This window comes from Ostrinia nubilalis, chromosome 19 (genome assembly GCF_963855985.1).
Source record: "Ostrinia nubilalis chromosome 19, ilOstNubi1.1, whole genome shotgun sequence".
In the NCBI taxonomy this organism is placed as follows: Eukaryota; Metazoa; Arthropoda; class Insecta; order Lepidoptera; family Crambidae; genus Ostrinia; species Ostrinia nubilalis.
In genome coordinates, this window is record NC_087106.1 from 9,909,299 (window position 1) to 10,045,000 (window position 135,702).

Below are 135,702 nucleotides of genomic sequence, written 5' to 3' on the forward strand. Positions count from 1 at the left end.
TGCTTTATTATGTATTTAGTACATTGACATTTACTCTCTTAACCATTTAACATGGACATTGATCCATGCTCTAAACATCTACACGGTAAAATAAATCTCGGAGGCGAAAGCAGGATAATTAGATGATCAAACGAACTTACCAAGTGAAGTTCGATCTGAATTATCCTGTTTTCGCCGAAGAGATTTAAGGTCCCTCCCAACCCGAAGATTTCTATATCTTCTTCCCTGGAGGTAAACGTCAATGTCATCTCCTCTCTAAATATAATGAGACCGCTCGGACAACGAGCCCACAGCGTGGTAGGGGTGGGGTTGCCCGCTCTTTTGTTTTTTACTACTACTACGCTGAATATTGTGTGCGGATTGGCTTGTCGTACAGGGGTACTACACGGTAAAATAAATCTCTTCGGCGAAAACAGGATAATTCAGATCGAACTTCACTTGGTAAGTTCGTTTGATCATCTAATTATTATCAAATATTTCTTTAGTAATTTCTTTTGAGCTAGTGGCAATTTTTTTCTGAATATTAACAGCTATCAGTTAATACTTCAAGTGGTTTCAGACTTGGAAATATTTCCCACGGGCCTAGGAGTTTAATGAAAAGTTCTTTTCCATCGAAACTATGAGGGATCTACAAAGTACAGCTTTATTCAACGTTCCATTATACCGATGGGTCTTCAACTAAATCTCCTTTTGTTCCAGGAATTTGGCCCCCCGAAAGCCTGGAAGGGCAGGCCAGCGTGCGCGGCAGCTCGGTAGACTACGCCGCGGCGCTCCTGCTGGCGGCGATGGCCGCTGTGCTGCTGGCTGCTGTGGGCTACCAGTGTGCTGCGACATGGCGCTGGATCATGGGCAGGTGAGCTCTAACTCTTCAAGTGCCAGCAAATCGAGACACAATTGAACTGCAGGAACCGAAAGGACTCAATTGTTACCGTAGTCTCATGCGACCGCTTAGGGTTCCACGAGTTAATATTAGACTGGAGAACTGGAGTTACATAGCGGGTGAGGGAGACTAGCCTGGAAGTTAACCAGCGTGATCCTGCTAGTAGTAACAGCTGCTGTGCTGCTGGCTGCTGTGGGATACCAGTGTGCTGCGACATGGCGCTGGATTATGGGCAGGTTAGCACTCAGTAGACTGTAGCCTGGAGGCAGGCCAGCCTGGTGTTACTAGTGGCGATGGCAGCTGTGCTGCTGGCTGCTGTGGGCTACCAGTGTGCTGCGACATGGCGCTGGATCATGGGCAGGTAAGTACTAAGACTGAGACGTCCACCCACAAGGTAGCAGGAAGGTAGCAGGAAAGCGCTGGACGCAGGCCGCTACCAACCGGGCAGCATGGAAAGCATTGGGGGAGGCATATGTTCAGCAGTGGACGTCCTATGGCTGAGATGATGAAGCACTAAGAGTAGCCTGGATTCAAAACAGTGCTTGAGGGAGCCTGGTGTCTACCAGGTGCTACGCAGTGTAGTCTTACACTGCGGTGTTTCTAATGGCGGCGATGGCCGCTGTGCTGCTGGCTGCTGTGGGCTACCAGTGTGCTGCGACATGGCGCTGGATCATGGGCAGGTGAGCACTCAGTAGACTGTAGCCTAGAAGCAGGCAGCGGGCTCATACGTAGCGATGGCCGCTGTGCTGCTGGCTGCTGTGGGCTACCAGTGTGCTTCGACATGGCGCTGGATCATGGGCAGGTAAGCACTATCAGTAGATAGTAGCCTGGAAAGACGTCAGATCAGTAGACGATGGCCGCTGTAGGATCATTGTTTAACATATTTTAAATAATAATGCGTTTATAATGCGAACAGCTAGGGACTGGAATTCGCTGCCTGCTGCTGTATTTCCTGAACACTATAATCCGGGCGTTTTCAAGGCGAGAGTGAATAGGCACTTACAGGGCAGATAAATGTACCATCGTAGACTGCATCTCACTTAACACCAGGTGCGATTGCGGTCAATTACCTGCCTTGTCTAGCATAAAAAAAAATTCTCCATACAATATCAATAAACTAACGACACTTACTTTTTCTCAGGACAAGAAGAGAATCCGAGGAGAGCAACTGCGACTCCCTCTCTCGACAAGCCGCTATCCGCATTAGCCACTCCCTGCCTGATCTGCAGACGGAGCCCTTGAAGCAGGAGTACGTTCAGGAGCACAAGGACCCGGCTAAAAAGGTACGTTACATATTTGCTTGTATAAGAAGAATGTTCTTAACAGCGCCCTAATGGGAACCGATCTTGGAAGCCCTTATTTTCAGCAAGTTTCAGGTCATGAGTAATCTGACTATACTTTTCATGTCTTCCCAAATGTGGACTTCTTGTTACCATGTTAGTCAAAGTCAAAATTTCTTTATTTGTTTAGACTAATAAATAGTTCTTACAAATCGTCATTTTGCTCTTAAGGAGCCTCTACATGTCTCATAATCTTTTTACCCTACCAGCGCTTCGAGACCAACATTTGGCAAGTGCTGAGAAGAAGCGCCGCAACAAACTCAGTCACCACTGTCTGCCGGTTAATATAAATAAATAGAAATAGTAGTAGTAGGTACATTCGATTCAGGAGCAGTTCACTGAATTTACCATGCATTCTTGTATGGTGTATCATAAGAATGGGTATACAAGATTGCGTGGTATATTAAACAAGGTAGTGACGTGCTAATATCTAGACTTAGGTACATATTAAGGTACTAGTAGAAATGACTCGCATACATAAATTTGAATAACTTGGATTGACCAGTCCCCGAAAGCAGCGCCTGTTCACAGACATGACGAGTGAACCAGCCATCGCTTCACTCGACCATAGTAGAGGGAATGTAACGATTATTTTGCATAACTAGATTAAGCATTTTAATTGGGTAGAAAACCATTAAAATAGCTGTTTTCAACTCTTTGGAATTGCGGAGCGATCGTTTGAAATCCTTCTAGTGCTAGATGGTGCTAGACAGACGAGTCTCTTTATTGAGACTGATTCGACTATAATTGACAGATCGAAATGGAAATATCTTGAGACCATTTCATTGCAAGGAGTGTTGTTATAAGGTAAACAACTTTTACTTGGAACGTGAATTATGAGGAGAACAAAATGCGAATAATTTCATGGATTTTTCTAGTAAAACAAATAACAGATTAAGGGAATTGACGGGGTTCCAGAATTAAAGGGAAGGGAAGGAATTAAATTGGATGATTCAGTAAAAAAATCCGTTAACATTTTTCTTAAATTCAATTCTCCTAGCGTTAAATAGCTCGCCGGAATACATGAATAATTATCATCTTTGTTTATATCGTGCCCAAGGCTTGGAGCCCGAAATCAATAGAATTTCTTAGAAAGCTTTAGCGGTACAAGGGATAATTTGGGAGTAAAATCCCGTAAACCTTACTATGGTAAGCCCTGTGAATCCTTTCCCTTCGTTATAACGATACGTTAAAAGCTGGGTATAAGTAGAATACCTGCCCACACAAAGTAGGTGGGTTTAGTTACATTATAGGGTTGTTTTTTGGAATACTAAATGACTTGTTTATCAAACGTTTTTATCTATTAAACTCCAATTTGTAAACATATAAACAAAAATCCCTTAAGTGACTTGGAACTATCAAGGTCGAGGTTTATGTACCTACGAGTATGTGTATTCAACCATAATGTAATGACATTTATATGTAAACCACAACACAAAAGCCCGTATTCACAAAAATTACTATAAGTAAGTGAGTAAAAAATGTTTCTGTGGAATTACAGGATCATGGGAACAGTCCCTACACACAAGTTAGCATAAAATTTCAGGAAATAAGGTTAGAAAAAAAAATTCATAAATAATTTCTTTTTCTTCATAAAAACTCGCCGGTGTTAGGTTAATTGCTTCACCCTACAGCTGAATTTCAATAACGTCGCTCCATTTATAATGCCGACAGAAAGCAGAAAAAGGAAATTAGCGAAAAATTCCAATGCTGCAAATATCAGGGAACGAAAGCAATTTGTTTTCGCGGGGCAATGTCCCTTCTGATTAAGGGCAGCTCGCACTATGTGTCACAGACATATTATGTAGTACAATATGTGTGTACGTGTTTGTACAAATGTTTTTGGAAAGTTTTTTTCGCAATTACGACTTCTCAAACGCGTTTCGCAAATAATTTTGGGTCAGTTTTTGCAAGCAAGTGCTCGTACCGAATCGTATGACTTCGCGGCATAGAATAACTACAAAATACGAACTGTCCTATTTCTTGCCAAAGAACAGAAATACATAGAAAATGCTATAATAAGTCAAGTATCGCGGTATTCCAGCCACCATTTTGTTGTTTAATTCCAATATTGTGTAATTTCTTTTATCCTAAGGGAGATATGTATCACTTGGTTGTTTGAAAGATAATCAATATCGTTGTGCGAACGATGTCTAATATCTTTATTATACAAAATGATAATATAAAGAATTTTCACGTATTGGTTAAGATTAGTTACAAGAATCTGAGAAAGATGCTAATAATATATTATTTAAATATCGAATATAGTGACTTTATTAATTTACTGAGTGAAATGGCGAAATAATTGAGCATTTTGGCTCTGCAAAACAGATTCTCTAATCTGTGCTTAAATATTTACTAAATGGTGTCAACTGGTGAATTATTTTGAACAATTTTTTTTTAATAATACTTATTGAGATATCTGTTACGGTCAAAGTGATAAATGTGAAAATTATGAATAATCGCCGGTTATTATGAATAATTACCGCATGATTTGGTTAATGTGATTAATATGAGGTCATTTATGTGTGTATAAAACTAAATAGGCGGCTTAGGGGTGGCCCAAGGGCCACCCCCGCCGCACCTTAACCTATTTTTCACTTTAAATCAAAACATTATGTTATAGGCATCATGGAAAAGTAATATTATGCAAGAAACATTCCAAGCTCATTATGCCAAATTATATTAATATATGATATCAAAACGTTCAAAAGTTTGGCTGTACACGAGCACGTACACAAGATGTTGTTCTCTTTTAAGAAATTTGTTAGTACTAAGGTTGAATTATTAAATAATCACTGTTAAATGTGATTAATTTATCACTTTTACCGCCACTGTCGGTAATTATTCATAATAACCGGTTATTATTAATAATTTTCAATTTATCACATTAACCGTAACATATCTATTTCATTAAAATCAACTTCTTTAATCATCTCACTCGACCTAAAATAACTTGTAAAAAGTATATTTTGCTTTACGCGTTTTATAGCCCAAAACGCGTCATGATACTTTCTTAATTTTACGGTAACATCACAGAAGCCCGTGGAAGTTACGACTGGGCCGTATTTTTTATATTTCCTTGTCTACCGCGTTATTGCTAAGAAACCATAAAATGTCCAGAGTCTTATAAGAAATTGTTATAAGCTACTCTTTGTAGACAAAACATTGTGCTTTTCAAAGAGTCTTTGAGCTCAATTTGTAGTCAATTTGTTATGGTAATTAGTAATTTATTAATTAAAATACTGTAACGCCTGGCGGGGTTAGCAACAAAATACATAAGTAGAGTTCAGCTATAAGGCGTGGTTGAAGCATACGTGAGTTTTTTTTAAGAATAATAATGTAATAATTAGGGACAAAACATAACATGGTCATTAAGAAACATTAAGACGTAGTTAAGGATCATCATCATCATCAATTTCAGCCATAGGACTTCCGTCCACTGCTGAACATAAGCCTCCCCCAATAATTTCCACAAAGGCCGGTTAGTTACGCTTAATAATATTGTTTAAGTACTCCTGTCAAAATGACGCAGTTTGTCCTAATACTGATTTCATTAGTGAGGGCCACTACAAAAACACTGTTTTACCTCAATAACATAAAAGAGGTGTATGATTTTAATGAAGGGTTCCGCATAATATTCCCTCGGGTATTCGTAATTTTATAAACCAGTAAAACATATTAACTTATCACCACTCTACAAATTATTTTGAATCTTATCGTAACTGTATGTATACAGTTCAAAATATGCTACGGATATATTATTTAAAATCCATAACGTTTACCTGTCGAGCGATCTTCATTCTGACAGCCTTCTGATATCGTCTGAGCTATAACAAGGAGATGAAAATTAAAACTTGCATGTGGGAAATTCATGAATTTTCCGGGAAGAAATTAATTTGATTTTCCAATAAAAATGTTGAGATTACACGTCAGAATTTGCTTTAAAACATTGTTAATCAATGTTAAATCAATTCCCAGTATTTTTCAAGGAAATTTTGTGAGGAGAATTCGCGTAATCCTGACTTACTTAATTATAAATGCGAAAATGATTTTTTGTCTGAACCAATTAACTAATTTAGATGAAATATGGGCCAGAATTAGTGTGAGACCCAGGCAAAAACATAGGATAGTTTTTATTTTAATTTAGCTAAATAATTGTATTAGGTAAGCTTAATACAATTTATTATTATTTAATTCTTCCTCTCCATTGTTGTTGCGCCCTACAGGGTTCATGGTGACCTAATTATATTCTGTAAGACCTATTATCTACACTGTGCAATGCAATAAAGTATCGAGTACCTATCCCCATTTTTTGAAAGAATAAAGTCTTTCTGAGACAAACCAAAATTTCCGCAGGCGAAGCCACGAGCAGACAGTAGTTTATGAATATACTTCAGAGTTTCCATACCTCATAATATCTACTAACGAAGTAACGCTTCTTGAATTTTATGCACCACATTTATCTCCAACTGAAAGACACAAATATGATCCTCATTTACCAGGGATTGTTTCTGGAATTTTCCAGACATTTCCTATGGAAATTCCAGCGGAGACAAGTTTATTCCATTATATTTCAGTGTCTCAAGTTCCTTTTATGCGCTGGTTTCCAGAAAGTATGAGGAATGAAAATTATTTGAACTCTAGAGGTTTGTTATATGTTTTTAGAAGATTTTTATGAGAAAATATTGTGTGTTTTGGTTACATTAAGTTTTTCCTGAAAGCTCTTCGTTAAAAAGGAATCAGGGAAAGTGAAATCTATGAAAAAATTAAAATTGGAATAAAAATTTAAAAAAATCTTGTGAATATAAGTAGTTAATGGCTGATGGTCTCACACATGAGCCTCTAAATCAGTGTTTCTAGTTTTATTTGTTTTATCGATGCAAGGCACATTTTTACAGTCAGTCAGTTTCAGTTAAGATGCAGCCAAAGTGTAGTTAAACTGGGAGTTTTTTTTAAAGAAGTGCATAATTGCAAAATAGACGGTAATTTTACCAGAATATACTCAGTTTGCTAGTCCACAACGAAGCTGCACGAGCATCGAGTTACAAAGGCCCCACCTTTGGTGTTAAATGTATCGGAACGTTGAGCACTTAGTCGCTTACATATTTTTAGATATGGTTTTTCACATTCTCCTTTTTTAAATTTCGTGGATATTGAAAAATGATTATAATATGTAGAGATGGGCCGACTAGTCGGGAAAGCCGACTATTCGGCATCATTTGTAGTCGGCCGACTAGTGACGACTATTCGGCAAAATATGCCGATTATAATATTATTAATATGCCTTTTGCGTTGGTTTTTTTCAACTTTATTTTCTTTCATCAAAAAGCAACTAACTAAATGGCTTTACTAATAACATAAACTTACAAATATTACTAATACCTCTTTTGATTAATTACTTACTTTTGAGCGTATAGTTAAATTTTGCGTTAAAAAAAGTAAGATAGTTATAGATACTGAAGAACTAATGAAGAATGATGTATGAAACACAGCGTGAGACGTCCACCCACAAGGTGGATCGATCACCTTATAAAGGTAGCAGGAAGGTACTGGTTGCAGGCTGCTACCAACCGGGCGACGTGGAAATTTGGCGGAGGCGTATGTTCAGCAGTGGACGTCCTGTGGCTGAAATGATGATGATGATGAAATCGCTCTATAATGTGTAATTAGGAACTAACGCAGTCGCATTCCTGTTCCTTTTAACTAAAGGGTGACTAAACGATTGTTTGCACCCTGATGGGGTTTTATTTAAATTATTTGCGAAGGTCAAAGAGAAATCTTTCAATGTCGAGTTAGTCAAAGGATTTCAATTAACTATATTAAAATTCTTATTTTCGTTACTTCACTTGGAATTCGACGGTTATTTCTGATCAAAATATCTTTAAATACATGATTACTTTTGCTATAAAACATTAAATATGGCAAATTGTTTTCTTTAATTGATACTACAACTATCACTCCTAATACAAAAGTTCTGTTTCTCGTAATAACTGTTTTAATATAATTGAATACTAAATACACAAATTCTACAAAAGAAGATATAAACATAATACAAGAGCATTGAATATTAGGATTAAAAGATAAAACAAAAGATGAAAGATCTGTTCGTAAAAGATAAACTAAGGAACATAAAGGAACTACGTGACTCGCCTGACCGCGTGGGGTCAATAACTCCTGAGCTTATGTATGTACTTTATTAAATCTTTTGCAAGCTTTCATAAGCGGACTGCCAATCCAAGTTGAACTCGCAATGGTAAAATATTTTTTTTTAATTTCGTCCTTCTTCACAGAGGAGATAATTGGACACACCTTTAGGTAAATCATCAGTCATCAAAAGAGATAAATCATTCTAGTCCTGAAAACCGAGTTGGTTTTTGTTGGACGTTCACTGCTGGACATGACCCCAATGATTTCAAGATTGCCCAGTTGGTAGCAGCCTATATCCAGCGACTTGCTACAACCTTTACATGGTCTACTATCCACCTATGTTGCCATTATGTAAGCTAAAATGCGTTGTACTCAAGTCTTTATTATTTTCACACGAACGTCTACATTTATCAGGCATTCAAAATCAGGCTTTAAATAATTTAATTATCTGAAAACCAAGATCGTATCGAATGTCTTCATAAACCTTTATAAGCAATAAAAGACGCAATCACTTTGTACTGGGGGTCTACCACGTAAAACGACTATGTTTCAACCGGCAATTTCTCTCTCGCACATGCCAGCATCTTCGTAGGAAAGAAAGAGAGACGTATAGACCCGTATTCGGTTACATTTTGCTTAATAGGGTGTGAGTAATAAAATCCAAGTACTTATACTTCGGCGCTCCATCCCAACCATTAATTAATTAACTTAAACTCAAGAACCTGGCAAATTATTTAATGATGTTTAATAGCCTTCAAAGGTTGGGAAAGCTGTATTTCTTTTGCAATTAATCTTTTTAATTGCTCGTAGATTAAAAAACTAGAGCTTTTGAAAGGTTTTGTGATGTTGTAGGTTAAAATTGAGAAAGTGTTGCTGTGTTTTATTTATGACTAGAATTTGGAACTGAAGAATAAAATAATATCTCACATATTTTTATGAGTATATCGGTCAATATGTCAACTTATTCTTCAAATAAAATCTATAATTGGCTGCGATACTTTCTATATTATTCAATGCATGCCCAGTACGTAATGCTGTTGTAGGGACACATGTAGTATGAAAGGTGTATGTCAGCGATTTTGAATGCTTGTGTGACGTGTGAATCAAAGAGTCGGCCAGTTACTGCGCACTGACCGGCTCGGGCAAACGTGTTAGCTTTGGGAAATTTAAGTAAATAAAATTGCGTTTCTATTGGTCGGTATATTCGTATTTCATTGAAGGTCAGTGGCAGTAACTCCCAGGATAGCTAGGATCCTCACACTTTACCAACTTGAGTTAACTTTGAGTCAGATAAATTAACATTCTTATACAGACACTAAATAGGTACACTTACACGAGTTTATAAAATAGGTTACGATAGAAACCTACACTGTTTCTAACGCCCGCATACACAAACGATGCTTGCTTAAGTGAAGCAGCAAATCGAACGCACAGCGTTGAATAGAGCTCTGTGATTGGTTCGTGTGTCATCCTGAGCGTCCACACGCACGGTGAGACTTCATAGTAATGTTTGTGAATACGGGCGTAAATAGCTCAAGATAGAGTTCGTTAAGTTTCGAGTAACAATAAAACTAGGTAGGTACCTAATACTATATCGTCGCAATATGAGCTGTATTATCATTCTTGACATTGAAACTCCTATTTACTAGACTAAAAACCTCTCAAAAGGCTATATCTTGAAAGTCAAAGTCTACAGACATGTGAATATTCCCTCTGCTTTTCATTTCATACATCCATTTGTCCTTGCCTACGCATTTGTTCAGAGTCTAATAAATTCCAAGAAAAAACCCAAACAATCCACACATTCCCAAACTTTGACGTTCACTTTACAAGTCTTTGACCTGTGTGTTCTGCAAGTGATTTGTTTGAAGCAGTACAAACGTGAACTTGGAGAAAAATAACTTGCTAAGCTGAAGGTGACGTAGTGTTGTCGATATCCACTATCGATATAGATCGTTTAATCCACGACGCGGCACGCCATTCTTCCGCAAATGTTTGAGTGTTATCGGTACACGCTAAATTATCCGTGAGTGCACACGCACACTTAGAATAATGACGCTCGGATTGCTCAGACTCCCCGCATCCCGCGCTTTCCTCGACTAAACATTTGTGGGGCGCGTCTTCGTGGATGAAACGAACTATAGTAACTTAGAGGCAAAACTTATAGTATGGAATCTATCGAGAGATAGTTTTATGTCCGATATTATTGTGACTTCTAATAGCATTAACCAAAACGTGACAGATGATATGACAGGGAATAAAGGTAAAGGGAAGGTCACGTACACTACGCTGATGGGTGACCCTGTATAAGATAAGATAAAATAAACCAAAAGCATTCCATATCATCGATAGTTTTGGTTATCTGATAGCTTTTACAATATCGATATTATTGGATGTAAAAACATCTATAGTATTGCTCACAATGTCCTATGACTATCGTACGTACATCAAACGTATTCGATATCGACTGCGTAAAAAATGACATTATGACGGATTGTACAGCGTCCTAGCGGATAATTTCAAGAACTAAAATCTTCATAAATTTTTTGACGCACTCGATACAGAATACGTTTGATGTAAACACACACTAAGCCCCCAGGTAATATTAACGGATCTTGAATATTTTTCGAGTTCAACTATCTATCGACAGTGAAATTATCGACGGTTTCGCAACACTAATGTAAAGCGACTTGACAAAGTTGAAAGAGCTTTAGTTGCTGTCAGAAATACACTTTCAAACAATCAATTGTATGTGAAGTAGCAAACATGGCATTTCTTCATATTGGTTGGCTGCTAAGTTTTAATAATACGAGTAGAATATGAATAGGTTTTTGTGGATATAGCTTACTAGTTTTAGCCTGTGACTTCGTTCGCAGTATCAGTAAAAACGGAGCCTAACTAATATTAATTTAAACTTGGGATTTTTTAATGACGTAAGCTAAGAAACATTGTAATGTTTCATGCATAAAATTAGTTCAGTAATTATACTAAGAATCCTGGAGAAGATTACATGTTACACAGTGTATGATTCCAACTAGGGCGGTACAAACATAATCTAAATCTTCAAAACTTTTTGAAAATCTGTCTCATACCCTCATACCCTAACTTCAAACTTCATATTACAAAGTGCATCAACAAAGATGAAATTTCCCAACCACGTTTCATCCCTTAATACTGTAGACTAAGGCTGCACCAATTTCTCGGTCTTTGGCTCAAAGGGATGCTGTTCACAGAAATCTGGACGATCTAATATTGATGCAGGGGTATCTCGGATTTTGATAGTAAGTACTCTGATAGTTCCTGGAAGACGAGCCTAGAGCACATAGAGTTGATAATCGCTGCCGTATACTATGGTGCGTATAATAAAACTACACTAAGGCTGGGTTGCACCATCTTACTTTAACTTTGACAAACGTCAAAAATCTGTCAAACTCCATACAAAAACCACCGATTAAAGCGCCTAAAACAAGATTCAATCTCAGTCTATTTATGTTTGGTCTTCTTAATCTATAATATTAAAGCGAAAGGTCACTGACTGACTGACTCACTCACTCTTCACGAAATCTCAGAAACTATAGTGCTAGGAGTCTCAAATCTCAAATTTTGCATGACTTTTAGAACTTAGGTGCTCACTAAGACGGGATTTTGCAAAATTCATCCCCTAAGAGCGTAATACGGAATCTACGCGTATGAAGTCGCGGGCGGCCGGTAGTATTAAAATAAAAACAATTAAACGCCTCAATCTATGCTTAAAATTGAGTGAAGGCTCAATTTTACTTGTACTATTGTATAGTATAGTAACTTATTGACAGCAATTGAACTAGCGTTCCTCGAATCTCAACAACAACTTTGGGCTATTGTCGCCTATATCAAATACTTTTAAAACCTTTTATTTAATTTTTCACCTTTTATTTTCATCAGAAAAAGCAAAAAGCTGTTTATTGTACTCATAATATATTCATATTCATTTTATTCACTTCACAATGTACATATTAAAGACAGATGTTAAAAAAAATGTTACATTGCTACCTCCCAGAGGTATATGTGATTTGTAAATTACAGACGTCATCCAGATCTATCTCAAAGATTATTATTGTCGCGATAACTAAAAAATTCATCAAGTGAGTAGAAGCAGTTTGAGATCAAATAATTTTGAAGTTTATTACTAAACGGTCTTAATTTATTTTCCAATTTTATGTGTTTCGGTATTTTATTAAAAATTTTTACTGCCATATAAAAAGGACTACAATTGAGCATTTTGATTCTGGAAGGTGGTAAGTTTAGCCTATCTTTATGTCTGGTATTAACGTTATGCGTTTCTTTTATTTGTGAGAAAAGATGCTTGTTATTGAATACAAAAATACATATGTCCCTAATATAAATTGAGACTAATGTTAATAATTTAAATTTTACAAAATAAGGTCGGCAGCTTTGTCTATTGTCAATTCGGGCTAGAATTCTAACACATTTTTTTTGTAACATAAATATATCGTTTGCATTTACACTGTTACCCCAGAGAATAACTCCATATTTTAGCCAAGAGTAGGCGTAGGCGTAATAAGTTGAGAGCGCGGTTTTTAAGTTTGTACTTTGGTAGATTTTGTAAAGTGCATAGGTGAATTTTGAAAGTTTGGATTTTATATATTCTATGTGGGATTTCCAATTCAGATGCGTATCTACATTAAGTCCAAGCAATTTATATGATTCTACTGTTTCTATTTGGGTGTTTTTAAAGTGGATATTTGTATCTATGGGTGGTTTGTTGTATGATCGAAATTGTACAAGTTTTGATTTTCCTAAGTTAATTTCCAAATTATGATGTTCCAGCCAATTCGTGATATTTTGGAGTGTATTATGGATAAGAGTTTTTGGATCAGTGTCGCTGTCGCATTTGATTAGTATGGACAGGTCATCGGCAAATAAAATAGGTGTAATTGAATCTCCACGTAAATGCTTCGGAAGCTCATTAATATAAATGAGAAAAAGTGCGCATCCTAATATGCTGCCCTGCGGTATTGAACTAGTTAACTGTTTTTCTTCAGATCTAATTTTTGATATTTCATTTGTAGTATGGTCGTAATGCTCTATTTGTACTAATTGCTTTCTGTTGTGTAAATAAGATTTGAACCAATCATATGCCAATCCGCGGATACCTGAATCCATTAGTTTTTCTAGTAGTTTATCATAGGGAACTCTGTCATAAGCTTTCGTCATGTCCAATAAGATACCGATTGTATGACCTTTGTCGTTAATGTGTTGTAGGGCCCTTTGTATGAACTTATATACCGCAAGAGTTGTTGATCTTTGTTTTCTAAATCCATTTTGGCTATCATCTAGTAATTCGTATCTTTCAAGAAATGAATATAATCTGTCACACATTGCTCTTTCATAGACTTTTGAGAAGGCGGGTAGTAGGGCAATTGGTCTATAATTACTAGGGTTTTTCTTATTATCTTTTTTGTGCAGCGGTTTTATGAGTGCTATTTTAAGAGGATCTGGGAATATACCGTGACGGAAACTTTGATTCACTAAAAAGGTAAGGGGATAAGCAAATTCTTCAGCGCACTGTTTTAATAACAAAGGTGGTATATCGTCTATGCCACTGCTATGTTTTTTTTTTAGTTTATTAATAATAGTTTTGATTTCTTTTTGGTTCACTGGATTTAAGTACAAAGAGTTTGTTGGGATTAATTTTACCGAAGGACTAAATTGAGTTTTATTATTATGATCATTTTTAGTTTTACCAATAGATGCGAAATGGTCGTTAAAGGTGTTAGATATTTCAATAGGACACGTTATTAGATTCTTTTTTACGTTTAGTACCATATTTTTATGATTACTTGATTCTGTTTTACCTAATTTATTTTTAATTATTTTCCACATGGTTTTTATTTTATTGTCTGATTTTTCCATTTCTTTAATGTATTGCAATTTTTTTGATAATGTAATGCTACGTTTTAGAGTTTTTGTATATAATTTATAGTAGGAATGAATTGCTGAATTTTTGGTTTTATTAAGGATAATTCTTAGAACTCTTTTATGTTCCTCCTATCACATAAAAAAAAAAAAAAAAAAAAAAAAAAATGTTCGCATGACTTTCGTATTCCGTTAGTTAACCAACCTTTTTTAACTTTGTCTTTTATTTTTATAATTTTTAATGGTATGTGTTCATTTAGACCAACCTTTATTTTTTCTAGAAAAGTATTATAGTTTTCATTTACACTCATATTTTCATTTAGAACAGTGTCCCAGTTGACATTTTTTACATAATTTTTAAAGGATTCTATTTTATTTTGATTGAAAAGTCTTTTTTTTGTATATAATATTTGTTTTTTGTTTAAATCTTTAACGGACTTTAACTTTAGGTTAGTTGCTTTATGATCTGATAAACCATAATCAGTGACATAACATTTTTGAACTCGAGGTACATCATTGGTAAAAATTAAATCGATACACGTGGCTGTTTTATTTGTTACTCTGGTAGCCTCTTGTACTAATTGAGTTAAATTATACGAACGCATAAGATTTAAAAGTTTTGTTGAGTGCCTATTTAATTCTTCGACATTTATATTGAAATCTCCTCCTATAATTACTCGTTTATTATCATATTTTAATAGAATTCTGTCTAGTACTTTGGTCAATTGTTCATAGAAAAGATCTAGATGACGGTCTGCTCTATAAATGCCAACTAAAACAATATTTAATTTTGGTATTTCTATAGCACAAAATTCAACAACATATTCCACAGAAAATCCAACAAGGTCTGTCTTTTCTACATAATCAATAAAATTCCTGAGCATAATACAGACACCTCCACCGACATGCTCTTTCCTACAAAATATGGAAGCTATTTTATAATTTGGTATCACTATAGTATCACAAAAATCCCTATTCTTCCACACTTCTGACAATACTAATATATCAATGTTTTCATATTCTAAAAGTTGTTCTAACAAATCTAATTTATTTCCTACACTCTGGATGTTTTGGAAGGTTATTTTTATGCTATTCACGAAAGGGCTTCTGCAGTGGTACTCCTCTTGGTTTAAGTCTTTCCTCGTCCCTTAGCTGTAAGTCTTCTTCCAGTAGAATTCCAGGAGATCGATCATAAGTCAGGTAACTTTCATCATGGTATTCTTCAATCCAATCCATTAGTTCAGCGATATCATGAGATATAGTTTGTATTCCGTAGTCGTTTATTTGACCAGTGTGTGTATTAAACATGGTATGGTTATATTCAAGGTTCAAGTTGGAGTCTACTAAGTATGCGTATTCATGTGTTGCGTTGTCCAGGTGGAGAAGGTGGTTGAACATTTCTATTCTTCTGTTGTATAGGTCCGAAAAACTGTAGCATTTAAACGTTGGCATACATATGATGATATTTGTGTGTGTTATATTTATCAATTTCTCTCTAATATAGGTGATTAGTTCAAAGTAGTTTGTTGTTGATTCAAAATCTTCTTTGCCAATAAATATTATGCAATAATCTCTCATGGAAAAGTTAGCAACTTTTTTCTCTATGTCCTGTAGAAGTGGTTTTATTCCACAATTAGTCTTCAGGTAGTGACATACAGCATAGCTTAAGGGCATGTTGTTTTGGACGATGTTTCGAGTCTTATTAAGTTTAGAGGTACTAAGTAGGCAGATTTTGTTTTTATCTGTTTTCTCCTTGGGTTTTGGGTTTTCAGACATAGCAAGATGATTAGTAGTAGGTGGGTTTCTGTCAATATTTGCAGTCAGCGTTGTGGACATGTTAGGGATAGTGTTATTATCTTTTTGGGAAATCTGGGATCTTATTTCCTTTGCTGAATGTGTTTTCTTGCTGTTTTGTTTTGATTTGATTGAAGAATTTTTGCTTGGAGATTTACATATTTGTGTAGGATTATTGATTTTCTGTTCGTTATATTTGTGTAGGATATTTGTGTAGGATTATTGATTTTCTGTATGTTATATACTATGTACGTATGTATTGTGCACCCAGGTAGCGAGATGATTCGGCAAAACGCTTTGACATTTCAAAGGCAACCCTGCTAAATGATTTAGAAATGTGAGATCTTTCTCAATCTTAATAAATGTCTCTCACAATCATTCTGCCATCTGAGAGTGGTGTCAAAAAAGAACTGGAAGAACAGTTTAAGTAAGGTGATGGATTGTCAAGTTTGTCACTTGCTGATGAAGACTTTAAAGACTTTTCTGTGAGATAAACTTAAATTTTAGGTTTCATTGGTTACGTTAGATATCTAACGGATGAAAATCACTGGTATGAGCAATCTTTATCTTGTGAATAGTGTTATACTTACCTATGTCAAATTTAAAATATTGTCAAGCACCGGTAAAATTGGCTCTTCCCGCGACCTTCACCAGATCGTCGGTCCACCTAGTAGGAGGCCTGCCCACGCTACGTCTTCCAGCCCGTGGTCGCCACTCGAGAACTTTTCTGCCCCAGCGGCCATCGTCTCTACGAGCTATGTGCCCCGCCCACTGGCACTTGATTTTAGCGCAGGACCGTGCATTGTGGAAAACCTTGGAGGAGGCCTTTGTCCAGCAGTGGACGTCATTTGGCTGAAACGAACGAACGAAAGAACCGGTAAAATTGACCCTTGCTATAATAATTATAAGTAAATTAATTATTAGCCATCTATAGTATTCCAAATAACCTCTATCGTTAATAAGAAAGGGACTTCGGTTTTCATTATGTTGCACATAGGATCAACAAACTAAATTAAAAATTTAATTTCCCCAACAACAACTTTTATCACTCTCAGACGATCTCATATTTTATTATTTCGTCTCAGACCAAATACCACTACGTCATTCAGCAGACACCAGAAGTTTCGTTAATCAAAAGTTCGTAGAATACACAAAGTCATATCATCTATATACAGTGTGAGTCACGTTAAAGTGTACATATGAAAATAGATGAAACTAGACCTATTTTTATCGACAAAAAAGAGGTCAAAAAATTTTTGAGATTTTTTTTAAATTTTTTATAGAATATTTTTTCTTCCAATTACTTATTGTAAAGAAAACGTAATAACTTTTAAACTAAGCGGTATATCCTGATAAAATAAAAACAGTAATAATGCTAAATAGCAGGCAATACTAAAAAAATACATAAAATTCATAAAAAAGGCCAAAAAATAATAAAAAATGATACTTTTTGAAAAAAATCTGCTTTTAAATTCGTGTTTTTTTGGTTATTTGATAAATTTCTCCAAAAAATGCCCCTATAACCGATGGTTTTTATTACTTTGTATTATTCTCTATCGTATTACCTTCGTAAAACCAAAAATCGCATGTCTCTATCCCTATCACAACGTTTGCAATGATCGTTTGAACTAAGCCTCTCCGGGCGCGCCATTCAACGCTTCGTTAACAACGAAACTGAAAATGGCTCTAGATTTGTTATTTTGATAAAGACAAGTTAGATTTCAAATAAAAACAAAAGATTTCGAAGTAAAATAAGCATTTTAGTTAAAATTAAAATTGTCTCTAACTGTAGCGGAGAATAATGTTGTGGCAGGCCTTTGTTCAAACGATCATAGCAAATGTTGTGATAGGGATAGAGACATGCGATTTTTGGTTTTACAAAGATAATACGATAGAAAATAATACAAAGTAATAAAAATCACCTGTTATAGGGGCAATTTTTGGAGAAATTTATCAAATAACCAAAAAAACACGAATTTTAAAGCAGATTTTTTTTAAAACTATCATTTTTGATTATTTGTTGGCCTTTTTTGTGTATTTTGTGTATTTTTTTAGTATCGCCTATTATTTAGCATTATTACTGTTTTTATTTTATAAGGATATACCGCTTAGTTTAAAAGTTATTACGTTTTCTTTACAATAAGTAATTGGAAGCAAAAAAAATCTATAAAAAATTTAAAAAAAATCTCAAAAATTTTTTGACCTCTTTTTTGTCGATAAAAATAGGTCTAGTTTCATCTATTTACATATGTACACTTTAACGTGACTCACACTGTATATAAAAGGAAGTCGTGTTAGTTACTCCACTTATAACTCAAGAACAGCTGAACCGATTTAGCTGAAAATTGTCAGGGAGGTAGTTTAGAGCCAGGAGAAGGACATAGGATACTTTTTATCCCGTTCGAAATTAAAAAAAAGTCTGCTTATTTATTGCCATTAAGGCGGAACAAAGTTCGCCGGGTCAGCTAGTTTATTATAGTTGTATTTTATGGTCAACTAGCTATTGCCCACGGCTTCACCCGCGTAAATTTAGTGTCACAGATCGGCATAAATTAGAACCTATAATTTAATCTGGATTACAAACAATAATACTGTAAAGTTTCAACAAAATCCGTTCAGTAGTTTTTGCGTGAAAGAGTAACAAACATCCAGACATCCATACATCCAGACATTTAGACATCCAGACATCCAGACATCCAAACTTTCGCATTTATAATAAGTAGGATGATAGGATATTAGTAGGAAGTAGGACTACAACAAACGTAGACTGGACTGACGTCATAGTCTAGTAGGCTACAGATTTTTAAATGAACGTGTGTCATCTTATCGCAATTCTTCATCATTATTTCAACCATAGGACGTTCATTGCTGAACATACATAGATCTCCCTCAATGATTTTCAGATTTACTGTTTGTTAGTGTGTTCACAAAACTGTTTAAAAATTAATTTAAACAGGTTTTAACGCGATACGCGGATAGGTAACATTGAAATATTACCTGTAATTGCCTGAAGTTTAAAGTAATCAATTATGCAACGCGAAACCTATTTAAAGTTGAAGAAGGTTATCGTAATTCTCCGATCACCAATAAAACAACCATTCTGATAATGCAGTAAGCAATAAATCTTTAATCTCTAAGCCTCTAAATAATGTTTATTCCACAAAATAAACTGTAACACCGCAATTAATTATCATTCCAACGTAACCTGATATTCCTTTGATATTCACACAAAGCAGATCGCCTCTGGCCGGTCTGAGACCCTTTCGGCTTAATTTATAAATTACAAGATTATTATACATTTTAAGACTAGTGATGTTAATATAATAGTCGAATACGATAAAAACTAACGCCCGTTTCACAAACATTACTATGAGGTCTCACCGTGCGCGTGGACCCACAGGATGACACACGAACCAATCACATAGCTGTATTCAACGCTGTGCGGTCCATTTGCTGCTTCACTTAAGCATTTGTGAATACGGATGTAAGGGACAAGTTTTTAGGTTATTTCATAGATAACATACAAACCTCTAATTGATCATACTACCTAGCTGAAGGATGTCTTACTTAGTTTGAGACTAGAAGCGTAGTGAAAAATGTCCAGGGATATTTATTTATTTAATTATTATTTTTTATTTTATGGTGATGTAAATAAGCACAAGACATAATAATATTATTTTTATTGAAGTTTATTATCAAAACACGCTTAATATTTAATGCGATTATCGAAATGTTTATTTAAGTAAAGCAGATTACATTTGATGTTTGTGAAAATACTACTTTGTTTACAGTATAGTGTATTTCTTTACTCAAAATAATTTTATTCATTGAAAGTAGACTCAAACTAAATATTCGTAAAGATAGGTACCTATCTACTTATTATTAGTTACATCACTATTGTAGGTAAAGTGAATTATTTAGCCAGACAAAGAATCTAGTGATAGCATCTTTCTTTGGCTCTTGTAACTGGGATTTTTAAGGTAAGGGCACGATCTCTATCTTACTGTAAAATTCTTAATTTTATTCCGTAACTTTTCCATGGGTGGTGCATTCACACTAAAGTTATTTTTAATATACTTACATGACTTTTATTTATTTGCTAAATTGTGGCCGTTTGTATATAAATAAACAGTAATCTTCCTTCGACATAAGAAACGCGTTAAACTCCATTTAAGAATAAGAAACTTTAGCATTTAAAACATACTCGTAGATAGGTATTATTTATCATATTATATGTCCAATTGTCCATCAGACAAAATATTATATAATTATCTTTTCCCTGCCGAGTGATTCTAACATTGATCTATGTATGAAACATAAAGCTTATACTTCTTTTAATTAACTGAATTCCAGTTTATATGGTTATAAAGAAAATCTCTACTAATAAAGTGGTCGTAATCACTTGGTAGTGGATAGTAGATATGAGTTTATTGCCAAAATTAAATAAAAACAAAAACGTCAATTAAAAAAAGTAGCTTACTTAGGGTCAAACGGGCGAACTTGTATTCTTAAAATGACCTCACCTATACACCCACGAAGTTTGTCTAACCTTCCACCAAACACTCTGTATAGTTATAAAGAAAATCTCTACTAATAAAGTGGCCGTAATCGCTTGGTAGTAAATATGGGTTGTTGCCATAACTTCGTGTAATATCGTGTAACAAGACACCGAGTTAATGAGAGAGACCTCAGTAGCACAGATGTTGGAAAACATGTTAGGAATAGATTTTTAAAGAACTATAAAAGATAAGTTATTAAATACTTTATTTGACACAGGTTTAGGTTATTAAGTACCTGTTTCTGTTCTACAGAATATGCTCTATCTCTTAGAAAGAACTTGATATCAAATAGCGTCTTTCTTCAATCGTCAAAAGTCGTATACTCACTTTCTTTGGCCATATTACATGTGGAGATGTTGCTTCTGTTGAACGACTTGTAGTGCTGGGGAAGATTGAGGGGTTAGGTCGCCCATGCGCTAAACTGACCAGGTCAAAATCGCACTCAATGGTCCACTCCACGAGTGCACAAGAAGGGCTGCAGTGCGGGAGGAATGGTGACAGATTGTGAGGCTTGCCACCGGACCTGGTGTGACGACCACGACCAGAGACGGCAAGAGTGTAGCGGCGAAGAAGAAGAATGAGGAGATAGAAAGAAACATAATGTTGTACACTTTAATTTCGGTTGAATAAAGTCAATATGCTACTTATATTGCGGGAGAAGCGCATTTTGATAGCACAGAAAAATCCGAACTATTCCCACCTCTCGTTTCCATCGCTGTAACTCCTCTCTAGCTAATATCTACAACCTACAACACTACAACCGGTGGAGGCCAAGTTTGTCCCTAGGGAATATTTATACAGTCATTGGACCCGTAATTAAATTAAGCAGAAGGACGTAAGAGATTCTTAGAACTTATAAGTGTTTGATGTTAAGGAACGACTTCTTTCCAGTGTAAATGTCAATTGAATAGTGAGCAAATTTTCAATTTGTAAGATTCCGAATTCTCAATTTGTAAGATTCTGAATTCTCCATTTGTAAGAATCCGAATTCTCAATTTGTAAGATTCCGAATTTTCAATTTGTGAGATATTGTGCGCGATTTTGGATTTGAATCATAATTTAGAGATGGGACTGACACTTCCATATATTTTTAACTCTGAGATGATAGCTGCTAACCAAACACTTAAATGCGAAGTTTGCTCTACGTTTTAAGTATAATTTACAGTGGCTCAGCGGCGTTTTATTAAGGCACAAGCTTACTGCAGAAACTCGTTATGAAGTTTTTAAGTAGTTATCTGATTAAATAACCTCGAATAATATTTATTTACGTGACCTTAGTGAAACTGCGCAATGAAACAAATGACGCAATGAGTGTAGTGAAAACATAATACAGGATGTCCCAAAATTAGCACGTCATACGTACACCAAAGATGGGCCTAAGACTCATCGAACAATAAAAATACTCTAAGGTTGGGCATATCTCAAAAGTCATGAAACCTTTCTATGGAAATATAAACTTAATTGGTAATTTATGTGTTGCTTAGAAAAAGGTTCGAGGCCATTTTTTTGCCTTATTATTTTACTCCAGAATGTTATGGAACGAGGTGGTTTCATCAAAGAGTTTATTCCATAAACAACGTGCATCGAAGCATAGACAAACATGTTTATGCTAACGCATGTATTTCACAACCGTTACTCGAATAAGTGAATCTGGGATGATCTAAAGTTTTCAATGCATAAAAATTTTATAGAGTCAATTTTAAACTCAGTTCCGTTTAACTTGACCAAAGAATAAAAGTAATAAAGTACGTGAGTGGTAGAACGCGCGAGAGTTTAAGATTCTTATCCTTGTGGGTATATTGGAAAAGATTTAAACTTGAGCAGATATAAAGCTAATACATAACATTTCCATGAACCTAGCAGTCAGTGAGAGCCAAAGCACACGATTTGGCCACGAACCTAGCAGTCAGTGGGAGCCAAAGCACACGATTTAGCCACGAACCTAGCAGTCAGTGGGAGCCAAAGTACACGATTTGTTTTGTGTCAGTAATGCATGTGAATTATTAATTTATTCATTGATTTATTAATCACTTATATTATTGTATGCCAACCAGGCGAAACATAGTGAGACTATCACAATGTAATATTTTTATCTGTAAACACCTATGTTTCACAATAAATAATTTTGAATTTGAAATTTGAATTTGATTTCGCCACAAACCTAGCAGTCAGTGAGAGCCAAAGCACACGATTTCGCGTATAGCGTGGCGCGGCGCTGCACCACTCGTGTGCGCGTCACAGACATTTCTATGGAAGATGGCGCAGCGACACCGCTCCGGCGTCGTGTGTTTCGGCTCATAAGATGAGACAAATAACGTGTTGCTGACCCCTTTTTAAGGATTTGTGCCGAAACAAATGGATGTCACATAAAACATTAGTTTTTTCGTCCAATAAACCTCTGAAAAATTGAAATAAAAGAGCATTTCAAGGCATGATATGATATAACATACATTAAACGGTATAAATGCTCTGTCTGATTTGAAAAGGTGCTTCTGGTACCTACTTATTGATTTATTTCGTTAGTCCTTTCAGCCAAACGACGTCCACTGCTGGACAATGGCTCCCTACAAGGTTTTCCACAACGACCGGTCCTATGCTACCCGGAAAAAACTTTTTAATATCAGAGTAAAAAAGGTGAACTTAAATACTTTTCACTCTCACAACCTTTGGCTCAAGCAGAAAATTTGAGTAGTAGGTGCATAATGGCAATCGTTGCAGAGAAATAAACCACCTTCTTATCTTTCCACCAGGTCCTCCGGCAGACCACGCTCCCTATCGTGCCAGACCGCCACCAAACCTTCCAGCGTCAGTTGTCGCACCGCCTTGACCTGCCTTCCATCCAGTTCAGCATCTGCAGCCTGGAGCGTGCTGACTCTTCCATTGGACTTATTAAGGTTAGTAAAATGTATTTATAATAATTGCATAAATGGTGGGCTTAATGCCAGTGGGCGTTCTCTGCCAGTTAACCTATGCTCAAGCAGAGACAATAATACTTTTTTGAGTAAATTGGATATTTTGACACCATTAACCCTTTCCAAAACGCGTCTTTAAAAAACTCATTAACTCTAAAACCTAATTGATTGTCTAATTAAAAACTGTGATAATAATAGGCTGTACAAGTTTGTAATTTTAAAACAATAAATACTTAGTTATTTCACCAATGATTTGAATTAAGGATATTTTTCAGGGATAAAATGAAGTGTTACTTTTAAACTCTCACAATCATCTAAGAATCGCTAATGGACTGTCATTTTGAAAATTTAAGTTAAAATAATAGGCTTGTTTGTTGTTTTTGACGTAATTCTAACTAATCGTAGTATTATTGCTAAAAAACTTATCTTGTTTATGTGCCGATCGTGCTTAAAAGTCGTCAAAAATCTTTAAAACAAAAAGTAAGCTTATTTTTGCTATTGCTTCGAGACAAACATTTGATGAGTGCAGAAAAAGCACTGAAAACTTGATGAAAAATTTAGACCTTACTTTCTATCATAGAAGAAATACAAAGAAAATAATAATTGAATTAATCTATAACGAGGGTGTATGTAATGACAGGATGTAGACATTAATACTCATATTAATGAATATTACGTGTTCATATCGAATCTGCTTTTGACATCAATAACAAGGTCACAATACGCACATAACTCTATTTCAATTTAAATAACTTTGTGAAACTCACGTAGGCACATATACGTAGGTAGTCCTATCTCATAATAAAGGTTAGTACGGCAATAAGTAGTCTGTCGCCCGTATTCACAAACAATGCTTGCTTAAGTGAAGCAGCAAATCGAACGCACAGCGTTGAATAGAGCTCTGTGATATTGGTTCGTGTGTCACCCTGTGCGTCCGCGCGCACTGGAGACCTCATAATAATGTTTGTGAATACGGACGTGTGTGATTTTCCATGTGGATATCGTTAAAGGCGAGTAACGGCCGAATACTGAAACGCCATTTAAATATTTGACGGCTTCTCAAATAGTTAAGCAGCTCCTAAACTTACATTTCGCATACTCAAAACAATATCTGAGCAGCTCTCAATTTTTAAGCACCTCTCAAATTAAGTTGCACTCAAACGCCACTCAAATGAATTTTCGCATACTGAAACGCCATTCAACGCTAAGCATTACTCAAACAACTGTCAAATCGTCTTGAGCAGCCGTTAAATTTGAGAGTGCTTGCGCGGTATCTTAAATCCTATTCTTATACCTAAATCGACCTAAATAGTGGTAAATAATGTTTGTGTCATCGTTATCATTTCTTTCGAGCCTCGAGGAAATACCTAGATCTAATCGCAGGAACGCAATAAAGCTGAACGCTATTGAAAAGTATTATTATAATGACATGCAATTCCGAGCGAGGTTCCGCCTCTCAAAAGAAACTGTGTTGTTTCTGGAATCAAAATTTGGAAGCTCTTTGAAACCCCTCACCAAACGCCATACAACCAGTGGACCAAATACCTACTTATTATAACCCTACGGTTCTACGCAACGGGAAGTTATGAACGTGTACTATTATAGGTGATATCTTCCACATCGAACAGCCAACTGTGCATCGTATAGTGCAACCAAAGTAACAACCAAAATAGCTGCTATGAAATCGCTTTACGTAAACATGCCTATTTCTGAGGAATATGGGGACATCGCAAATGGGTTTAAGCTATAGCAGCATTTCCAAGAGTTGTTGATTTGTCAATTTGATGCTCTGTCAACAATGATAAATGTCAATTGTGGTTACGTTTCGGTCCACGATCGCCACTTAATAGATTTCAACAATAAAACGTATCACCTTTAAAATTATTTTTTTAATTAAATAAAAATGCAAGCATTAATATTTTTATATGATAAAACGAGATTTATATATAATAGAAACTAAAAATAAACTGTTCTATGTTAAGTTGATTGAGTATATTTCCATAAAAGACAATACATAACCAAACGATGCTGCGTGTAATGAATAAAAAACGTAAAGTTATCATTTGTGTAAATGAAAACATACTTTTTTTGGTAAATGTTGCCAGTAGGTAAACATTTGAGAGCTGCTTAGCTGATCACGGCTTCAAATCCGTTGAGTGGCGTTTGAGAATACCATTTAAAATTGAAGGATACTTAAATTTAGGAGCCCGTCAGCTGAGTGACAGATTTGAGTAGTGTTTCAGTATTCGGCCGTGAGGCCCAGTTTTTTGATTCATAGTTAAAATAACCAATAGTTAAGTTTGACAGATGTCAAATGACAAGTGGTTAAATATCAGAAAAAAATGTTTTTCGAACAATGGTTAGCTTGACTTTTAGTACATTTTTTCACTATTCGTTGACATTTTGTTAATATTTAACCATTAATAGCAAAATTTAACAATTAGTTATTTTAACTATGAATCAAAAAACTGGGCCTAAGGCCCGGTTTTTTGATTCGTAGTTAAATTAACCAATAGTCAAATTTGACAGATGTCAAATGACAAGTGGTTAAATATCAGAAGAAAATGTTTTTCAAAGAATGGTTAGCTTGACTTTTAGTACATTTTTTAACTATTAGTTAACATTTTGTTAATATTTACCCATTAGTAGCAAAATTTAACAATTTGTTATTTTAACTATGAATCAAAAAACTGGGCCTAAGGGACAAATTATATGCGAACACATGGCCTCTCAAATCATCTGGCTAGCATGAGAGTACGGGACAAACCCTCTATTTTTCTCTGGTACCAAATTAGAGAGGGCTGTGCTTCTGCAATCGAGAATAAAAGAATAATTGTAATTGTCCCAATGTAACTGTCGTTTAGTTTTACTGATGATTATGTACTTTTCCAATCTCTAAATCAAAATTTATTAATATTATTTTTGACATGTACAGGCTGACTTTTAAATCGTTGGCATCCTTTTAAACTAAGACTCTACTCATGGTACATAATGTCTCATATTCCGGGAATGTACTATGTATCATGAGTAGTCTTAATTTAAAAGGATGCCAACGACTTCAATGTCATCCTGTAGATAACGCCTAAAACAGGGATGGCGAACCAATGGCACGCGTGCCATCGATGGCACGCGCCACAATATTTAGGGCACGCCACCAATCACAAAATTTAACTTGTACTATCTACAGGGTGTTAGGTAAATGGGTATATGAGCCGACACTAGCCCATGTTAACATGGTCATATAAATGGTATGGTGAAGTCAGAAATTTGATTTCATCATTTAATTTTTTTAATTTTCATACAATTTTCTTTTTATAAAATCCGATTTGTATGAAAATTAAAATAATTAAAATGAAGATATCAATTTTCTGACTTCACCATACCATTTATATGACCATGTTAACATGGGCTAGTATCGGCTCATATACCCATTTACCTAACACCCTGTATAGTGTATACCCCTCATTGATAGCATTAGGTGTTATTTTATGGCACGTCTATGACTACATCAAACATTTTTTTCGGAAAAGTGGCACGTTGAGACATAAAGGTTCGCCATCCCGGGCCTAAAAGATACAATTATACAGACGTTGTTCTTTGCGCATTTATAAAAGCTAAAACACATAAAAATTACCTGTACAGAACAAAGACAATCTTCAACCCCATTCATGCACGTGGTAAAACAGAAATTAGTGAAAACCCTTTGTAATACTAACCATTGTTTTTTGGCTGAAATAACGAAAACTTAGGCTCAAATGAACGCTAGCCTGTTGATTACAACCCTTTGTCTCCGAGCTTTAGTTCGTTCCCGTAATTACAGCTTTTAGTCTTTTTACTTATTGCCAGATTTTTTCAAGTCCAGTGACTAATTTTAGATATTACTCGAAAGAGATGCTGGATTTTGTAAAGGTTGTGTTAGCAAAATGTCGTTATCGATATAGTTAACTCAATGTTTGCTACTTTTCACTCAGTTTTATTTTTGTTAGTCCTATGCCCGTTTTTACCATCAATCCCAAATTTTTAAGTGACCCTTATGGTAACAATTACGAGTAACAGACATTTTGTTTTCTTAGGGGTCACTTAAAAATTAGGAATTCATGTTGAAAACGGGCAGTCACTAGTCTACTACTTATATTGAAAGTTTGTGAGATGGATGGACATAATTATGTTTCTTACTCTTTCAGGCTTAAACCACTGAATTGATTTGGACGATATTTGAGATACAGATCTCAAATAAAATTAGAGATCCAAGAAAAAAATTAGATTATTTTTTATTCATGTTTTTTCAGGGCGACTAGCACATGATTAAATTTTTCCGTAACAGACCGAAATTTTCGCAAGAGAAGTAGCTAAAAGCTAGTTTTAATAAGACATAACCACCCACAGAATGTAAAACATATTATCGTCCCCAAAAGATACTGCTACCTAATTGATGCAGGACTCGGAGGCAAACTGTAAGGAAAACAGTGGCGATCACAATAGATCGATACCGGTCGCAGTGATAGCATTTTATAGAACTAGAATAGCCGCTGAACAAAAAAAAAACATAACCAAGAAATTGGGTTATTTAACCATTTAATTTTGAAGTAATTGAAACAGGTTTTAACGCGATACGCGGATAGATTACATTGAAATATTACCTGTATTTGCCTGACGTTTCGACCGAGTTGCACCGGCCGTGGTCACAGGCTGACTGAAGCGCTGAGTGCGCGATCCGTATGGTGGGTCAATCATCTAATTCTATTATTATTTCTTCTCCAAGTACATTTATAATTTTGTTATGCGAAAATCTTGCTAAAGTTTTGCATAGTTCCGAAGCCTAGTCCCAGTCTATCTTCCTAGAACTGTGCTCATTGCCTAGATAATTACATCACCCTGTGTGTATGTACTAACTTTACGTTGGTTCTGTTGCTAAACTTAGTTGCCCGACTTAGACTGAGTTGCGTAAGACAATTAGTACGTATTCGAATTGTACACGACTAACGGAGAGGGTAGTATGAAACTTTGTAAGACTAGCTTTTGCCCGTGGCTGCGCCCGCGTGAAATTCAGTTTGTCGCAGAAAACAAAATGAAGTTATTTGGTAATAATGAAGAACATAATTTTTTGTATGGGTCTGGGTTTTACATGATAAATGTATGTACCTACTTAGGACCAAATATTTATTGCCCGTATTCACAAACATATTACCTACTATGAGGTCTCACAGTGCGCGTGAACGAACAGGGTGACACATGAATCAGTCACAGAGCTCTATCCAACGCTGTGCGTTCGATTTGCTCCTTCACTTAAGTAAGTATCATATGTGAATACTGGCGTAAGTATATTTATCCGTTGTATGGGCTACCCATAGTACAAGCTTTGCTTAGTTTGGGACTAGATGACGTAGTGTAAAATGACCAAGGGTACTTATTAAATTATTATAATGAGTGTATCTAATTGACATTCTGGAAAATGGAGTAGATTGTTTACAATTAGGGGAGAGTTCGGTATATTGTACCGCCGGGTAAATTGTACCACCCTCATATTTCGTAACGTATTTATTGAATGTCTGTAATTGCAACACTCAGCGATACACAACTAAATTCAATTAATATCGGCCATGTGTTTTTAGCCGTGACAACGAACACGTGTGTTTTATTTTGAAAAGTATTTTTTCATTGTTTTCAAGTAACTTTTGACAATGCATGTTTAGTTTGTAATTTTGCTAAATTTAATCACAGGGTGTTTCTAATATATTATTTAGAAGCGTAAATCAGTGTGGATTACAATTATTTGAAACATTTTTCGGTATTTATAAGCTATATTTTTTACCGATTTATTAAAAGCACTATCACCTAGTCGGCTAAATTGTACCACATCAAGTTGTATGGAACTTTACCAAAGGATTTTGAATTTAATTTAAGTAAATCATATTTTGAAGTTATAATAGCGTAGTTATGTTTGACTAACAATAAATAAAAGCAAAAGACTGGTAAAGTAGATTAGGTACAAGTGTGCGTTACGATAATTGGAATTACAAAACTTTTACTCAAAATCGTGATAACGTGTAAAACAATATCGATTGTCTATGTTATTAACTACTGTTCCTTTTCGTTACCTTATTTGTTAAGAATGTATCGTATAATATTTTGCCATAGTTTTTTTATAGGCTTGAAATTTATTGAAATCTATATTAGTAACCCTGTGGTACAAATTATCGAACCGGTTGGCTTAATTGGACCCAAGCTCTGAACTCGTATTTTGTGGATTTGTGCTAAATATACAACAATTGTGTTGATTAATACCTATGAAATAGTAAGTTGAATAATTTCCCTTTAATTATATACCATGAACATTAGCAAAAACAAAAGAAAACTATGTGTAAAATGGGATTGAAAAAAACTGGTCCAAATTACCGGACTCTCCCTTATACGGAATTAGTCAGAGTTGATCTAAGTATTATTATTATCTCAAAACTAAAGCACAGAACCACACTGAAACGAACAAACGAACACGAACAAATATTGAATATGCTCTGTTGACATTCAAATGTTTTTTCCATCGCCACCCTTGTTTCACTCAACACCCTTATGATTACGTAATAAGGTCGCTTTTAAGTCTTTGGCATGTTGATTGGCATACAATTTCCACAACATTTCCGAAATGCTCTCTCGTGCGATACGCTATGACAGACCTCTTGGCGTGAAGGAAATTGAACCTTAAATATAAGACTTTTGAGTCTGGATTTCAATGTGAAGTTGGCACCAGCCTGTTGCTATTTTTAGGGCTGTATGAATGACCTATTTTGTTTAGTATTACTTTGTATGCTACAAAGATACTTTGCTTATAAGCCCATAGCTGTATATGAGAATACATTACAGAGAATTACTTGGTGTATTGCTCGCATCAATACTTATGTCTATAATTTGTGTGTTTTAAAGACTGTAAACCCTTGAAAAGGAGGCTGACAATAGTGACTGAGTTTCTTGCGCTGCTTCTTCTCAGCACTGGCCCATTTATTGTCCCGAAGCAGAGGTAGGTAATACAGGGACGTATAAAAGTGCTTTTTAGAGCCTATTTGCAAAAATAGATGAGTTTTATGAGTAAGTTCGCCACCAGGAACAATAAGCACTAAAAGTCGGTACAACTTGTTTACATTATTTTGATAAGAGATGGCGTTGTCCGCTTTTAAGTTCGTGATAGTGTTTGAATTTTGCAGATGTTATGTAAGCCTTAAAGTAATAATGTCGCTTAATAGGACATTATTGTATTTTACTATACTCAATTTATTGAATTGAGCAAGATTATACCTACTTACTTGCTGAGCATTTTCATAAACCATTTGATAAATAAGTAGTTACTACTTGTTTGTATAAGCGCTCTTGCACACGACGCCGCTACCGCGCCGCCGCCGCGCCTTTGCACTGTTTATACGCGCCGCGTGAACACCGCTGACGCGCCGCGTGAACACCGCTGCCGCGCCGCCGCCGCGCCGCGGGAGAAATTCGTCGGCGTCGTCGAACAACGTCGTATGATCGCAACCGTCAAAATCTGTTTTTTTGCATTAAACTACTCTAAAATAGCCCCTTTATAAACTAATTTTTTAATTTTTCAAAATTCGTAATAATATCGAAGATACGGAATCGAACACCGACGGATGTGATTATTCTAACGCAGTACAGAGACGTGTTTGTGCAAGCGTCATTGTACTTCGGAAGACTGCACATCGTTTGTTGGAATAGCTTATACATTTGTATTCGTATTGATATTGAATGTATCTCGAATTTCGTCTTTATATCTATAAGTTTGGACACTTTATCGTTTTGATGACTGAAAGTCACAACCATCTCTTTACTAGGGAAGTCAGAGAAAAAAAAACTGTGACGTACGTACACACCCGTGGTTGTACTAGGAAGTTTGAAAATAAAAGAAACAGTGTCCTTTTGTTTTTATTTTATGGTATTTGTAGGTAGATTGACGAGTATAAACATTAAGAATGTTTGGTACAAAATAATTGTTTTTGGTGGCGGATGTACTGAACTTACATTGTTCTAAGGACTTTTGTTTGACGTTTGATCAGAACCATCGTTGTACTTCGGTAAAGTTTGGTAATTTTGACGTCGGATATACACAACCGACTTTGTACTAGGGACAGGTATTCCAATTGCGTCTTTGTTCTATTTTTAAATTGCTTAAAAAATAAAATAAAAAATTGAGACTACAATAATTCGATTTTAATGTGTTTCTTTTTGACGATTTGTTACTCAAAATAAACATTGTGTTAAAAATAAAGTTTTTTTTTGCGTATACAGGATGACATCTTGTAATGAGTGAACATCCTTGTAAAGGATTATAGTGCATGTCATTTGCAATCAAATTGGATAAGTATTTGCCTACGCAAAACACAATGTAATTTTTCCATACAAAAAATCTAAATAATAATAATTAATATCCCGTAGCTGATTTTAAATTTTCCTGCTTTTAAGCTAAGGTAGAAAAAGCCCAAACTATAAATAATAAACATAATAAAAGACTTTATTAAACAGACAGTAAAACATAAAAGTAATAAAATAAAAGAAAAAAGTGTGATAAAGGGGCGCCCGCTCAATTTTTATCAGAACACCATGTTAGGATGTCCCTATTAAAACTGAGAAATGCTTGACTTTTGCCTAGTCATTTATACCTACATAAATAAATTGGTTACAATAACCTGTTATCCCTTACAAGGATGTTCACTTATTACACGTCACCCTGTAAGTATAGGTATGCTTAGAAAGCTTTTCGTCTAAGTTAAATTTTATACTTATTTATTTTATTCATTTCTAAGTAGCACTTACACCGTCAAATCAATGCCCCCTTTACCCTTTCAAGCAGATCCCAACATTATTCAAAAAATGCAAGATCTTATAGGTGATAGTTTTTTCATCCAGTGCCTTAATGCTACCTTTTTGAGATTATCGTTCCGCCTTGGTTTGTGGGTGGATGTCGCACGCTTCGTTTTTCGGTATGCAGCCTACTCCAGAACCTTGGTGCCCCATTGGCCGTAAGTTTTGCGTACTATGTGTCCTGCCTATTGTCACTCAGCATGTTAATCTGTCGGGATATGTCATCGACTTTAGTTTGTTTACGGACCTCCCTCATTTATGATTTGATCTCGTAAAGAAACACTGACATAACCCTTGCTATAGCACGCCGTGCAACTTTGAGCTTCTTTGAGAGCCAACGTTTTGGACCTATAATAGGGTAACACACACTGATGGTAGACTCTCGTCTTTAGGCACTTTAGGATTTTGGACGAAAAGATGTCTAGTTTTCCGGATACTGCCCAGTCGAGGTAGATTCGTCGATTGACCTCTTTCTCGAAGTTGAACCTACCTAGCTAAATCTTTTGTCCAAGGTAGACATCCTACTTGTCAACAATCTCAAGAATTGAGATCCCAACCGAAGTTGGGTAGGGTGCAACATGGACATTCGACATAAGCTCATTTTTTCCATGTTCATCCAAAGGCCCCGTTGGGATACTCGATTAAGGTCTTTAATATTGTGTCGAGGTCTTCCAAAGATTCTGCCATGACCATAATATTATCGTCGGCATACCTAAGGTGAGTGTTGTACTCGTCGTTGATATTTATGCCGAATCCTTTCATTCAAGGAGTTGGACAGGTGAACAGTTTTGGAAATAGGTATAAAATCTCCCAGCCTTACGCCTCGCTGTAGTGGAATCGCGCTCGTGCTCTGCTTCTGTATTCGGGCCGGATTGGTGCGTTCATGTAGAAGTACTTCAGTACCTCGATGTAACGAGAGTCAATACGGCCGCGGTGCAGGGAGAGATTGCAGAACTGCCCAAATCTCGATCAAATCGAAGGCCTTCTCATAGTCCACGAACTCCAAGCATAGTGGCAAGTTATACTCTTCGATCTTCTGCATAACCTGCCGCAGTATATGGATGTGGTTTATCTATCCTTGATTTTTGTTAATTTTCTTTGATACCCATTGTCTTTATTTATAAATTAATTAATAATGAAACCTAATAAACAATGTTTTATATTTATTTCCTCCAACTTTCTTCATCATCCGACGGGTACTCATGGCAGAAGTTCCGTAGAATAATGACTAAAAGTGACATACGTCATATATTTGATTAAAAAAATTCGCAGAACAACGACGGTTTATCACATACATCCTCAAATTGTCCATAGAACAATGACGCATGTGATTTTTACAAAAAACTAAGTATTTTTGGAGATGGGTACATAGTTTATATAAAATAACATCTCTATGTTTATAACATCCCCAAATTTGAAACCGATCAGCCAAGTAGTTTTTTTTGTAGACACAAAAAACCGGTTCCGAAACTTCAAAACGCTCTCCTGGAAACTTAACATTTTGCAGATACGTCGTTGTTCGACGACGCCGACGAATTATGCTTTGATGGCGCGGTGGCAGCGCGGCGGCGGTGCGATAGCGGCGTCGTGTGCAGGAGCGCTTAGAATTAAATATTAAATACTTGATGAATGTCTATTATTATCAAAGAGTTTTAATTTAACTGCTTGAGAGAAAACAAATATTCTGAAGTCTTTACATAACTTTTTAGACAAATAACTTTAAAAACATAACCCTCCTTCTGGCGCACACGGTGATGTAAAAATGAGAATAGAACACATATGTACCCCAAAAAGTATGTATCTGAGCTCTTAGCCGAGTTTATTTGACACTTCAGTAGTTTTATTGCACTCTACGCCCACAAACGGTTCTCATTTTATGTTTATACCACAGTAAATACCAGCGGTTTATGTACATGAAGACAATATACTCGTACAATGTAAGTTACACGAGGTTCAGCTTAAGATTTGAAACAATTTGGTTTAAATTACCGTTACAGGCTAATTTTTAAGCTTAAAACATAGGGAGACCGAGGAGAGTTGTGACCGATGAGGGTTGTGATATTGTCGATTTTTGGAAACTTATTAACTATCAGCGAGCTCGCAACAGCGCGCATTTGTTAGCTCGAGACTTGAACTAAACACGCGCACTGTTACGAGCTCGCTAGTAGCACATGAGTAAAGAAATACTCATGTGCTAGTAGTTAATAAGTTCTGAGAAATCGACAATGTCACAATCATAACTCTCCTTTGTTACAGCTTTTCTCGGTCGTCGTTTCAGCCAAATGACGTCCACTGCTGGACAAAGGCCTCCCCCAAGGTTTTCCACAATGAACGGTCCTGCGCTGCCCGCATCCAGGCTCTTTCCGCGACCTTTACCAGATCGTCGGTCCACCTAGTAGGAGGCCTGCCCACGCTACGTTTTCCAGCCCGTGGTCGCCACTCGAGAACTTTCCTGCCCCAACGGCCATCGTCGGTTCGTCATCGTCGTTCATTTTCTCGGTATTCCCTATTAAATATGCATATTTATTATAATATCCATCCATATAATCTCAAAGCCAGTGTCTTAGCTTGGTGTTCCTATTTTGTTATTTCATCATCATCATCATCATCATTTCAGTCCATTTGAACATAGGCCTCCCCCAGTGATAATGATAAAAAAAATCTATACCAATATTATAAATGCGAAAGTAACTCTGACTGTCTGTATTGCTTTTACGCATAAACCACTGAACCGATTTTGATGAAATTTAGCGTTTGAGTATGTGACAGACAAAATAGGGATGTTTCCTGGGCAAAAAAGCTAGAGTTTTAATTAGTCCGTCTCAGTTAGCTTATCAAAAACTACTCGACACGCATTTTTTACTTTTTAAAACTAATGAAAATGTAAAGAGATAAACCGTGTCAAAGTTCTAAAGAAAAGGCCCGTGACGTCAGTGAGTGCGTAAAAGTGCAGCACATTGTGACGACGCGCGGAACTTCAACGCACTATAACTTAGTAATTATTTGTTTGAGTGACCATTGAAAATATACGTGTCCAATATTATTTTATATTAAAATTGACGGACTAAAAAATTTTTTTTAGGAAACTAGCCTATTCCACGCGGGCGTTGCCGCGGGCGGAAAGCTAGTATTTTATAAACAAAAGATTTGTTAAAAAAGCCCAGTGTTCTGCATGAATGCGCACTTTGATAAAATAATTGTCTGGAAAAATTCCACAAAGATTATCTTTTTTATCCATTTGGATGGTTTAATATAACCACATATTTCGGAATTGATTCAACACTTAAACGTCCCTTCGAAATGGGGGACATTGGCACAAAGTTTTTTCAATTTGTGTTTATCTGATGATTATGATTTATCCAGAGACCTTTTAAGGGAGGCGTCTAAACAATTTTTAAAGCTGTTAAAAAGTAAATAGCTAAAATATTATGAGACAAGGAGACGACATCTTCAACCGGGCTAGGATGCGCTTTATGATAAATTCTTATCGACAGTTTTACACGACAAGTGTATGCGCTTTTCTTCTGCAATCGATAAAATGCGTCGATAAGTTTATATCGTGGTGCGCATCTTAATGTGACTGAACTGTAACAGACCCGACATAAATGTCAACTGGATGATACCTTGGAAGACGTAGTAGTAATTACATTGCTGTCACGCTCGCACACTCACTGCGGCCGCCCGTCGAACATTCGCAACAGCAATATAATTACGCGCGAGCGATAAGGATGGGTAGCTTGGGGTCATTGGACTAAATTCTACGTGCTCGGCGACCAGACTAGTAACATGGACAAACGAAAATATTGAAAACAATGACCGTGAACGTCCTTTGGTTGAAACGAACGAACGAATTAATTGAAAACGCAAAGATTACGTTATCACGTCAGTCAAATCTTGAGCCGTGGTAGCACACGTGAACGTAATTACAACTGTTATTAAGCTTAACGTTCCATAAAACATTTACAATTTAATCACAAAGTGACGTGTAGTAATAACGTTTGAGGCTGTATAAGCGCTGAAATAATTACCTTATGGCGGGTTCATCTATACGAAGAGCTTAGTTTTAAAGGGTGCAAATGTAATCGTTGTTTTTGTAGGTATATTTCATTCTGAAACATTTACTGATAATAATAAAATTTTTGTGCCGAAAGGTATATCATTTTACCTCTAGGTGCTTCAAATTAGCAGTTGAGAATTATTGTGCTAATACGGTTTCAACGAAAATATTATATGAGATGCGATCATGATAGCTGTGTCCACAAATGCTAGAGATAATTAGGGAACTAAACTTGTTTAAACTGTTACTTTTTATTTCTAAACGGTATTTAAAGTATCTTCTATAAATACCGTTTAGAAATCTACTCGAGAATTTAGGAGGATTTTGGACGTCCACCCACTGATGGCCTTTTATGGTTACAGGAAGGCGCCTGGTTGGGGTTGGGTCGTGGGTTCCAACCTTTCAATCTAATATAGTAATCATTGTGGAAGGCCTATGTTCATCGCACGTTTTTTAGTTAAAAAGATGATGTTAATGAAGATTGCATCGCAAACCACGTTTTTGAACACACGTTTATTCCCCGCACCTAGTGTGTAAGAAGACGCACTTATATTACGCAATCGTTGCGATAAGCGAAGGCCATATAACACTAGGACTCGATTCGAAGGTGACCTAAGCATTATTTTGATCACGTACACATCATAAAAGGACACCTGACTAGGGACTTGCAGACCTCACGTAAGCTATCCAAACTAGCCTATTGTAAAGGTGGGCATTCACTCAGAGCAATCATGTGTAATGTAACAACCTAACAATACAAATGTTGGGGAGCATTACAATACGAGCTCAACGCCTTTTAGTTTGGGCGAACAAGATTGAAAGTTTTCTCAACTCGATTTGTTCCGAACATCATATTTTAATTTTTACATTAGTTCTACGGGCAACATGTCACATAAAAAAAAAACATGGAAAGCATTGGGGGAGGCCTATGTTCAGCAGTGGACGTCCTATGGCTGAGATGATGAAGATGATTATTTGTACTATGCAAACATTGATTGATTTTATGATTTCCACTTGACATTAAGTAGTACTGGGTTATTTCATGTGGGCTTCAACACAGTGAAGACAATGGTATCAGTCTTTATGTGCCGCCATAGTTGTCAGTCATAGCTCAATCGTACCTAAAACCAAATGTTACTACATACAGAATCATGGGATATTTTACGTAGAACAATGCTCTCAGAAGCACTGTACCCAGAATTATGAGTATTCTACTTTCTGTTTTGTTTTCAGTACGAGCAAAATTTTCCCGATATTTGCAAGTAAAATCCATCTTTTCGTTATTTTTACTTCTAACTGGATATCTCAGACCCCTGAGACGAGAGTGAATATGTTTGTTTATCGATATTGTGCTCTATTCTGAGATTTTACGGTAGAGAAACAAATAGCAAATCATATTATCTATTTTTGTACGAAGATAGTGGTTGAGTAAAACGAGGAATCGTGCTTTTAAAGCGTTCCTGAGCTTACGCTCTGCAAGTGAACTTATTTATAAAAGCTAAAATAAAGTTAGTATTGATACTGAAAGCATATAAATACTACCTTTTACCCGCTACTCCATCGCTTATATTTCGTTAAAAAGCGATACTATTCCGAATCCAAATACAAAAAAGTATTGCAAAGTTTCATATGAGTCATAAATTCATAATTTAATTTTAAGTAAGGCTATTTGGGACGTACATAAGCGCTCTGGAAAGGACCTTAGTACTGAATAAAAGCTTCAAACTTAAATAATTATGCATAAAATGATTTGAATAGATTTTTATAAAACATTGTCATTTTACGTAAACTCCCTGTAGCCATCTAAATTACGGTGTTCAAAGTAGAAACAAACTAACTGAAAAGTTGAAAAAATAATTAACATTCCAGAATTGGGCACATCGCAATACCATCCAAATAGTCTCTAATACATGTAGTTCCCTGGAGACGGGAAGTTTGGTGTACGAATTGTTAGTGCACGGATGGTTGACAAAGTTTGTTTCTGAAATTTGGATTTGCATTGTTTTATACATTTTTATCTGTACACTGTGTTTATGTACTCAAATACAAATAAATGATCGATATCAGGATGCGTTCATATTCATCAATAGGTCATTTAACCTCCTGCAGGAGAACAATAAATTTTCAATTTACCAGAAGCAAATGAATGGATAAATGGAGGACTGATGATCTCATATGTTACCTAAGTTTGTCGCCATAACCACAATGTTAAGAGCATTGTTGTGTTCCGGCAGATAGATGTAAGATAGCAAGTTCCTCTGTGGTTGAGGATTCCGGGTGAAGCTCGCTTCCACCTTCGGCCTGATCATCACTTTCCATCAGGTGAGATGCAGGCCAAGAGCTTCCTCGTTGTGAATTAGACTGCTAGAGAACTAGATTACAAAAAAAAAATTACCTTAGTCTCTAACGACATCCACAACACACATAGGTGACAGTTAAACAATTATAAAACTGTTTTAAATTAAAGCATCTTGTTTCCATTCCCTTTAGTAATTTCACCTTCTACAAAGTAATTTTTAGGGTTCCGTAGCCAAATGGCAAAAAACGGAACCCTTATAGATTTGTCATGTTTGTCTGTCCGTCTGTCCGTCTGTCCGTCTGTCCGTCCGTATGTCGCAGCCATTTTTTTCCGAAACTATAAGAGCTATACTGTTGAAACTTGGTAGGTAGATGTATTCTGTGAACCGCATTAAGATTTTGATGCAAAAATAAAATAATAATAATAAATATTGGGGGCTTCCAATCTTAGAACTGAAACTCAAATTTGTTTTTTCATCAAACACATACGTGTGAGGTATCTATGAATAGGTCTTCAAAAATGATATCGAGTTTTCTAAAATATATTTTTTCTAAACCGAATAGTTTGCGTGAAAGACGCTTCCAAAGTGGAAAAAAGTTGGTCCCCCCCTCTAACTTCTAAAATAAGAACATGAAAAATCTAAAAAAAACATATGATGTCCATTGCTATAAAAACTACCAACGAAAATTGTTTTGAACGAGATAGTTTATTTTAATACCTCGTAAATCATAAACCGCTTATTACTGCGTAATCTTTCATACAAATAACTTAAATTAAAAAAATAATAATTTTAATTTCATAAATCAATGGTACGGAACCCTTTGTGCGTGAGTCCGACACGCACTTGGCCGGTTTTTTATTAAGAAACACCATAACACCTCTGACCTTCCAGTCCAGATGGCCATAAAAGATGTTTCGCATCAATTCGCAACACCTCAGCACTTTTATTCACTCTCGAATGCGATAAAGAAAACGCGAATTTCAAGGTGAATGTGCGTCGTCATAACAACCATTTCAAGATATTATAAGTAGGTATTTTCCTTTTCCCTTTATTCCTTTATTGGGATGTTTAGGGCAGCCGATGGACGGTTTCTATTCAACTCATTTATTTAATAAGCAAGCCGATGCTCTGATATTTCTTGGGAATTATTTCTATACGTGATTTGGGAGGACTGAACTTGAAAAAAGCCTGTCCATTAATCTTGCTACAATAATGTTTGGTTGGCTTTTTTTGGTGAAGATGCAAAAGGTCAGCAACCTCAATGAAGTTTAACAACGGGACACCATGGTAGGTCCAAGAAAATTGTAAGCTAATGTATTGACGAAAAAAAAATTTTCAGCATGTTTTCCAAAATTGATCAGTAGATCATAAGACCTGTACTAAAATAAGTCATTCTCATTAGCTCACGTCGCTTCTTGGGCATAAACCTTCTTCATAGACGCTGACCTCATCATTTCAGCAAAAAGGACATCTCCTGCAGAACATAGGCCTCTCCCAATGATTTCCACATCGCCCGGTTGGTAGCGGCCTGCACCGGGTGGCCTTTATGAGGTCGTCGGTCCACTTTGTGGTTGGACCTTGTGGATAACGATGACCTCAGTCTCCTGCATGTTTTTTTTGCATTTGCGGCAGCTTAGTCTATAAAATTCATAGTATGATAAAAAAATAAATAATTTAATATGACTTGTAATATCATGTCACATGTTCATAGCAGACGACGTTTACGACCAATCTCTAACGTAAATCTACCACGCCACCTATAAAATATTTTACTGTCATATAAAAAAGAGCTAGACTCAAAAACTATCTAATCCAAAGAATAGAAGATAATGTGAAATGTTTCACCTTAAATTCCCATAAAAGTATATCTAAATATTGAAAGAAAATTAAATCTTGTTGGTAACTATTCGATCAAAGCACACCAATCAACTCGGAAACGGATCGTAACCGTATCAACTCGATGTGGTCATATTCTTTGTATGAAACTCCGTACTGCAACGCATACTTAGTCGCACCGTAACGTAAACGCTACGCCCGCGCGCCGAAAAGCGATACGGTGTTGATCCCTTTCCAGGGTCATAACTGTGCTATGACTTTTTATTTGGTTCATTTTAATTTATTTTTAGTATTTTTCATCATAAAACAAGTCAAAATAGACTAGGACTTGTCCATAAGACATCCTGTCTTAAATCATTCGACATACAAATTCTCACAGATCCTTTTACGAGATTTGTATGCGAAATGGAATCCTAATGATTCAAAATACGTCTCCAAGAATATTATCATTTCGAATAACTGCTGAAACATTGTTATAATAATACCTAGATTATATTTTCTTCTCAGAACTCGCAAAATGGTTCATGTAGCGCTTCGTAGTGATAAAAAGGCATTTTCAGGGAAACCTAGTTATTTAAAAAATATATTTTGCATTTATTATTACCTACTCCATGAAATTGCAATCGATTGATAGCAATATCAAAGCGCTTTAAGAAGCCTAAGCAAAAAATAATTGCTTTTATGAATTTTATTGGGCTTTTTTTCGGAATGACTATGATGGTAGCCGTGAGCGGCTTTCTCAGCTTCACCAGACAAGGTGAGCGCAGATGGCTCTTAACCTCAATTTATTGGGTTTGATTGATCCTCAAATGATCCTATTAATAGTTGAAGCGTTTAACTGAGTCGTGCACTCAATGCCTGAGGTGAGTTTGTTATCTTATTATGATTAACAAAAAACATTTAATACTCTACTCACGATGGTACTTTCAGAAAAATCTCTTCATAAGCGAGGATTATTAGATTGTCTTGTTGATTTTCCGCTAACTTTGAATTGCTTTCAAACTTTCATAGGAGTTCAGTTTCGTAGATCGCCTGTGTAACGTGGCAAAGCGTCCAGCTTTTGGATCAATCGTAACAAAAAAACTGCCAGCACTAATAAAAAAAGTACCCATCAATGAGATTGAAAAAAGAAACCTATTCCTAGTTATAACAGTGCTTCTTCTAATCGCCATTTTCCTACGAATCAAGCGTGGAAAAGCAGCACTACAGCTTTTGTGCCTAAAAGTATAGCAAACGATACAATTGAAAAAGACTGACCAAAAATTAGATAACGCAATCTATCACAAAATGACTAAAGCCCGTTATCACCATCAATCCCTTACCTATGAAAACAAAATTCCTGATAAGTGTTACTATAGGAGTCACTTAAAAAATAGGGATTCATGGTGAAAACGAGCATAACTCTTTTAATGTGTTTAATCTGTATTTAAACTTAAAGATGGTATAATGCTAAATATTAATTTACTGAGTGCAAAAAAGTCAATAGCCCAAAACCGTTGTACCTTTGTGACAGCGCGTCGAACCGCACTGATTTTTATTGGGCATCGTTAAATTTTCATGCGCCAACAAATTTTGTGGTTAATTTTAAAGCCTACGTTGTACAGGATTTAATTTTAGGACAAGGTGGGCAGTAAAAATAATAGAGTTTCCAATGGGATCGAATTGTTCAGTGAACCAAGCTTGATTTGAATACAAATTACTAATACAGTGGAAATAGATTGGTCATGAACTCGTCAGAAATGTTATTTTATATCCTGACCTTTAACTGGTCTACTGAGGTCACTTGATGACCTCATGAAATCGTATTTTCGGTGCCAATCTTTATTTCTACGTTCTTATAGTCAAAATTAGGGTGCAAGAACACGCCTAGAGTCTAAAAGACCCTGGATACTGGGCACACTTCTTTAACTATTGACCAATTGTTAATGAACATAATATTCATATAAAAAAACATATCATACAAAAATTTAAAATAGGAAAAAGGCACCGAAGAAGCAGATTTTTTAAGACAATTTTTTTTATATTGAAATCAATAAGATTGAAAACAATTCCAAAAACGAGTTTTATGCATAGTAAAAAATTTTTTTTTCCAAACAATCAGTTTTTCTCTACATAAAAGTCGTCCGTGTGCGACTAGACAAAAACACGTGTACAACAAGTACGCTTAGGTAATTATGTATAAGGTAAACAAAAACAAAATGGCCGGCTATTGTTTTTGGACGGCCGTTTAACTGGATTGGTTTACGAGTGGAAATATACTTAATGTGGAAAAATACACTGGGAATGTTTGAGAGCTCTAAACATTGTACTGTTACCTTAAACTGGGTACATACAAACTGCGTAATACGAATAGTTTCTGTAAGGTAAATTGTGTTTTCTAAAGTTTTCAGGTAAACATTTTAAAGTTCGTACAAAACAACGCTAAAAATCGATTCGATCTCAGTCTTAAAATCTGTTGCAAGCACTTGGAAAAGAGGCTGCCAAGGTGACTGACAGTGAAGCAGAAAATTGAACGTACAGCGTTGAATCGAGCTATGTGATTGGTTCGTGTATTACCCTGTGCGTCCACGCGCACTGTGAGACCTCATAGTAATGTTTGTGAATACGGGCGTGAGTTTCTTGCTTTGCTTCGTTTCAGCACTAGATCTTTTACTGTCCCGAAGCAGTGGTAGGGTTAAAGTAGTACTGGGACGTGTAAAAGCGCTTTGTGAAAGCCTATTTGCAGAAAATAAATGACATAACCTGGTTTTACTAAATAAATAAATAATAATGTTCTCACCATCATTATCATTTCAGCCATAGGACGTCCACTGCTGAACATAGGCCTCCCCCAATGCTTTCCATGTTGATCGATTGGTAACGGCCTGCGTCCAGCGCTTCCCTGTTACCTTTATGATGTTGTCGGTCCACCTCGTGCGTGGACGTCGCACGCTGCGTTTTCCGGTACGCGGCCTCCATTCCAGAACCTTGCTGCCCCATCAGCCGTCAGTTCTGCGTACATGCAGTTCTATTGACTAGTTATTAATTAAAGCCTTTGTCCACAGCCGGAGCTATACAAGAACGAGCTGGTGCGCCAGTCATCCACCGACAGCGCTGAGCTGGAGTTCTGCGGGAAGCTGCATTTCGCTCTCAAGTACGACCAGGAAGTGGAGGCTCTTGTTGTCAAGGTCGGTCTTGTTCTAAGATGTCTAAAAATTCTGATTCAGCCGTCAGACCACCGTACGTGGTAACCGTACAGAATTGTATTAGGTAACTACTATGCCGAATGACGTGGGCTCGATCCCAGCACAATTTACAGTCTATCTATCTATATCTATAAAAGCGAGGTCACTGAATGACTGACTGACTCACTCACTCATCACAAAATCTCAGGAACTACAAGTGCTAGGAGTGTCAAATTTTACATGGGGGTTCCTTTTAGGACGTAGGTGTTCACTTAGAGCGGATTTTACGAAACTCCACCCCTAACGGGGTAAAACGGAATCTACACATTTTTGTGTCGGTATTTTTACTTAGGAGTGAGAATATCCGTTCTTGGATGCGAACAGCAGATTGCACAGAACCGGTTGTTATGGAAATCCTTGGGGGAGGCCTTTGTCCAGCTATGGACGTCATTTGACTGAATGACGAAAGGTATAGCAATGTCTAATTGCACAAAAGACGGGCCAATCTAACCAAACGTTAATTTATGTTAACAATCCACTGAACTGACAAGAGGCGTTGACAATTCGAATACGATAGCACAATCTCGCATGTTATGTCAACGATGAGCCGCTCCGTTTCACGTATAATGAATTCTGGGAAATAATGTACGGTGACTGAGCTTTCGGAATTTTGCGGACTTTTCGTATGTTTGCCTTTTTTCTTACACTGTGATCGATTTCTTTCGCCACTCCTCAGCCCCAAATATGTTGTCTCCAATTGGTGGTAGAGTTATACATGTATAGAATGTGTCCTAGAAAGGGCTTACATACTATACTAATAAAGAATTTGAATTTGAACAAGATAGAAAGTGTATGAGACTCGTCTCCGCGAGCGATTTATGCAGTTTAGCTTGTTTCTACTGTTAATGAGTACTTTGTGCTCCTTGCTTGGACGATAACTACAATAAAGCTGATTATGGTTTAGAGGAAATCTTTAATCAATGCATAATTTTTTAAGCCACGATAGCCGAACGGTGAAGGGGTCGGACTAGCCGACTCGTGATCCGGGAACGCGGGTTAGGTCCCCGCTGCCGCTCGACTATTGTGGTGAGATCACTCGTGACACAAGCATATTTAGCTTAGTAATAGGGGCTAACGGGTGTATTAGTAATTTGTGAAATAGCAAATTACAAATAATCTCTTAAAAAATACTGTCATTAAATGAGTTGGTCACCGTATTTATTTTCCCATTTGTTGGCTTTACAAATAACGGCTTCAGTCAAGCGTGTAGATAACATATAAAACAATAATGGCTACCGCACAATGCCAGCATGCAATTACAATAATATGTGCCTTTTGTATTCAACTTTGTTGCGTACATTACAATGTGGGCGACCAAAACCAGTTCACTTCTATCTTTCGTCTTCTTCTTATAAGAAACACTATAAAGTGTGATTCTAGAAGTACATAATATAAGTACTCGAAACAAAATCAACTCAAAAATATTTTATTCAATTAAAACCAGTATTATGAACGACAAAAATAAAAAAGGGGGTGGTACTTTACATGTCTCCTTATCTTTTGGGCCCTACCAGCGCTTCGAGACAAACATAAATGGCAAGCGCTGAGAAGAAACGCCGGAACAAATAAGAAGTATTAGAAGACTGCCTAAATATTTTTTTTATATTTTTTTTCTTGTATTTTATGTGTATTGTTTATATTGGAGACATTTTGTTTTCATTAGTAAAGTAAATAGTGCGATGTAGCTAGGCCAGAGGGGTCATTAGAGACAGCAGTCTTAGTGATTGAGAGGTGCTTTTGTCTGGATATAACCTTACAAAATAGTACGCACAATTTATGATCTCAATTTCATATGATTACCTGTCATACAAGATCTCTTCTTCGAATTCTATGCTAAAGTTTACGGGAATTTTCAATCCCACTAAATATCCATTTACTAACTAATCCTTAGCTTAATCCATGTTTATCTACCTTACGAACACCCAATTCAACTTAAATTTAAATTGCGTATTTATCCTTCAAATGCTCTTTGAAATTAAAAAAATATCAAATTTCTCTCAAATCCGCCTCGGGGATTCCCCTTTGTTAAAATTAAACGTATAACAAAATAATAATTCAATAATCTCTCGTGCTTCATACATAATAAGGTCACGTGCAAGAAAATGTGTTCCATTACAATATATCTTCGAAATTCGGTCGTATAAAGCCATCCACACCTGCTATTCTAAGGCCTGGTGTACACTAAAACAGAGATATAGGCTGGGTACATCCTACTAATATAAACGCGAAAGTTTGTTTGGATGTATGTTTGTTACTCTTTCACGCAAAAACTATTGAACGGATTTTGCTGACACTAGACAGTACTATTGTTTATACATCAGAGTAACATAGTTTGTAATGATCTGTGTGCTTACCATGAGTTTACGTTAGGTGTGCTCGCTAGCGACTGCGTAAAAAAATGACATTACTTGTATGACATATTGTTCAGCGCCCCTAGCGGCTACTTTCAAGAAACAAAATCTTCATAGAGATTTTTGACGTACTCGCTAGCGAGCACACTTATCGTAAACTCATGGTAGGTACACTGTAATAAATCCAATTTCACCAGAGCGAATCGTGGGCAAAAGCTACTTAGTGCATAAATAAAACAAATCGTATAATAGTTCGTGAAAACCGGAGTATCAACCTTCAGAAGTATCAGGAAAAAACTGTTTGGGCATTTGTTGCCTGGATTTTGAGAGTACCTAAGTATTAGGTTCAAACTCCAAGTGGAAAAATAATTTGAATATTTAATTTTTTGCCAGTTTTTTTTACCACAAGTCAATGATAAATCTAGGGGTTGATAAATGATGCATAATAATTAACTTCTTTAGTTTATCTCTCAAGGTTACTTCTCGTAGACAGAAGTAATCACCGTAGACGTTTCGTAGCCGGGATAATTGTAGCAAAAACTTTCGTAGTTACTACGCGGCATCAGAATTTATCGTAGCTACAAGCACTGTTGTTTGTTGTAGCACTGTTCTCAAAGTTCAATTTTTTCCCGTTTATTACGCTGTATGATAAGCTACATAGGAGTATGTACATTTAGTTGCTAAATGAGTTTAGTTGTAAGGAAAATTATTATGTGTACATGAAGTCACTGTATTACTTCATGACCTTCGTACGTGTATGTAAATACCAAAGTATGAAACTTTAAGTATACTAATTTACCATTTTGTACGAGGAATTCTGTATTATTTATTAATGCTTCACAATAAATAAATAAAAAATTGTATCCTATCAATCATTTCTTAGTTCGTTATTTTTTTCTGAAGACAATAAAAAAGCCTATTATCTCCTTTATCGATAAAGAATAAATTATTAATCTTATCAAGTGTCACAAATGGCTTTCACAAAGTCAGTTAGCCAGTAACGGCATTGACACATTACTTCCACCAGTATGACCCTGCCCTTAGCCCTTGATCCCGTTTAAAGGTCAACGTCCTTAAGGATTACGTCCGCCTTCCTTTTTAACAAAATCGGGACCGTTATTGAACTCTAGAATACGGAAATCAAATTACAAAAGTGGTATCTTTAAATTTTGCTGGCTGGCGATAGTAAAAGAAAAGAATAATAATTGTTTTTAAAATAAAAAAGGTCTAGTTATATGAGAATTAAAAAATATATTGTAAAGTTGCTAAACTTGAGTACTTATTCCAAGAATTTTACTGGTGATATAAGATTCTTAAAAATAATTTACAATGATTGATTATAATATTATTATTTTGTGAAGAAATAAGCTGTCTTATTTTTAATTTTCCATTTAGATAGATGAGGATAAGTTCTAATACAGATAAGCTAGACTTTGATGAAATACCTAATCGGTTTTAAAACACTGGGACTGGGTGACGCGTAACACTGGGCTTAATAAATCAGTGTATTCTAAAAGACAAGGTGGACCGACGACATCGTAACGGTAGCAGGAGGGCGCTTGACGCAGGCTGCTACCAAGCGGGCAACGTAGAAAGCATTAGGGGAGGCCTATGTCAGAGTAAATATAAATGAGTAGGTTATCTTCATAGAAACGCAGCCGAAACAGAAACCGAGCGCGGTTTGTATGTGAGCGCGCCAATATATAGTCCAGTCAATGAATGCTTTAACGACGGTGTAGAGAGAAATCCCTGGAACACAATTTCTGACCTTGGGACTTTATTTAGACTAGTTAGGAGGTGAACATAGCAAAAGTCCCCGCCCTTAGCCCTTGAGCCGGCGGGAAGAGGGTGGTTTAAAGGTACCACTTTTCGGTTTTTCGCTTAATCCTCGGAAACTATGCGTCCTAGTGACATGGCTACTATGAACCAAAAAAAGCTTATTTAATTTGCTACAGGTGAGACAGTCAAGTTTTTATATATCTTGTATAGTTTTCGCGGTATCTGGTCTAGAAGGTCTGTAATATTGGAAATTTTAATTTTGTCTTACATGTTCCCATCAGGAGAAAATCGACTAAATTAACATTGAGCAAACATTATAGACATGCGGGAGCATGTTAAGCCTAGTTCCAGGGAGGGGACTGCATCGTGCGTATATTTAGACGAACCAATTGGAGCCACTTTTGACTCCTCATTACTCAAAAAGTACTGTGCATTAACACTTCAAATTTGGCTCATGTGTTGAGACTTTCAAGATAAACATCAGCTTCAAATTTCATAAATATACCTCAAACGGTTATTTAGGTATTGACGTTCAAAAATCGACATTTAGGACACTAAAATCTATCTATCACCTGTTAAATGTTAAAATTTACTGGTTTTTTATTTTTTCCTTTGTATTTACACAACTACCTATCTGGATGCCACATTTGAACCTTCAAGGTCATCTGGAAGTGGTTAGAATTTGGTCTTATAGGTCAGCCATGTAGATTTTTAGACGTCAATACCTAAAGAACCGTTTGAGGTATATTTATGAATTTTGAAGCTGATGTTTATCTTGCAAGTCTCAACACATGAGCCAAATTTAAAATGTTAATGCACAGTACTTTTTGAGTGATAAAGAGTCAAAAGTGGTTCCAATTGGTTCGTCTAAATATACGCACGGAGCAGTCCCCTCCCTGGAACTAGGCTTAACATACTCCCGCAAGTCTAGAATATTAGCTCAATGTTGATTTAGTCGATTTTCTCCTGATGGAAACATGTAAGATAAAAATAAAATTTCCAATATTACAGACCTTCTAGAGCAGATGCCGCGAAAACTATACAAGATATATAAAAACTTGACTATCTCACCTGTAGCAAATTGAATAAGCTTTTTTTGGTTCATAGTAGCCATGCCACTAGGACGCATAGTTTCCGAGGATTAAGCGAAAAACCGAAAAGTGGTACCTTTAAACCCCCCTCTCCCCGCCGGCTCAAGGGCTAAGGGCGGGGACTTTTGCTATGTTCACCTCCTGACAAGTCTAAATAAAGTCCCGAAGTCAAAAATTGTGTTCCACGGTTTTCCATCTATAATGCTTTATTGACTGGACTAATACGTATGCGGCGCGCAGGCACACACTGACAAAATTCAGCGCAACCACGACTGGCTCCCCGCTAATCCACGCTAAATTTTGTCAGTGTGTGCGTGCGCGCCGCATACGTATTGGCGCGCTCACATACAAACCGCGCCCGGTGCGTTTCTATGAAGATAACCTACTCATTTGTATTTACTCTGCCTATGTTCAGCAGTGGACGTCCTATGACTGAGATAATGATGATGATGAATTCAAAAGACCAGTTCTCTTAACCCGTTCTCCTCCGCAGATCTTCGAAGCCCGCGACCTGCCCATCAAGGACGTGACGGGCAGCAGCGACCCATACATCAAGGTGTTCCTGCTGCCTGACCGCAAGAAGAAGTTCCAGACCAAGGTCCACCGCAAGAACTTGAATCCGGTGTTCAACGAGACATTTTTGTTCAGGTAAGTTGTGTGGTTTATTTATTTAAACTTTAATGCCAAATAAAGAACATAAGGCGAACTTAATGCACTAAACTAAAACATTCTCGACCAGTTTGGCCTTCGGGTTAAGCAGAAAAAAATCATTCGTTGGTTGTTTTTTTTTTCAGATAAGTCTAGCAGTTATTCGTGGAATGATACAAACGAAATATCTTTTCAGATTTGGCTTTTATGTCAAAATAAATAATTTAAAAAAGATAATCCTTAGAGGCTCTTTACATTTCACATTATGCATTGTAAAATCTTGAAAAACATAATTATTATCGTTAGACAGTGAATGCTAAGTAATGAGGGTTTATTCAAAAACCTTTGCAATCAATAATACATTTTCAATTAACTTCTGATTTTGATTTTGACCTTAGATAAAACGCACTTGTACCTATAAGAAAAACTTTTTTTTTTTTAACTCATATTGTGAATATTGTTTGTAGTCCAAATTAATAAATAATTAATTAAAAAAAATAGATATAACAAAACGGTTTAGCATTATCAATACCATGCAAAAGACATTATGGTAATTACTGCCTTAATAAAACATGACCTGTGATATTCCATGACATTGCTCTTTGACATTAAATCACATTCACACATGCCCGTTCTCACACCTTCAACTGTTGACCCGGGCGTGGGAGACGGCACCTGTACATTCGTTGCAGTGATAATAACAATGTTTACTTGGTACGAGTAAAGGGATGGTGCCTGCTAAGAGCCAAAGCACACGATGTGTTGCGGCGCCGCACTGCAAAATGGTTCGCCGTATTACGCGGCGCCACGCCACAAAGATGTAACCGTATCACGTGGCGCGGCGCCGCACCGCTCGTGTGTCCGCCTGCCACAGATATTTCTGTGTGACGCCCGTATTCACAAACGATGCTTGCTTAAGTGAAGCAGCAAATTAAACGCACAGCGTTGAACATAGCTCTGTGATTGGTTCATGTGTCACTCTCTGCGTCCAATCGCACTGTGAGACCTCATAGTAATGTTTGTGAATACGGGCGTAAGAAGACGAAGCGTCACCGCCCCAGCGACGCTCCACCACCGCAACGCATCGTATGATTTGGCTCTAAACTAAAGGGTTGGTGCGGCTTGCTGAATTTTCTGCGGCATGCAAAGGGTTAAGTTAAACAGACTGTGATCGATAGTGTGTTATTCAATTTTTGCACTTTTATTTTTCAATCGTATTTGTTTATGTAATATAAATATTGATATTACAGTTTTAAGACAGTACAGTAGAACGCCGATTATCCGAATTAATTGGGACCGGGGTCGATTCGGATAATCGAAAATTCGGATAATCGGACATAGACTGTTAATAAAGAAAAAGCGTGTTAAAAACGAACTGTCACACATAGAATAAACTTTTATAACTGTGATTACAGTTCTACAATAACGTTCAGTTGAAATATATCTAGACTCCTGCGAGTTCCAACTTGTTACAACAAAACAAAATAAAAATTACTTGGATTATAATAATTTTTTATATTACGCTTAGGACCGATTCGGATAATTGGCGATTCGGTTAATCGGCGTTCGGATAATCGGCGTTCTACTGTACTTATATTTTACAATTTTAAATCTCAAAAAATAGTTAAAAACATCTGTTTGTTTGATATTCTAAAAAAAAACTTATAACGTTAGGTTATTTCAAGGTTTTCATTATGGGTAAAACTTCTTTAATGTTTTACTTGGGCTGTAAACAGTGATACAAATTAATCTTGTCCATAACTTCAGAACTATACCTCAACTAATGCACTAAAACCATGTTGTATGCAAAATTATTGTATGTTCTCTAAAGTTTAGAATAGTGTATTTACTTGTAAGTTCATGAAAGTTATTGGTGACCCCTTACACCACTTAATTTTGTGAATATGTCATATTCACAAAATTAAATGACGAAACCTTTTAACTAAATGTTTCGCTAATAAACCAACGAGACAACTAAATCGAATATAATATTAATAACTTCAAGTTTATGGCCAGTGAAAATTAATCTAGGCTTGATGGATGGGTCACCCACAAAATTACGCTGAATTTCAGCTGAAATTAAACAACTCGTGAGTTTGTTCCTACGCGTTAATAATCTGATCTTATGATTAATTTGATGGAAACCAATTTAATTACATGAGTTCTGATGATGTAATGCTTTTTAGGATATTAATGTTGTTGCTATAGGTAAAGGGACATATAATATTGTCTGGTACAGTGACGGAAAATTACAGCATGAAAAAATTGTACTAATATGACGTATTTCTGAAATACATATTCAGTTGTATGGTGGTGTCAAAAGCGCCCCGACATTGACCTCCCGTGGGTGTCTCCAGTAAGAGGGTTACTACTACGAGCATAGGAAGGTTACAATACTTACGCCCGTATTTACAAACATTACTATGAGGTCTCACAGTGCGCGTGAACGCACAGGGTGATATACGAACCAATCACAGACCTCTATTCAACGCTGTGCGTTAGATTTTCTGTTTCACTTAAGAAAGCATCGTTTATGAATACGGGTGTTACAATCTATACGATAATTATAAAGCTGAAGAGTTTGTTTGTTTGTTTAAACGCGCTAATCTCAGGAACTACTGGTCCGATTTGAAAAAATATTTTTGTGATGGATAGCCCATTTATCGAAGAAGGCTTTAGGCTACATCATCTTACTATAGCAAATAGGGGTGGAGCAATAAAGAAAAATGTTGTAAAAAGGGAATTGATACTATTTTTACGCGTACGAAGTTGCTGCCTGTTAGGTACTTATTCAACACTAGCGACCCTACCCGGCTTCGCACGGGTGCAAAGATATGCATGTATTATACCTGTAAACTTTCCTCTTGAATCTCTCTATCTATTAAAAAAATCCGCATCAAAATCCGTTGCGTAGTTAGGGATAGACAGCAGAAAGTTTTATGTAGTGATTCTTCGTACTTCGATCACTCGATCATCGTCTATTTTACTCCAAAGTTTTATATTAATTTGGCTATTCTTTACACAGTGATTAAACATAGTCTAGGAAGTTTTGCTATCATGGTTCTGTTATTCCTGAAAGTAATCGGAAACTTTGGATCAATAAATTGATCAGTTTGAAGTTTCTACTAAGAATCCTTATAAAATACTTAGGTAGGTATTTTTTAACAGACGTGATATTTAAACCAGATTTTAGTTAGCAATTCTGTACAGATTATAGGTTTACAGGTTGGTACGTATTCATAACTTGATTTCTTAGTCGGGCACTCTTGTCAGTGTCGCAGTCTTGCAGTGGTCGTGGTTGCGCTGACGAGGTACATGGTGGGGTGATGTTATTTCCGAGGGTAGCTCTCCTGGCGATGTGCTTCCATTTCTGACGGTTAGAGGCGTCGCGAGTACATTGGACCATGGTGGACTCGGTGGCCTTCGTGATGGCGTCTATCCAGCGGGTTGGCGATCGACCGCGTGCTCTCCTGCCTTCCACCTGGCCCTGAACTACCAGTCTCTCCATCGAGTTCTCATTTCTAGAGACGTGACCAAAGAATTTCAGTATTCGTAGTTGCACAGTTGACGATAGTCTGTCTTTAACATGAAGCTCTTTGAGGATGGATACATTGGTGCGAAATGCCGTCCACGGAATCTTTAGGAGGCGTCTCCAGCACCACATCTCTAATGCATCGATTTTACGGCGATCCTGCAATCTCAGAGACCAAGTTTCGGCTCCATAGAGAAAGATTGGAAACACAAGGCATCTCATCAATCTGACTTTAGTCATAACTTGTGTAATGTAAGAAAACCTCTCATAAAATTTCACATGATAATATCACATTTACGAAAAGATATTTTAACGTCAGAATTTTAAATTAAGTTGGTCTAGACTATTTTAAATTACAAATTCAGTTCACCATTAATATTAATGAATCGTTACCAAATTAATTTTGAAGTTATACATCCTGGTCATAAATCAGGAATTCGAGACTAATTTTATGTTCTTAATCAAGGAACAAGCTTAGATCAATACAAAATTCATCATCATTATTATCATCATCATCATCATCATCTGAGCCATAGGACGTCCACTGCTGAACATAGGCCTCCCCCAATGCTTTCCATGTTGCCCGGTTGGTAGCGGCCTACGTCCAGCACGAAGGTGTTACCTTTATGATGTCGTAGGTCCACCTTGTGGGTGGAAGTCCCTATAAAACCCCTCTAGTATTATGTTTATCACATCGAGGTGGATCGACGACCTCTAAAGGTAGCAGGAAGGAGCTGAATGCAGACCGCTGCCAACGTCTATTTATTATTTGTGTACGTCGGCGATGTGGATATCATTGGGGAAGGCCTATGTTCAGCAGTGGGCGTTCCGTGGCTGAAATGATGATGATTTTACTCCTAACAACTCAAATAAATTCTTGTTACTTAAAGATGTTATAACTAGACCTTTTTAACTCTCATCAGTTTAATTGAAAAGAATGCCTGTTTGCCAAGATTCTATCACAGTTTCTTAGTACTTTTGTCGTATTTTGCGCCTAAATCGTCTATCGGCTCCAGGATCGGTACGCGATCCCATCCCATTCGATTTACATTTAAATTCATCCTCCGTTGCCAAACTTCATGAAACTTCGTGGATTGCGAAGGATTTTTTCTATATTGAAGGGAGAACTTAAATGGTCTTTTAAGTAGGCCTTATAAACCACTAAAACTCTGATTTATGTGTGCAGGGAATATTTGTGTAACAATAATGAAACATTTTTCCGTTGTACTACCTGTAATCCCCCTACCAGTACGATCATTTAATTTTAATGTTAATGCGACATAGGTATAAAATCAATGACACAATAAGATCAGCTTAGCGCCCAGATTCTTATCTATTTCTTTTCGGGCAATCTTTCCAGAAAGAAAACTTGTGTCACAGTGCGGTCGTACTTTGAAAGTCATGTAGGTACTTAAACAAAATGCGTCTAGTTCATAGCAGTCTTTGCGATGGGAACGAATAGTGTACAAATAGCCGTGGGTTCCGACAGAGTTTCTACCATATCCCCAATTTTTCAGTGACAGTATACTACTACTGAGGGAGAAATATGCGTACACCTTAATTTAACCGTGACTATAGCCATATTTCGTGTTATTGTGTCGAGTTTGACAGACTTTTGGGACCATGACCTGATGATTCTAATGATGATTGGCAATGACAATGTACAAATAAAAGCTTATTAGCTAGATTTCTCAGTATATTTTTGTTACAGCGTGCCATACGAGGAGCTGCGGCAACGTTACCTCCAATTCTCCGTGTATGACTTCGATCGGTTCAGCCGCCACGACCTGATTGGTCACGTGGTGCTGAAGGGACTCCTGGAGTCCGCAGACCTGCATCAGGAGATCGAGTATACGATGAACATCCTTGCTCCACCTCAGGTATCTATTATCTATTCGTATAATGTAAAAAAAGCGAAAGACCACTGAGTGACTCACTGATCACGAAATCTCAGAAACTGCAAGTGCTAGGAGTCTTACATTTTGCATGGGGTTTCTTCTAGAATGTAGGTGCTCACTAAGGTGGGATTTTGCAAAATTCAAGCCCTAAGCCCTAAGGGGGTAAAACGGGGTCCACGTGTACGAAGTCGCGGGCGGCCTCTAGTTTTTAATAAGAAACACACCATTGCTGATAGGAATGTTTATTTTTTATTTTATAGGTTCAAATAGCTGTAAGGCATTAGAAATTCATTGCAAAGGGGAGGGAAGGTAGTATAATTAGTTAGATTTAGCTTAAGTATTGCTTTTGCTTAAGCACATCTTTACCACTTTCTTTATTTGTTGACAATATTTTGCAATGTATACTCAATGTTCTACCTGGGTGTGATGGAAAAACAAATATTTTCGCTACTGATAAAAACAACCCATTTTACATTAAGGAGCGATAAAAGTTACCGATAAATAAATCCTACCTATAATTCAATGCCAAAAGAAAACCGCTAAATCATTCTAAATAAGTTAATTCCTTAACCCTTAATAGCTCTCCCATATTTTATAGCCTGATTCCATTGACCCTAAACTGTCGAATACGCATTGTACCCGTATCCGGGCACGGGTCATTTATCAGCTGTCCCGGGCAATATTGCTCTTTCTTGTCCTACGTTCCGTTAAGGACCTTCGGGAGCATTTCAAGGCCTCGCACCTTTGTCAGAGGTTATAATATTTAAGAAGCTCAACACTTATCAGAAACACCCAAGGAGAAATAAATAGAGTAGGGAAAAGTTTTGTCATGATATATATAGAGGAAATAAAATGTAATAGGAATAAACATAGGCCAGACAGATCGGTAATTCCGAATTATTTAAAATATTTGTTTAAACTGTAAGTAATTACAATTATAATAGACTTTTGTCTTACCTACATACCCAATATTCACGTCAAGTTTTTTAACTGTACAGTTTTTTTTTCAAAGATAACGCTTTGTATGTATAAAGAAAGAAGAACGGTCACGCCCCATACAAAAAAAACCCAGACCCGACAGAAACGAGACATACCTCAGTTTTTTTGTCATGTCTTAATTAGTTAAATTATATATTTTTTATATTCGAAATCTATGTATAACACCAAAATATTACCCTTTGTTTTTGTTTAGGCGTTATACAAAAACTAATACAAAATGCCTATTTATCACCAAAATTGGTAAATGTATGTACCTAAATGTCTATTACAGCTGCTATGGAATGTATCTAGGTGACCTGGAGATACAGCCGGATTATACAGGGTGGTTATACATATGGAACGATAAGTGATCTCACTCGATTATTTCTAAAATATACAAGATATCGAAAAACTAGTTACTGATTCTGTAAGTGCTTCACGAGCTCTTTCAAATGGTACCAATAATAGGTTACAGATTATGGAAGCTGGTAACATTGAATTTTTGGATTTTGTAACTTCTCGTTTCCACCCTGTATAATCCAGGCTGTATCTCCAGGTCACCTAGATACATTACATAGCAGCTGTAATAGACATTTAGGTACATACATTTACCAATTTTGGTGATAAATAGGCATTTTGTATTAGTTTTTGTATAACGCCTAAACAAAAACAAAGGGTAATATTTTGGTGTTATACATAGATTTCGAATATAAAAAATATATAATTTAACTAATTAAGACATGACAAAAAAACTGAGGTATGTCTCGTTTCTGTCGGGCCTGGGTCACAGATGACCGTTCTTCTTTATTTGACAGAGTGAACATCTGTTGCCAATTTTTTTCTATTTTTCACCTAGTTCAATAGTTTCTTTTTCGTGCAGTAAGTGACAAATTTGTATGGAGTTTAATGTTTGTTATAGTTAAAGATGGTGCAACTCAGGCTTGAGAGGCTAGGTTGCATGGTTGCCAAAATCGAAAACAAATAAAAATAGCACTACATATTACTACCACGATCTACTCCCTTCGATTTAGATATAACAACATCCCTCAACGGCAAAGCTTTTGATTGCATACATTTATTCTGGACCAGGCTTTAATATTTATTGAAAAAAATACGATAAAGTACTTTTTATTAAACAAGTCAATAAGGTTGCTTCAGGGATCACGTTAGAGAGGAATATGTCGTATTATAGATCGTGTCATCCACGAAGACGCGCCCCACCAATTTTTGGTCGAGGGAAGCGCAGGATGATGGGAGTTTGCAATCCGAGCGTCATTATTGTAGTGTGCGAGTGCATTCATGTAATTTAGCATGTTTCTCTAGGAATTAGAAACACTAGAAACTAGTAGAAGTGCAAAGTGCTGATGGAATTAAGATTCAAAGAAAAAGAAGAGAGTGATGAGAGATAGACCGTGTATTTTCAGAAAGAGAAGTGAAGTGACAGATATAAACAAACAGTATAAAAGTCACATTCAAATATAATAATAATAATAGTTAACGTTATACCGAAGAACTTATGGACTTCGAGTAAAAAAAAAGCCTAAGAAATAATAATAAAATAATTTATTTAATTACCAAGAAGATGACGATTTACAATATTGTACGATGTATTAATTACTTAAACTACGATTGACAATCGTGTTAATCTTAAGTATGTCCCTGCCAACTAAACTAGGATTTAACCTGTATCTTAGATGACAGTGATTCCTCCAGGGTGATGAAAGTAATGTAAGTTAAGTGACATTCTATGTTTTGATATAGCTATCAAAACATAGAATGTATGTACAGCCAGTTCTGGTTACTTAAAAAGCAGGTTTTACAGTTTCAAACATTAACAGAAGAATGGTGAGGCGCGTCTTCGTGGATGGTACTATTATTCGCACACCTAGATCTAAACTGAGACAACTCAAAAATTGCCAATTTTGACTTATGCTTGTATTCAAATACTCGGGTATCATACGCATCTTTCCAACATAACAGGTTTAATAAAGCCTTGATCCATTTGCCACTAGATGGCGATAACTTACTTTTGTTGAATCAACGCTTGTCAACCCCTTCCACCTAAACAAGCGTTTTGTCAGTTGACCTTCGCTAGTATCAGAGAGTGCACGTATTAAAATATACGAAAACGCGGATATTTAGATTTGTTACAGTTAAGCAGAAAATATATAACCCCTCAAGCGATCTGCCGCGGGAAGGCGCTACTGCGTGAAGTGCCCCCCACTTCCCGCGGGAAAAAAAAAAAAAAATCCCGTTGCGCATTTTCCCTAAAATAGCTTATCATTATTACCGTTACATACTATCGAGTCACATTTTTGGAATCTGGATAAAATTACCCGTCTTTTGGTGTAACTTTTAAGGCTAACAAATATATATTTTAGGTACAACACTTACTTGAAAAAAAAGATTCGTCATTTTTGTCACTTTTTGTGATTGCACTTGATTCACCTTCAAAATTAGAAGCAATGTTATATATTAACACTTATTTCCAAAGTTAATCACATTATACACGTTTTTTATAAAGAAAAACACACTTCCAAAGCATCTAAACGATAAAAAACATCCATCTTTTTCACTACCCAGACGGGCACCGCGGATCGCGTCATCTTCAAACACAGACTGAGAAAAATTTCGTTGAAAAGCAACCATAGTGCCTAGAAAATATAGCTATCACATTCATACTTAAGCATTATTACTTTCGAGCGAAAGAAACAGAACTATATTTTTTAAATGACAAGGTCCCGAACTTGGACAAGTGATTTGCGTCTGCTCCCGCCGCAGAGCACTTTAGAGCTAAGTGACGTGCGTCTGCTCCCGCCGCAGATCGCTTGAGAGGATAATGAGTTAATTTGAGTAGTAACAGTATTGATGAATTGTTCTGCAATAGTCAACCAGATCATTTTGACTTGTTCCAGTTTTGTTTGATAAAGTAACTTATATTTTGTTACTATTTTGAGTTGAGTTTGTTTTGATGAATCAACTTGTGAATTTCTAGTTGGCGTAGTTTTGTTGGAACAAATTTCAATTCAATGTTTTTCTATACAGAACGCGTAGTTTTGCATGTTTCACCTAAAATCAGGTACAGTATGATAATCCCTGTTTCTAAATAAAGTTAGTTTTATTCAAACTGTTCAACTGTTGTGTTTGAGGAGAGTGTTTTGAGTTAACTTACTATTGTTGGATAAGTAAAAATTACAGTGGATATTTATTTTAATTTCCGAAAAAAATATGCTAGGTCGTTTTCTTTTAAATATTTTGAGAGAACAGTGTAAAGATAGTTAAAATGGCAATGTACAGACGACGGCACTTCAAGTTAAACACTGTAGTAACTAATGTAGTTGTAATACAAGTGTATAGTCTGATATGCTGTTGTCTGCACAAGAGATAAAACCTTCTTTATAATGTAGAAATAAAAAATAATGTAGAAAAAAGGTCTATAATAAGTAAATAAATAATAAATAAACATATCAATCAGCTGATGCTAAGAAAAAGTGGCTGAAGAAACTCAAACACCTATCATGTTCACCATGTCATGAAATCTTCATTTATCTCTCTTATGCTGATCTAAATCGTGTTAAAAAAGAACTGTTTTCTCAAACAATTCCTAAATTGATGATTAAGGATATCGAAACATTCAATGAAAACACTTTAATAGTGCAGGAAGAGGACTCAGCCACATCTTGAAATTTTGAAATACAGAGGACCAAAGAACGTGGAAGAGATGACATTTGAAAAGTTTTATGACACTAAAATCTTGCAAAAAATGTGGGCAACTAATTTGGTTGTAGACGAAAATCGGAATCAAGTTAAATGGCACGATATAAACATTTTAAGAGTGGAAAAGGAGGACTCAAATCTCAAAATGTCCAAACAAAACTGATTCAAGTCTAAATGTACTTTATTATTTATACAAAGTCATTCCCCTAAAATGTAACAACTAAAAAAACTGCGATTAAAGGTAAAAAGTCTAGATTTTTTGACCCAGTTTAAACATAGGGTCATTTCACAGCCTGTCAATAATCCAAAATAAAACTGAGTTTCATAACTTCCCTAACAAAAAATGTAGTAATACGTTTTTTTCGCCTCCTGAAAAATGCCCTTTTTTGAGTTGTCTCAGTTTAGATCTAGGTGTGCGTATGACTGATTCGGTATGTTTGTTCTATAGGAGAAGAAAGACCTTGGAGAGCTGATGCTGTCACTGTGCTACTTGCCGACGGCAGGCCGACTGACGGTGACCGTCATCAAGGGCAGGAACCTCAAGGCCATGGACATCAATGGGTCCTCAGGTTGGTGATATGACTTATATTTAATCACTAGGCTGAGTGATTAAATTTTAGCCGTAATTATAACGATAACCGGTGTTTTTAGGATGGAGTTTGACAGATTTTTGACGTCTGCTATAGTTAAAGTAAGATAATGCAACTGCGTTATACCAGACGTTATTACCAGAGATGTGCGAGGTTGCGTAGCTAGGGATGTGTTTCTAAAGAACCAATAGAACCGCTTAATTTACCGAGGCGAGGTATCCTCGCACATCTCTGGTGGAAATGCAGCCTGAGGGGCAATGAAATCTTATGATGCAATAAAAATCAACAGCCTCAGGCGAGATTTGAAGCCACCATTTTTCAATTGATTGACAACGTGAAGGTTGCAGGAAGTAGCTCAACGCAGGGCCGGTCGTTATGAAAATCTTTGGAGGCGGCCTTTGTCCAGCAGTGGATGTCATAAGGCTGAAAATCTTAACTCGGTTTCAAATACAATACTAGTATGTTCTTCATACCCGTAATTAAAATAAGATTGAAATTCGTACTAATTTAAACTCGTCTTGTACGTATGAAATTCAAATTTCCTCCCTTGGTGATTGTAACGCTCCCGCTCCCAGTAATCTTGGGTATTGTCTCCCCACCTGATTAAGGGAGGCTTTCATTTCGTCCACCAAGTTCATTGACCTTCCTCTTTGTCTGGTGTATTTATTGATTAATTATCTTCTTTCCTTAAAACGTAAAAGTAAAGTTTATTCACCATTTGCCTTCGGTGAATTATAGAAGGGTAATGCTGGCTGCAGAGAATTAGTGACCAAGCCGGGCAAGGATGCACTCCTTGATAAAATCTCATCGATTATAATTTTGGACGAAAAATGTATCTTATCGCGTACCTAAAGACAAAAATATATTTTATCGCGTAAAGCCGATAAAATGGCGCGATAAAAACTTACCCTAATAGGAGTTGATGTGAGGACGATGTTAAAGTTTAATTTGTAATGTCATTTACTTTAAACATCAAAATGTGTCATTTTGGGCCCTTGTCTACTAAGTTGGCCGAAGAAAATGTGAATTTCTTCTGTCATGTGAATGTCTGAACCATGCTCATTTTTTTTAAAATCTGACTGTGAGGTGACTATTTCCACCTCTCGTTCCCATTGATGCAACTCCTGTGTAGCCAGGATCTACAGCTTATCCGCCAATAAAAACCCAGCCAGTTCTGGTCAAGTTTCTCCCGGGGGAAAATAAAACTGTCATTGGACTCGCAACGAATTTAATCAGAAGAACATAGGAGGAGTTCGAAGTTCGAATCTGACTATGAGTTATACGATATAAATTGTTTTGTTTGTTGTCTAGATCCGTACGTGAAGATCTGCCTCATCTGCCAAGGCAAGCGCATCAAGAAGAAGAAGACGACCGTCAAGAAGAACACCCTGAGTCCGGTGTACAACGAGGCGCTGGTCTTCGACCTGCCGGCTGACAACGTGTTTGACGTCACGCTGCTTGTCAAAGTCATCGACTATGACAGGTGAGTTTAGTTCTTAGAGCCAAGCATACGATACGTTGCGGCGGCGGTGCTGCGCAGGGGCGGTGTCGCTGCGGCGTCGTCTCATAGAAATATCAGTGGTGGGCACACGAGCGGTGGGGCCGCGTCGGGCGATACGGTGAAATCTTAATGGTGCGGCGCCGAAACGCATCGTGTGTTTTGGCTCTCAGGCCTTTTTTTGGCTTCAAGACTATTTTTGGCTTTAAGATCATACTTTATTATGATCATTTCTATAGTAGCTATGCTCTTAAATACACCGTTACACTATGTAACAAAACGAATAGGGGCGGAGCAGTAAAGAAAAAATATTACTAAAACGGGAAATATTATTCAAACTATTTTCACACGTACGAAGTCGCAGGCACAGCTAGATTATTAAAAAACTCAATATCTTTAAATTCAACAAATCAACTGCTTCAACAAACTTTGCTTGATATTAAATCGAATTTTAAGTTCTCTAATACGCCCTTAAAAGTTTTTGGGCAAGTTAAGTAGGTACGTCTTGTACAGTCGCTTTGGTAGTAAAAATATACATTTAGTCTTATTCTGATGGCTGTATTTTCTATTAGAAGATATTTTGGTTTAATAATAGCAACTTAAACAATACCCGCTTTCTTGGAAGTGCCACCTAGTTTGATAACTTTATCACGTGGTGAGTATCGAACTAGATATTGAGTCGCCCACGCAAAACTCGAGTTATTTAATTTAAACAGTGGAATGTTTCATTTGTATCGTCGCCCTATTTAAGATAGAATAATTAAATCTGAAACGCCCGTTTTCACAAACGATACTGCTTAACTGAAGCAGCAAATCGAACGCACAGCGTTGAATAGAGCTCTGTGTGTCAACCTCTGCGCCCACGCGCACTGTGAGACCTCATTGTAACGTTTGTGAATACGGGCGTAAGTCATTAAGAGCCATTTCACAAAACTATTCCGCGCGAATTTAGGTAAAAGCTGTCAACGCAACGTCAAAAGAGTAAAAAGAACGCTGAAATGGACAAAAAAATCTTGAGCCGTGACTGTATTAAGACTTGATTTAAGTTATTAATTTTAAGGTAGAATGAGATATTCAAACTTGATAAATTAATTTAAATTTTTAATAGAGTTTAATAAGTCTTTTATATTTCGATTCATAATGAAACACGAATAGGTATAATATGTAAAATATACAACGTGTCCCAAAATTCAAGGATAAGCCGGCGCCGCAGGATGGACATAGTCATGACTACTTTAGGAAAAATAAGAAAAAAAAATCTATCTCAATTATTTTTTAAGTTACACAATAAATTATGAAAATCGTCGAAAATTGACACCCCTTATGATGTTTTACATTACCACGACTACAATTTTTCAAATACTTCTGTTTTTTTGTTTGTATTGGCAACTTAAGTAGTGCTACTGTCCACTCCAATTCTTAAAACTACCAGAATCCTTGCAGTTTTTACACAAAAGTTAATCAAAGTATGATATTTTCTTAAAATTTTGAACGATTTTTACTTTCACTCCACTTTGACTCGTCGTTTTGTAAAAAAACAGTATGAACACTACTGCGGCAAGTTTATTATAAAGTTGACGCAACTATCCAAGATTCCAAAATGGTATAATACTCTAAGAAAACTAGTCGCAAAAAAGATGTGCGTACCATTTTTACAAGCACTTCGCTTGTTAGTAGTATGGGATAAATCTTGCAACTAAATTTAAAACCAGTTCTCCTCAACCAATTGATCTGAAATTTGGTATACTTATGTAAGTACGATGACGATGCAATATTATGGTATCATTTTTTAGTTGTTTCTCAATCTCATGGTCCAAGTGCTCGGGAAGTCAAATCCAACGAACCCAAACTCGATAGTCATCCGCCATTTCGATTAGGAGTTCCTTTGGCCAGCTCCTGGCCACCTCTTGACTTCATCATCAGGACCCTGGACATCATCTAGCACTAAAGTGCTCGAAAAGATATCCAACGAACCCAAACTAGATGCGATTTCGCCGTTTCGTTTAGAAGTTCCTATGGCCACCTCCAGACTCCATCCAGCTCAATGATACCATAATATTGCAATGTCATCGTACTTACATAAGTATACCAAATTTCAGCTCAATTGGTTGAGGAGAACTGGTTTTAAATTTAATTGCAAGATTTATCCCATACTAACTAACAAGCGAAGTGCTTGTAAAAATGGTACGCATATCTTTTTTGCGACTAGTTTTCTTAGAGTATTATACCATTTTGGAATCTTGGATAGTTGCGTCAACTTTAAAAAACTTGCCGCAGTAGTGTTCATACTGATTTTTTACAAAACGACGAGTCAAAGTGGAGTGAAAGTAAAAATCGTTCAAAATTTTAAGGAAATATCATATTTTGATTAACTTTTGTGTAAAAACTGCAAGGATTCTGAGGGTTTTAAGAATTGGGGTGGACAGCAGCACTACTTAAGTTGCCGATACAAACAAAAAAACAGAAGTATTTGAAAAATTGTGGTCGTGGTAATGTAAAATATCATAAGGGGTGTCAATTTTTGACGAATTTCATAATTTATTGTGTAACTTAAAAAATAATTGAGATAGATTTTTTTTCTTATTTTTCCTAAAGTATTCATGACTATGCCCACCCTGCGGCGCCGGCTTATCCTTGAATTTTGGGACACGTTGTATATTAAGTACAAAATAAAGACAGTCACATAGTGAAAAAAAAATCTGCCCCCTTACAGCTCCATCATCGGACCCTGGATACGAAATATTCGTCAAGGCGAATCACACAAGCCCAAACTCCATAGGGTTCTATTGTTTTGTTACGGAGGTGGCTATTGCATCTCCTCCAGATCCATTATCAGACAGAGCTAAGAAATAAATAAATAAATATTATTATAAGTAAACAAATAACTAAAATAATTCATCTTACTATCTTACTTCTTACTAGTCTTACTAATATTATAAATACGAAAGTTTGTGTGGATGTCTGGATGTTTGTTACACTTTCACGCAAAAACTACTGAACAGATTTTGATGAAACTTTACAGTACAGTACAGCAGTACTAGGCAGTCTGTGTTCAACTATCACTCGGGTCGGAAGTTCCTATCGCAAGACCTTTGGTTCACTCAGTTCCGATACGACTCTAGTGCTGTGTGTAATTATTTTCGTGAATACACTGAGTTTATTAATTTCTACGAGTGGATTTCATTTTGCCTGAGACCTACGCCATGAACCCTGAACCAGAAGACCCTGTCGCCAGCGACAGCGACGCTCATCCATCCCTGGCGTCGACCAGAATAACAATGTATAGGCTATAATTTATGACGATCTGTGACAAACTAAATTTCAAGCGGGTGAAGCCGCGGGCAATACTACATATTTCATACTAGCTTTTTGCCCGCGACTTCTTCTGCGATGAAGTGGAAAATGGTTCTAATAGAATTAAAATATTCAAAGAAAATTAATTTTGTTAAAATTAATTATTATATTTTTTGATATAAAATCTACAAATTATTATGTTTAAATATTTGAATACTTACAAAATTATGAGATCTTTCTAAAACAAAATTAAAACACTACACCTGCCGCAGATTTCTTTGTAAACAATGTTTTTTTTGTTTTTCCTTCAGGTGCTAAAATCACCAGGCTATTGTGTGCGCATACTCTGGAGTATTCCACATACAACTGGTCGTCGGAGAAGCATAGATTTCCATTAAGTCTACTCCCGCTACCATATGGAACTCCGCTAAAACTCGTGAGGGCGCCAACACTTGTTTTTTATCGAAAATTAGTATGAGCAGCTGCGCACGCGGTTGCCCGTTGCAGGCTCTATGCAACCACACTATTTTAAACCGTGGTCCCTAAGCATGAGATGGGAAACTGCACTCTCTTGAATTCTCTTGAATTTGATGGTGTTAGGGGAATCCTAGGAATGAATACAGACTTTCCAATGGAATCTCCTCATCAATATTGAGAAATTGCGAGTTGCAATGCAATGTTACGTTTTCACTTGTTATTTTATTGTAATCTGACCTTGATTTTTCAAACACGTGTCAAAATAAAAAAAATAATTTAAATCAAAAGTACTAAGGAATATTTCATTGATATCAACTTAGAAACAAGCACAGATCACAGAAACTAAAGGAAAATGTGACAAGGGACAAATTGGAACATATTGCTTGTGAAAGCAATGATGACAGTAGCGACGTCATTATGTAAACAATTTATATTGCTTGCATAGTACTAAAGATTATTCGAACGTTGAATACTGATACCGCAGTGGATAATTAGCACATAATTTGATTTCTTTGTGTGTGTGAATTTCTAATATTACTTAGCATCTCTCTATATTTCTATGGAACCAAGTTATCTCCAAAATAACATTCCACACCTTTTTAACATAGTCAGGTAATCCCAACTATCCCAACTAATATTATAAATGCGAAAGTAACTCTGTCTGTCTGTCTGTCTGTTACGCTTTCCCGCTTAAACCTCGCAACCGATTTTGATGAAATTTGGCATAGAGATAGTTTGAGTCCCGGGAAAGAACATAGGATAGTTTTTATCCCGGTTTTTGAAACAGGGACGCGCGCGTTAAAGTTTTTCTGTGACAGACAAAATTCCACGCGGGCGAAGCCGCGGGCGGAAAGCTAGTAATTTTAATAAAATACGAAGCACGTCATCTATCAATAGGATATAATGTATATTTTAGAAGTTAATAAATTATGCATAAAATATAAACACTAGAAGTTTAGTTAAATCGTAGAATTTCTGAAAAACAAGTACTAAAATCGTACTGAAAAAAAAGTATTAAATGTTATCTAATTTATTTATTAAACGTCGAATTTTATCAAAGATTTTGTACTAAAGTTTTTGAAAATATTTTATGGCCTACATAGAAAAAAATTAGGATTCTAAATCGTGAGAGAATTTTTTTTCGGAGCCTATTGCCTCCAAACAAACAAACAAACAAACAATTAAATCTTTCCTCTTTTATTAGTATAGATTTAACAACAAAGCTTCCCTCTCGAAACAAAACGCTTCTTTTTCTTCTTTACGAAACAAAACTCAAAGCGGATAAATAAATAAACAAATCTTTGAACAATTTCACAGCGCCATCTAGTCCAAAAGTAGGCCACCAATATGCTTGTGTTAAGGGTGCTAGCATAATGGATATACTTTTTTTATAATTTATTTATTAAATTAAATACATGGTAACTACATTTATACATAGTTACACCCAGATCCGTCAAAGAAATTAAAATTCATCATTTCAATTTCTGCTCGGCCGGCCGACTCGAAACAGCCTCTCGGCATAGTATCAAATGTATTTGGTCGCCGTACAAATCACCGCTTTACGACACGAACGCACGTAAACGTCACGGCGGGAAAAATGACACAGGTCCTGCCTTGACGGGCGCTCGCGCCATACTAATCGATGTCGGCTTGCGCATTGTAATTTATACTGATATTCACATCAATATTTTGACAAAGTGGTTACTAATATTTAAACAATAACTGTAGAAATCAATTCTACAATGAATATTCTTTATTTTGGGATACTTTTATTGCAGTTATTGCTGTGTTTTTAAACCAAAAACCACGATCAAAATGTGACGTTAATCTTCAAATTTGCCAAATTATTTTTAGATTTTACTCAATAATGGTAATGAAATTCAAGAATCTATTTCATTAATGGACTACAAGAATATATGTCCGATGATTACTATATATTTTTAAGCTTATTATATGAGCATAAATAATAGATACAGGACTTTGAAAATGAGTCTGCGGCAATTTTTCCGTAAAATGGTTGTGGGAGATGGGGCACTGTGAATTAAGCAAAAGAGTTTTAGTAAATCCGTTTCATTAATGGTCAACACCAAGGATTGACCTATCTTTCGCAGTTATTAAATAATCTCTGGGTGTTGCTTAAGATAGTAATTCATGCTTTCAAAATCTTAGAAATTCGCACGAAAATGTAAAATGGCTCTTAACGACGTAACTCGAATTGTTTATAGAATTCATTGTTTACGAGGGTAGTTCAAATAGAGTGGGCGATGACCTGATTCAATAGCTTTGATACAGTAATAACGGCTATAAATAACTTAAATTAAAGATAGATTACATAATTTGATTTGATTAAATTCTAATGTTTTATGAACGCTTACTGCTGAAAGTAATTAAAACATGGATCAAATTTTACAGAGCGTCAAAGGGCACAAGAGAGCTTAATGCTATACGCTATGGTCCAATATTATAAAGCAAAGTTATTTATCTACACTAATATTATAAAGAGGAAAACTTTGTTTGTTTGTTTGTTTGTTTAGTTGTAATGGATAGGCTCAAAAACTACTGGACCGATTTTAAAAATTCTTTCACCATTCGAAAGCTACATAACTCACGAGTAACATAGGCTAAATTTTATTTTGGAAAAAATAGGGTCCCGTAAAATATTTAGGATTTTCATAAGACGTGGAAAAGCGCCATCTATCGTCATTGGTTAAAATCTTCTTGCACCTGACAAAAATTTTAGAGGTACGTAAATATTCATGAAGGCAAAGCTGTCAAACGCCATCTATCGATATCATTAGTAAATTAGTAACTAAATATTACATGTACTATGAATAGCGCTGTTCGTAAATAATATTGAAAATTGTATAAATAAAGATATTTTATGTAATGAACCATAATGAACCACTGTATGTACCTATTTGAATCATTCACTGTGTTTAAACGAGCAAATCAGTGTTAATTAGTGACTTTTTACAAACTTCCTTGCAAATTCTTACTATGTGCCGCCATCTACCGAGATGAATATTAGGGTACGGTTCAGCGGCGGACAAATGGGATGGGCGTGTGGGCGATTGTAGTTAAATAGGATAAGAATTACTTCGTTTTTATTTTCTGTATGAAATTTGTAATTTTTTTGATAGGGTCTTTATTTTAATTACTTACGTTGGTAGGTACTTACTTATTTGATTTTAATGATAATTACTATAGGTACGTATAATTTTAGTAGAAAGAAAGGTCATTGAATGACTAAGTGACTCACTCACTCATCACGAAGTCTCGGAAACTACAAGTCTCAAAAGAGTTTTCATAGGGGTTAATGGTCTATCTATTCCACTTTGATCACCTGGCTTTAATCACCAAGGTGATCAAAGTGGACTCCAGTTAAATGATTTTTTTAGTGTTCTTTGATCATCTATAAATAAATCATACCTCTGAATTGTCACATACATGTCCAATTTGTTTATTGCGGTTTTTAGAAAATATCAAAAATGTTACAAAACAAAATATTATGTAGTACAACAATGGGACATGTGACTATTCAGAGGAGGTGTGATTTGTTTGTAGATGATCAAAGGACACTAAAATAATAATTTAACTAGAGTCTACTTGGCTCACCCAGGACATCGTATCCGTGGGTGATCAAAGGCACAGAACAAATTCAAAGGACACTAAATTGTCGCTGTAAGTCCACTTTGATCACCTGGCTGATCAAAGCCAGGTGATCAAAGTGGAATATACCTCCTTTTAGAACGTAGGTAGTCACTAATACGAAATTTTGCAAAATTCAACCCTTATGGGAGTTAAAAAGGAGGTTAGAAGTTTGTATTGCAGTCCTCGGTTTTTGAAGTAAGAGACTTGAAAGTTAAAATGTATGCTCACTATGATCTCTAGATATTGTGGAGGTGTACATATACTGTTCGGTACACTGTGCTACTGTTTACACATCGGTTTGCCGACGATTGTGGTCATGCCAGAATCGTTGGAAGATCTTGGCACAATGCTCGAAGACCTTAATCGATTTTCCCAACAGGTAGGCCTGAGGATGAACATGGACAAAGCGAAGCTTATGTCGAATGTCCATGTTGCGCCCTACCCAGTTTCAGTTGGGAGCTCAATTCTCGAGATTGTCGACAAGTAGGTATGTCTACCTCGGACAAACGATCCAGCTAGGTAGGTCCAATTTCGAGAAGGAGATCAATCGTCGAATCCAACTCGGCTGGGCAGCGTTCGGGAAACTACGCAACATCTTTTCGTCCAAAATACCTCAATGCCTGAAGACTAGAGTGTAGGTATAACCAATGTGTGTTACCAGTGATAACTTATGGCTTGGAAACGTGGCCTCTCACTATAGGCCTTATACAGAAGCTCAGATGCACAGCGTGCTATGGAGAGGGCTATGCTTGGTGTTTCTTTGCGAGATCGAATCAGAAATGAGGAGATCCGTAAACGAACCAAAGTCGCTGACATAGCCCGACGGATTAGCAAGCTGAAGTGGCAATGGGCAGGGCACATAGTACGCAGAACTGATGGCCGATGGCGCAGAATGGTTCTGCAATGGAGGCCGCGTACCGGAAAACGTAGCGTGGGACTTCCACCTACAAGGTGGACCGACGACATCGTAAAGGGAAGCGCTGGACGCAGGCCGCTTCCAATCGATCAAAATGGAAAGCATTGGGGGAGGCCTATGTTCAGCAGTGGACGTCCTATGGCTGAAATGGTGGTGGTGGTGGTGGTACATATACTGAAAATGTATCATTAGAAATCAACTACGGGGGCTAAGGAGATAAAAGGAGGGTTGGAAGTTTTTATTATGAAAGTCCTATGTGTTTAAAGTAAGAGAGTTGAAATTTAAAATGTATGCGCTATAGATGCTAAGAGCGGATTTTACGAAACTCCACCCCTAATGGAGTAAAACGAGGTCCACGTGTACGAAGTCGCGGGCGGCCGCTAGTTTCCAATAAATTGATAACCTAGAGTGGTCTCGAGTACAGTTAAATGTAGGGCACTGTGAAGTAAGACATACTTTTGCGCGATTGATTGCCACCCCTAAAATTGACAGCTCGTACTCTTAGCTCGATTCTATATTTTTTCCTAACCGCCTTCTTTCTTCCTGAAGGATCGGACCCAACGAGCTGATCGGCTGCACAGCCATTGGTTCCACTCTGATCGGCATCGGCCGCGACCATTGGCTAGAGATGCTGGACAACCCTCGCAAACCAGTCGCCCAGTGGTACCCGCTGAACAAAAGCCCTCCTGCCAATGTCACGCTGCCAAACAATACCCAGCAGAACTCCGGGCTCAGTTGTCTAAATGGAAGGTAAGATTAATCCTAAAGTCCGGTCGCCGAGCACGTAGAATTTCGTCCAATGAACCCAAGCTGACTGTCCATCATAACGATCGTCAGAGACCAGGGCCTGATAAAACAATAATCAATCAAACTGTTAATTTTTTCATTTCACTCAGAGTTTGACGCCCGTATTCACAAACGATGCTTGCTTGAGTGAAGCAGCAAATGGAACGCACAACGTTGAATAGAGCTCTGTAATTGGTTTGTGTGCCACCCTGTGCGTCCACGCGCACTGTGAGACCTCATAGTAATGTTTCTGAATACAGGCGTGAGAGTAAAATAATGGAACCGTTCGTAAAACTGGGTCATGTGAAATCTCTTTATTTCTTAGCTAAACCATCCTTTGTGAACGTAACAGTACGTGGGAGTTATTTTCGGAGGGCTTCTTTTCTTCTAATTTAGCAGATTACAACCGCTATTCTTGGCTTTAGGGCGTTCTATAAACTGCCTTTTAGCTTTTTATCCTCTTAACTTTTAACCTTAAATGTTAATTGTTAAATCCGTAATCTCTTCACTAAATTCTGGGTCATGTTAATCCATCTTTGGAAGGTTTCACCTGCGTTTTATTAACCAAATGAGGCTGGTGTTTGAGTTAGTAATTTCCTTCGCAAAATTAATTAATAAACCCGTTGACTTTAGAGCTGATTTAAAAGTTTACCTTAATGTTTGAATGACAATTTTATTTTATAAACGTGAGCAGCTCTTTATAATTTTTTTAAGGTTAACATGATTTATGAAGCTGAAAAACTTTTCTAATTGAATTTTTAGTAAGCCTATTCACTACAGAACAACCTACTCGTATATACATTTTCAGTACCTCTTTTCAGCATATCTACATGTACGCCCGTTGAAAATTTTGTTTTAATGCTTTGAAGACAGTAAATTATAACCTATGAAATATTTCTACCGGCTCTATTTTCTAAGGCTGAGTTGCACCACCTAACTTTGACCGTAAATATAACGATAACCGGTGGTTTTTGTATGGAGTTTGACAGATTTTTGAAGTTTGTCAAAGTTAAAGTAAGATAGTGCAACTCAGCCTAAGAGTTTCAAAACCTGTACCTGTATAGGTATTAGGACGTAATTCAAAGTACTGAAATTAAAAAAGTCCTATCAGTCCGATCATTGGACTTAGAGTTAAAGTAATTTCAACTTCAATTTCAGTTAAATAGGTCTGTTAGTTTGAGGTATGGGAGGTGTTATTGACATAATTATGACGTGACAGGGCATATAAATCTGAATGAGGTCTAAGTCTCGCTGGACGTTTGACGTTACAAAAACTCCCTCCCGTGCCGCTCCCATACCTCAGGCAGTGACTGAGTTAAGAGCTTGCCCTATAGTAAGAACTTAAGACTTACACTGTATCGTTCTTTTCAGATGAAGGGAACTTAACCAAACGACTGACATTAAGATCCTGAAGATAAGATGGCGGCAGACATTAGAAAGATTGAATAGCAATGAGTAGATAGCTCATCTCGCGATGCCAAACGTTTAGGTATAATGGTTGTATGTCCATTTATAGTAGATACTGAATGTCAAGTGATAATGGATGTAGAGAGATAGATTTAGACATGTCTGTATAAGTAGAAAAAGAATTTAAAGCTTGAAATGTTACTGGATTAGTTCACCAAATATCGAAAGATTAGTAGCCGTAGACCCTTGATATTTATACTTAGGGATAAGTTGTCACGAATCATTGCCATTCCCTTCTACACTTTTATACGTCTATATTACTTTCCACTTCTAGTTATATCTGAAACTTAGTTAGAACCTTGACTGTATACTATTACTTCTATACATATTTATACAATGTTTATATATTATCTAAACGCACATTTCAAATTTAAGACTTGAACGCGTCATGTACATACATTATTATATTGAAATATCGTGAATGTTGTATATTCGTGGTCTTTTAAAGTAGTTGTTAAGATAATTATGGATATTGACTTAAGTCGTTTATTATATTTAGATAAACTTTATCTTCAAAGGAATATCATATCAAATATACTTGATATCACTTGTAATGATAATAATATGTTTCCAATATTGCACAATACTAACTATATTAAAATTTGTTGAAAAATGGAGCGTTTACTATTTCAGTGTCGGACAATAATGTAGATGGAATATATTCATGAAAGAAGTTAAATCTGCATTTTCAATGAAAAAAGATATTTTAATAAAATTATGCACAGTAAAACAACTTTGTTATGTATATGACAGTTTATGTAAGATGAAATCGAAGCTTTAAATCGTGTTAAAAATTAATATTGTATTGTATAAAAAATATTTGTCGTAATCTACTCATTGAAGACAATTTTAAAAATAAGATTGTTGAAATATCATTTTAATACTTGTAGTCTATTTATTTTGTCAAAAATGTAAACAAATAAAAATATTTAACTATATTCCCTTAAAATTGCAATGCAGACAAGATATGCATACAAACATTGTGTTGTGATTAATTAAAATTATTTGAGTTCTTAACTAAGCTCAGATTTTACTGTAAATAAACCCTCCTCAGAATTAAATCCTTAGTCCTTCTTCTGACGTTATATTAGTTTCTTGATAACTTCGCTAAATTAAATTTAAAAATACATAAGAGTATGCCTGCTAGCTTTAATTTGAATTTGACTTAGGTACTTGTTATTATTCCCAATCAATTTGTTTATACTTTTGACACAAAATAGCAAAAAAGACGTAAGTATTACTTTAAAAAATCTATTATTCTCAAGATACTAACTGAATGTTGTCAAATCTTTTTAAATAAAACTATACATTTTAAGAATATAAAATATTACAGAATTTTACGATAAATCCTTGTTACAAGACACAGAAAATGTGAAATAATGTTTTTCGATATTAATCTGAAAATCACAAAGGGTTATTTCTTTTTAGAAATAATGAAGCAGTAAATGTAAAAAAAATGTTTTTATAGTAATAATAAAACTTGTTACAGCATTTCTTATAATATTAACTCCACTATTGATTTTATATACTCTCATATAATAAACTATAAAAATATAAATATAACTCTACTGGTAAATATATTCTTGACATTATACTCATTGGTAAAATTTTACTACGAATTATTATTTGAGAATGTAATTTAAAATTATATTATTATTGTTCTAAAAGAATGAATGAATCATTAATTTTGACTGAACAACTATTGCTAAGTTTAATGATGATTGACAGATCGTATTGGTGTTTTTCAGTGAATGGAAAATAACATGGAATAACGAACGATTATAGGTTTTAAAAGCCTTTGTATGTGAGGCAATTAAAATAAATCTCGCGCTGTATTACCATTGCATGATTGCGTTAATTCCTGGTATTAATTTTACTTAAAATAATCAGGCAATGCAAATGTTTAAATGCAAGCAAAATGATACATCTATACTATACTAAAATATAAAGCTGAAGAGTTTTTTGTTTGCTTAAACTCTCTCAGGAACTACTGGTCCGATTTGTAAAATCCTTTCAGTGTTAGATAACTCATTTATAGAGAAAGACTAGCCCAAAGTAATAAGCCCTAAGCTAGAGTATTGTATACTTGTGTTTTATTTTTGTTGAGACAGAAACTCGTCTTGACATTGAAAATGTCTGATTATCTTTTATCATCATTTTAGAGATAATATATTCTAGATCTGTTTTGAAGGAAGATAGGAATAATATTCTATGTTAATTTCCTTCACTGTGTGTTGCTATGTACTTCCTAACATACTTTGTGGTAGATCTCTCGGAACAATACTATGTATTTCTATTTCTAAGTGTGGATTGGGGTGTATTTAAAGATTTTCCTCATGTAATGAGTATTAATAATTATTATTTACGATGGAAAATGATAGTTTATTATTTTAATTTAGAGTTTCAATGATTTTCAGTTTGCATTTTGTTAAATAACTATAAATAAATAATAATAAATTAACTTATAATTTGTTTTAAAAATCTTCATTGTAACGTGTTAGTGATCAATTAAATGTAAAAATCTGTTATAAAGGCACAAATATTTGCTACTACAAGTCTCTGATTCGAAATTGAGTTCAAATATAAATTCATTTTGATATTACTTTTCGATGCAATGTTTTCTTTCATTTCTGAAGTTGGACTGAACTGTTTTTATTAGTTTTATAGTAAGTTTTTTGGTCTATTTTACGACACAAACGGTTTTTTCAATTGATTTCAGTTCAATCTTCGAAGGATTGTAAATGTTTTTGACTTTTTTTTTTATTTCATACATAAATTGCTTAATATCACTGATACCTTTTGTATGTACGAGTAAGAGTATATGTATGTATGTTGGTAAATTAGAAAGTAGTACGAATCTCAGTATCATTCAAAATTTGAGAGGTTAATGACAGTACAAGTTGTTTGCATGAGATGTAATATTTTTGTATGGGACTAGGATACTGGTCGTACCTAAATACTTAAGTCTTTATACTATAACTGTATCGTTTAAGTCAATGTAAGTGCTTATACCGTTTATGAATAAAATGTTGACTTTTTTAATATTGCTCTTTGATTTATCTGATTAATTTTAAAAACATAACCCTCCTTCTGGTGTTGTTGGGTAAAAACACATTGCTTGGCTAAGGGTGTGCGGTTTATTTAAGATGTGAGACGGCTCCTACCTAACTACTACTTATATGGGTGAAAATAAGAGGTTTGTTATGAAAGGATCACAGAAACTAAAGGGAGAAGTGACAAGTGGGCGGGGCCGGTGTCGCAGCAATATGTCCAAAAACAGAACACATTGCTCGTGAAAGCAATGATGACAGCAGCGACGTCTTAATGTAAACAGTTTACATTGCTTGCATAGTATGTACTAAAGATTATTCGAATGTTGAGTACTGATACCGCAGTGGATAATGATCACATATTTGTGTACGTTACTCCAGCTGGAAAGTAGCTCCTAGAGTCATATGAGTAGAACGTATAATTAGTTCCCAACATGGTGTAAATGTGCGCCGAATTAGAGATTAGTGCGTGCTGTCGTTTTGGTACAAAACGAAAAAAACGATTCCTGCTGGAGTAACGTTGTTCTAGCAGGAAAATTCTAAACGAATGATCGGAAAGAGAAAAACTGTGTACGAGCAGATAGCTTATATTTGTTCTATTATCTGAGCTGAAAATGTGATTTGTGCGTCTTCAGGTTTTCGAGATATTGCATTTCCTGCCAGGGTAACGTTTTGCAGAATGCTCTATCTCAATAACCGTTATATGTGCGCCTATAGAATAAACACACACGAGTAGCTCTTGATTTGTGCGTATATGTGAAAGAAACATGTTTATGAAAATATTTATAAATATCAAGTAATCGAGCTTTCGAATAACAAAACATACAAGCTCACTGAAAACTGTATTCGATCCTTCTTAAGACGTATTATAACCATAGAAAGTTTCAAAAACGCACATTCATGGGTCATTGAATAATATCACTAAAAGTAATTACGACGGAGCTATAACTTTGACGTCAAAATACAAGGAATCAGCTACACCAAGATGAGCGGATGTTAACCGTATAATTAGAGCGTTTATTGAACAAATATAAAATACAATACTTAACTTAGAATGTATCGCTTAAAAAAAGATATGCATAAAAATATCAAATTGTAAATACCGGCTGGTTATCCGACCAAATTCGAATGCATACAAAAAAGCGACGGATTCATACATATCGATGACCTTCCACATTGAGCGTATTAAACTTAAGCTGTTGTTAGTACAGTCGTGTTCAAATGTTTTAGGCAATTAATAAATATACAGGGTGGCCAAAACAGTGAGGTCTAAAAGAAAAATTTAGATTCCTTATATCAAGGTGTACCTAAATCACCCCCATGTATATGATACGATTGTGCTTAGTTTAGGAGACAGAGTTAATTTTGTGATATTTTAAAATTTTATGACCTAGTAGGCTTTAAACATTTTTATCTTTTTTTTGGGCTGACTTTTTCCAGATTTCTTTTTTTCGACAGATTTGTTATTAATTGCAGATGTTTGAAAAAAATAATCACCTTCCTATCTTTGATTCAAGATACAAAAGTTTTGTTAGAAACATTAAAATTATGCTTTTATCAGAACACTATCAAATTTTCAACTTAAAAGTTTAAGTAAAAAAAAGCACTTCCATAGGTCCAAAATCATTTTAAAAACTGTGCCGTTTCCTGAACATTCATAATAATACAAAAAAACATGTACTTAATGGGCCACTATTTCCTGTAATCGGTCCACTAAAGTGGTAAGTCGGAGATTCCGTTACATGTTTTTGACTTTCTTAGAATGAATTAATATTGGGAATCCTCTAAGTTTACATTACGTAGAACAGATTTAGAGCAGTAAATGGACAGAACATGTTTTTATTCTCAACGAGGAAGCTCTTGCCCTTCATCACACCTGGTGGAAACTGATGATTAGGCTGAAGGTGGAAGGGAACATCAACTACAGAGGAACTATGGCTTCCTACCTCCAAATGCCGGAATACAGTAATGCTATTAACATTATTGTTATAGTGACAGACTTAGGAAAATAGAGTTGCAGGCTAGGCAGACTTAGATCAAACCCTACCACCAACCAAACCGAGCAGTAAATTTCACCTCCACTGGGATTCCAACCCGGGACCTCTGAAGCTTACCTCTTACCACTTGAAGACAGAGGCATTTGTTACATTTTACTATTACCCTTGAAATACCTACTACAGTGAGAAGAAGAAGGAGGGATATTTGGTTTATGTTCATTAAAACTTACTTAAAATAACAATGTGTTCCGGAATTTCGAGGTAGGAAGCCATAGTTCCTTTGTAGTTGAAGTTCCCTTCCACCTTCAGCCTAATCATCAGTTTCCACCAGGTGTGATGAAGGGCAAGAGCTTCCTCGTTGAGAATAAAAACATGTTCTGTCCATTTACTGCTCTAAATCTGTTCTACGTAATGTAAACTTAGAGGATTCCCAATATTAATTCACTCTAAGAAAGTCAAAAACATGTAACGGAATCTCCGACTTACCACTTTAGTGGACCGATTACAGGAAATAAAGGGCCCATTAAGTACATGTTTTTTTGTATTATTATGAATGTTCAGGAAACGGCGCAGTTTTTAAAATGGTTTTGGACCTATGGAAGTTATTTTTTTTACTTAAACTTTTAAGTTGAAAATTTGATAGTGTTCTGATAAAAGCATAATTTTAATGTTTCTAGCAAAACTTTTGTATCTTGAATCAAAGATAGGAAGGTGGTTATTTTTTTCAAACATCTGCAATTAATAACAAATCAGTCGAAAAAAAGAAATCTGAGAAAAGTCACCCCGAAAAAAAGATAAAAATGTTTAAAGCCTACTAGGTCACAAAATTTTAAAATATCACAAAATTAACTCTATCTCCTAAACTAAGCATAATCGTATAACATACATGGGGGTGATTTAGGTACACCTTGATGTAAGGAATCTATTTTTTTCTTTTAGACCTCACTGTTTTGGCCACCCTGTATAGTAATATTTTAGATCAGTCTTTCCCAAAGTGGGCGATAACGTCCCCTTGTGGACGCTGCAGGCTTAAAGGGGGGCGGTAAGAGACCCAGAAAAAAAATCGGGACGTTGTGTAGAAGCTTGGGAGGCGTCATCTACTAGGAGGACTCTTAGACACCGACTGAGCTCGACTCTTGACTACAAAAATGGGGGGCGCTAATAATATTTTATTCTCAAAGTGGGCAGTAGACTAAATAAGTTTGGGAACCGCTGTTTTAGATGGTTAAGGGGCCTTACTAGGGGAAAGCGGCAATATTGGACCTCTTTTCTATTTTCAGTTACTTAAAGATATTTCGCACAGAAATTTGTCAAAATTCCACGTGGCCGCGAAGCCGCGGGCGGATAGCTAGTTTTTTATAAAAGCTCAAGACGACCGTGTTTTACAATAAACATTCCTAATAAAATCACAACGGACATCGCGGCATCGGTATTTACCTCTTCGATACAGTCAGGAGACTTTTAGATATCAAGAAAACTTAAGCGCTCCTGCTCGCGACGCCGCCACCGCGTCGCCGCCGCGCCGCCGCCGCACCGTCGCCGCGCTAATATTTCTATTAACTTTCCGATAAAAATGTGAATGGCGCTTACGATGTTTAGTTTCGAGCTCGTTGATAGACACCCTTATTTTCCTGTGTACCCTTGGCTGTTCCCTTGAAGGTACAGTGGAAAATAAATTTTAACCGCTGGCTGTACCCTCGACCGTAAAGATGGGTTCATGGTTACACGAGTTAGAGTAGGCGTACACCGTTGATTTTTCGTCGGCCGATAGTTTAGTCGGGCTGTTGATCAGTATGGGCATGTATGGGAGTGCGCACACTACGCCGATTCGATTTGGCCGATTCATCATACAATTTGAAATCGGGCACAACTATCGGCCAACTAAAAATCAACGGTGTGCGCCTACTCTTATGGATGACGAAGAATGACACGCTCGTTTTCTTACTTTTCATTCTATTTAGGTATTTGACATGCGGTATCTATTATTGAAATCTATGTGCGGAAACGTCACGAAATCTGAATCTTTATTGACCGCCGAACCCCCTATAGTGAAAAATACAATTTGTGACCACATTGAAAAACCTTGCTATTGTGGAAATTGCTTTTTATTCTCTTAATTTTTCACAGATCATACATACCTACTGATAAACTCTATTTTTCTTTTTATGAATCTCTAATCAATTGTATCTTAAAAGTATTATATTATGACATAGAATCACAGATCAATATACATACCTACTTATAAATAAGTAAAGTAGTTTTATTACTTACATACATAGTATTCGTTATGCAAATATTTCAAGGAATGTGCCCAATTTACGCAAGACAATAGTAGTCAAAACTGTACAAAATTTTAGTTTTCTTACCACATTTACGGCTATTTCTCATCCTAAAGTGTAGGTAGGTATGCGTTATGAGCAAGATTTTTGAATCGGGGGACAAAACATCTATTAACTATAACTATATTCTGTCACCTATTATTGGTACTACATATTTGATAGAACTTACGAATCACTTTCAGGATCAGTAACTAGTTTTTTGATATCTTGTATAGTTTAGAAATAACCGAGTGAGATCACTTATCGTTTCCACCCTGTATACCACGAACTGCGCGATTTGGGACATCTTTTTTATTACATTACTAGCTTTTGCACGCGGCTTCACAGGCGTGAAATTCAGTTTCACAGATCGTCGTAAATTATAGCCTATAATACTTACATATATTATTCTGGGTTATAAACAATAATACTGTAAAGTTTCATCTAAATCCGTTCAGCAGTTTTTGCGTGAAAGAATAACAAACATCCAGACATCCATACAAACTTTCACATTTATAATATTAGTAGGATCAATAAAATTGTCCAATAATTATATTATTATGTCAACCATACCAACTATAGACTATATTAAATTCTTTAAAAAAATGTCATACATTAATTACATTTTATTTTTTTACTGGTTATTTTCTACTTCAGTGTACTTCGGTACAACAAATTTCAACCGGTTCGTGTGTAAAGTTAAGAAGGTCGTCGATATGTATGAATCCGTCGCTTTTTTGTATGCATTCGAATTTGGTCGGATAACCAGCCGGTATTTACAATTTGATATTTTTATGCATATCTTTTTTTAAGCGATACATTCTAAGTTGAATATTGTATTTTATATTTGTTCAATAAACGCTCTAATTATACGGTTAACATCCGCTCATCTTGGTGTAGCTGATTCCTTGTATTTTGACGTCAAAGTTATAGCTCCGTCGTAATTACTTTTAGTGATATTATTCAATGACCCATGAATGTGCGTTTTTGAAACTTTCTATGGTTATAATACGTCTTAAGAAGGATCGAATACAGTTTTCAGTGAGCTTGTATGTTTTGTTATTCAGGCGCTACACGATTTTTTCGGATTTTGAAGAAAGCTCGATTACTTGATATTTATAAATATTTTCATAAACATGTTTCTTTCACATATACGCACAAATCAAGAGCTACTCGTGTGTGTTTATTCTATAGGCGCACATATAACGGTTATTGAGATAGAGCATTCTGCAAAACGTTACCCTGGCAGGAAATGCAATATCTCGAAAACCTGAAGACGCACAAATCACATTTTCAGCTCAGATAATAGAACAAATATAAGCTATCTGTTCGTACACAGTTTTTCTCTTTCCGATCATTCGTTTAGAATTTTCCTGCTAGAACAACGTTACTCCAGCAGGAATCGTTTTTTTCGTTTTGTACCAAAACGACAGCACGCACTAATCTCTAATTCGGCGCACATTTACACCATGTTGGGAACTAATTATACGTTCTACTCATATCACTCTAGGAGCTACTTTCCAGCTGGAGTAACGTACACCACATATTTTGATTACTTTGTGTGTGTGAATTTCTAATGACGACACTGAGTTTCGAACTCAGTATCTCTATGGTAAGTACTTCTATCGATGTACCTTGTAATGTTTGCCACATAGGAAACGGCGTTTCCGAAACGCACCACACACTACAAACGATCCGAAAGACGTCTCAAGGTGAGTATAGACTAAAGAATTTCTATTTAATGTGACGTTCTTACAAATGGTAAAATACAGGCAAAATTACCCCAGCAGCTGGAAACACATACCTGCAACAAAGAAGATTTAGGATAAGTACAATAAATTAGTAGTATAGTTCTTGCAACTCACGAAGGCGAGTAAGCTTTACTTGTGTGTGTATGTGTACATTCACATAGATAACGATAGTGTAATGTCTATCAAAACTTTTGAAAAACGAACAGTAGCGAGCCACATGTAAAGCTCACTCGCTTTCGTGAATTGCAACAACTAGGTATACTCGTACATTCAATAATGAAAAAATACATTGTTGAATATGAACCTATTTGTATCCCTTTATATTATTTAAATGTAACCAGTAATTGAAATAACTTGATACCTAAAATAAAATCGATTTTTACAAATTATCACATAATTTTAAACGACAAAAATAATTTTGACATTTTGACAACTATCACAAATCATTTTCAACGCAAAATTAAACGAATAGCGACACATCATTAGCATCCAGCTTCCTAACACCCTGTATTACTAGCATGTTACACAACCGATGCTTCCTAAATCGGGCACGATCCAACCTAATCCTTTAGCCAGATTACGATTAGTTAGCGAGTCCCGCCTGTTCCTAGTAATTCTTGCTAATTGGTATAACGTTCGATGGTAACATTTGATCCTTTTTGAAAGGGATTATGTTTGGCTGTTTTCAGCGCGATTGTATTGCAGAACTAGCGAATCGAACTACTCCTATGTTCTTCTGATTAATTTCGTTGCGGGTCCAATGACAGTTTAACTTGCCCCCGGGACAAACTTGACCTTCACTGGTTGGGTTTTATTGGCGGACAAGCTGTAGATCCAGGCTACACAGGAGTAGCGGTGGTGGGAACGAGAGGCAGGAATAGCTATAACTCTCCAAACTGTTTGGCGTTCCTGGAACTATATTACATTACTAATACAAGAACTCTTGGATAGTATGGTGAACATTTGCTATTAATAGGTTGTGTCATAAGCCTAAGTTATCTGTGTTAGGTAATTATTTAGGCTTTTGGGAACCTCATTTGATATGATAGCTTAATTATGTTGCGTAATGTAAAAGTTACATTAGTATACATACCTATCTATCTAAATAACTCAAAGGTGACTGACTGACTGGCTGACATAGTGATCTATCAACGCACAGCCCAAACTACTGGACTGACATTTGGCATGCAGGTAGATGTGATGACGTAGGCATCCGCTAAGAAAGGATTTTACGAAACTCCACCCCTAAAGAAGTAAAACGGGAACCACGCGTAAGTACGAAGTCGCGGACGGCCGCTAGTTAATTCATATACCTGTTTCAATATTTTGATCGATTAATAAATCAAGTAATGAATTGAAAACACTAAAGGTCTTGAGCTAAATAACATTCAATTTTGTGTATTCAATAGGTACTCAAAGACAATATATTTTTTCCAGTCAAAAAAAATTGCAGGATTGATTAAGACACAAGCTTAAAGTTAAATTAGATTAGCTGGATTTTTTTTATTTCGTTAATCTTTCTCGATAAATATTTAAGAAGAATATGAGGGATAGAGTTTAGAAAATTGCTCCTCAAATAGATTACAAAAAATCGTTTCGAACTGACTTAAAAACAAATGTCCAAAGTTTATCCTTTCAAATTAAATCCGACATCGACCTTTTCCCCAACTTTTGCTACGTGGGTCAACAGAAAATCGCCTTTTTCTTTCAGTATTTGGAATCGTTCGAGAAAAAGTCATTGCTTTTTTAACCAACTTCAAAAAAGGAGGAGGTTGTTATTAAGATTTTTTACCTTACTATCTTTTTCCTGTAGCTTCGGTTGAGTAGATTTCGATTTTTTTCATTGATTTCGGTTTTGATTTGAAATGAAATCAAAATTGGCGAGTACGTACGTACGTATTTTCTATTTTCTATAAAATTTACGATAGTCCAGTATGACAGTAGAAAAGTATTAATACAATAGGTTCGTAGTAGAAATAAAAAAAATATAAAAACAACTGTTTCCGCCCGGGATCGAACCGGGGACCTTGTGCGTGTGAAGCACACGTGATAACCGCTACACTACGGAAACTTATTTAAACTGGAGCAAATTAGTACTCAGTAGCTTTAATCGGGGCTAAGTACCTTTCACTTATTGAGTAGAGCCACATAATAAACTTGTTTATGATGCTGCAATGCTAAATTATAGTGATATAATTTATGAATAATGATAATTAAGATAATGATTCAACATCGGCCTACATGTTTGTGTTCTCTAAACAATTAAATATCCTTGGACATTTTACACTACGCTTCTAGTCCCAAACTAAGCAAAGCTTGTACTATGGGCACTAGACAATGGATATAAACATACTTACTAAATACTTTTTTTGTGAATTCATACATTATACATAGTAACACCCAGTCGAACCTGGGACCTCTCGGCATAGTAGTCCGTTCTGAATCACTACTCCAAACGGCCGACAAATAAAATAAAGTTTCTATAAAATTATATTTAGTATCCTACTAATATTATAAATGCGGAAGTCTGGATGTCAGGATGTCAGGATGTCTGGATGTTTGTTACTCTTTCACGCAAAAACTACTGAACGGATTTTGTTGAAACTTCACAGTATTATTGTTCATAACCCAGAATAACATATAGGCTATAATTTATGACGATATGTGACAAAATAAATTTCACGCGGGTGAAGCCACGGGCAAAAGCTAGTAGTCTATAAAAATATATTTAGCGTTCAAGCTTTGCAAGAATTGAAACTGAATGTCCAAGGATATAAGAAGCACAATTGGCCCAAAACCTATTCAATAATTAATAATTTTGTTATATTATAATACTCTTGTTTATCAATAAAGAGCAATAAACTATGTATTCAGTATTGAGTTATGTTATAATGTTATCACACACATCTGCCTGTTTTCCTCATATACAGTGCAAATTATTATCGTGTGACTCCCCTCAAGGCCTTGCTATAATGAGCACTCCTGTGTCACCAGAGGAGCCCTAACGAGCTCCGGGATATGGCATAAAGCAGATAGGACCAGAAGACAATATACCACGTATTGAAGCCACGATAGCCGAAAAGTGAAGGGGTCGGTCGAACGCGGGTTCGAACCCCGCTGACGCTCGACTTAAAAAATACGCTCGGGCAAGTATTATTTTGTCTATTTTTGTAGTGAGTTGTAACGTTCGCAGTTCGCTGTGGGCCACGCACCCCTCTCTCATGGTTTCTGCATAATACCAGTGGCCGTATATCAACCAGTAGGAGCGCGAAAGCCGCCCGTTTGAGAGACAAAGAGAGAGAGAGAGATCCTGGTTTGCCCTAAGGTCAATCGGTTAACATCATTAAGTTAGGCATTAAGTTCTCCTTTTGTACTGCAATTTTTTTTTGTGTGAAAAAGGTTTAATAATAACATACAGGGTGATTGTCTTCTGTTACTATTTTGTGTAAAAATGGCTGTGTTACATTATGTACATAAGTATGTTATAGAAAAACAATAAACACCTGTAATGAGGTAGTTAAGTTTTAGTGGGTTATCAATTGATCAGTAAGAGTAGTGGTAGTTTAGTAGAGTATTGTTAGGTATTACGAGTATTAAGAATGCACTACATTTTAAACATAAGATACAATGTTATCATTTTAAACCGACATTACTATGTATTTCAGCTTCATTTTTGTCTGAACAAATTGTCTAACAGTAGGTCTACTTGCTTTGGTAAGTATTACTTGGATAACTTGTAAATTTTTGTCGACATCACTGTGAGTCATACAGGCGCGTGTTGCCAATTATGTGCCCATCCCCGAAACGTAATTAATAAAATGTATATCCGCCTATTATACGCGCAAATAAAACTGACAATTTAAATTTAATAGAATCGACTCAAAGCAATGTTGAACTAACTTGGTTACTTACGCCCGTATTCACAAACATTACTATGAGGTCTAACAGTGCGCGAGGACATGTGTGCGCACATTACACCGATTTGATTTGGCCGATTCTTCATACAATTTAAAATCGGGCACAACTATCGGCCAACTAAAAATCGGTGGTCTGCGGCCAGTCTTAGGCAGTTAAATTTTTTCAAGTTGTTTATAATTTAGTGTAACGATAGGATTACTAACTCTACATAAACAACTCAGGATCAATGATTCGGCTTTATTTGTTAGCAAAATTGGCGGTATCTATTCGTGCAAACAGACGTGCAAACAAGCCAATATTAGAACGTGGCGCCAATGCTAGTGTTTGTACGATTTCTTACGTCGTCGCCTAATTGTCCTTATGTTATCAAGACGTTATTTATGGTAAGTTCCTGCTAGATTACTGACAAATATAATAATAAAAGCTCATCATAGTGTCTATAAGAAGCGTCAAAGACCAATCTTTTGATACTTTCACTTTTGTAATCGGTAAATCATTGTTCTGGACGCTTGAAGTTTAAACTCAAGATACCAACAAAATTAGTACGTGTAATTTTTTTACTAATTCAAACTTCATATCAATTCAACTGAATAGATAATTATAGTCAGATGCATACGTTAATTCTCATAATGATTCTTTCAAATCAAAATGTTGTGTTTGAATTTTTTTACATATTTTGATTCATAGTAGTGCAATTTTTTTATAATATCTTAATGTTAAAGTTCTAAATTACTCCATTTAAGCGATATTTGTCAATGAACTACCCTCAAAGGCAGACAAAGCCCGGTTTGCGTCATGCACAATTTCATACATGGCCGCGCGGCTCCGGCCAGTAGTCAATGGGTGTGAGTGACATTAACCGCTAGAACTCACCGAGCGGGTATACAGGTCGCCGTACTAAGATTAAGTCAATAAAAAGCTGATACACTGAAAATATGGTTGGTGCATGTTAAGCTACGGTTAAAGAACTCTATTACTCATAAGAATTTTACATTATGTTATTAAAGACTTTATCTATATCTATAAAAGCGAAAGGTCACTGATTGACTGACTCACTCATCACGAAATCTCAGAAACTACAAGTACTAGGAGTGTCAAATTTTGTATGGGGGGTTCCTTTTAGAACGTAGGTGCTCACTAAGACGAGATTTTGCAAAATTCAACTCCTAAGGGGGTAAAACGGGATCCACGCGCACAAAATCGCAGGGAGCCGCTAGTTTTATTAAGCCTATAGCTTTCCTCGACAAATGGGCTATCAAACACTAAATAACATTATACATAATATTTGACACTAACCCACAGTTTTCCTATTACATAAAATGAATTTTCTCGTAACCAAAGTTGAGACTTTTTGCGTTACACTAATTGTAGTTGATGTTCAATTATTTAACTTTTCAATGTCTCACAAGAATAATCTAATTTAGACTAAGCATAAAAATTGTGCTATAAAAATACACTCCAATTTCCCCTAGGTAACCTACCTACCAAAAGGACCTCAATTTGGTAAAGTCTACAGTTACCCCTTTGCAAATACATCAAAGCACTAGCGGTATCGGAGTAGGATATCATCTTTCAAGGGCCGTTAAAAAGGTTCCATGAAGGTTGCGTTGGAGGAACTTTTAGAATAATGTAAGAACGTCTATATTGCCCGCTTTTTAGGAATTTTAGGAAGATATGGACAGTTTTAACTAGAACACCCGAAATGGGAAAAAATCTACATCAGTTTTCATTCCTTCAAAATTTTCCAATCATAATTTTCAGTTTACCAAGAGGTTAGTTGCGTTTTTCTTTTGTTTATTGCCTATTTTCTCATTGTCACATTAAAAAGTTACGCATATTTGAAAATGGAACGTCGATTGTTAGAATTTAGATTTATTTTTGGAATGGTTTTGAAGATGCATTTGTTTTTTTTTTACTTGCTTTTTGCAGTAATGAAACTGGTCAGTGTTCACGCATTGGATCCTGTTCACACGGCATTTGTACTCCACGTTTTTAACAGTTACTTAACTATTATTTTAACTCTACATGTTTTTACAGTATTAACGAAGTCCCGATAACATTAATGAAATTATTCGATAACGTTTATCTGTCAAAACTTGAGGTACATGGTCATGTAAACATGGCCTTAGTCGCGTCCTTGCAAGTACATTGTGGCACACAAGTAGGTCAGAAACTCTTGCATCTCATTCTGGCTCTTAGGTAGGTGATTTTACTGTAACAACCGCTCGTTAACAAAACCACTTAGGCTGAGTTGCACCACCTATCTTTGACCGTAACTGTAACGATAACCGACCTTTTTTGTATGGAGTTTGACAGATTTTTGACGTTTGTCAAAGTTAAAGTAAGATGGTGCAACCCAGCCTTAGTGTTGTATTACGTTAGAGGTAGAGCACATATTCCGTTGTTACTCGTAGTAAGTATGGCAAAAAATTGTGTCTGTCCGTGGACATTCCAGAAACTGCAAAAAAGATTAGCACTGCAGGTTCCCAATAGCAACTTTTGCAAATAAATTACGTAGCCTTTATTTTCTTAATTCTTGTTACACGTGTCACGGTATTCGAACTTAATGCTTACAGCTTTTCCACGAGTCGACTTTTGTGTCATGCAAAGTGCAATTTAGACTAAAGTTGTAGTTGGTAACATCACATAAAAGCTTTTACAAAGGCCAGGTTTATTTCTATAGGTAGCAAATTCTATCAAAATCAGTTAAGCACTAAAATACGTTAAGGCTGAGTTGCACCACCTATCTTTGACCGTAACTGTGACGATAACCGGTGTTTTTCGTATGGAGTTTGACAGATTTTTGACGTTTGCCAAAGTTAAAAGAAGATGGTGCAACCCAGCCTTAAGACGTTAAAATAGAATGATAATTTAATTTTTATTTTCCCAGTTTCCTCAGAGTTATAATTATTGTTTAAGTTTTCAAAACTAAAAGAAATAAAATTACCTACGGGTGGTACAGTCGACATAACAAACACATTACAGTTTTGACGCAGTAAGCATCGATACACGGAGGAAATCAACGTACGAGAAAATAATTGTTAGCAAAGACCATAGCATTGTATAGAGTGGATAGCGGAATTTAACCGCCTCTGTGGTCTAGTGGTAAGACCACCTGCTTCAGACGCAGAGGTCCCGGGTTCGATTCCCAGTGGGGGCAGATTTTTCTGTTCGGTTTGGCTGGTGGTAGGGCTTGTTCTAAGTCTGTCTGGCTAGCTACCACCTAAGTCTGTCGCCATAACAACAATGTTTAACAGCATTGTTGTGTTCCGGCAGTTAGAGGTAAGATAGCCAGTCCCTCCGTGGTTGAGGATTCCGGGTGAAGCTCGCTTCCACCTTTGCCCGATCATCACTTACCATCAGGTGAGGATAAAAAACTTAAGACTTGCTTATGTGTCTATAGTGTAATGTGGTTTTATACGCCGGAGTCTGAACAACAGGTAATCAATTTGATAAAACTTTTCGTTCGATAAGTATTACAAACTGTATCTTTGTACAGATTCGTCAAAATCCATCTATTTAAATGGAAAAATAGATGGATTTTGACGAATCTTAGATGGCTAAGGCGGGTGAATATCCCAAACACGTTTTTTACGCGGCGGAGCTGAGAATCGATGGGAGAAATGTAACTAGAGCGATGATTTTTTTTCTGCATATAGTTTAAACAGCGTTTTACACGATAGCAAAGTCTTTAGGACAATAGGTAGTTATTTATGTACTAAAAAAATTTTCAAAGACCCAAAATCTAATAGCGGTGGCGCGTCCTAACTCTATTTCTACTCATAAATTGTGTTATTCCTTCTTTCTCGGGGATTCTAGTAATTTAAGAATAGTATAGCCATAAAATACATTAAATAAGACTTCCAAATGATATGAAAGAAATGTGATATTTCATAATTTAAGTGTTTTAAATAGCCTTTCAAAACTGTCCCACGAAAAAAAGCAATTACAGTGGCTCAATTTCGACACTCTCTTACTTCTCCAAAGAAGCTTTGAGAGACGTAGAGTTCTTCTTCCCTGCATCACTCAGCTGTGTCCTCCTGATCGGACTATAAAGACTTGCGACTTGTGGTATGGTTTTTCCAGTAGACACGTAAATATTTGTATCAGCGGCACAGGAATACAAAATTTTTCAATTCCGGTGACAAGTGTATGAGTGAAAGCTACTTACTTAGATGCTAAACGATTCTTTAACATGATTAAAGTTTGGTGTTTTGTTGTATCTGCATACAGAAATTATTGATCAGAATTATAGTTTTCTTTATAATTTGAATTTTGTTACAGTTTTTTAATTCCGGTGGCGCAATTTCGGTGGCGAATCTATTGCCAGAATTGGTCTTATTGGCTCTGGAGCATTGTACCTAGGTCTACTAAGGTCTCAGTCATAATTACAATATCGTAAGTAATCGAAGTTGTGTGATGTACTCGCTGTATCTTGATACTGAGCTCGGTCTAGCTCAGAAGCTTGAAAACCTCTAAGTGGGAGGTAGTGAAGACTTTAAGAGATTATGGTGTCTCCAACTATGAACCCTCGCAGCAATCAGATAAGTTTCGAGTTCTGATCTTGGGGGAGGGCTGATATGATGAAGTTTTCATACAAATACTTCAGAAGTTGCATGTATCGACAGTCAATTTGACGCCATTAAAGAGACTGCAGCACAGCCCAGGTCTTGACCGAATCGAAGAAACTACAAAAAGACCAATAACAATGACTGATTATAGTTAGTCCTCAGTCTTTTGCATAATTTGACGCAGCATTAAATATGTACGTAGTATTACGAATGTATTTTCGAAAATGAGGTTGTCTGGGAGGCTGGATGTTGGATAGCGAGAGTGTCATATTTCAGGAAAAAGCGGTAAAGCCCGAAGCAGGAGGCCTCACCTGACTCTGGACCATCGCCAACGTCCATTCCATTCCAGTCTCTACCACCACCACCATGTCTTATTTTTTGGTTTATCGGCCAATAAACGTGGTGGTACATATTTAAGGGAACTTTAGTACTAGCATTCCATCTGATTTCATAAGCTCAGTTGTGATTTCATTATCTCCTGGTACATACTTTGTTGTTTTTAATAGGGCCTTCTAATCTCACTCAAGCTAAAGTCTAGGATATCTTCGCTAAAGTGTCGGGATAATCTCGATCTTCAGCCTAATTACTAGTAGTGCTTCTTAATCTCTCCTAGCAGCTTAGGCATTTACCAAAATGGTTCAGCTATCCTCGTTATTCATGTTGGTATATTGAATTTGGTCCTCGCAAATACATACTTTCGATTTATTACAAAAAATCGTCTCTATAATACACTTTGTATCAGCGTGAGGACTTGGATAGCTATTTATACATCGATACTAAGCAGAATCTTAAAAACAGATGAGAATAGTTCTGAAACAGCTAAAATTTCCCTAGTCTCGTAGGTTGCAATCTATTGTGCCACTCGAGCTGAAAATTCGTGGGGTTTTGGAGCTGGATTGGCACTGGTCGTGGCTTAGGCTTCATCAGTCGACATCTTTTGAGCACCTTTTATTCGGCATTCTTCTATTTCGGTGATCACTTCTTCTTCTTCCTCGGTCCCTCACTGATGAGGATCGTGATCGCAGATAGTGTCATAAGCTGTGTGGTGATCGGAGAATGCACATGTGATTAAATTGCCTGTTCGTCTAAAAATGATTACCTACTACATTTTGATTTTTGCAGTACTATTAGGGTGCAGCTCAGTACGCTTTTACAGTTCTGGCATCTTTTGCTAGGCCTTCTCTCTCCATGAGGCTGACTGGATTTAGTCCTCCGTTTCTTCATTGTACTACTTTCATTTAGCTCATTGTCGCTAGGTTTGCACAGTTTACCGTTAATTACCCTGTCACAAATATGTAATGTGTTAGTTCAGTAGCTATTAGATCTAGAAATATATTCATATTTAATCTCCAGTTCGCATGGTCTTTAGCGAATAATTAGTTGCGTAATTCTAAGTGTAGGATAGGTATGATACCATCATGAAAACTTGGCTAGCCTGGACCAACATATTTACTTATGGAAGATAAACCTAACACCAACTTGGGGCAGTTGGTCGCCCTCCCGGGACTAGAGTTGGTTTCTGGGTTTGAGGGTCATGTATGATGTCTTTGTGATTAGTCTAGAATAACGGGGCTGTTGGCGGCTAGAGGCAGAAAGTTTTGGATTTGTTCTCTATGGAGGGATTTTGACGTTATCACCATGCTTAGCAGGCTGGTTGGTAGTTCCAGTATGGTAGTATAATACCTGGAAAGATGCTGCAGCCCACCCTCCAGTATTATGATTGCTTAGTCGGCTCTTACGACTCACATGGGAAGATCTGATGTTAGGGTCACAACAGAGGCTTGAATATTGTTTTTAATTATAAACATCTTTACTGGATAATAATACTTAATTGATTACAAATTAATAAGTAATTTGAGACAATCATCCATAACATTCCGAATTCCGCTGTATAAATAAATTTCGGTGGATTGGTTCTTAATTCCGGTGGCTCAAATACAATTTCGGTGGCTCTTGATAATTTCAAATTAACATATCTCGAGAAGTATTAATAATATTTTGATCTCTACCACATCATTGAATAATACAAGTTATTTACTATTATTTCTGCCACAAAAAAGTTTTGGAAAGTGGAAATTAAAATTCGCCACCGGAATTAGGCAAAAAACGAGTTTGTTGATATTCACCCAGGCCCTATTGTGTCATTTAATTTCTTTGTTAAACATTTCAGTATCTAATGACTGACAGTGATCTATCAACGCAAAACCACTGGACGGATCGGGATGAAATTTGGCATGCAGGTAGATGTTATGACGTAGGCATCTACTTAGAAAGGATTTTACGAAACTTCACCCCTAAGGGGATAAAACGGGATCCATGTGTACGAAGTCGCGGGCGGCCGCTAGTTGATGTCTAAACGTTCCCTAGCTCTACAAAAAATAGAGTCGTCATCCCCATATGACGTCCACCACTCAATAGCCATTGTATAACCATCCGCACCCTAGGGAACTACCAATGATGTGACGTCAGAAAGGTTTTCCCAAGAACCACGTAGGGTAAGTGTGCTAGTTTTCGTCCAATTATCGGAGTTGCCAACTTTGTGATGCGAAATGAATAACTTAAAATACCCTTACTCATATGTATCATATGTCATTTTAGTCCTTGTATAGTCTACTTTACGTTAATATTATATGACAATAAGTAAATACCACGGGTTTTTTTATAAAAAATATTTTATGCAAAAGAGGCGATTTCACTAGTTTTCGTCCAAAAAAATTAGTTTTCGTCCTAGTGTACGCTAGTTTTCGACCACTGTGTAGAAAAAAGGGTGCAGTTGAATTATTAACTTAAAACCAATTCTACAATACAGTAACTATGGATTGTGGTATATAATTTGAAAGGTAATTTTGTTAGCTTTCAAATGATATCAAAAAGATTTAAATAAGTTTCTTACCTAAATTTAGGAAACTATTTCAATAGGTCGAAGGACAAATGGACGAAAACTAATCTACAGGAATAGCTAATTTTGGTTTCCGTCCACCCCAGTGCTTGCTCATGACGTCATGGACGAAAACACAACAACGTTTAAAGCTGTTTTTTGTTTTCGTCCACATCTTTTTAACGGTTTTTATGGGTTTATCACTGTTAAAAAGTGGACGTAAACTAAAATGTTTAATTTAATAGCAATAAAGATCATATTGGAAGAAAAAACATTGTATTTTGTAGGTCCATTGAAGTAAAATGATTATTAAAAATATTAACTAGGCGACAGGGTTTCCGTCCACGTGGACGAAAACCAAAATCTTGCAAAATTGTTATGCTAGTATTAGTCCACTTAATTATCTAAGATTTCTATACAAAAACTTTAATAAACCCTTAAAATAGTGTTTATTATGCTAATAATTAGACATACGTGCCAAAAACATTAAGTAAAGTAGCTAAAACAGTAATTGAACATACCATGAAAGTTCCCTACCGGCACGTTTTTTTTCTAACTTGACGACGTTTTCCATTCACCTGTGTGCAGCAGCAACTTCCGTAGATTTTTTTGGAGTTATTACTTGTCAAATTACATTTTCATGCAGGTAGAACTGTTACTTAGATATTATAGATTGTAACAAGTCCAAACTTGCACGGAAAGTTAGGTTTGTATTCTAATTTTCCGTATTTGTTTGTGGCAAGTCGGTCAAATGGACGAAAACAGGAGCTGGACGGAAAACCGGCGCAATTACCCTATATTGTTATAGCCAAAGATTTTCCCAAGAGAAAACCCTAATGTTGTATTCTTTTAACCCCTATCTTTGAAGGTCATTGACTCTTGATCACGTGACAGATAATTTCAATTAATGAATTGATTGCTTTTTTATAAGATTTTAAACTTTTGCGATCCATTTGATTGCTTTTTGTTTCTGTGTACAGTCTTTTGTTTTAAAGGATTGGGGTTTTGTTTTAAGTTGGACAGATAATTACTAGAATAGACTATTATTTAATTCTTTTTTAGGGTTTTGTGGTTTTTAGCAATTCGTAGATCACAGTACTACAGTTGCTGTTAGATATTATTATCTATTTTTAGACAAATAGTACTTTTTGTGTATCCTACCTGGAAATCTAACCTAGACCTAGCTGATGAAAGAAATGATGATTTTATAGACTGATTGGTAATAAGTCAACAAAGGTACTAGGTACCTTCTTATAATAAACTTAGTTAAGGAGTTAACATTTTGCTGCTGAAAATATTGTACATCTACTGATACTTTCTCTAATTTTAAAATGGCAGACAGTGGTTTACTGAGATTGTTGTAGGGCTTCTTTTCAGCACTTACCAAATTTTTGTAAGTCTCGAAGCGCTAATTGGGCAAAATAATCAAGAGAAATGTCTCTTGACGAATCTTGAAGAATGAAATACAATGGTATTTACTTACTTATTCAATTAGTCCTAAAGCAAATGTCGACATTATTTTTTTGTTTTTCCTTAGTATATTTAAAAATTTACTAAGCTGGACCTTAGAATCATTTCGACGAAATCCTTATTTAAAAAGCCTAAGACAATGGACCACAAAGTCAAAATTCTACGTACACGTTTTGTTTGAAATATCAAAACGTACGCCTTGACCTTTTGCCCACACGTTATAATTTAGGCAAAGTTAACATACATTTGGAAGGTAAATCTAACCAGGCCAGGTATCCATCCAGGCGGAGCGGAGCAGAGAAGTGTTTTAAATAACCAATCAGTAAGTAAGTAAACATTTATTTGCTGCACACAAAGTCACATACATAGTTCAACAAGATTACATAATTCAATATTTAACATGCACATTCAAAATAAAATGAAATAATGTGAGCAGAGTTGCGGCAGCAAAAGGTCTCCGTCTCAGCATGTGTCACAAGCTAATGCCTGGACGCTGATTTTCAGACGAGCGGCGGTAATCCCCGCAGCAATTGGCAAGGGCATTGAAACACAAATGATAAAGAAAAATTAAATAAATAAAAAGGGAAAATTAGTTTAATGTCAAAATGATATATTAAATTATGTAAATTAGATGTCAGGAATAGGATTAGCAAGTCAGTATTATAAATAATGTCAAATTAGAGGGGTCGACTACACCTGGCCATTAGAGATTTTTTGGAATGCCAGTATGTGCTTTTTAAGTTTACTTTTAAAAGTAAATCAGATTCCATTATTACCACATATCCACTCCTCTCCGCTTCGGTGGAAATGGATCGAGCGGAGAAGGCGACCGCACTTATTTTTCTATAGAACTAGCGGCTGCCCGCGACTTCGTACGCGTGGATCCCGTTTTACACCCTTATGGGTGGAGTTTAGTAAAATCCATTCTTAGTGAGCACCTACGTTCAAAAAGGAACACCCATGCAAAATTTGAGACTGCTAGCACTTGTAATTTCTGAGATTTCGTGACGAGTGAGTGAGTCAGTCAAACTAGGAATAGTCTAGTTTGACTGACTCACTCACTCGTCACCTCTCGTTCCCACCACTGCAACTCCTGTGTAGCCAGGATCTACAGCTTGACCGCCATAAAAACCCAACCAATGAAGGTCAAGTTTGTCCCGGGTGAGCCAGTCAGTCAATCAGTCAGTGACCTTTCGTCAGTGACTTTTCGCTTTTATAAATATAGAATTGACAGTGGCGGTGGTATGGCGCGGCGCGGTGCGTGTTTCATAGATTGCAATTGACTGACAGACAGCTGACAGCCACGTACTTACTTACAGCTCACACATCTCCTCTTGTCTCGTCGCTTCTCCGCTCTTCTCCGCTCCGCTTTGGTGGAAATAGCCTGCCAGTTTCACCTGCCTTGGTGGAAGCCGGGCCTTACGTCGAAATACAATCAAACAAAAGACATTGCTTATGCAGTACTTTGTACCTTTATTTGCTTGAAAAGTTGTGAATAACTCGCCCTTTTAGAGAACCTGTAAACACCGAGGTCTTTATTAAAACAAGCCCTGAAGTCTATGTGGCTGAACTTTGAAGGCGGATAAATTAGTTCAGTGAAATAATATTTATTTGTGGCATATTTAAATTAGGTGTGTGGTTCCGGCATGTTTTAGGGCCAAAAGAGTGGGTCTTTCGGTTGGGGTCAAAAGCGTAAACTCTAAAGCCCGTATTCACAAACATTAATATGAGGTCTCACAGTGCGCATGGACGCACAGGGACACACACGAATACAGCGCTGTGCGGTCGATTTGCTGCTTCACTTAAAAACAGATATGCTTTCTACATGACCAAAAGGTTGACTGGCGGAGAATGCTTTTACTATTAAGTCCTGTTTGTGCAATAAAGTGTAAATAAATAAATAAAGATGTGTCTGTCTAGCCATGGGAAGTTTAGGCCAAATAAAATCACATCCGGGTATAGCCGGATGCCTAGCAAGCAACCCTGCCTGGACCGGAAGCCTTTGCTTTTAGTGATCCAGGTACCTACAGAGTACTCTTTTTTACATTCGATATGTGCGTGCAGGTTGTGTACTTATTTATACCTTTTGTTTCTTTTGTAATCTAGATACCTACATATGAATAGATTTCTAAATATTTACTTATTTAATAACGAAGATAATAAGTTAATAACCTCTCTTAACAGACAATATAAAGAAATAAAACAAGATCAGATTATCCATCCATCTGCTTTTATAGGTCGAAGCACTATCCCTAATTCTTTGTCTGAAATCTATCTATGCATAAAATATAATACTTAGCGAAAGGTCACTGGCTGGCTCACTCATCACGAAATCTCAAAAACTACAAGTGCTAGGAGTCTCAAATTTTGCATCAGGGTTCCTTTTAGAACGTAGGTGCTCACTAATTCGGGATTTTGCAAAATTCAACCCCTAAGGAGGTAAAACGGGGTCCACGCACACGAAGTCACGGGCGGCCGCTAATATTGTATAAAAGCGAAAGGTCACTGATTCGTAGCTGGTTATCAAATTTCAGTTACGAACTTGAACTAAAGGGACTGACTCACTCATTACGAAGTCTCAGAAACGAAAACACTTACAAACTTAAAATTTGGCAGGTAGGTTCCTTACAAGGTCTTGACATCCGCTAAGAACGGATTTTACGAAACTCCACGTAAAAACGGGATCCACGCGTACGAAGTCGCGGGCGGCCGCTAGTACATTTATAAACATGAAAACCAAGTTACAAATAACGTGCATCTACCACAATAACGCAACGCATCTCCACGTCAGTCATCCCTGTTCCTGACAGGTCTACAAATACAGCAAACGTAGACAATACGGATACCTATTGATTTACACCCACACAGCTTCTGCTGATGCTTCTGACGTACACACTGACGTCATAATGATTGGTCCAGGCCGCGAAGTTTCATAATGAAACAGGCCAAGCGCAGTTCGCAAGTTTCAAGGTGGAAAAATTGCGCGCTAGTGTAAGGGGCGGCGTACAGTGAATGCGAGAAATAAACGAATACATTTTCATTTATCAACGTCATGTTTTTGGTGCGTATTACAGAAGTGCATGCAGGCCGCTACCAACCGGCCATTGTGGAAATCATTGGGGGAGGCCTATGTTCAGCAGTGGACGTCCTATGGCTGAAATGATGATGAAGATTACAGATGTGTCTTAAAGTAGTTTAATTTCAAATAACTTACGGATTGAGGTAATTCAATTCTCGAATTTCACTATTTTAACATAGTGTTCATTGTTGTCAATCCTTACACTGCAGGAGAATGACCTTCTATCTTCTACCATAGGCAAATGGTTTTAGCTTCTTCTTCAAATGATCTTAGATCTTTCTTATATTTACTTAATGCAAGTTCCAACCCACGAAGGAAAGGAAAATGTTAAATGAAAGTTTTTGAATTTAATGATTGATGTTTGAAACGCGCCCTTAGAAATAGAACTTTAGTTTACTTTTCAGTTCACATGTAGCACCTATTATAAGATTTGATATCGGCCCTAAAATTTGATGTGCCACTTTATTGCAGCTGGCTCAGATTACATTAACGAGCTAACACTTATTGTATGCAAATCATATTCGATTTAGGCTTTAAAACGTAGTGCGACATTTTATAGCTTCAATGATGTATAATCAAAATTGAAGATGAATCGATGGAAATACGAGTATACATGGAGTTGGTATAAACTACATTTCGGTCTTTTTAACACGCTTTTATTAAATTAAATTACCTATTGTATTTTAAATTATTTCTTATTTATTTTTAACTGGCTGGCTATTTTTGTCTGTATAATGTTCAGCGCTTCTTCTCGCTTTAGCTAAAAAATCAATACTTTTAAAAATTAAGTTTTGAAGAATACAAAAAGTTTTTTTTTTATGTGTACATAGATAAAGTAAGCAAATAATGAAATTATAGATTGTTTCATTTTAAAACCCCATAAAGTCTCGCCATTATAAATTCTCGTTTAAGGATTACATTCGCAATTTTAATCCAACAATATACTCGCAGTTTCAATATCAGTTCACCTTTAAGCGTCTACACTCCGCTACAATAGAAAGTTTGTTATGAAACTCATTCCAGTATTGTACGAAACAAATTCATAAAGACCTACACACACACACACACACACACTCACAAGTGAATAGTAATTAACCCTATGAGTAATGAGAAACAAATGACATTTTGTTTTATACCTCTCCTATTTCTTCAGAATAGAGCAACAACCACGAGCTGTCAAACAAAACCGATTTTGTATGACACTGGATATTATACAAGTGTGTCAGGATTATTTCACTTTTTTGTACAATAAATCAATAACTGAACCAGTCACCACGTTTCTGAAGCACTATTTCTCATAAACATCCATGATCTAATTCACGTAAAATCTGAAAATATCTCAGAGTTCACATTTTCAGCGTGCCACTAAGTGCCTCTGAACTGTCAAATAGTTGCAAAAAACTGTTCTGTTTGACGTGACGGCGATGGCATCACGAATCTCTTTTTATCACAAAGTGTTGCTGCTAGTGACACCTCACTCGCTCAGTACTTGCCTATACTGCAACTGGTCCAGGGACCAGTGTTGAGAAGAAACAGTGAACAGTACAAAGAGAATGGCAAGGCATGATCATCTGCTTTTCATTTAGCCACTTCTAACTTCAGAAGTCATCGGTCCATCGAGCAAATAGGCACGCTAAACTACATCTATTTAAACGTCAGGCCAACTCATATTAGTGTTTGTAACTTCATTATTGTGTTCAGTGTGCTTACCATGAGTTTACGTTAGGTGTGCTCGCTAGCGACTACGTAAAAAATTGACATTAAGTGTATGACATATTGTGCAGCGCCCCCTAGCGGCTACTTTCAAGAAACAAAATCTTCATAGATTTTTTTGACGTACTCGCTAGCGAGCACTCCGAACGTAAACTCATGGTAAGCACCCTGACATTGTTTTAGATAGTGAATCGTTCATTTGTTTACGAATACGCTGCGGAAATGAGTAGGAAATTGCACGATTTAGTTTGGAAAATGAACACATAGGTTATGGTTGTAACCCTTTCAGTGCGAAGTTATCACAATATTTGAATAAACCTGTAAATATACATATTAATCAAGTGTTTGTACTTGTAGTTACATTCATAGTACGAGTATTTCTAGGCCTTAGCGTTTCCTTAGTCGTTATTTTGGATAGAAAGCATAATATTAACCCTGGGTTACAACAATATCTTACTTTGGACTATAACAAATGTCAAAAGTATGTAAAACTCCATACAAAACCACCGGTTATAATTACGGTTAAAGTTAAGGTGGTCTAGTTTTAGTAATACCGTAAAACATGAGTTGGAGTAGAGTTATGAGCGTCATTTCATAAAACTATTTTGGCAAACAAATACCGTAGTAAAATATTTAATTACAACAAAGCAATAATTAATTTTACGTACTCATTTTCCGTACAGATTTAAGGTAAAATTTACGAACGACGGTACAAATACGTTATAGCATCTTATATGGTTGTAATAGGAGTGATTTTACTACAAAAACAAAGAACGAGTCTGTGCTACACATATCTTTATTAATTAGTAGAACCCAGCTAGCGGCAAAATCGGATATTTCTTTGTAATTTTAAAATTACTTCCACAACTTCCAGGAGTCAAAAGGTATAATTCTGTTGCCAACTCAAAAACTTTTCCGATTCAGTAACGGTTAAGAGATTAAATTAAACAAATTGAACTAATTTACCCATTGGTAATTTGTTATTAACTCCGACCCGTAAGTTTGAGCGTTATCCAGTTTGGGCGAACTGTAATCAATCATGACTATAATGTGTGTTTGTGTAGCCTAGCAACAACGGTTTATACAGATAGCATATTAAAACTTCAACCACACCAACGCGTGCAGATCGCCATCGCTGGCGCTAGGTATCATAGGCCAATGACAGGTCGCGCAACCCATGACAGTCAGCGCGACCTGTCATTGGCCTATGATCGCGCCGGCGATGGCGATCTGCACGCGTTGGTGTGTTTGAAGCTTGAGATAGTTTGATGATCGTGAGTTTTATGAGATACTGTGTATCTTATGATGTTGTTGTAAGAGCGAGTTTGCAAGATTTTGCTGTCGACTGTAGTCTGTATTGTTAGTTATTGGGTAAGTAATAAATTATATTGGGTTTTGATTCTCAGAAGGAAATATCCTAGGACTTTGTAATTTCAATTTAAAGTCTTAACAGATCACTTAGAAGACAGTTATAATCCAGTGTCAATGTAAGTAAGCCATTTTTGTACCGAAGATTGTGATTCTCCCAACTACAACTTTCGAAGATAATATTTCGCAAAAACATAGCCCTCCTTCTGGCGCAGTCGGGTAAAAACAAAAACGAAACCCTGGTAAAAAGCGAAATAGGTACTTTAACACAAATCTTTTAAAAGACAGAAAAAGAAATGGGTCTTCTTTTATCATTACCTATGTGTATTATTCACCATTGCATCCACACATTGCTAAACAGCTTGGTAGACCGACAACCTCATGGAGGTAGCAGGAAGGTGCTGGATGCTAGCAAGGGGGCGATGTAGAAATCATTGGGGGAGGCCTATGTTCAGCAGTGGACGTCCTACGGCTGAAATGATGATGATGATTGTTAAACTATCTTGATGCAATGATTCTATGTACTGATCCCTGTAGAATTGTTTGTACACGTTGAATAATGAGTGAGCTGGCTGTTCACCTTGTGCTGTGGTTTAAACTTTAATCACTGGCAATATCCCGCAAATTAGAGCGTTTTGTTGACATAACAAAACCGTTTCATACGAACAGTGTTTAGTTCAAAACTGATTAAAACATTTATTGTAACTTTTTCTGACTATTTTCACAGTTTTTGCACAGTTATATTTTAATGCCGTGTAGTCTTGTTGATGGATATTATGGCCTGGGCAGTTCCTAGACTTAATTCCACTAGCCCCTTCCATCACCGTGGAACCAGACGCAGGTTAGCGTACCATCCCTATATTGTCAACATTCCACCAGCTCGCACTAAGCGTTTCGATGACTCTTTTATAATGCGAACAGCTAGGGACTGGAATTCGCTGCCTGCCTGCCTGCTGTATTTCCCGAACACTATAATCCGAGCCTTTTCAAGGCGAGAATGAATAGGCACTTACAGATATGTACCACCCTAGACTGCATCCCACTTAACACCAGGTGCGATTGTGGTCACCTGCCTTGTTATGCATAAAAAATCTAGGTAGGCCATTATCAGAAACAGACAAAGGACAAAACAAGCTCTAAGCAAAAATGTATTGGGTACTAGTCTTAACATTATTTACAGCAAAATCTGAGTCTAGATTTTTCTTAAAAATAAGTAGAAGACAATTTATGTTATTTTGTTCGTCCTTACAAAATTCTTTCCATATATTTTGTGAAAAATATTTTCACGTTTAAGTTCATTGAACTGAAGATGAAATATCTTCAAGATAAATCATAACCATAAGGAACTGAAGTACCATTTATGGCGTTATTATGGTCTACTTGAATACAAATACAGAAACGCCAGCATAGTCAGCATTATACTGCCGCACAATTTATAAACGCAGTAAGTAACACGTGAACAATTTCGAGAAAAACGCGATCAAAGTTGTAATTTTGTTTTGGGGTGTCTACAATTAGTTACGCAAATATTTGTAAAAAAAAATATATGGGCTTATAGAGCTAAACTCAAAGTTTATTTTGATATGAGGTTTTTGTATTTTAATTAATATTTTGTATTTAAAATTATTAAAAAACTGTTTATGTTATGGATTAACTAAGTTTTCGTTCGATACTTACTACCCATGAATGCAGTATGATTGTTCCTTACTGCGTTTATCAGTAGTTTTCGTTACTTACGGTACATGTGTTAAATGATTGATTAAAATTTGAGTTCTTACAACATAATATATGCGCCGTATCTTTACAACTTACTGCATTTATAAGTGGGAGTGTGAATCAAAATAATTTATCAAAACTTTAAATGCGCAGTAATAATACAATTATACTGCGCTTATCATAAGCCAATAACGCTTTCATGTTGAACTTTCCCAAATGACCAAGGGGTAAATGAAACAAGTATTACAAAATAATTGCTGAGATCGCTTGTTATTTAATCAAAAATTAAGATATGGCACCCACTTTTAGATCTTAATATACCAATCTAATAAAATAAAGACTCGGTCGTTCGTTTCATCCACTGCTGGACAACGGCCTCCCCCAAGGATTTCCACAAAGACCGGTCCTGTGCCGTTCGCATACAGGCACCTGCCGCGACCTTCACCAGATCATCGGTCCACCTAGTGGGAGGCTTGCCCACGCTGCGTCTTCCAGCTCGTGGTCGCCATTCAAAAACTTTCCTGCCCCAGCGGCCATCAGACAACTTATAGTGTCTCCAATCTTCAGAGGAGTGGGTACATCACGGCATTTGACATGATTTTTGTCTTGTCCATTAAAGACCCATTTGTTGAGAGGCTCTATTGAGGCAATCGAGCATTGAGCTTAGATCCTCCACGGTCTCAGCCATGACTACGATATCGTCCGCGAATCAAAGATGGGTGATGTACTCGCCGATGATATTTATTCCCAATCCGCTCCAGTCCAGAAGCTTGAAAACATCTTCCAGGGTGGTAGTGAACAGTTTTAGAAATATGACATCTCCCTGTCTGACCCCTCGCTGCAACTGGAGTCCTGATCCCGGAGACGGACTGACATTGTGGTGTTTTCGTACAAGTCCTTCAACGATTATATCTATAATAAATTTGGCACCGTTGGAGAGACTGTAGCTTGAAGAGAGAAGTATTTCTCATAGACCACAAATTTCAGACAAAGTTGCTGATTATTCTCCTCAGTTTTCTGCCATAGATAAGTATGTGGTCTATCGTACTAAAGCCTTATCGGAAACCGGTTTGTTCGGGAGGCTAGATGTCGCGTGAAACCATTCGTGATGACTCTCAAAAACAGAATCAGAAGTGAGATGGGTAAAAAATAAATTCTTCAACAAGGTTTTGTTGCCTTTTTTGAAGAAGAGTATCACCACACTTCTGTGCCATGCCGTAGGCGTTTTTCCCTCAAGGATGACAGAATCGAATAGCTTCTAAAGAGCCTTTAGTACCGGCGTTCCGCCTGCTTTCAGAAGCTCGGCCGTGATTCCATCATCGCCCGGTGCCTTGTTGTTTTTCAGCTGTTTGAGAGCCATTCTAATCTCGTACAGACACGTCCGGGATATCTTCGGTAGGATAGTGTCGGGTCAATCTAGCTCTTGGGTCTTCGGCTAGATTTTTGTGACAGGTTTTCAACTTCTTCCAATAACGTAAGAGTCAGTCACTGCGTTCATAACATGTTAACACCTAGGCAGCACTCTGACAATCCTTAGTATGTACGCAGTATAATTGTAATTACTGCATTAATATTAAGTACGAGTCATCTTTTTTTCCTATGGAAACATAATATCAGTGTGTGTTTAAGTGGAATTACTGCACATATACTATGTGCAAGGTGAACTTAACAATTGTAGAAACATAATAAGAATGATGTAATTGGCACATACTGCACTATTACTGTGTAGCAAATTAAGTAAGCGCGAGTATTCACATAATATTAAGTTATTATGTGCTCTTACTGCTAACATAGTATGTGAAGAAACCTACAATCTGCTCTTTACTGCGTTTATGATAATATGTATCTTCCGTTCTAAGATAGATAGAAAAAAACGGGTCTTTGATTCTTATAGATCGCGATGTCAGGATTCAGAATATTCAAAACAATCATAAATGCAGTAAGTGGTACTTACTGCGTTTATAAATTGTGCGGCAGTATAGTAATGTGACTATTGAAAAAAAACTTTATCACAATTGAAAAGGGTTCAATTTTTTTATGCATATCAAGGCAGAGACACAATCGCACCTGATGTTATGTCGTCCCTCGCATGACTAACTATCCTATCTCAGTTTTGCCACTTTCTCAAAACCACGGGTTTTCAGTTAGGTCAATTCAAATTTAGTTTCTGTTTATACTTTACGGACCTCGTGGGAGGAAAAATAGGTACATACAGATACGTGTGTTAGAGAAAATCGTAGACAATAGAAGCAGGAAAAAATTTGTAGTCCGTTAGGACTTGAGTTATCAAATCGCCAAAAGACTGAGATAGGATAGTTAGTCATGCGAGCGACGATGTGGGATGCAGTCTAGGATGGTACATATCTGCCCTGTAAGTGCCTTTTCACTCTCGCATTGAAGAGGCCCGCCGTTTACGAAATCCACGGGAAGAGTAGGAGTGGAACGTGCTACTATTATGTATTCTGTGGTGGTACTTAAACGTGTTCTCACCCTACTGATAGTTTTAAGGGTTAGTATATTATTATGTCCTATGAAATTATGATACTGACAGAGTCTAACTCCGAGACAAAGACAAAGAGAAAGATCTGTGTCATTGGTTTTTTATTCTGAAAAATAAATTATTTTTAGTTACTGGTTACAGTTATACTGTGGCAACAAGGATGTATTTTACGACATCCTAGTTTATTGTCGACTGTCTCTGACGTTATTGAATATTGTATTTGGGCAGAAAAATAGTGCTTTTGGGTGCTTTAAGAGATTAAATGCTTCTTAGTACGATGTTGGTGAAAATGAAAAATCTACAAATGTAAAAAGCAAGAAGAAAATGGTTCAACAATAAATTATTTTTTCAAATTCAATTTTTTATGCAGGACAAGGCAGGTATTTGACCGCAAACGTACCTACCTGGTGTTAAATTGTGTATATTGTGAACCATAAGATTCAATAATTATACTGACGTTATTAATTAAATTTATGTAGGATTGTAATATCTATGGCGTAAATACTCCATTGTCTTAAACTCTTTGGATGTACGAACGAGTGTGAGCGAGACGAATGTACGGAGAGTGAGTGAGAAGGAAGAAAAGGGGTGATGGCGGCAAGACGGTTATGAGTAAAGTGTGGCTCTGTATTTTATAAAAGAAGATTAAACATATTATTGGAAGAAACTGATTTTCCTTGCGAAGCCCCGTCCCTACAAATTTTGGGGGCTCGTCCGGGATAATTATCTTCGCGGTGGACGGTGTACTTCGTGAGAAAATCTCAATAAGACGTACGAGCACACGCGTACGACGACGCCATTGTACCGGCCGGCGTGTTTCAAGATTCAGACGGGATCATACGACGGAAACATGCCGAACTACGGCAAAGAAAGACGTAAAAGCCGACAAGACGACTATGAAGATTGTGCTGACGACAATATCACGCATAACCCGACGCACATGTTGCAAATGACGGCGGAGTTGGTGCCTAGATACAGCGGGAGAGATAATACCTATCCCGTGTCACGCTGGATTGAAGACGTCGAGAGCAACGCGGAAATATTCGGTTGGTCTCCGTTGCAGCAGCTGCTGGTGGCACGAAGGTCACTAACGGACACTGCGCAGCTGTGGCTCAGATCCGAACGTCCGTTTAAGTGCTGGGACGACTTGAAGGCGGCGATATCGAAAGAATTCCCAGACACCGTGGACATCAAAGCCATTCACGAACAAATGAGTGCTAGAAAGAAGCGGTCGGATGAAACATGCCTCGACTATATGCTGATCATGAAGGAGTTGGGCAAGCGTGGCAAGATGCCGGACTACGTTGCGATTAAATACATCGTTGACGGAATCGTGGACGTAGAAACAAACAAGATCATGCTTTACGGGGTTACGACCTATAACGACTTAAAGGAGAAGCTTAAAATCTATGAAACGATATCAAGAAAAATGCAGAGTGCTGTGCAGCAGAGGCGTGCAGTGAGTACAAGCAAGCAGCAGGGTGATCGACGAGGGTCGTGGAAGATTCGGTGCTATAGCTGTGGAGAGACTGGACATGCATCAACTGATTGCCCGCATAAAAGCAAAGGTATGAAGTGCTTTAAGTGCAACCAATTCGGCCATGTTGGATCGGCTTGCACTTCGACTGCGACGGCGAATCGGAAGACTTCGGAGGAGTTCGGTAAATCTCGGCAAGACGACCACAGACAAAAGAAGAGCGCTATGTTCGCGGCTGACATCACTCGAGACTGCGGCGCCTGTAGCGGTGAGCTATGGAACGAACTACAAGACTACCAACATCATGACAAGAAGCGGACGATATTCACTACGTCAAACTCCATAGAAGGCAGCGCCCCTAGCGGCTCTAGTACGAACGACGACGAACCAAAGATGGCGACATTTGTTTACGACGAGATGTCAACAACATTGTCAACCTCGCAGATCAACAAAACGGAGGAGAAAAAGCCGGTTATTGTGTTGACAATGAATGAAGTACCGCAAAAAGCGTTAGTTGACTCCGGCAGCGACGTGAATATCATATCAGAGGACGTTTACATCGAGTTGGGAAAGCCCAAATGTGAGAAAGATGATTTGGTGCTATCTGGAATTGGACAAGGAACAGTGCGTTCGTTGGGAAAGTGTCTCCTAAACCTGTGCGTAGACGAACAATATTATGTAGACGTGATATTTCATGTAATAAACAAAGAATATGTACCTTACGACGTAATACTAGGACAAGAGTTTTTGAATGACGTAACAGTTGTGATTAAAAAGGGTTGTGTAAAGTTTTATACTAAAGAATGGGAACGACTGGGATGTTATGTGAGTGAGGTATGTTCATCTAATTCTGTTGTAGGTCCCATGAAAGATCCAGCTTTGAGAGAGGAAGTCATCGAGTGTATACAGAAGTACAAACCGGAACAGACGGAGGAAGCACCACTGCAGCTTAAGATTGTGCTTAAGGATGAGGTACCTGTGGCACTACGACCGCGACGACTGGCACTTAAGGAGCAGGAGATTGTGGAGGAACAGATTGCAGAATGGTTAGAAAAGGACATAATACGCGTAAGTCACTCTGAATATAGCAGTCCATTGGTTTTGGTCAAGAAAAAAGATAATTCCATTAGAGTTTGTGTTGACTATAGGATGGTGAACAGAAAGATTATGAAAGACGAGTTTCCATTACCAGTAATTGAAGATTTAATAGATAAATTAAAAGATGCCAAGGTGTACAGCGTGTTAGATTTAAAAGACGGGTTCTTTCACCTGAGAGTAAGTGAAGAGTCGATAAAGTATACATCTTTTGTTACACACAATGGACAGTATGAGTTTTTAACGATAATCTTCAGAGACCTATTAGCGAAGGGAGAAGTAATTATATTCATTGACGATTTGTTGATTCCTGCAAAAGACGAAATTCAAGCTGTGCAACGCCTTAAAGATGTACTTATGATTTCAGAGCGATATGGGTTAGAAATGAATTGGAAAAAGGCAACATTGGTTTGCAGAGAAATAGAATATTTGGGACACTTGGTTAAAGACGGAGAGGTGAGACCGACCACTGAGAAGATAGATGCAGTGATGAGATATCCAAAGCCAGCAACAACAAGGCAAGTTCGCAGTTTTCTTGGTCTAACCTCATATTTCCGAAAATATATAAAAGATTATGCACAGATAGCTAAACCACTAACAGATTTATTAAAGAAGGACATTTTGTTTCAATTGAGATAATTAAACAAGACTATTACATACAAGACTTACAAAAGAAGTTGCAAGAGTTTGTGGTTACCTGCATACCTTGTCTGATGGCAACTAAGAAGGCTGGGAAACAAGAAGGCTATTTGAACCTAATAGATAAAGAAGGTATTCCCTTACACACACTTCATATAGATCATGTAGGACCGTTGACAGACACGAAGAAACAATATAACCACATTTTGACAATAGTAGATGGATTCACGAAGTTCACATGGATATTTCCAACTAAGAGTACAACGAGTAAAGAGACAATTGAGAAGCTGAAGATGCACCAACAGCATTTTGGAAATCCTGTAAGAATAATAAGTGACAGAGGAACGGCATTCACCGGGGGTGAATTTCAAGATTATTGCAAAGAAGAGAATATTCAACATGTCACCATCACGACGGGTGTACCAAGAGGAAATGGACAGGTAGAAAGACTACATAGGACTATTTTGGCTGTGTTGACCAAGTTGTGTATAGAACATCCATCATTATGGTACAAGCACATCAGCCGAGTGCAGAGGGTTATAAATAGTACCTACCAGCGTAGCATAGACACGACTCCATTTCATCTGATGGTTGGTATAAACATGAGATGTAAAGAAGACCTGGAAATATTGGATTTACTAAGACAAGAAGAGATTGATCAATATGATGAACAAAGAGAAGACATTAGAATGAAAGCTAAGCAGCAAATACTTCAGGTACAGGAGGAAAATAGGAAGACTTTCAATGAGAAGAGGAAACCAAGTTCTCAATACAAAGAAGGAGATTTGGTGGCCATAAAGAGGACTCAGTATGGACCGGGTTTGAAGCTGAAACCTAAGTATCTAGGACCGTACCGGGTGACGAAGGTTAAGCGGAAAGATCGTTACGACGTAGAGAAGATGGATACTGCTGCTGAAGGGCCTAATAAGACGTCCAGCTCAGCTGATCAAATGAAGCCGTGGCCTAATTAGGTAAAGTATCTTGCTATTTTAAATAAGAGGTGATGAATGAAAGAATTTGTAAATTAAAAACCATTTTTATTACAATTGTTACGGTCATTCATTATTGTATATTTTATTTCACTAAAATGTAAAGTTTAGCATAGTTCATGTTTCACTAACTGATTAATTAAGTATAAAGATGAACAATATTACAGTTTTATTAACATTGGTGTGTTTAGAACTTGAATATCTTAAGACTTGATATTGAGTAACCTGAAATTAAAGATTTCGAATTATTTCTATAAGATTAATAAATAAGATGATATACACTATCTTAGATGTAAAGTGTTTAAGACTAAGTTGAAAGATTGGTTTATAATAAGATGATAACTGTAAGATGTGTAAAAGTGTAAAATGAGATGTGTACTATGTAAGGAGTCAAAAATCTAAAATGTTAAGGATTTCATGTAAATTGTATAAGAATAGTAGTTTACCGTTAGATGTTTATTTAAGTAGTTATTTTGAAAGTTTGCTTTGTGTAAGAAGCTAAATGTAACATAGAGTTTAAATTTGGAGCTATTGGATGCTTGAATAAGTTTTTATTTACAAAGTTAGCTATGTATAAAGTTTAAGATGTTAGGAGATGTAACTAAAATTTAATGAGTTGAGTATTTACAAAGTTTAATGATGTTTAATGAAAGTAAGTATTTGTAGCCTAAGATTGTCTGAGGACAGACAAAGACAGGATTGCCGAGAGTGTAGGATTGTAATATCTATGGCGTAAATACTCCATTGTCTTAAACTCTTTGGATGTACGAACGAGTGTGAGCGAGACGAATGTACGGAGAGTGAGTGAGAAGGAAGAAAAGGGGTGATGGCGGCAAGACGGTTATGAGTAAAGTGTGGCTCTGTATTTTATAAAAGAAGATTAAACATATTATTGGAAGAAACTGATTTTCCTTGCAATGCCCCGTCCCTACATTTAAATAATAAAAAAACACTTACCTGGACTTGCAGCATCGAGCAGCATCAGCATCGAGCGGCAGCAGCATCTCCATTCTTAACACGAACACTTACTAAGCACTTCACTAACTTTTAACACAAACACTTCACTAACGTTGCCTCGACACGTCCGTTCACTGTGGAGGTTGGAGAGCGACTGACAGTTTGGTACTCGAATCGTCATAAAGTAAACGAGTGAATGAGTGAGTGAACCGAGTGAATGATTGTATTGAGTGACTATGTAAGATACTGAGAGATCGTAATCTGTTAAAATTGGCGATGTCAATAAAATACATTTTTTTTATAAAATTTAATTTTTCTTTACTAATATTAAAAATATTAAAGTAAAATAAATAAAAAGAAATAAAAATAAAATTCATATCACATCAGGCCAGGGCCCATAAAATTCCAATAATAATTACATTAAATAAATTAAATAATTAAGAGGAAACATTTGCATTTTTGTATGCTCCAAAACTACTGGATGGATTTAGAATATTTCAGTATTAGAATCTTTTTTTTGATGAATAAACTTTTTGAATTTATATATTTTTTAAATTTTGTTAATTATACGGGCCGTTATAAACAAATAAAAGAGATAGTTGACAACACAATCAATATAACCATAGAATCAAATGGAATCATATAATCATACAACCAATCCATAGAATAAAATTAAGATTTTAAAGAAAATGTGAGTGTATCATGTTAAAAGAAAACAAGACATTTTATTACCTACGTGTAAAATAACCCTTTTCAGTGCGACATTATACCTTTTTCTTAACTCGAACCACAGAAATAGTAATTATACAGGGTGGAATTTTGTAATGCCACCTGGAGGGAAAGTACTCTTAATACTGCAGATAGAAAATTTTACTGAAAGAAAACATTCCTTTATTTTTGAAAAGAAAGAGAACTGCATTCATAGATTTTCGAAAATTTTTCGAAAATTCTATACCATACGATACAATTTTCTGTACATAGGTAATTAAAATAATTTAAGATTTTATGGATTTCCTTTAATTTGATTTATCAAGTTTGTTAGAGAGATTTCATCCTTATACTTGATCCTAACGATCGATGCAATAAAAATACAGGGTGTAATTTTTAACAGATTTAAGCTGGTTCGATTCCCGAGTGTGGCAAGCAAACTTTTGGAAATCTTTGAATGCAGTTCTATTTCTTTTTAAAAATAAAGGAATGTTTTCTTTGAGAAAAAATTTCTATCTACAATATTAAGAGTACTTTCCCTCCAGGTGGCATTACAAAATTCCACCCTCTGTATATAGGTCTAGCGCTGAACCTAGTCAGTGCCTGTGGTATGGGAGAGGCACTGGAGGATGTTTTTGAGACGTCAAACGTCAGCGAGACTTCAGATATAATTAATCATATTCATGGATTCCGTGGAGGGTAGTTGAACGGGAAGCATGGTCGATCTGTTTTAATGGTTTCAATTTATTATTTAATGGACTTTAGTGTACAAATTTGGTGTTATTTTGCGTTCTAAAGTGCAGTGAAGTGATAAATTATAAAAAAACATTGAAATACTTCGAATTTGAGCGCGCATCGAGTGTCGAGTGGGTTGTCGTATGAACAACCCGCATTGGACCCGGTGGCGTCTCGAAACCTGCTTACTTAACTCCACGGAATCTATGAAAAATCAATAGATCTGAAACACCCACGTTCTATTGATAACTATGTCAATTATTTTTCACTCGACATTGGCAGAAATAAACCTCCCAGAGAGGTTTGGTTGCCATTAAAAAAAAAAACACATTCATAATTATGTCAATGTCACCCCTCCCGAGCCGCTCCCATACCTCAGGCACTGACTGAAAGACCTATAAATATGTCTATTACTCGGTCGCAGATGGCTTGTTGCGGTAGCAGACGCGCCAGGTGTTTGCAAGAAGACGTTTTGGGGGAAGGAACTTGAATGGCCCATCTTCTAAAATGATTTATATGTGTTTACTAGCTTTCCGCCCGCGGCTTCGCCCGCGTGGAATTTTGTCTGTCACAGAAAAACTTTATCGCGCGCGTCCCTGTTTCAAAAACCGGGATAAAAACTATCCTATGTTCTTTCCCGGGACTCAAACTATCTCTATGCCAAATTTCATCAAAATCGGTTGCGAGGTTTAAGCGGGAAAGCGTAACAGACAGACAGACAGACAGAGTTACTTTCGCATTTATAATATTAAGTTGGGATTGGGATAAGTTTCTGCTTCCGCCTACGGATTCATTCTAGCTTTTAATTTGTTATTGTATTGTTACTGTAAGAAACAGTAATTTCATAGCAAAATATTTGTTAATATCAATATGAAACATTACAAAATTATCAGAATTTATCGTCCTTACATACATTACACTACTTATCCTAAACTTACATGATGCGGGCTGCATTCGATTTGACCTGCTGACCGTTTGCCCACAGAACGCATCCACGTGACTGTGCAGTGTAGCAAATCCTATGGTTGATGTTTTGGAAATCCTCATAAAGTAACCATTGGATAATTTCGACCACCCCACCATCGGTAGCGTGGCCGAGCGGTCTAAGGCGCTGGTTTAAGGCACCAGTCTCTTCGGAGGCGTGGGTTCGAATCCCACCGCTGCCAAGTTTTTTGCTATTTTTTTGTTATTTTTTTACTTATGATTTGGATATTATTGTGCCATAGTACTTTTTGATTACTATATTAACTATGTAACGTAGGTTTAGGAAATAGGACATACAGGGTGGAAATTTGTAAAGCCACCTGGATTTTTTGGAAATCTTTGAATGCATTTCTCTTTCTTTTCAAAAATAAAGAAGTGTTTTCTTTGAGTAAAATTTTCTAGGGTAGGTATTAAGAGTAATTTATTTTACAAAATTCCACTCTGTATTTATGTATTTAATAGGGATTTGATTATAATAAAATATGCAGAATTTTATTTATGGTGGATTTTTATGTTTATGTAGAACTTCTACCCCACATAATAATAAAAAAATTAATAACTGTGTATTAATTAAATTCAGAGACGGTGACCATAATAGTTTTTCATAATTTCTGTTAAGCTCATTGCTATCTTTATAAATAGGTAATATCAATAACATTTGCTAATATTAGTTACTTCTTTACATTTGAAATCGCACTAATAAAATAATGTAACGCTTTATAATTTGAAAAATAATAAAAAAGTACATCAAACTTAAAATAAATACTGAAAAAAGAAAGCACATGTTTCATTTATATAAAGCTTTCTCAACATCCTGACCCAGTAAACTTTTTATTATTATTTATAGATAAAAAACGAATGAATACAATCAAAACCCACGCGTTTGACTCTGCTGTGTAATATAAATAACAATCTTAACTTTTGCTACACTCTATTTAGTACGACATAAAGCTGAAAATACCTTGTCCAGATCTTCACGTGGCCTAATAATAAAGTACCAAAATATGTAGAGCTCCAATTTCAATATTAAACGACTGTAAGAAATGTCACCTTTCATTGGTATCATCACGTGTCACGATTCCAAAAATGGTAGGCCTGTGATTTGTTTAGCTGACTATTAAGCGAAGGGTCTTTTTATGTTGGGCGTTCTGTTTGACAAGCACTGTTGTCGAAATGTCAAAACCAGATGACAATAGCAGCGTGGCGAAAGGAAGTCAATGTCAAGTGCGATCGTTATCAAATATCACGTGTTGGGGGAATGGTCGGGAATGGAGGCCATCGCATGAAAAACGTGTAAATTAAATTATTTAGTGCGATGGCCAAGTCAATAATTTATGTAAAACGTTAAAGATTTTCTGGCCTGGACTTGGTATTACATGGATCTCACAACTTTTTACCGTAGAACAACTGAGTTGCGAGACTTGGTTTTTTTGACAAGTATTGTTTTTGATGGGATCTCATTTCTTTTTGTTTTTTGTAGACAGCAGTTATGTATCTAGAAAACTGGACCAAAATTGAAAAATTTTACTCGACTTGGCGGGGACACTACCGTGCGCCTTTTTATTTATATGGTATTACAAAGTTATTTAAGTAAGTAGTTAAATATTTATAAAACTGGACCGAAATTGAAAAATTTTGCTAGACTTAGCGGTTGCGGTGAGTCAGTCAGTCAGTCAGTCAGTGAGTGACAAAATTGAGAAACTTTGACCCGTTAAAATTCTTAAACTACTGGTTCAAATTGAATGAAATTTGAAATATAGCGTGTCTTTACAATGCCTGCATGGATACTGAAAATTCAGTCTTCTAGTTTTATCCACAACGATGATACAGGGGGTCGTAAATGGCCTGAATTGCTTTGAGAAAAGGATGGTACGGCCGTGCCGCTTTTTTGCTCGACTTGGTGGGGGCACTGCCGTGCCCCCAGATACCTAACTATTGATATAGGTGTACCAGAATCTCATGGCAAATGGGGAAAATAAACTTTGTTGAGTGCAATACTGGGGAAATTGGATTAAACGATCTTGATACTGTTTAATTTTTTATTTATGACTTTAATATTAATGAACATGAAGTACGAATGCCTACCTATACATTTTAGATTGTGTATGAAGAATGTTGTTATACATCGGGTTTTTAACATTTATCATGTCTTGAAAAATAAGTAAACCGTATATTACTGTAAATAATTTTATTATGTATCATACTTATAACTTATCACTTCATTCAGAACTAGACGTTTTCTAGGAACTCCACTTGCAATTCTTGATTCTTCTTCAATAGATGATCAAGTTAAAGAGGTATTTATACAGAGTGGAATTTTGTAATGCCACCTGGTACTCTTAATACTGTAGATAGAAAAATTTGCTGAAAGAAAATTCCTTTATTTTCGAAAAAAAAAGAGAGCTACACTAAAAGATTTTCGAATTTTTTTCGAAAATTCACTACTATACCATACAATTTTCTGTAACATTATTAAAATATCAAAACATTTCACTCCAACTTACTGTCAACTTAACGACGCGCTTTAAAATCAAAGATTGACTTTGAATTATGCCTTATTTTACAATACACATTGAAAACAATATGATTTGCTTGAGGTTTTTCGACTTTTTCACAAAAATAACAAATAGGCATGAAGAGATTACAACATTTCTGCAGCGGCTGACAGATCTCTTGATTTACTTTGACAGGTGACAATAAAGCCATAGACAATTGCCATATGAAAAACACACTTTTCCAATATTTTTATTTGCCATGAGATTCTGGTACACCTATAACTATGTTTTGTTGACAGAGCGATACGCGATAGTACTACCCGTTCGCGCTAAGTTTGCCGGTTCGTGGAATGCGCGTCCCCTCCCCCAACCGCGATTAAACGCAATTAGTTAGTGATTAAACGCAATGATGATTGGTTCGTGTGTCACGCTGTGCATCCACGCGCACTGTGAGACCTCATACTATGTTTGTGAATACGGGTTAGTGTTTTTGATTTTTGATCAATCACAGACAAGAGTGTCTATTCTAAATTAGTTTTGTACTACGAGTTATACACTCTACTTGAGTTACCTAAGTAACAAAAATGTTAAATAATAATTAATTTTAATTGTTAGTCTATGGGTAGGTCAATTACCTTGTATCCCTGGAATTAATTAACGAAGTTGGTAAATAATCTTTTGAACAGTCTTATAGAAAACTTTAAGATTTTAAGTAAGCACACGTATAATATTTAAAATTTAATTGGAACGTCCTCGACTTTTAAGTATTTTCGAGTATCTAACTTACTTTTAATTTCGTATTAAATACCTAGTTATTACTTATTGTACTAATTTTTTTCAACCAAACTAATAATTCGTTCGCCCACCAATGTCAACTACAATGCCAAACTGGTAATTAAATAAAATAGAAATAAAGCTCAATGTAATTATAAATGCTAAAAACCACAGTCCACTGCTGGACTATGAGCCTCCTCCAGTATAGGAGGGTTTTGCTTGGCAGGCGGGTTGGAGAATGCAGTTTAAAAGATTGATGTTTGTGGGGTGTAACTCCCACATTAAAGAATGCTAGGGTAAGGATGCTATGCTACGAGGATGTGAGTGATGCTGAATGGTCGGGAGAGAGGTGGAATGAAAACGACCAGTTTAAGTGACTGTTAAAAATACACTGATTTATTGCTATAAAGTATTCAATGCGTTCGACGCTAATTTGGGTCAACCGCGCAAACGCTTACTTAACAATAACTTATTAGCTATATGAAAAGTGAATACGTTTGTACGATATAATAGGTCGTACATGTTTTTTATAGACAGTGCAACTTAATACACATAGTGTAAAACCAACATATTCTAATAAAGATTCAAACATATCAACAGGTATCCAGATCCCAATCGTATAACGTTCAGCCAACACAGCTTCCCATGCATGTAAGATTGTAAGTGTAAGTGCTTCAGCTACATTACCTGTCCCTTATATTCCGAGCACTTTCTCGTTGACAGCCTGCTCTCCAAAATACTTGGGTACCTCTCGTACTAGCACATTAACCAACTTATTTTGCAGCTACGAAACTAATATCCACACGATTTGCAACTTTATACTTCTGTCTTCAGGGAGAGAAACGAAGATAGATGGCAGAAAAGTACAGTGGTACAAAAGCGTTGAGAGACCCTTTTCTGCAAGATATTCAGTTGAATAAATTGAACCTTATTTCTAAGTGATACCTTCTATCGTTTTGGTGCGGTGCTGAATGATTACCATATTTAGGGAAATATATTAGTAAGAGGAAATGTGATGGAGCGATTTGCTTGAATATCAATTTTGATGACAGATTTTATGAAAAAACCATGGAGGGCATATTACTGGGAAATCAGAGTAAATAGATAAAAAAATATATGTTCAGTAAACATAATGGTTATTATTATATTCAAGTGAATATTTTGTAGAGTGGAAATAAATTAGGTACGTTAGTTGCGGGTTATTGGTTACCAAAATTAATAACAACTTTCCATCTAAACGAAAGTAAGGCAATACAATTTTCATTACCTCATTGTGTATGAAAGCATCGCTGAGCTTTTCCTACTACGCATTCAACCAAAACTCACTCCTATTACAATACAATGATTCTTACGCCCGTCTTCACAAACATTTCTATGAGGTCTCACAATGCGCTTACGCACATGGTGACACATGGACCAAACACAAAGCTCTATTCAACGCTGTGCGTTCAATTTGGTGCTTCACTTAAGCAAGCATAGCTTGTGAATACGGGAGTTATACTTCTACCATGTAGTTCGTTTTAGCCAAATGCCGTCCACTGCTGGACAAATCCCCACGTATTTCCACAGCCACCAGTCCTGCGCTCTCCCATCCAGGTGTTTTCCTCAAATGACCTTTACCAGGTCGTCGGTCCACTGACGTCTGTTGTTACCATCGCAAAATTGGGAAAAAATAATAATTTCAGAATTTTCAGACAATATGCCTGTCTAGTTTCTTTGATATTTCTATTACTTTTCGTTAGAAAGAAGCTCTATATCAAAAGTAAATTAGGTATCCAGAATAAGACTACCTAGATACAGAAAATTCAATCCATAAAGCTATGACGTGTAATATAAAATTGTAATTACAAAGTCATTTGAGATAAGTCTTTCTAAAACCATTTACTCGTAGTTGTAGAAAAACTCATTTTGTACTCCTTACAATGTAAACTACAGGGGTCATTAGTGAGACACGTGTTAAAGCTATGTAGTTAAATATTCAGAGCTTTTATGAAACTTATTTGATGTAAAGTTTGTAATAGGAATTATTGGCTAGTAGTTGATACTGTTAACAAATATTTTCAGGTTGAAAATTGCTTAAAATGGTTGATTTAGCCTTATAAACTCAATTAGGTACCTAGTTTTTATTTACTTTAAAATTATATTTTCTTTGGGATCGAAAAAGTAATTGGTAAAAACGTGACGTTCTTTTTGGTAAAATAATTATTTACTAAAACACAGAAAAAAAATCTCACTATAAAATATATAACATTTCTAAACCTAATTCCAACTTAATTGCAAAGGTATTGCGTAGTCATTATCTACGACGCTACGCCTTAGCCATCTCGTAGTACGATAAACCGTAAAATTCTGAAAACATGTAACTCAATTTTACTCTTCAAATTCCCGCTAACATAATATCGTCGATTCGCTTGAATTTTGTTGTTTTGTTTGAACTATCCAGTTCCGCGTATAAAGATTATAAAGATTCATTCTTGGAAACCTCGAAAACCTCCTATAATGCGAAAACGTGCGTGAAAATGGAACGGATACATCTTATGTGTTTTCTCTGGGGACCTCCATGGTCCCAGGTGTCGTATAGAATCGTTGTCGCGCCATTTTGTTTGCAAATGTCTACTTTGTGGGACATTTGTTATCGATGTCTTCACTCTTATCTCATAGTAATGCATTGTTCAATACGATATAACTTTTGTACAGTTACTAAGGGATTTGAAAGCAATATGTTAACGCCCGTATTCACAAATATTACTATGAGGTCTCACAGTGCGGACGCACAGGGTGATACACGAACCAATCACAGAGCTCTATTCAGCGCTGTGCATTCGATTTGCTGCTTTACTTAAGCAAGCATCGTTTGTGAATACGGGTGTAATTACCAAAAATACATGCAATAAATAAATACAGTGGAAATCCTTGGGAGAGGCCTTTGTCCAGCAGTGGACGTCATTTGGCTGAAATTAAATACAGTAGTCCTCAACAAGAAGTTTTTAGTCTAGCTGCATCTCACTTGATAGAAAATGACGATTAAACAAAAGCTGGGAACCAGCTTCACCTGTAAGTCTCAACAAAATAGGAATAGTACACCCTAAATTGATGTTTCCCGAACAAAAACGTTTACTACGAAATATCCCAACAATGTACTGCCATCATAATGGTATTCAATACATCTCAAAATCAGATAGGATAGGATATAGGATACTTGTTGTACCCACAACAAACGTGTAAAAGGCTGCCCCACTAAAGAGCATCGAGCAGAAAGAAGTAATCTCAAGAGCGGGCTTTATAAAACCTTTTCGGAAAAAACCTCCGGGAAAATTCACGAACGCCGTAAAAGATACCTCAAAGGCTTGAGTCGCCGAATGTGGAAAGGAACCATCTTGGAAATACGTTGTAACACTGAACGATGTTATGATGAAAATGTGCAGCGCATCTATTACAGTAATTTGAGAATGAAATATAGCTGCTATCGTATATTTGATAAATTCAATTTTTTGTATGAAGCTACTAGCATTTGCCATACATTTTTTGTCATAAAAAGACCAGCTTATTACAGAATAACTTAAAAGCTATAATTTATAACTATACTGAGTTATAAACAATAATAATGTTAAGTTTCATCAAAATCCATTCCGTAGATTTTGTGGGAAAAAGTACTTAACGAACGTCCATCCATCCATCCATGCTCGATCATGAATTACCTACTCAATTAAAAATCTTCATTGTTCATTGAGGTATTGTATTAGATTCAAAAAATATTCCTAGTAAATAACCCTATGAAATATACTTCTTTCTCTAATAAATTTTAATAATATAGATATAGAAAAGAAACTCTAAAGAACTTGAAGGGCTACAAACGAAACTCGATATTTAGGCCGAAACTAAACGTACAGACGAAAGTTTTCTAATAAACCTATTGAAAATCACTGCGTAGTAACGTTTTATTGTTTTGTATTGGAATGTTCAGTTTTAGTATTAAAATGTACTGAATCAAACATTGATGATCAATCGAAGTTTATTTTTATAGCATTTGGCTATAAATCTGCACTACAGATATTGATAATACAAGAAAAACAAAAACATAACGAATAGGAAACATTTCCTAAGAAATTCGCTATAATCTTATTCTGAAACAATATTTTCCCATTTCCATAAATTTCCACTTCATCATAAAAATACAGTCTCAAAAGAGAAGCTCAATTTATTAAAATAATATAATGTTTGATAAATTACAAAAATAATAATTATGACATCGTTTTAAAACAACAATAAAACACACGACTCTACATTCGAGCTTTACGTTAATTTCTATTTGAAAGAACGTAATTATTTAACAAAGAAAAAGGGTCTTCAATATTGTATTCGCAACCGATACAAAAATACGAGTGAACGCAACAAAAATCTTTTCCTTTGCCTGTCCTTCATCTCACGAAATTAAAAAAGAAAAATCCCGCGTAAAACTCGCTATGTATCTATCTCACACACCCTACACGCTTGCACTCCCGGGCCCAGACGAGCCGGGCCCGACGAAACGGGACGGCAACATTCGTCCTGCGGGAGAGATAAGGACGCAGAAGTGATATTGACCTTGCGCGGCATGACGTCATTTGCGACCTAGCTGCAGCAGCCCTTGTATCCGAGGCGAGAGTGTGTGTGTGATCCAGACCCTGAAGAGAGGTGTGTGCGTGGCTTCCTCCTATTGGCTGCCATAGAGCAGGAAACTCAGTGTACCATGTTACGTTGTAAGCTGTTTTGCATAAGTTTTTCTTCTTTCAGCTATATCAGTTCTTTCAAGAGAATCGAGTAACATAAAGGAATAGTATGTTCTTCAAAGTACCAAATACTAACATAAATGTTACCTAATGATGCTGTAACAGAATTCGATGAAACCTGATTGACTTATTACAAACATAACTCATGTGTTATGTATTTGTAGAGCCTTGTGTGTCCAAATAATATAGAAATTACGTAGCATGTGTTATCTTCATACCACGTGGAGTGTGATGTGTAAAAGTCATTCAACGTACCTATACAAGTTTAAAATTAATTTTATTGTTTATAAAGTCATTAGTAATACAAGCAGTGTCATGAATAATTATTATATTTGTGTTATCCAGTCTTTGAAGAAATCATACCAAGAGCTATGATAAGAGAAAAAGTAACCATATTATTACGGGAAAACTCAAGAAATACTTTTCCATTTATAAATAAATAAAATAGAATAAAATAGTCCAACTACAATCCCTGCTCTACACTCCCCCCGTGTATCAGTGTGCGTGCACGCGTACTGGGTGTTTCCCTATCGGCACACGCCGCGTGCAGCGCATCCCTGTGTGCGTGTGACATTGATTTCTGCAAAGCAACAGGCTACATTGTTCGAGTTTATCTCAAGTGATGCTTTGTAATTGGAAAGCTAGTAATTAAATCAAATAAGATAGAGGGACTACTTAGTTAGTAAAAGGTTTTTTAAGCAACAGGTTCGAGTCGTAACTTGAACCTGTTGCTTAAAAACCTTTTTGTGATAGAAGAGTTCATGGCACGGGCAATGCTATGCTTCTTTTATTTTTTTATTTCAGCTTTTCATGTCACAGTTAAAGAGTTTACTACTTTTTGCCTGCGGCTTCGCCAGGTTGAACTTCAGTTTGTCTCAGATATCATTATAAATTGTAGCCTAAATGTTAATCTACAAAAATATTGCAGTTACATTAATATCCGTTCAGTAGTTTTATGTGAACGATTAACGGATTTCCCTTTCACCCAACCTTGAAAGCTATTTTTCATCTACGTAAATATTATAAGTGTTATGCGACAGTGCTGCCACCATAGTTGTCCTCCAGTTTCCAGCTTCAGTTAATTTTTCAGCCATATTAATTTCAATTACGAATTTCGGCCGTCGTATAATTATTTCTATGAAAAATGAGACATTAATGAGTTCGCAGAACTTATCAAACTTATTAACTTAATAAAAATCTTTGCTACTTTACTAAAGTGATACCTAAGTGTGGGCAGTAGTAAAGTAATAATTACTTTAGTTGGTACATAAGTGCTAGTTTTTGCCCGCGGTGTATCTTTTGGAGATGAAACGGATGGTTGTTTGGCCGGATACCGGATACCGGATATCCGGCGGCCGGATAGTTGGCCCATTGTGTCGTTGCATGCAGTGGCGGATTAAGAGTATCCGAGGCCTTAAGCACAGAGCCTGTGTAGGCCCTCTATTGCTTAAATGGAAATGGAAGGTATAAAGTATAAAATGAAAGTTCATCAAAATATAAAGTGTAGTTAGTAGGTGAAATGTAAAACTTAAAACATTATTTTCCTTGCCTTAATCAGAGCAAACTCCGAGATTACATCGTCGAAATTTATCCGACGAAGTATGTCTGCCTCAATACACATTAATGCTAAATAATTAAGCTTATCTGGACAGATTTTTGTTCTTTGCGGGTTCACTTTTTCTAATTTTATTTTTTTATGTAACCCTGAATAATGCTTCTGTTTGGAATTTATTGTACCCTTAAGACTCCGCCTTTATCCGAAACTATCCGTAACTTTTGAATCAGTTTCGGTTACGGATATCCATAACATCCCTGCTTGGTAAGATGGCCCTCTCCGTTCCGCTCATACCTTTTAAAATGGCTTCTCCACCTCACTTAAGCCAGAAACTTGAATTTTGGGCACATTAGAATAATAATATTTAACCAAGGTAGATAAAGTTAAAAACGGGATTATTTCCAAAAAAAACAAAAATTGTCGACAATTACAGCAAGAATTTACCAAGTGTTATACCATTTTGGAATCCTTACTAAATGCGCCAAATTATGACTTCACTTGCCATACTCGCGTAGTACAATTTTTTTTCAGTACAGTCAGTTTAAACTAGGCAAAATTTTTATTTTCAAAATTTTTTTGAGAATAATGTATTTTTTTCATCCTAGCTGGAGCAGCTGGTTTCGTAATTTTGATAACAATTTAGAGAAGCATTATTCAGGGTTACTTAACAAAAAAAAAATTTTGGAAAAAGTGAAGATTTGTGGCAACACGAGTAAAAAGATCGTCACCGGGAGTAGATTTTCTTGTTTTTTTTTAATGCCTATTACTTTGACAAAATGCCACATAGATTGTTTTTTATATTTTTCTGATAACCAGCATAACTTCATAACTTGCCTCAATACCCAGTTACGGCTTGACGTTGCATTACGGGACATCCTGTATACACAATTATTATTATTTTAATACGGGTATTATTTTATTATGTAGCATCTTTAACCGCTTGAGTCCCAGACGGCATTAATTAATGTCATAACAATTGATTATCTATTGTGTCTAGATTCGCGGGCCTTGAAGGATTAATTTATTATAATTATGTTTATTCAACAAATGTTTGCACATTATTATTATTGTTATATACATATTTATACTAGCTTTCGCCCGCGGTTTCACCTGCGTGAAATTTAGTATGTCACAGATCGTCATAAATTATAGCCTATATGTTAATGTGGGTTATAAACAGTAATACTGTAAAGTTTCAACAAAATCCGTTCAGTAGTTTTTGCGTGAAAGAGTAACAAACGTCCAGACATCCAAACATCCAGACATCATGACATCCAAACTTTCGCATTTATAATATTAGTAGGATTTAAACGGCCTTGTTGATATGCAGTTTAGGTTAGTGTCCGTGACTTCCACTCGGCATGGGGCCCACTGAAAACCAGCGTCGTGGCCTTCCCCACCGTGGGCCACGGCATTTGCTGAGTGGAGTCCCATTGCGATGGGCATCGCTGTTGCGACAGGATAGCACTGCTCACTGCTCGGTTCACTTTTTATTTCCTTGTAATATTTATGTGCCATTTCTGTCTTTTTCTCTGTCATGTATGTGATGTTTATTGTAATAAATTTTTCTTTCTTTCTTTCTTTAACCCTTCATTTGGCAAGACACAAATTGTTTGATTTTTTCAATAAAATCTATTTAGACCTAATTGTTACTATCAAATTAAGTTAAGAAAAATAGTAAAAAAAATATTTGGTTGGTATTTTCGCGAAAAACGATTGTTGCTTATTTACCACATTGCCAAATAGGGGTACTTAAATAAAACATTGAGATATATTATAGAATTAATTTTTTTATATGAAAATCTTAAAAAAATAAATCGTATTTCACATTTTATGCATTAAACTTTTTTTTGGCCATTTTCGCAAAGTCGATTAATGACCTTTTTCTCCAACATTTGATAGATGACGTATGTCATCATACTTCACGATCAATATGCCGAGCCAAGGTTGGCTTTTTATTTTCTCTTTAGCTTCTGAAACTGGTATGTTACCGTTATCTGCTATAGTTGTTGACTTCAACGCAAGAAAAAAATGTTTATCATTTAAATCAGTTCAGCGGTATAAGTGTGAAGACAAACAACACAGAGACAGACAGCAAATTCTTCCTCTCTCCTAAAATTCTGTGCCCGACAGGGTCCGTAATTGCATCAAAAGTAATTACTATACCATCTCTATAACATTATTCATGTAATACATGATTGATTTATTGTGTATTGACACTCTTTTGTATTAACAAAAAGCTAAACCTATTTTGTTAGATGTTTGGCACTGTTGCTTCTAGGCAACATCGAGGTTCGGAAGCATGTCATGTATTAGAAAACACAATTTCTACGCCAAATATTGCTTTATATGATTAGTTTGATTTATTATGAATTAAATTTAGACAAAACAAAATTAATTAGAGATGATAAAATAGTACAAAATCATAAAACTTCCGTCTTTGTTATTCTCATTGCGCGTCATCTTGGCGTCTGACAGAAATATGGATATGAAATCACTCAAAACTCAGTCGACGACCGATTTACTCCTTTTGTACCCTTTGCACCACCGGCCTGCACCACTGGTGGTGCAAAGGGTATTTTTAAATCCCTCTTGCACCACCAACAAATAGTGCTGTGCTACCATCGACTGTAAAACTAGTAGTAGACTGTAAAATACTTAATAATTTAATTGTTAGAAATAAATCAAAACCTACCTAAAAGTTTTAATTTGTGTGTGTGTAAGTGCCTATAAACATTTCACTTTAGACCCACGATACCCCGGGCCTACATCCTACATACAACGAATAAAATACCAGGGCAACATAACCATAAAGGAGCTATTTTATGATACATGTTTATTTCTCGGGTCAACCAAGAAGAATTTGATATAGCTCCTTTATGATTATGTTGCCCTGGTACTTTAGGAATATTATTCGTTGTAATATGTAGGTATGAATGGTTGTTATTAATTTTTATGTTATGTTGTCAAATCTGTCCAGTAGTTTCGGAGCCTATTCAGTACAAACAAACAATCAAATCTTTCCTCTTTATATAATATTAATATTATATGATTATAATTTTATAGATAATCGTTTTACAGTTAATGGTAGGGCGGCACTATTGGTGGTGCAAAAGGGATTAAAAAATACCCTTTGCACCACCAGTGGTGCAGGCTGGTGGTGCAAAGGGTACAAAAGGGATTTACTAGTGTTTTGCTGAACTAAGCTTTGTAACAAAATCGAATGATTTGCACAAAACTTATTATTTGGTGCTGTAGAAATATTCAAAGTGGTTGTTGCTTAAAAGCATCACTGCCAAATGAAGGGTTAAACGCCACTTGTATATTTGGGAAAACGCGCTTTACTTTATCTACACTTCTTCTTCTTCTTTGTTTGTTTGGTTGTAATGAATAGGCTCAAAAACTACTGGACCGTTTTTAAAAATTCTTTCACCATTTGAAAGCTACATTACTTACGAGTAACATAGGCTAAATCTCTATAAAATGTAGGTATGAAATGAAACGCCTCCATCCTCTGCTGGCGCGCCAGCAGAGGATGGAGGCCCCTGGAGAACAGGGGCCCCAAGCACGTGCTTGTAGTGCTTATACGTTAATCCGCCACTGGTTGCATGTCGTGACGAGTTTAGCGCAGCACAGGTGCTTCGAACGCGATCAGGAGGTCTATTAGTAGACTAGACTAGTCAGACTTTTCGAAAATCGAATCAGTCCGAATAGAATGTCAGATTTTGCGATTGTCTAGGGGGCAGATCAATTCGGGCGATTTCGATGCCATCATGAGTGTGTGATTGAATAGCGAAAATTAAATTAGTTTACTTGCTGCGTAATCTGACTTAACTGCATCATGACATCAGACCATCAGTGAAAAAAAGATCGCCCATTTTCTTTGGCAATATTTCGACATTAACAGTTATTTACTATTTATTTATTCGTCATTAGAGTGAATAGCCCAGAAAAAGAAATTAGTTTTTTTAAAAGCCTTCAATTAATATGGCTTTTTTGTAACTTTTTGGACTTTAAATAAAATCATTATTATAAGCCATTTTATTGATGTTTACCTCAGAGATCAATGTATTTCATTTTAAGGAAATTGTCGTAGTTTTTGAATATCCGGTATCCGGCCGGATAGTGAGTTACTATCCGGTATCCGGCCGGATAGTAAATTTAGGCCGGATATCCGGCCTACCGGATAGTTACCGGATATCCGTTTCATCTCTAGTATCTTTTGTATTTATTTTTTTAAGTTGTATTTATATTTTTTTTCTTCATTGGCTCTAACGTATATGCGTTTAGCCACGACAAAAGTTTACAAATTACTAATCCTAATCAAAATAATAATCCTGTTAACAGCTCGTGGTAAGTTAAATATGCTGTACTATATTATGACACAGGGCGTTTAGTTTTAAATTGAGATAGAAACATTAGTCATTGTCTACTCACGGACATTGCCCGCGGGCGGCGTGACCGGAGGGAGCGGCGAGCGTTCGGCGAACGAACGAGCAATGTTCGGTTCGCGAGCGAACATCGAAGAAGACGATCCTGACGCACTCTCTTCAACGACTTTGCACAAAACGGTCTCGATACCATTGTAAATTTGTACCGAATAGATAATTAATTTCATACAGTCCACTCTTTCATTTAATTAACTTCCACTACACTCACTATCGAAGTAACAGTCATGAAGTAAAATTGTGATCATAATTAAATAACATTCTTATATGTAGACTAAGAGACATAGAGAATCGATTTTCAATCGAAATCATTTTACACTATGCCGTTCGTTGCTGAAAGACGTCCACTGCTACAGGCTCTGAAAACCTAAATAGAATATTGATCGCACTTAATTATTCCTTCTGAAAACAAGCAGGCATAACACACAGAATTTCAATAAATATTAAACGTAAAATAATAAATAGGATCCCATTTCAATGCCAAACAAAACAAATTCTCTCTCACATTGAAAACAAAAGAGGCCAACAATGTTTTTGTCAAAGAAAAAACAAATGATTGTATTCGTTATTTATTAAAACAAAATAATGTATTTACAATAATGCCTAAGCTCTTTGACAAAGGCTTACAAAACTGTTTAAATATTTAACTACTTTCATAGTACTGTGTCGTACGCTATACTATCACAACATCTGATCAGCCAACAGGCTAAAAATTATATAGAATGATGTATAAAATATTATTTAGTCTTAGTAATGCCTATTACATATTTATACAATGTATACCGTAGTAGTTCAATTTGGAAACTATCATTATTTCTTTGACTATTACACAAGATGAAGATTTTTGAGTATAAAAACCTTTTTCACAAGTTTTACTTAAAACAAACTTTAGTTTACTTAGCTTTGCTATTTGTAGAATTGCATGAAAATATTTTCAATGTAGGTACTTACTTCATTTTACAAAAATTGTATTCATCATCATTTCAGCTAATGCCAAATGAAACTACTAGGATATACATTTTATTTAAAAGTATTTAATAAAAAGTTAAAAAAAAAAACGTTTTTAGCAAAAGAATATAAAAATATTATCTTTAACTCTTAAGACTAATTTCTATTAAAACTAGCGAAAGCAATAAAAATGCCTAATTACTATTAACAATTTGTTTAAACATAGAAAATGTATTGCATCTAATGTATGGCATTCTATTCTCATTAAAATAATGTACAGGCAGCTTAAACAAAATATACAAAATATAAAATGTAGCTTAATTAGACTTTAAAGTAGATTCTTATAAAAAGGCTAGAAAAATTCCCAAAATAAGATAAAACAGAATAAGCTCCATGAACTACTTAGGTTTAATTTATTAAATTCCCAAAGACGTTAGAGTTATTATTAAAAATATGCGTGATGTAGCCGCAGCTTAATTACTCAATCGATTCCAGATCAATTTCAAATCAATAAACAAGTCGATATAAGAAATAGTAATAATCATATTATTTACTAATAATTATGCCTATTAATTCAAGGAGCATGCTATAATAAGATAAAGGCACAGTTACACATGCTCATAAAATGTCATACTTATAAGCATGCTTAAAACAAGGGTCCTCTTCAAATTTGAAATGAGCATGCTCATTATTAGCAATGTTTTGACACACAATCATGCTAGTGGCATGCTTTCGTGCATGAGCATCAGTAAACTCTACCTTAATATTTTCTCAGTGTTAATATTTAACACACCCTGTATATTTAACTTATTATTTTGTATGTGAGCATCAATTCAGATTTCTATTTGTACCTTTATCTATGTAACGGGTAAAAATAAAACCTAATTTTATTGATCGTCGATTCTTTGACGTTATAAAGAATCTAATCGTTTTTCTACATTAATACAATTAATTTAAATTATCCAATATAAATATATGACTAATATTGGACATTAATATTATTCTAATTTTGATCCCATTATTGATTTCAGACAATAAATCAAGATTATATTAAAAAAAAAACATTATCAATCGTGAACAAAATGAATTATTTTCTGAATAGTACCAAATTTTATTAAATATCTCATTCATTGTATTATACATGCACGCAAAATAAAATCATGCATAATAAAACGAGCCTTTATAGGTTAGTATAGGCAGGCCTGGCTCACTCCGCGCGGTACATCCGATAATTACCTACAGCGAAGCGCCCCGCCGGCGGGTATTATATCAGTCGAGTGTCACGCGCGCGCTCGTCAGGACGCTGGCGTGCCTTGTAGTATGATTATAATTCTATGATCGAAGTATTATTTAAAAATGGACATAAAGAGAAAGAAATATTGTGCGGCGTTCGGGTGTTTAAATTCGAAAAGTAATCTACCGGATTTATCTTTTTTTTTCGCTTCCCAAAGATGCTGAAAGGTATGTTGGCCATGTAGGTAATCAATAATTCTTAGGATAGTATAGGAACCTAACCTACCATGACTACTGCTCAGAATGCGTTCGTTCGTTTCAGCCAAATGACGTCCACTGCTGGACAAAGGTCTCTCCCAAGGTTTACCATAATGAATGTATACTTACCTACATACGTAGGTCATTACAAATAAGTAGATTAATTATTTTTTCACTAGACAGCAACCCTAACAGCGTAAGAAGAGTTCAGAGGCACGCGATAGAAAGAGACAAAACTTGTAGGTGAATAAAATTGTAGGTACGTAGTGCTGTGCGAGCTGAATTCCACTGTATCGCGTCGCAGCAAGACTCGCATTTATTTAAATCGTCTTGCGGAGTAATCCTTCTGTACCTGTACTATTACTTATTCTGTGGTATAGGCTAAGAGCATTTACTTGTAACAGAACAACGAGTCTCTCTTTGAGAATTTACTTGTATTGTACCATTCGTAACAAATTCTCGAGAAAATGTTCTAGTCTAAACTCACCTTTAGGAAAGCTACATCCGAGCCCACCTATTTAATATTTTTTTTCTATCATCTTTTGAACTGCCAAGATATAAACGTGATCAACACATTTACATGTTTTTATGTATATTTTTGAGCCAGACCCAGGAATCATAGTTACACTCGTAGTGGTGGTTCTGGCAAAGACTTGTTTCTTATTTTACCTAATTTTATCGTTCTAGGCCCATTGAACTGACCCTATTTTGTTCTGGTACTTAGTTTTCTTGCCCTTTTCGCTTTGTTTATCTTTTTCATACGTGCCATCAAGCTAGATTAAGTAAATAAGTTTTAGAGTACTTATTGAAGTTCATTTTCTCTTACACCACGATAATCACTTCCCACTAAATGATTCTTTAAAGAAAATTGGCACATCTTGTCTTAGAACCTTGTATTAGCTTATTTAGATGTCTTAGGCTCAGTTGCACCACCTAACTTTGACCGTAACTATAACGATAACCGGTGTATTTTGTATGGAGTTTGACAGATTTTGGACGTTAGTCAAAGTTAAAGTAAGGTGGTGCAACCCAGCCTTAGATGCTGATTTTGATGTTCTGATCGAATCTTTATACAGACAGCGTCGAATAGTTCGATACACCCAAAGTAGCCAAAAAGTTCGCTACACGGCTTAATAAGGTTGTGTTGTCAACTTTTTGGCCACTTTCTGTGCCACGAACTATTAGATGCTGACTGTAACTTTAATCTACAGTGTACCTAAATTTCAAAGACAGTAGTCATTTCAGTAAAAACTCATCTCTTCTTCATCATCATCATCATCATTTCAGCCACAGGACGTCCACTGCTGAACATAGGCCTCCCCCAATGCTTTCCATGTTGATCGATTGGAAAACGCAGCGTCGCGGACGTCCACCTACAAGGTGGACCGACGACATCGTAAAGGTAGCAGGGAAGCGCTGGACGCAGGCCGCTACCAATCGATCATCTCTTCTTGTGTAGGGATAAATATGGTTGTAACAACCAGTAGAAATATTCAAGTGTTCTTAGCTCTAGTTGTATTCAAGATTCTAGCACATTCTCAGGAGCAAGCTTCGCACCTGACGAGTCCAACCTCGTCGCAGTTCATACACTTCAGTGCAACGAACTCAGCCGTGAAGTGGTTCCTGTGGAGACTCTTTTTGGAGCCGTTGCAGATTCTGCAGGGCAGGAGACGGAACCCGCCGCACATCTGGCAGGTGCTGCAAGCGTCTGGACTCTGGAATTGGAGAAGATTCTAAATTAATGAACAGCTAAGCTAATAAGATTAATGTCCGTTTTCACCATCTATCCCTAATTTTTAAGTGACCCCTATGGCAACATATAACAGGAATTTTGTTTTCAAAGGGGTCACTTAAAAACGGGCATAACTCTATTTGTTATTAACAGGCCTGGTGAAGTTCGTACCGCCCAGCCAATTAATGTGTGATATTATGAGGCACATGAGTTGGCAATCACGGAAAATGGTGAAGTAAACTCCTCTGTTTACTTAAACATTATATTATTCTTCTTCTTCTTGTCGACAACAAATACCGTGTCAGCCTAAAACTCTGCTACAAGAGTGGCACGATGATGATTACATTATTGAAGTTTTCATGTTCTATCGCCTATTTTCATCAGGGATAATGTACCTAAATTATAATGGTGAATTTTACAAAAACACCAAGGCCAGGACGAAACGAAATCTCAAAACAAGATGAGCAACTGCTGCCCTTCTCCCAAAAAAGGACCCACTCAGCATTAATCGAGACAGGTAGGGGCATGTTCGACACAGATTTTGAGAGGGGGCTATGAAGAGAAGCTCTTTTACTAGCAACAGATTCCATAAGTGCAAAACTTTTTGTAACAAAGGTCAATGAACCTATCAGTAATTGTAGAGACATCTTTAACGAAATAATCATAGTGTAGGCGTAGAATATTTTAGTTCAAATAAAATAATAGATCTATTAAATTCCTGTCCTAATGGTAGGTAATTTAAGGCCATTGACCTTCTACACATTGAAAAGGACATGTTCTTGCAACTATAGTAATTTTACAACCCACATACTAAGTTGAATGTACTTGTATTTGTAATTCTAATTTTCACAGCGTTAAGTATCAACTTAACTTTAAGAATCAAACTTAAGTAATAATCATCTCAATTCATTTTGAAATCGTAATCAAAATCCAAACTCGAAAACAAAATTGTAGATAAGAATAAAACTTTAATAAAAATATCGAGTTTTAAAGATTATAATCTTAAAGTTTTTGCTCAACTTATGTGATTTCAATAGAAAATACCTCGTCTAGACGTGTACAGTCATTACTTAATTATTATGATAATTTGAATCTTATTCCTAATATAGATAGAGTTCACTGTCTTGTGCTGAAAACTGTATTTACTGTGTGCTTACCATGAGTTTACGTTAGGTGCGCTCGCTAGCGAGTACGTCAAAAAAATCTATGAAGATTTTATTTCTTGAAAGTAGCCACTAAAAAATCAAAAAAAAAACAAAAATCAAAAATATTTATTCAGTTTAGACCACAAGTGGCACTTATGAACGTCAATAGAAAATAATAAAAAAGAAAAAGGTAGCCCTTATGGGGCACTTTACATGTCTCCTTATCTTTTGGGCCCTACCAGCGCTTCGAGACAAACATATGGCAAGTGCTGAGAAGAAACGCCGGAACAAACTCAGTCACCACTTATTGCCAGGAATTATGTAACGGTAAGAATAGTCAAATTTAGGTACATCAAATATGTGCAGACTGAACTGACCACGCATCCTTGTCATCAATATAGTCTCGAACCTTGTAGTACCCTTTGGACATAAGGGTATTTTTTATATGTATCTTAAATTTGTTTATTGGCAATTCGACAAGGTTGTGTGGTATTTTGTTAAATATGGTAATACATTTCCCCAAGAATGAATTACCTATCTTATGCAACCTAAATGATGGAACAGCAAGTTTATTCTTATGTCTCGTGTTAAATGAGTGGACGTCACTTTTCTTAGTAAATAAATGTATATGTTTACGGACATACATAATGTTATCAAATATGTATTGCGAAGCCACAGTCAATATATTGATTTCTTTAAAAACTTCTCTAAGCGAGTCACGTGGTTTAAGACCGTATATTGCCCGAACAGCTCTTTTCTGTAAAATGAAAATTGATTCTATGTCTGCTGCTGAGCCCCACAGTAAAAGACCATAAGACATAATACTATGAAAATAACTAAAATATACAAGCCTTGCTGTTTCAACATCAGTCAAGTTTCTGATCTTTCTCACCGCAAAGGCAGCTGAACTAAGTCTTCCCGCCAAGGCAGCAATAACTAGGGGCGCTGCACAATATGTCATACATTTTAATGTCATTTTTTTACGCAGTCGCTAGCGAGCATACCTAACGTAAACTCATGGTAAGCACACTGATACCGATTAAGTTCTTAAGCCAAAATTATTTTTATGAACGTCCATGAATTGGATTTTCGCATTATCTCAAAAGCCTATTGTTTTGTCTGAGCCTATACATCTTATAGGCTCAGACAAAACAATAGGCTTTACTATCTAACATTCTAGTTAAGGTATGGTTATTAACTTTTTGTTTGATGAGAAATTTTGCAACTTATGGGTACATTTTGTTAAGTTACAAACATTTGCTTGTTGGTGCTTAAAATATCAAGTACTTTTTCTCCTTAAACGGCTTGGTTAGGCAATCATAAATTAGTATTTAAAATAACTAAAATAATAATAGTTTTTGTCATAATTTATTCAATGTACCCAACATTTTTAAACCTTAAATGATTTCAACGTGTATTAAAGTTTTAAATGTTTCACATTAATTTCACAAAAGTTATCTTTCAATTTATTGCAGTTCTAATTAAAATCTACATTACTCCTCTGAATACATCTACTTTCTCTCCTTTGAAGCATATAAGTGTTCTGGCCGAGCATTTCAGTAAACAACTAGTAAAGCATTATTTCCCAGAAGTTGTGTGTATGTACTGTAAATTTTTCTAGCAAATAAGCGGAATAATAGCTTAGTAAGATAACTGGAAAACGCTTGAATAACAAACGATTCACTTCATTCCAGCATCAAGGTGAACATAAACGCTTAGACAGCGACACAACAGTTGATGCACACGTGCATTGTCCGACTCTGTCAATGGTTTGAAAGAGATTCTCGTGTGGTGAGGATAGAATGGATTGGCTTGTAACATTTTGAAATTAGTATTTTTTGTCATGAAAATTGACGCTTGATCTAGTTGGAGCGGTTTATGTCCTAATATGACCATAATTAATATTCCCGTTGACCTCTCCAATCAAGCTAAATATACATACAATAGCCACACATAATTGTGTTAGTCTACAGCGACTTGCGTGCTACCCCACTAAGCGTCACCAGAAGGACCTGTCAGGTTTTTAGTGGGTAAGTCCTGCCCTTCTGGCAGGTAGAGCCCCACATAAATGTCATTTTTCTGACGTAAAAATCAGCAATTTCATGTATAATGTTATAACGTTGGCCCATTCTCACCTCAAAATTCGTAATTTACTTATGTTTCAAAAGCTCTACTAGTCAATTCTCTGTAAAGTCACAATATAAAAGAAAAATGTCAACTCCACTGGCAAGTCAACTGGTTTGTCCTCAATGCGCTTTGTGGTATAAAGTATTAAGCCCTTTGCGACAACTTGTTAGTTTTTTGTTGAATATTGGCATTTCTGCTGGTTAAAAGGGCTTGTTCTTTTCGTTAGAAAGCTTTAATACGTTATTTTCGTAGTATTTATGACGACAGATAGGTAAAAACTGTCTGTAACATCTTCCTTTTCAAGGCGAGAGTGATTAGGCACTTACAGGGTAGATACCATCCTAGACTGCATTTTACGTAACATCAGGTGCGATAGAGTTGTTGGTCTGATTTTACATAAAAATATGAGTAATTACTAGTTTAATGTCCTAGTGAATTAAATTACCTATGCAAAACAGATATTTTTCAGGCCAATTTTCTACCAAAATCTCAGTCATGATCATCATCATAATATCAGTCACAGCCATAAAGATCGGTTGGTATGGAATTTACGTTAAAATTCATGTCCACGTTGGTCATTAATTAACTGTCAACACGTCTTCGCAAACGATGACCTCAAAACATACTCGGTTTCGGCCAACGAACGTACAGAACGTATATGACATTGTTGCAATATCACGCTTGTTACAAGTATATAAGGTGTCATATAGTTTAGCTGGATGTTTCGTTTGTAACTACATCAGGGAAATTGGCTTTTCTAAATGAAATTACCGCACGATCAATCTCTGGAATAATCTATCAGCCTACGTATGGTTTACGAATGTCTGATGAAGATTTCATTTCACTTGTTTTTCTTTGGGGGAAATGAGATAAATATGTGACGAATGCAGTGGAAACTTTTTCAAAACGTAATGTAATATGTACCTATTGGCATTGGATATGTAAGTAGAGTTAAAAAATACACTGGTGACTTTTTACAACGTTTTACAAAAAAAAGTGAGAATGAATTTATTATTTTATAAATTATTTGAATTAAATTCCTAAAATGAGAGAGTGGAATTATTTTTGAAAACAAAAATTAATGTGGTAATTTATCTATACTTATAATAAATCTGTAGAGAGTCTGTACATGAAATATATTTTCAAAATAACTATCAGGGGGTGATTAGTGATCGATACTGATGCCAAAAATGCAATCAGTAGAATTTTTGTCTGTCTGTCTGTCTGTCTGTCTGTATGTTCCTTATAGAAACAAAAACTACTCTACGGATTTTAACGAAACTTGGTACAATCATTCTTCATACTCCTGGGCAGGTTATAGGATACTTAGGAATTCCCACGGGAATGGGAGTTAGCGGGAAAATCCTTTTGTATGAAAAATCTAAACCGCTTAAGTTAGACGCTTGAAATTTGGCATGCAGGTACCTAAGTAAACTTAAAGCTTAGTGACAACAGGATATTGCAAAATTCCCACGGGAACGGGAGTTAGCGGGAAAAACATTTGTATGAAAAAATCTAAACCGCGTAAGATAGATGAAGGGGGTAAAACGGGATCCACGCGTACGAAGTCGTGGGCGGCCGCTAGTTTTCAGAATAATATATGTTCACAGACAGGTCCAAAACATATACATAATTACAATATAATTAAATTAACATATAGATGCATGTCTGTGTGTTTTAATCAAAGATAAAAAATTAATGCAAGGCTAATAAATTGAAAATTACTCAGTTGTCTCGAAATCGATGAGAGTATAATGCCCTTTTAATAATCGAATATAATGAATTTTAATTAATTTACC

General features: G+C 36.1%; 2 protein-coding genes and 2 non-coding genes across 4 annotated transcripts in view; 2 read left to right on the top strand and 2 right to left on the bottom strand.

Moving 5' to 3' along the window:
• The first annotated feature begins 1,173 nt into the window (after window positions 1-1,173).
• Window positions 1,174-71,007, top strand: LOC135080963 (synaptotagmin-10-like). Its single transcript, XM_063975686.1, has 9 exons — window positions 1,174-1,241; window positions 2,022-2,163; window positions 23,390-23,533; window positions 43,654-43,776; window positions 49,548-49,702; window positions 54,946-55,114; window positions 60,276-60,396; window positions 61,729-61,900; window positions 70,803-71,007. The coding sequence occupies exons 1-9, from the start codon at window positions 1,174-1,176 to the stop codon at window positions 71,005-71,007; spliced, it is 1,299 nt and encodes a 432-aa protein (XP_063831756.1).
• Window positions 71,008-83,620: 12,613 nt separating this feature from the next.
• Window positions 83,621-83,693, bottom strand: Trnav-cac (transfer RNA valine (anticodon CAC)). The gene has a single exon. It is a non-coding gene; the product is annotated as a tRNA-Val (tRNA).
• Window positions 83,694-112,519: 28,826 nt separating this feature from the next.
• Trnal-aag (transfer RNA leucine (anticodon AAG)) lies at window positions 112,520-112,601 on the top strand. Its single transcript has one exon. It is a non-coding gene; the product is annotated as a tRNA-Leu (tRNA).
• Window positions 112,602-130,357: 17,756 nt separating this feature from the next.
• Window positions 130,358-135,702, bottom strand: part of LOC135081182 (glutaredoxin domain-containing cysteine-rich protein CG31559-like) — a 119,443-nt gene continuing 114,098 nt past the window's right edge. The window contains exon 5 of the mRNA XM_063975926.1: window positions 130,358-130,614. Within this exon, the coding sequence (XP_063831996.1) occupies window positions 130,438-130,614 (177 nt within the window). The 3' untranslated portion in view covers window positions 130,358-130,437. The remainder of the gene's footprint in view (window positions 130,615-135,702) is intronic.

Excerpts from the sequence above, each read along its gene's own strand:
- LOC135080963 (XM_063975686.1), top strand. The coding sequence starts at position 1,174 with ATGGCAGCTGTGCTGCTGGCTGCTGTGGGCTACCAGTGTGCTGCGACA. Across the intron at positions 1,242-2,021 it reads TGGCGCTGGATCATGGGCAG|GACAAGAAGAGAATCCGAGG; the intron begins GTAAGTACTAAG and ends ACTTTTTCTCAG. Across the intron at positions 60,397-61,728 it reads GGACATCAATGGGTCCTCAG|ATCCGTACGTGAAGATCTGC; the intron begins GTTGGTGATATG and ends TTTGTTGTCTAG.